This window comes from Sorex fumeus, unplaced genomic scaffold (genome assembly GCF_029834395.1).
Source record: "Sorex fumeus unplaced genomic scaffold, SorFum_2.1 ptg000029l, whole genome shotgun sequence".
In the NCBI taxonomy this organism is placed as follows: domain Eukaryota; kingdom Metazoa; phylum Chordata; class Mammalia; order Eulipotyphla; family Soricidae; genus Sorex; species Sorex fumeus.
The window spans coordinates 3,574,564-3,684,914 of record NW_026606086.1 but is presented as its reverse complement, the minus strand read 5'-3'; the positions used below and the strand labels follow the sequence as shown (position 1 = coordinate 3,684,914).

Genomic DNA, 110,351 nt, shown 5'->3' with positions numbered 1-110,351 from the left:
TAAAGACACACGCTTTAGATTTGGTGTCATGAGCAACAGCAGAGGGAGGAGAGCCGGAAGGAAGGTGTCCGGGACCAGAAACCTTTCCCAAGGGATCACACTATCCAGATTCTTTCCTTACGACTTTCATAAGAAATAAATCTCAGTCATGATGCAAATGCCTTAAAGTGTTACTGGGCAGCCTTTCAAAATGCAAAAAACAAGAACCAAATATTAGAAAATAAAAAAATATATGAAATTTATTATAACGTGGATAGAGTTTCTTTAGTCTTTCCATCAAAGACACACAGATAGAGCAAAGGAAGCAGGAGTGGGAGGAAAAAGAGAGGGTGAGGTGAGCACGGCAGCGCGTGAGCGCAGAGACAGCCAGACATCAGCACCCACAGTGAGCTCAGGACCGCGGAGGCTGCCTCCGGGCCCCGCAGAGTTCCTGACCAAAGCCCGCGCCTGACATTCTGGTTCTGGTATCTGTCCTTGGCCGTCAGGGAAGTGGGGTACGCCGAACAGGACCACCCCGCCCCCGTCTGCTCTGGGCTTTAGCAGTGGTCGGAGCAGGGCAGGACTGGCCCTGCCTTCCGCAGCTGGACCTGATTTCTTTTTATTTATTTATTCATTTATTTATTTATTTATTAAATTTTATTTATTTATTTTTATTGAATCACCATGAGAAACTTACAATCTTTCATGTATGGGTTACAATCACACAATGATCAAACACCCATCCTTCCACCAGTGCACATTCCCCACCACCAATCTCCCAGGTATACCGCCCCCCTTCTACACCCTCCCCCTGCCTCCATGGCAGACAATATTCCCCATACTCTTTCTCTACTTTTGGACATTATGGTTTGCAATACAGACACTGAGAGGTCATCATGTTTGGTCCATTATCTACTTTCATCACAAATATCCCATCCCGACAGATCTGGACCTGTTTTCAACCTGTCTGAAAACCTAACTTGGAGACAAGCTCCCAAAAGAAACGCTGACTTTCACAAAGTGCAGAGACACACGTTTGGCACACATCGCGTGCAGCTACGCTGGAGATAACTACAGTCTGGGAAAAACCCGCAGCAAACCCAGGGGCTGGGTGAGTGTAGGCGACGTCCTCTCTCAGAGGCAGCAGTTCTGCGCCTCCATGTGGGAGCCCAGGATGGAGAGAGCCTCCGCCATCAGGACTGCACGCCCACAAGGCCCTTGGGGGCAGGCAGCGGTTTCTGCATGAACCCAGGGAAACTGGACCTAAACCCTTCTAGGCTTTCAACCTGAGAGCAGAGCAAATTCCTTTTAGCACTTTATGTACCATCACACTCAGACCTACATCTGAATCCTTTACAATCTCTACCTGCCGATGAAGATCCTGGGATTAGCTACAATTGAGTTGTCTTCAGATTTCTGAATCAGACACAGCTTGCCATGATTAACGAGAAGAAACAGTTCAATATTTGTTTTAAAATTTTTTAATACTTTTAAAATTTTTTACTCCCCAAAAAAAAATAAAGTCATCATTTGTTCCTTAGATTCACTGAAAGTTTTTTTCCTTCGGGGTGGATGGGTGCACACCTGGCCATGCTCAGGGTTTACCATGGCTCTGGGCTCAGGGTACCACATGGGGTGCCAGGGATTGAACCCAGCTCAGCTGTGTACAAGACAAGATAGTACCAGTTCTACGACTTCCCTGGCCCCTGAAAGAGTGACTTTCCATGGACGGCTGCATAAACATTCCTGGGACATAGGGGGAGAAAGGGAACAGAGGTGATGAGACAGCAGAGGGAAATGGACAAATGGTCAAATGGGTCATTTATTTTTTAAAATTTATTTGTGTATTTATTTTTGCCGGGGGTCACGCCCGGCGATGCACAGGGTTACTCCTGGCTCTGCACTCAGGAATTACTCCTGGTGTTGCTCAGGAGACCATATGGGATGCTGGGAATCGAACCCGGGTTGGACGCGTGCAAGGCCCTACCCTGCTGTGCTACCGCTCCAGCACTAAGTTGCATGCCAAGACGAGTGTCTTAAAAAACAAAACCAAAATGAAACAAAAAACTGCTTCCCGTTCTGACGGATGGTTCCTCCTCAAGCCAGGGGCGCCAGCCTTGATTCTGGGGGGCTGTGCGTTGTGGGCAGCGCGGGGGAGGATGGGACTCTGGTGTCTGTGTGCCCCCAACTTGGGAGTTGTCTCCTGCAAATAGCACCAGGGATGAACCGACCATTTGGGACCAGCTGTGGGGGGCTGGGAGGATGAGCAGATGGAAGGACCTGAGATGGGAGGCAACCGTGGACGCGCAGCAGACCCCGACAATCGCCACTCAAGAGTACAGAGGAGGGGGTCTCCCCGCAACCAGAACTGACGGTGGGGGTGGGGTGGGGGGTGCGCTGTGTCACAGGGAATTACAGCACAGTAGATTTCATGGGAAACGCATTTCCCTTCCTTGTGTCCTCCATCTTCGGCAGCCTGGCAGTGGGCTGGCCTTGGGGATACTCCTGGCTCCTTGCTGGGGGTGGGTGGAGGGAGGGAACTCTGCCTCCTGCAAAGCCTGTGCTCCTTGTGGCCCCAGACTTCAGAGCAAAGCTCAGATATGCTTAGGCCCATCTGCCTTTTTCTTTTCTTTTGTTTTGGGGCCACACCTGGTGATGTGAGGGGCTTCCTCCTGGCGATGCGCTCAAGAATCACTCCTGGCGGGGGAGGGTCCACCTGGGATGCCGGGGATCAGGGATCGACCCTGGGTTGGCCTCAAACAAGGCAAGTTCCCTGCCCGCTGTGCTATCCTGCACTTCCCCTATTTGTCCTTTTCATTCTGACTTTCGTTTGCATTTCTGCAGGAAGTTCAAATTCTGGGCCTATCTGCCCCACCTCAGTTCAAGATTTTTTCCATCCTGTTGAAGTATGTCTTTTTCTCCTGATACTCTGGTTGAAGTTTTTGTTCTCCTTAGTCATAACAGTACATGCAGAAAACGAATCTGTAACAAGATAGTTCTTTTTTTGTGGCACATTTGGCGGTGTTCGGGGCTTACCCCTGGCTCTGTGCTCAGAGAACACTCCTGGCGGTGCTCGGGGGACCATACAGAGTGCAGGAATTAAGCAGCACATGGGCTCCTTTGTTCAAGGTGGCCTTTATAGGGTTTCTCCAACCTGACCCCACGTAGGGCTTCTTCCCAGGTAAAAGTCCGTTGCTAAGGAGGTTACCAGGGAGGTCCAAAAAGAGGAATTTCATGGGGAGGAGGCCTTTATCCTCAGGGTCTGCGGATGGTCTTATCGGGCCTTTGCTTTCTGTATCCACAAGGTGGCTCATTCCTAGAATTCTTCTTCCATGAAACTTTGTTTCATTGCAAAGGGCCTTTCCCCATCTACCTGCCTACATCACAACCATTATTGCCATACTGGTCCCTACTCTATCCTAAGCATGCTCTGTCCCCTACACGTGTGGTTTTTTCCAATCATTGACAAGGCCTCCTGGCCTCCATTTTTATAACCTTGGATATCAATCTCGTGTGTGTGTGTGTGTGTGTGTGTGTGTGTGTGTGTGTGTATTATGGGCTGGAGCCATAGCACAGCGGGTAGGGCGTTTGCCTTGCACGCAGCCAACATGGCCGACCCCAGTTCGATTCCTCCGCCCCTCTCGGTGAGCCTGGCAAGCTACCGAGAGTATCTCGCCCGCAAGGCAAAGCCTGGCAAGCTACCCTTGACATATTCAGTATGCCAAACACAGTAACAACAAGTCTCACGATGGAGACGTTACTGGACCCGCTCAAGCAAATCAATGAACAACGGGAGGACTGTGACCATATATATCATATTCCACAAAATGGGTGCTTACTTATATTTGTGAAGGGACTTGGGAATCATATCCAGCAGTGCTGAGGCTCCTCTGGGCTCTGCTTAGGCATCACTCCTGGAGGGGATACTGGGGACCAGACTTTATGGATTGACGGTGTTTGTACTGCTTGGTGTCCTTCATTTTTGTCTTGTGAAGAATCACTGAAGGCATTCATTTTAAGGTACATTGACTAGGAAGCTTTGCAATAATGCAAGAAAGGTTTTGTTTGTTTTGGGGTTTTTTTTTTTTGCTTTTAAACTTCATCCAGTGGTTTTCTTTTCATTTTTTATAATTTTATTGATTGAATCACCATGAGAACAGTTACAAAGCTTTCGCGTTTAAGTCTTGGTCATAAAATGAAACACCCGTACTTTCATCAGGTCCCATTCTCCACCACCAAAAACCCCAGTATAGACCCATCCCACACCCTCCCCCTACCTGTAGAGGAGATAATTTCCATATTACTCTCTCTGCTTTGATTACATTCAATATATTGACACCGGACCCACCATTATTATTTGGTGCTCAGATCTGCTGTAAAGGCAACAGTAGACAATTTGTTTTCTACTCCTGGTTATGAATAACATATGACATCGCGTGGCTGCTGTAGTGACTGCGCTATTTTGAAATTCCACAATTTTAACCATTAAATCTGGAGGAATTTCTTGCCCAAACCTGCTGGGTTCCAAGATGAAATCAGCAGCCAGAGAGGCCGTTTGTGGGTGAAGACGTGGGGTCTCGTTGGGGAGGAAAGGGCCAGCTCCACCCACATCTCGTGAGGCCCTACGTGTCTCGTCACTGTGAGCCCAAACCTGACTGTCCAGTGGCCTCTGGAGGATGGCGGCCAGCGGGCTGCCAGGGGGAACGGGCCAAGGCACGAAATCTATTCCCACCTGGGTTGGCCCAGTGCCTGTAACTTACTTCAGGGACTGGACACATTTCTGCCAAAAGCTGTTGGGTTTCGAGATTTGTTTCTGAGTCTCTGGGATCATGGCCGTTAAGCAGTTCAATCAGGAACCAGAGAGGCCATGCCTCCAATTATATAGCTGGACTGGAGGTGGTTTGTGTCTGTGTCTCCCACATACCTAACTTTTGCCTGTTTACTTTCTTGGTAAACTCTGCCCCACGTTTTTGGGGTCTGGCCCAAGGCACAGCAGCAATTTGGGGGTACCTGGAAGTCTGAAGGCGCCATCAGACTGCTGATGCACTCTCCTCACAGGTACAGAGAGACCTGCTGGTGGCACCATACCCCCAACCCAGTGCTTCTTACGGTTTACTCCTGCCTCTGCACTTAGCGATTGCTCCTGCCGGGGCACAGATGACTGGATGGGATTCCTGCGATTCAACCCAGATCAGCCACATGCAAGATAAGAAACCTACTCACTGTACTACCTCTTTATCCCAAGATAAACACTTTTAAGAAAATGGCATACAGGCACAGAGCAATAGTTCAGCTGGTAGGGCATGTGCTTTGGCCAATCTGGCTTCAATCCCTGACGTTCCGTATAGTCTGCCCAAGCACTGTCAGGAGTGATTCCTGAGTGCAGAGCCATGAATAAGCCCTAAGACATCACCAGGTGTGGCACAAACATAAAGAAAAAAAAAGAAATTGGTGTATCAGAATTCCATTGAGGAAACTCTCTGACTTATTTGACTCTATAGTTCTTGATTGCTAGCCAAAAATCTTTTATAAATAAACCGGAGAATAATCAGTTATCACTGGCAAAAAGGAAATAATTTTATTCAAGTAGATAAAGAACATTGTCTGCTCTAATTTTAATACTGCTTTACATAGTTTGTGAAACAATTTCAATCGTGTTTATTACTCAAAATGTCAATGGATTACGATCTTTCACTGGTGAGACACTTGATAATCTCCAGAGGAAAATACATCAAAAGCATATATACAATTATAGAAGTTCTTATAATCCATGTAGCCCTGATGGCACATTATTTATCACGTTTTACAGAACTAGAAAACATTCAAATGAACATAAATAGATTCAGACTGGATGATAAACTTCTGATGGTTCAGGTCCTTCATTTAATTTTTTCTGATAAGAAAATCCAAAATTATTAATGTTGAATTTCTCATCATACATTCATCTAAAACCACAGTGGAAAAAAATAAACTTTGTAAAGACAGTAAATTGGTTATTGTAGGTGTTTCACAAGTAGCTTGCTATCTAATCCAGGAACTGCTGGAGATTTCTGCAGAGTGCAGAGAATGAGGTGGCCGGGCCGAAGTTTTTGTTGTCGTAATTGTTGAGGTCATCCCCGTTCCCTTTGAGAGCCGCCTCGGACATCATCTCCACTTTCATGTTGAGGTCCTGATTCTTTCTTTGGAGGTCCACAATCACGGAATTCAGGAAATCAATCTGTGTTCAAGGAGAGCGTGAGACGGTGAGCCATCTGCGGGAGCCATGGGAGCCCGCCACAGAGGAGGCTGGGCCCCGCTTCCAGTCCCCGCCGCAGGGTTGGAGGCAGCCAGAGCTCCCCTTTCCCTTCCTGAGCGCAAGCTCCCGGGTGCCCAGGGAAGACCCCAGGAGGAGATGCTGGTACCCCTCGGTTCTTCTCAGAGCAGGGAGTCAAGAGGGGTCTTCCCTCTCCTACAAAGACAAACTCACTTCTTTCAAATGAATGGGGCGGGGGGAAATCCCACTTTACAAAAGCAAGCATGACTGTAGGCACAAACATTCATGTTTCACTTGAAAACTGGCAGGCGCGTTGGGTCTGAGTGATAGCACAGCGGGAAAGGTGCTTGCCTCGCACGCAGCCAACCCAGGTTTGATCCCTGGCATCCTATAGGGGCCACCGGAGAGCAGCCAGGAGTGATTCATGAGTGCAGAGCCAGGAGGAAGCCTGGAGTATCGCCAGGTGTGGCCCCCAAAGAAAGTGTAAATAAAACCAGAAAAACAGACTGATTCTTTTTCTCCCTCAGGGCAAGTTCTGATGGCCAGTCTCTGAGAGTGCCCAGGCCATCCCACACTAGAGCCAAGAAACGCAGATCTCTCTTCCTCCAGCTGAAAACAAAACAAAACAAAACAAAACAAAACATGGAAATGTTCAGTTCCCAACAAACCCATACAGGGTCCACCTGCACAGCCCACATGCAAAGTTCACTTCAGCCCACAAGTGCCCTCCAGGGCCACCGGCTGTTAAGTACAGAAGTGCAGGAAGTGAGGGTGTGCGGGAACTCCTCAGGGCACTGGGACCCAGATGGTCCCCTTCCTTGGAGAGGATTCAAACGATAAAGCGCTGCAGACCCGGGTGGGATGGAAGGGGGGTTGGGGAAGGAGAGACATCAAGGAGGCTCCAAGGGTGACTCCTGCTGCAGGCCAGACCCGAGCCTGGTGATGGTAGGTGCAGGCACCGGACTGCAGCCAAGTGTGCAAACCCCGGAGGACCCCACCCAGCTGTCTCCCTTGACAGGAGCAAGAAGCAGGAAGGCAGCCCAGAGGACCAGACTCCCCCAGCTCTGGGCCTAGAGCATGCGCAAAGAGGCTGGAAAAGCCACATGCTGGTGGGCGTTTCCGTTTGCGACTGAACCTTCCTGGCAGGGAAGAAGCCCTCCAAAGTGGTGTTCGACTCTGGCAAAGTGAAGATTTGCCAATGTGATGGGAGCCCGAAGCCCAGGTTCAGGGAGAGCAGCAAGAGGAAGGGCATTGGAGGGCTCTGGCAAGGACATGACCCCTTGACTGAAGGGATGTGTCCTTGTCCATGGGGCCTCTCACTCCTTAAGCATCACCTCTTGTGCTGGGAGCGTGTGGGGGTGGGGTTCCGGCAGCATGTGCGCAGCCAGGGGAGCACAGCCCCTTCTTCCTCAGCTTCCCTCTTTTTGGCTTCTGTTATTTTAATGAATCAATTAATTTGGGGAGGGGGTTTTTGGGTCACAATCCGGCGTTGCTCAGGAGTGACTCCAGGCTCTGCACCCAGGAAGTACTTCTGGCGGTGCTTCGGGGACCATATGGGATGCCGGGGATGGAACCTGGGTTGGCCATGTGCAAGGCCAACACCCTACCTGCTATGCTATTGCTCCGGCATCATTCTCGGATATTTTAAATGGTAGATATTCCCCGAATCTCTTGAAGCATACACGCATATATACATATGTACATGTCTGTGTATGTATACATGGTTATCTAGAACCTTTGTGGGTAGTCAGTTTGGTTTGTTTGGGGGCCACACACGGTGGGGTAGGGACTAAACCCTAGCTCTGTGCTCAGGGATCACTCCTGGCTAGGGTGGAACAGCTCAGGCTGTCAGCAGTCACTCGAGCCCGGGAAAGTGGGGCTGTGAGTTCAGAGGGCACTGGCTCACCTACAACTGCACTCAGGAATTACTCCTGGCGGTGCTCAGGGGACCATATGGGATGCCGGGGATTGAACCTGGGAATTCGGTGTGTAAGTCAAACACCCTCCCCGCTGTGCTATCACTATGGCCCAGGATATGGTTTCTCTCAGGGCTGAGGCCGGGCCTACACAGCCCTGGTCACTACCATCACCCACCTTACTCTGCATCATCGCATTGGTGTTCCTGGTGTCCTCCAGGGAGGCCAGGGCCTGCAGGGACGCCTCCCGCTCGGCCAGCAGCTCGGTCTGCTGCGCCTCCAGCAGCGCCTGGTCTTTCAGCAGCCAGTGCAGCTGCCGCTGGAGCTTCGTGGCCTTCTGGCCCAGCAGCTCCTTCTCAGAGCCAAGGCTGTTCAGCTGCTCACGCAGGGCCGACTCCACGCAGGCGGCCTCCTCCTTCTCAGCCGTGAGCTCCTCGATCTCTTGCACCAGCGACTTCTGATCCCGAGCCAGCTCCTCGTAGGAGCACTGCAGCTTCTGGATGATGTTGTCCTTGTCCTTGGCCAGGGATAGGTTCTCCAGAACCAGCTTCTTGACATGCTCCTCAAGCTGGCCCCTCTCCTCCAGGCCCTTGTTACACTCGGCCACCAGGCTGCTCTTGCTCATCTGCAGCTCCTCCACCAGGGCCTGCAGCCCCAGCTTGGCGACCTGCAGTGCGTCCTTCTCCGCGCCCACCCTCTGGAGCTCCTCCTGCACCGCCCTGCCCTCTTCCAGCACTTTCTCTTTCTCCGCCTCGAGGGCTTCTCGGTCCAGCCGCTCCTGCTGGCAGAGCTTCTCCGCGGCCCACCTGGCCTCGATGACCTTCTCCTTATCCAAGCGAATCGCTTGGTTCAACAGCCAGAGCTTCCTCTGCTCTTCCCGCAGCGAAGAGTTTTTGGCCTCCGCTTCTCTGAGTTTCAATTGAAACCACCCTCTCTCGGACTTCAGACAGAGCTTCTCCTTCGCCAGCAATTCATTCTCTGACCTCAGGGCCTTGCGATCCTCTGACATCAGCTCCATCTCTTCTTTGGCCAAGCTTAATAAGCAAGTTAAGGACTGCAGAAACAAAAAGCGGGGAAGAATGGAAACAAGAATGAGATCAAGCAGGCACACGCAAGCCAAGCACTTCATGTGGCCTAAATACCAGAAATGAAAATGGCAGAGTAGTCTTACCTGCACACGCGTGTATACGCACACGCGCACACACTCACACACACACGCACACACAGACTCAGGATGGAGAGGCTCAAACACAGTTAGCTTCTTAGCGTCAACATAACTCCCTGCCTATTTTTTGGATGGGGGCCCCACACCTGCTGGTGTTCGGGTCTCGCTCAGGGTTCTGTGTTCAGGGATCAATGCTGGCAGGGCCGGAGGACCATACGGGATGCTGGGTATCAACCCCGGGTTGGCGAGTACAAGGCAGCACCCTACCCATTCTACTATCAGCCGATCTGATTTTTGAAATGCCGTCTGAAATGATTCCTGACAGCTCCCCGGAAGGTGTAAGTACAGTTGGATCTTGACATTGGGGCATAAGATTTTTCCCCCCACTTCAATTCTTCTATTATAAAATCCATCACTCTGTCCTAGAAGGGATGCATTCAAAAACTAGTTTTCAATACAATTCAAAGAACTACAAAAAGTATTTTGTTTTGGAACTTTGTGCAGGAGGGGAAGGGAAAAGCAACCACTGCTTGTCAAACGATTTTCACAGGGACACACAGAGGCAGGAAATGGACTTAGTCCCAAAAGTTATACACTTTATAGAAAATCCAGACGAATCCACCAAGCTTTGGAGACTGAAGCCAACAGTTTTTGCTTGCCAAACACAGTAACAAGTCTCAAAATGGAGACATTAGTGGGCCCGCTCGAGCAAATCGATGAACAATGGGAGGGCAGTGTTTGCAGTCATTTGGGAGGGGCCCAGGGGCTCCAGGAGGACTGGCCGCACACGGGTCAGGGTGTCCCTCACCTTTTCTCCCTGCCCGTCAGCAACGGGTTGTGCGTTTTCATTTCTGAGTCTCAATGCACACCCCAGTTGAACTGCCATGTACTTTCCAGAACTTTCTGCAGCAAGGGCTATCTTCTCTGTCCAGCTCAGCAGCCATGAGCCGCAGCAGGCTACTGGTGTGTGCTGGGCAGCTGACCGCTGACGGCCATGTTACCGGAATGGGACTGACCTGAGCATGCACACGAGGCTGCTGGCCACAGAACTGGGCCAGCAGGTGGTCCAGAGAGGAGACGTAGCCCTGGCTGCGGTGCGTGGTGGAAAGCGGCCAGGCACCAACACACACACGGGCCACGGCCGCCATCAGCCGTGGCGCTGCCCTGCGCCCACCCACCTTGGCCTTGTCGGCTTGCGTCTTCAGCTCGGCCACCTCCCGCAGCAGGCTCCCGTTCTCCGCCTGCACCGCCTGCAGCTTCTCCTTCGCCTGCAGCAGCAGCTGCTGAAGGGCCTGCGGCGCCTCCTCGTGCTGCCCCTGGATCTCCACGCTGGCCTTGGCGTGCTCGGCCTGTAGAGCCTGGCACTGGCTGCGGCTCACGTCCACCTTCTCCTCCTGTGGGGAGCCGGGGGCCACCGTCAGCAGCCGGCCCCCTGCCCGCTCCCACCACACACGCACACACACGAACTCACACACACACAACGCAAACACACAAACATACACACTCGCACACACACAGCCCCTCTGCTCTGCTCACCAGCATGCACACACAAAAACACATGCACACACACGCGCGCACACACGGCCCCTCAGCTCGGCCACTTTCGTTCAAGTTCTCCTGAAGACTACGAAGCGCTAGCCCCTTCCCCTGCAGCTCTTCGGCCAGGCTATCGGCCGACCAGAGTCACAAGGATGGAGTGAATGGACCAAGGAGACAAACAGGAACGGGAAGGGGAAAACAAAACAGAAAACACGTATGAGAAGCCCATGACCCAACACAACCCCGAAGAACAGAGGCGTGAGGGGAGCGTGATTGCCTGAAGCTCACGAAGCCAAGGCCTTGGCGCGGGCAGTTCTGGTGATGACTGTCTAGTGGTTATTGAAAACGGCCCAAACAGAGGCGTTTTCTAGACCTAACTTTGGCGTGACCAGAAAATAAGAAAGCCTATGAGAAAGACTGACTTTCCAGGGGCGGGGAGACGGCACAAAGGGCTGCAGTACACACCAGGCCCGAGTTGGAACTGCAGCACCACTGTGCGAGACTGAGATCGGTCCCCAAGCTGAAAAGCCCCACTACTGCTGGGCGGGAGGACCCCAGAGCCCAGAGCATGGCTTGGCGAGGAAGAAGGAAGTAAGCAAGGGAGGAGAGAAGCTAAGGATAGGAAGGAGGGAGGGAGGAAACAGGGAAGAAAGGGAAAGGGAGGGGAGGGAGGGAATAAAAGGTTATCTTTTTTTTTTCCTTTTGGCTTTTTCGGTCACCCTAAATGCTCAGGAATTTCTCCTTGGCAGTAACCCGGCCAGCTCACCGAGAGTATCTCGCCTGCACAGCAAGCCTGCCAAGCTCCCCGTGATGTATTCGATATGACAAACACAGTAACAAGTGTCACAATGGAGACGTTACTGGGTCCGCTCGAGCTAATCGATAAACAACGGGAGGGTAGAGACAATGACAGTGACCCTATGGGATGATGGAGATCGAACCCACGTGGGCCGCGTGCAAGGCAAATGCCCTTCCCACTGTACTATCACTCCGGCCCCCAAGATTTACTTTCTTGTCGTTTCTTTTCTGTGACTTTAAAAGTTTGAGGGGTTTCAATATGAAATTTAAAATGAGGAACCTCTAATCCCCTAGACAGCAGTCACCCGAACTTGACGTTTGTTACATCTTGATGCGAACAAGTGGGTCAGCTATCCCCTGCTCTGTCCTAGGAATTGATTCCATTTGTTTCAGCCGGTGTTTCTGGAATGCCAGCCAAGGAGTCCTGAGTCCTGAAGGGAACTCCCAGGGATCTCGGGGCCCTTCTGTTATGTCTATCAGTCCTGTCTACAAAACCCACAGCCCTTCCATCTTGGCCAACAGAGAAGTTTCTCCAACAAAGTGCCCAGCGCGGGGGGGGGGGAGCGGGGGGTGGGGTGAGGGCACGTCCCTGCCACCACAATCCTATAGGAGGAAAAGGGCATCTCTCCTGGCTCCTTGGTGAGAACTGCAGCTTCCTCGGCTTGGCCCAGATCTCACTGTCTCGTCCTTCCCCAGGGTCAGGGCTACCATGAGAGTCCGTGCCTGTGGCCAGCAGGGGGCCATGCTGGAAGGCGGACTTGGCCCAAGTACCCCTTAAAGGCTGAAAGGGATGAAATCTCTGCAGGACTGGGCGGGGGCTTGTGCTGCAGGGAGGGAGGGGCTGGCAATGAGAAATACCAAGATGGGCCACGTCAACAGCCTGGAGGGAGCTCAGAGGCTCAGAGGCATCGAGCACCAGCTGGGAACTGAGGCGCCTCGGGGAGAGGAGGGCAAAGCCCGTCACACGAGCAGGTGGTCAGCAAGGTCAGGGAAAGACCCTCGCGGCCTGACTCGAGCCCAAGTGTCTGGGCGAACTCGGCGAGTATGCAGTGAGCCCAAGAGGTGGGGGGCAGAGGTTTGCTCTGGGGGCTCCTATCTTGTTTTCTCACTGGCCTCGTGAAGAATTCTCTGTTTCAGAAAGACCCCAGACGGGCCCGATTAGCCGGGGCCAAGGCTAGCACGGCATCCGGGTGCTGGGGACCAATGACAGCCCCAGAATCATGCCGACTCCTTCTCAGTCCCCTCAGAGGGAACCGCACGGGACGTGACCGGGAGACCTGCCAGCACCAAGCCGGAACACGGCGGCGAACAGACTGACACACAGATTTAGGGAGTGAGCGTGGAAGTGGGCGAGGGCGCCCGAGTACCAACCTGCAGCTCTCAGCCCGCTTTGCATTCTCTAACTCCTGAATCTGCCGCTCAGCCACCTGGAGCTGCTGCCTGAGCTTCTCCATTCCCAATTGACCTTCGGAACTGGCCTTCCAGAGCCCATCGAGCTGCAAGAGCTTCTGCTGGGTGGCCTCCAGCTGTGCCGTGGCATTGGCCAGGGCCTGGGCTTGCTGACTACACACGGCCCGCAACCCCTCCAGGTGCTTTACCTTCGTCTCCGCCTCCTGCAGCTTGTTCAGGGCGTCCTCCATCTCCACCAGGTGCTGGTCCTCGATCTGGTCGAGCTTGGCCCATGCGGCCTCCAGGCTGTTCTTCTGCTCCTGGGCCGTCCTGAACAGCCGCGACCTGAGCGTCTGCAGCTCGGAGGCGTGCGCTGCACGCTCAGCCGCATGCTGGGCCTTCAGGCTCTCTACCTCCTGCTGGTACTCGAACTGTAGCCTCTCGATCTGCATCTTGAGCTCGGCCATCTCAGCCGCCTCGGCGCCCACGCCCTGGCTCACGGATGCCTTCGGCTCGCCCATGGCCTGTTGGTGCGGGGCGATGGCCGTCTCCAGCTTGGACTTCCTCAGGGCGATCACGTCCGCGTTCTCCTTGTTGGCATGGTCCAGCTTGGTCCTCAGGCACTCGTTCTCCCTGGCGAGCTTCTCAGAGGCCACCTGCAGGGACTTCACCTCCTTCTGGTGGGAAAACAAAATTTCCATGAACTTAAAACAGGAAGGAAAAGAAGCAGAAATAGAAATTTTTCTTTTCCAAACTGACTCTTTGCTTCTTCTTGTTTTAAGGAAAAGCTTCCAAAAAATGCTGTTCTAAAGGATTTGATTTGTGCTGCTCGACTGAAAATCAAAGCTGAGGCAAAGGCATAGACCCGACTGTCAGAACGAGAGAAAAACGCTCATCAAGAGCAGCCTCCAGCCCCAAGGAGCAGAGATGTGTCAGCCGGGCCCTGCCAGGTGCATGACCCCAGGTATCCCTGTCTGATTCGGAGTCTCCAGCAGAAGTGGTCCCGGCGGGGTCGGCCAGGCCGCCCCGCATCCTTGCCTGCACCCTGCAAGCCTCCGGGACCTGCCCGGGCTTTACCTCCAGGTCGCCTTTGGTGATGGACTCCTCCTCGACTCGGAACTGGAGGTCTTCCACTTTCCTGTGGGGGAGAGGGAGACGTTGTGAGGGGCGTCACTGCTGCCCCCCATGAGGGCCACCATCTTGTAGATGTGCCTGACCCAGCCCCCGGCTCCACACACAGGAGGGCTGAGAGAGTCGGGGAGGGCCAGAGCGAGAGTACAGCAGGCAGGGCGTTTGTCTTGCACGTGGCCGACCCGGGTTCAATTCCCAGCATACCACTATGGACCCCGGAGCAATGCCTGGAGTAATTCCTGAGTGCCGAGGCAGGAGTAACCCCTGAGCATCGCTGGGTTGACCCAAAAAGAAAAAAAAGAAAGTCAGCGAGTCCCCTCAGCTTCGAGCACTGGGTGGGACCCGCAGGCTACAGGAGGAAGCTAGGCCGAGCCAACGCCAGGTGCAGTGTCATATCAACCCTTTCTGCCTCGCAGCTAACAGAGGCGGTTAAAAACTGACCCGCGGTGCCTGCCAGTCCCTCCCAGCCAGCGCCTGTCTCCACATTGGGACAACAACTGAGCCCTGGGGGAGAAGCAGCCAACGACTCGGGGGCGGGGGGCGGGGGGAAGGGGCTCCCAGTGACTGTCGAGTCAGCATATGGAGCTGAGGGGCTGAGCCAGGCACTGGCAGTGCCCCTGGGCACCACACTGCCGGGAGCCCATCTGAAAAGGCGGTCTCGGCCAGCACCCCGTGTCCATCTGTCTGCAGCCAGGCCTCAGCCCCGCCGTGGGTCTGTCTGCAGCCTGGCCTGAGCCCCATGTCTGTCTGTCTGCACCCCGGCCTGAGCACCACGTCCGTCTGTCTGCAGCCTAGCCTGAGCCCTGTCTGTCTGCTGTCGTGCCCCATGGGTACTGTGGGTTTCCTCCCGCCTGGGACTTAACCACAGGGACTCCCACAGGGCCCCACTGGGTTAGGACAGTTCCTTGCCACTCAGCACAGGCCTCCTGAATACCAGGCCACCTGGACACAGCAGGGAGGGCCGGGGGTGGCTTCGCTCCACTGAGCTCCCCCCCCCCAGCCCTCCCGGTGAGGCCGCGCTCAGGACTGGGCACCTGTTGGTTTCTGGTTCTCACAGCCCTGGAAGGCCAGGAGTGCCCCACCCGAGGGAGCCCCCAGCTCCGGGCACGGCCTCACCTCTTCTCCTCCTCCAGCTGGTTCAGCAGCTCCACCTTCTCCCAGTCGGTCGCTTCCAGCATGGCCCGCAGCTCGTCGTTCTTGGCCTCCAGCTCCAGGACGTGCTGTAGAGGCAACGGCGCGTGAGTGGCCTCGCCCGCCCCCAACAGCCCTCTGTGGGCTGGCATCGCCACCTGTCACCACGGCAAGCTGAATGCATCTCCCACCTAAGCTACGGCATTTCTGGAAGGCCAGAGGGGAACCACACCACGAAAGCACCGGCACAGACAACTCGGCACTCCCTAAACCCCCACAGGGTGAGCAGAAGGCGCATGCGATCAAACCACGCGCTGGACGCCACCGCAACGACAGCAGACGGGGACCCACGGCCTCTGCCTGCACCGCCTGCACCAAGCTCGCGCCCAGCCTCTACCGCAGGCGTCTCTCGGCCCCAGCACTGCCGTCTGCACAGACGTCACCTGGTCGTGCCCGTCCCGGCCAGGACCAGCTCCTGCTCTATCTCCCCCATGTGGCTCGTGGCCTTGGCCACCTCCGCCCGCTCTAGGTCCCGCTCGGCCAGCAGCTTCTCAATGTGCTGCTGCTTCTCCTTCAGCGCCTCCTGGAGGGCGGTGGTGCCAGAGATCTGTGGGCGTAGCGGGAGGAGGTTTCCGGCAACTGCAAAGGAAAAAGAGACGTGAAGGGGATGGGGCCGGCCGACACGGGCATGCTCGCGGTGATCCTCGGCAAAGCACATGGAGCAGTGCTGCATCCTTGCATATGGGCCAGCGACTCTCAGCAGAAACGTCATGAAACCTTCCCGAAGATCCTTGGACGGGACCTGGGCTCCACTGATCTCGGGCCTCGTGGGAATCCAGAGACTCTTCTGCAGAGCCGGAGGCAGCCCCCTCCACAGCCCGCTCTGGCCTGAGCTTCCTTAAGGATGAGCCCTTGGCTTGAGCTTGAGGCCAGCTCCAGCATCTTCAGCCTTGCAGGTCCGTCAGGGTCTCCCTGGGCAGCCTGTCCCTTCTCTCTTCCTCTTCCTTCCAGCTCACCTCGCTCTCCCGGGCACCCGCCCCATGCCTGAATAGCAGTAACCAGAGACTCTTGTCTCTGGGAATGGCCCCGTGCCCCCGGGGGTCACTGGGTGTGACCCTATAAAAGACCCCTGTGCCATCTGCCTTCGAAAATGGGAGATGAGAGGCTAGAATGATAAAGTTGCGGGAAAGGCGCTGGCCTTGCACGCCGCTGACCCGAGCTGGATAACAGGTACCCACCCCAGAGGGTCCCGAGCCCACCAGGAGTGACTCCTGAGTGCAGAGTCCAGAGTAAGTCCTGAGTATTGCTGGGGCATGGCCAAAGTCCAGGGGAAAAAAAAGGAAAAAGTGGTGGGTTCGAATGTGTGAGAGCTCACGCCCAGTGAGCAGGACAGCAAGGGCAGCTCAGGGAAAGACCAAGCACAAAGGGAAGGAGAGAAGAGGCAAAGACAGTGAGGAGGGGAGGGGAGTGGGCTGAAGGGCTGCGGGGACCGGGGGTCCTGTCCGTTCTATCCTGGGCTCGTGGTCGCTCATGGTCTCTCTGCAGACCCAGATCCCTCTCTGCACAATGGCCCCTGCAGGAGGGGACAAGGCGGGACCTGATCTTCATTCTTCGGGCACATGGTGGCGGGGGCTGCAGCGGCGATGGCCAGGACTTCCGCTCCTTCTGCCCGGCCATCCCTGTTCCATCGCCCTGCTGCGGTCCAGCCGCAGGTTCTCTTGCCGCTTCTGCGCATCATCTGAGCTGCTGCCAAACGCCTCCTGACCGACGGGCCCAGCAGGGCCCAGGCTGTCCACTGCTGCTTTGCCTGCTGGGAGCTCTCGAGCCACCTGGTTCTGTCCGGAGAGCGGGAACATCCTTGCCTGTGCGTAAGGACCTGGCCGTGATTTCCCGATACACTTAAAGTATATCTGGTCCGATTAAATGCCCTCCCCAGGGCCAAAGAGTCTGTTGGGGGGGGAGGTGGGGGAAGGTGCTTGCAGAGGTTCAAGATCCAGCACCATCAGGAGTGACCCCACCCCCCAAGCAGAGAGCCAGGAATAAGCCCTGAGCACCCCTGGGTGTGGCCCCAAAACCAAATAATAACTAAAATTTCTAGGAGCACACGAGCTCTCGGGCCAGCCATGTGCAGTGGTCCCGGGAACTGCAGTCAACTCGGATTTCAAGGGGTGGCTGGGAAGAGCTTGCCAGCCTTGGGGGTCTAACACCAAGACCCGGGCTCAACCCCCCTCCACCGGGAGCAGCCCCCAAGCACCACGCCTGGAGTCCCTGAGCACTGCCAGGTGAACCCCAAAGAGCAAAAATAAAAACTAAGAAAGGCGGGCGGCGGTGTTCCCTGAGCCTCCTGGCCTGAGCAGGTAGGGCAGGCCAGACGCACGCGCTTCCTGGGCCCGAGACAGCTCCCTGAGGAAACCAGCACAGGAGCGATGGGCTTCTTTCAGCCAACTATGGAGACGAGACTGTGAGGTTCAGGCGCCGGAGCAGGGAGAAAGCAGCACCCCTAGCATGGGGGGAGGCGCGTGCTGAGGGACTGGGCAAGGTCGGGGCCACGAGCTGAACTCAGGATGCTGATGCCAAAGCCTCTGCCCTGCGCGTGGTTTGTGAGGCCCCAGGCTCCATCCCAGCAAGGCCAGGCCTTCTGTGGGAGCCTGGTACCTCAGAAGAGCAACTCAGCCAACAGACGAACAGGGAGGCCTCCACAGGGCACGCACGGACCCGTGTGCATGTATGTATGCGTGCATGTATGTTCCAGTGCGAATGTCTACACGCACCTGTGTGCATGCGCGCGTTGTGTTTATGCATGTATGTGCCTGTGTGTGTATACCCATAAGCCTGTGTATATACGGTATGCACTACGTGTACATGTATGAGTGACTGTGTGTATGAACGCTTGTGTGTGCACTTATGGAATTATGTTGTCGAGGTATACTTCCGTGAAGTCACACAGAATCTTTCTATATTCCTGTCATAGACGCTAACGGTGATGTTCAGTTTAGGAGTGAGCTCCACCCTGCATAAAGATATGCAAGGCAGGTGCCAAAGAGCTGGAGAGCGAAGCCCCAGCGCTGCCCAGGCTCAATCCCGGAGGCCCGCCAGGAATAATCCCGAGCACAGAGGTGGGAGAAAGCCCTGAGCTCTGCCAAGTGTGACCCCAAAACAGAACAAAACAAGATAGCGGGGGGAGGCTGGAGATACGTCTCAGGCGTAGGGCTCTTGCTTGGACGTGGGAGGCCCCGGCACAACCCCAGCACTGCAAACGGCCCCTTGAAGCACTGTAGGGTATGGCCCACAGTCAAGCAGAGAAACAAAACCAAATTCCACAAATGGGCTGGTTCGCGAGGGAAGGAGAGGGGCTTCTGAGTCTGCTCCCCTCCTAAATGGTGAGGCGAGGGAAGGAGGAGTTGGACGTGAGGATACAGGTGGGGCAGGGAAACCTGGTGGTGGTCGAGCAAGACAGGACTGGCCCCAGGCCTGGCCTCCTGGCTCCCGTTCCCGTGTCATCTGTTTTGTATCTTCCGTTGCACACACACTCACTCCCTCCTCTTCTGCATCGAGGGTCAATGCACGGAGCAGAGGCGGCGGCAGGAAGCGCAGCCCCCAGCAAAGCCAACCCCCCGGGACACCCTCTCCATCGTGGGCCCGTTTCCCTTTGGACAATATCTCAGGGCACCCTTGCATATTCAGACACACTTTAGTGTTTATGACTCAGATAGACGTGAGGGGAGAAGCCACGAGGCCCCAGCTTTGAATTGCGGCACCGCAATGGACAGAAGTCGAGGCCACTCTGCATGTGGACAGCGTGGTAGAGGGACAGGAGGGAGCAGGGAGAGACGGAGAGAGCAAAGAAGCAAGATGAAGGGCCAAGCGTTCCCCAGAGTCTCTGGGCCCTGCTCTGACCCTCAGGCGCCCCCTTCAGCTACCCCACTTCATCCCTATGGTGGCCTGAGGCCAGAGAGGAGCCCTGAGCACCCCAGGGAAGGCCCATCCCTGCTCCTGTCACTGGTGGTGGCTGGGAAGCCACTCGCCTGCCACCCGGAGCTGCTCAGCCCACGTGCTCCTGCTCCGCCTCTCGCCCCTGGGGCTGTGGGAGTCTGTGGGGGCCCGAGCACCCCGCAGTGGTAGGGGGCTGCTTACTAGTCCCGTGCGGCCGGATCGGTTGCTCTCGAATGAGGCCCCGGAGCTGACGGAGCTGAACGAGGAGGCCGAAGGGCTGCGCTTCAGGCTGGCGGGGGTGGTGGCCATCACATGCCTCACGGCGGCCACCTTGCCCTTGGCCGGCGTCGTGGACGGGAAGCCGATCTTGGTGACTTTGTGAATGGGAGCAAACAATCCATACTTGGGCTGACACTGGAAGTACCTGCGGACAACGAGGAGGGGGGGACAAAAACACCTTCGGCAAGAGACACAAGCGCCGGCCCAGAAGTCCACTGAGTCCCACAGTCTCACACCCCCACAAACGAACACTCTCCCACAGCCCCACATGCCCCACAGTCACACACTCACACCCCAACAAACACACTCACACACGCACCCCAAACAACACTCCCACACTCTCACACTCCCACCCCAACAAACACACTCACACTCACACCCCAACCAACACTCCCACATTTCCACAGCGCCACACTCACACTCACTCCCCAACAAACATCATACCCTCCACCAGCCCACACTCACACACACAACCTAACAAACACACACACACCCCAACCAACACTCCCACACATAAACACCACAACCAACACACACTTACACTCACACCCCAACCAACACTCCCACACTTCCACACTCTCACAGCCCAACAAACACACTCACACCCCAACCAACACTCCCATACTCTCACACTCCCACCCCATCAAACACACACACTCACACCCCAACAGACACACTCACATGTCCACAGCCCCACACTCACACACACTCACTCCCCAGAAACACACATACTCACACCCAAACCAACACACACTCACACTCACACCCCACCGACACTCCCACACCCACACACACTCACACCCCAACCAACACTTCCACACACCCACAGCCCCACAGTAACACACACGCACACCCCAACCAACAATTGCACGCTCTCAAACCAACACTGACACGCTCTCATTCCCCCACAAGCACGCTCACACCCCCACCAACACTCTCATGCCCACGCCCCCACCAACACTCTCACAGCCCCACACTCACACGCTCACATACACACTCCCTCATACATTCACACCCACACTCGCTCACATGCCGCCCACCCCCACCACGCAAACCAAGGGCGATTCCAAGCAGCCTCCCCGGCATCTGAAGGGCGACAGCAGGCCCGGGGGGTTCCTGCGGCCCGAGCACAGCTGCATATGGGGGCCCCAGGCTGTCTCCACATCCCTGCAGGGTCCCCGAGTGCCACCGGAAGTGGCCCCACCTAAGAACCAAGTGAAGTGGCCTGCAGTCAACTCAGTGCCTCCCGGGCACGGTGCATGGCCCCAGGCTGTCTGGGGGGGCAGGGGGACCCACCTCGTTCCGGCCACGGCACCATCGTTCTTGCCCAGTGGCTTGTCCAGCTCTACGCCGCACCAGTCCCCCTTGGCGAAGTCCGTCTCCCCGAGGAAGCGCACCACACCGGCCTCCATGCCTCCCACCTGCCAGAGGGATGGAGGGACGTGGGTCAGGCACCCTGGACTGCGCACAGCGCCCCCACCCCCGCAAACGAACATTCTGGCTTCAGAGTCGGGATTTCCTGAAGAAACCCCAAAGGTCAAAGTGCCATTTCCCCCCGCAACCCCTACAGGGTGAGCAGACGCTGCTGCTCAGTGTCCATGCAAGGCAGCGGCATTCACACCCACTCGCTGTCACCGGTGGCCTGGCTGACCACACCCCCGGGAATCTCTGACCCAGGCCAGCCACCTGGTGTGGTGAGGGGGTCGCTGCCCCTTGGGTGTGGGAGCGGAGCACTGGCAACCCCACCGCTGGAGAACAATTAAGCCAGAAACCAGCTAAAGGAAAAAGACTGTTCTCGTATCTTAGCAGAGTTCGATCTTCCAGTTCTCCTTCACTATGCCTTGGCTTGACGCTTGGCTCCCGGGACACAGAGCAAAACAATCACAGCGCTGGACACTGACGGGAATGCTGACAAACAGGGCTGGAGCACCGGGGGAAGGGCACTGGCTTTGTGTGCGACCACCCTGTGACGCCCCAAGCAAAAACATCGAAAACCAGAGAAATAGAACCGATTTCCAACTTTGTTCATTGGTTTGTTTTTGAGTCACATTCAGAGTGCTCAGGGCTTACTCTTGGCTTGGTGCTCACGGATCACTCCGGGATGTGCTTGGGGGACTGTACATGGGACCAAGACTTAAACCCCGGGTCAGAGGCGTGCAAAGCATGACCCCTCCCCACGGCATGACCCCTCCACCCTGTTTTGGCTAAACTGGTAAAACTGGCAGCATCCCCGCACGCATCCATCACTCTGGAAACTGCAGGACCAGGCGTCCCGGCTGCTCGTGCTTCCACCCAAACCGCGAGTCTGGAGGAGCTGATGAACCAGACAGGCGAATGGACAGCCACCCGCGACCGCTGCCCTCAGCACTCACCAGCACCTGGTCCCCGAGCTTCAGCTCCCGCTCCCCTTTCTTGAGGGAGCCAGCCTCAGAGAGGTTGGAGATGGACTCGCTGGCCGTCCTGGTCAGGCTGCTGATGTGAGGGGTGGCTGGTGCCTCCTTCGCGGGGGACTGGGGCACCTTCGTGGTGCCGGCAAAGGCCGGGGAGGCCGACAGGGGCGGTGTGGCCCAGGCGGCAGGCGCTGGCTGCCGGCAGTTGGTCTCATCGTCGGCCTGCAAGCTCCTACTCAGCTTGGACGGCCGGGTGAAGATGCCCTTCAGCGGCTCGCACTGGAAGTAGCGCACACCCGCCACCGAGCCATCGTTCTTGCCGATGGGCTCGTCCAAGACGATCCCGGCCCACTGACCAGGGGCAAACTGGGTCTCCCCGAGGAACTGGATGAATCCAGGCTTGTTCCCGTTCACCCAGACTCGTTCCCCGACCTGGAAGTCGCCCACAAACTCCTCCTGCATCTCCGAGGAGGGGGCGCTGGGGGTTTTCTCCCCAGGCACGGTCTTCTCAACGGGAGCAGCCGCTGGAACAGCAGAAACGGTCAAAAGGGTCAGAAGGGACAGGAAGGGCCTGTGCAGGTCCAGTTAAAGTGTGGTTGGGGGAGAGGGACACCCAGCAGTGCTCGTGGCTACTCCCAGCCAATGACGGGGGCTGCATGTGGCGAAGCCTGGCCGGGCCAGCCGTGAAGCGGACGTGCTCACCTACCGCTGCATCCCAGGCCGCAGTCATACTTTGGGCAGCTCAGGGGAAATCTTTGGATACACCCCGTGTTACTACGGACCAAGCCAGGTGAAAGCTCGAACCCAGTGTCTTATTTCTGCTGTGTCCACTGGCCCATCTTCTTTTTCTTTTGGGCGGGGAGCAACCCAGCCAATGCTCAGGGCCTATTTCTGGTTCTCCGCTCAGGGTTACTCATGGTGAGGTTGAGGGTGGAGAGTCACATGGGGTGCCAGTTGCCCTCCCCACTGTACTGTGGCTTTGGCCGGCAATGAGGCCCTCTAGTCCAGGTGAGTCCACCTCCCTAAGCCTGTCCCCAAGCCTGGGCAAGGAAGCTAGCAGTTAGAAGGGAGCGGGTTGGTCGCCTCAGCTGTCACCGGTTGCCGTGACACTAAACTCACAGAACGTGACACTCGTGTGTGAGAGCTGTCCCCAGAGCCACGGACGTGTCTACAGCTCAGGGAGCCCTTCCCGGGCGAGGACTCGGGATGGGGTTCCCGGGTAGGAATGAGTCTCCCCTGGCCTGGGCTGAGCGCACTTACCGGCCGAGGGTGCCTTCAGGGCCCAGCTCCCATGCTTGAGGATCTTGGTGGGGGCCTTCAGCCCGCTGGGCCTCAGCAGACTCATGGTCAGGCGGTCAGACGCTGCCGCGGCCACTACCAGGCCCCGACCATCGAGCCCACTGTGGGGCCTTCTGAGGCACACTCGTTCTCAGGACTAAATCTCTGAAGAGCAGAGGAGAGAGTCTGTCTCAGGCGAGCGACCACAGCAGCTTCCGGAGCCCAGAGAGCTGCCAGTCTGGCACTCGCCACCCCGAGTGCGACCCCCAGTCTCCCGCACAGCCCCCTGAGCCCACCAAGTGTCATTCCTGCGCAAAAACTCAATCCAAAACAGACAAACAAACAACTGCCGATTCGGGGCCAGAGAGCAGAGGGGACAGGTACTAGCCCTGCGGGAAGCTGACCCTCACGCCCTCCCTGCCATCACTCCCACCACCAAACACATTCAGGAGCCAGAAATCATCCCTGAGCACCGCGAGTGTCACTGACCACCTCCCCGTCCAGACACTGACGAGCCGGCAGGCGACTCAGCATTGATGGCTGGTCTTGTGTGTGCGTGTGTGCGTATGTACATGTGTGAGAGGCCTGGGGTTACACGTAGAAACTAAGGCAAGCAACAGGCACACTTTTTTCTATGGGCTGAGAACTGCAAGGGAAAAGGGCCCAGCAATACTGCGCCAAAGGGGGGCTGGAGAGCGATAGCACAGTGGGAAGGGCATTTGCCTTGCACGCGGCCGACTCAGGTTCGATTCCCAGCATCCCATATGGTCCTCTAAGCACTGCCAGGAGTGATTCCCGAGTGCAGACCCAGGAGTAAACACTGTGCATCACCAGGTGTGACCCAAAAAGAAAAAAAAAATTGTGCCAAAGGGGAGCGAAGGAGTTTTCGGCATTTCCTTCATTCCTTGTGACGCTGCCCAGGTTGGATAACCACAAGCCAGTATTAACTCCATTTCTTAACCCACAGAACTGAGGCAGACAGGTAGATGGGGGAAGCGTCCCCATGGCGATGGAACTCCGAGAAAGTCAACAAAAGCTTCATGGCCACCAAAAGACTACCTGAGTGCACGGGACCCAAGGTCTTGTCAAAATTAACCCACATTATGAGGCCCAGAGCAGGCTGGACCCCCCGAGGGAATAGGAACAAAGGCCAGGAAAGGAATTTCTAAGAGGACCATGGACCACTCAACTCTACCACGTTGGCAACCACCCTAGCAACGGACTCTAGGTAGCTAGAAACTCCCACCAGGGGCAGCCTGGGGAAATCCCTAGATTAGCCACCTTGAACCAAGGGAGGTCGCTCATGTGTGCCCGAGCCCAGGTACTGCTCTTGCCTATGAGGTCCATCATGTCACGGGCTTCTCCCCTCCTGAGGTGTGGACTTTCAGACCGAATGCAACCTAGCAACATAACATGTTCAGTGGCTTTCTGCACCTCTGGAGAAGCCACACTCTCTCTCGAGCGTGTTACTCCCTCCCTCCTTCCCCTTCCTAAAGGCCTCCAAATAAAATGTTTCTGCTTCATGCTCATCTCCTGAAATGCTTTTCTGCGAGGAGGACAAAGGCCCGGGGGCCTGAGGAGGTCGAGGATCGACTCCCTTTCCCTGAAAAGGGCAACCCCTCACTCCGGCCCAAGACCCCGGGAAGGCCTAGTGGGCGTCGTGGGGCTGGCGGGGCTCATTGCACTCAGCAGTGCCAGAGCTCCAGCCAGTCCCGGGGGAGTGATATCTTCTCCTGTGCTTCTCATCAGCCCCCCATGAGGGCCCACTGACTTCAGAGTCATTCCATATTTCAATAGAGAAGTCCACAAGGGGCAGAGAGGCAGGACAGTGGGGAGGGCACTTGCCTTATATCCAGTTGTCCTGGGCTCGATCTCCGTCAGCACAGGGACGTTAGCCGGCCAGGTCACCCCTGGGCACAGCCAGGTATGGCCACCCCACCCCACCCCGCCCCCACCCCACCCAAAAATATATATATAACTAGTAAAAAAACTTAAACTAACTAAAGATTCAAAACTATCATACACTAAAGAACTGTTAGAGAAAAAAGCCGCCCGCATGCGGGCAGAAAGCCCAGAGACTCAGATTCACCTGTGTCACACTGCACTCGCAGCTTCAGTACTGAGCTCTGCCAAACAGGCTCGTGCCAGTCTCGTGGAGAGACTGAAAATGGCAGTTGGAGTCTAGAATTTTCTGAGGTAGAACTAGAATTCAGCAAGGAGGAGGGCATCATGGGCCATTCTTAAAGGGGCAGGCGCCACCCTTCGTGATGTCAGTGTCTGGCTGAGGCTCCAGAGGGCTGCCCGGCAGACGTCAGCACTACATGGCCAACGAGCCTCTGGTCCCTGCGGGGCCCAGGTCTGGATCCCCGGGCCCTGTGAAAGTGGTTTCAGAAAACTTTTGACAAATGTTTGTCAGTTACAGATCTCCAACTGAGGTCATTCAGCATCCCCCGAGTGGGACCTGGACCCAGTGACCCTGCCCAGGGTCCTCCTCAGGAGCCGGGCCAGGAAATCTGTGAGCCGAGCGGGGGGGGGGGGGGGGGGCGGGCGGGGGGGCAGAGCGACAGGGCAGAGGCCCTGAGCTCGACCCTGACAGCCCTGCTCTCTGTGACCCCAGTGCTCTGAGCAACACCGGCCGCACCGTGGCCAGGGAGTGGCCCAGCCCACTAAGGCCTGAGAGCTGTACAGAGGAGTATGGCCTGGCCTGCTCCGGATGGGAGCACAAACTGAATGAGTGCGGGTCCCCTCGAGGATGAGTGAGCGGGAACCGGGGAGTGGGGGGGAGGTGGGGAGGGCGGAGTGACCTAACCTGGGGGCTGAGGACGGGACATCTGACGGTGCTCAGGGCTGACTCTGATCCAGTCATGGGAGCTCATCCTGGCAGGACCTGGGTGGGAAGGGACGTACAGGGTGGGGTGGGGTCAGCCACAGGCAAGGCAGGCTCCTTGGCCCTGGGCTACCCTTCCAGACAAGGATACCTATTTTCTTTCTTTCCTTTTGTTTTTTGGGACACTCGGCAGTGCTCAGGGTTACTCCTGGGTCTGCACTCGGGAATCACTCCTGGCGGTGCTCAGGGGACCTATGGGGTCAGCCATGCACCAGGCAAGCGCCAAGTCTTCATGTCAAGGTGCCCACGAAACACAGTGTGCAACAAGGGACTCTGCAGAGAACGTCAGGGCCGGCAAACGCTACTTGGAAATCAATCAATTCTGAAAAAACACAAAAAGATGCAAAAGGAGGGGCTGGAGTGAGAGCACAGTGGGGAGGGGTTTGCCTTGCTCACGGCTGACCAAGATTCGATCACCAGTCCTGAGCACTGCCAGGAGGAATTCCTGAGTGCCACGTCCGGCACTGTGGGGCAGAGCCAGGGGAGGGCCATCAGGGTGAAATCAGCACTCGAGTCACACAGGGTTGGTCATTCAGGAGATGGCATGAATGCGTGCGTTTATTCAGAGCATAAGTACAGACTTAAGTATGTTTCCACAGCCCACCCAAAAGAAGGAAAGGGGATGGGACGTGGGAAAGTGGATGGGACAATGAGCAGAGCCATGCACTGTTGGTCAGCCACCTGGTGACCCTTTCGGCATAATGCTATTGGTCAGAACGACCTGCTTTGATATAGCTTTGACATAACTGCAAAGATTGTGCTGTTCCTCATACACCATTTACAAATCATTTACGAGGGTGCATTTTCCCCAAACTGAAACCTCCTGTACTGGGAAGTTGCCCAGCTTTGAGCAGGACAAAGGGGGAATGAAAAATCAAGCATTCTTTTACTTGGTCAGTAGGCAACACTGAGCATCACTGAGTGTGACCCAAAAAGCCAAAAAAAAAAAAAAAGAGAAAAAAACAGCGCAAAAGAAAATGTGTTTGAGCCTCACTGTCTCCCTGAGACTTGAGCACTCAATGCTGTGTGTGAGCCTAGTAGAGTCTCCGGCCTGAAGAAGCCCCCACCCCCCCATCCCCATGCTCCTGTGTTTGGACCCTGACCCTAAATCCTGTGATGGGACCACGTGTGTCCATGACAAAGACACTAGCAGGCTCACGCCCTGGAACGTCCCTGCTTCACACAGGCGTGGCACACGGCAGTGATTCGGCAGGAAGCAGAAGTGTGAGCCTGAACGTGGGTCAAGTCCGTTCCTTCAGCTTGGAGGGGAGGAATGTACAAGAGGGGGTTTTGAGCACTGCCTCACAAGCAGGAGGTCCTGAATCCAAGCCCCCGGGGTCAACCGTGCACCTGACACAAAGCCGGCACAAACCCGGCAGCTCTGCTGTCCCAGCACCACGCAGGAAGGGGGGTGACCCCAGAGGGAGGGCCACCGAGAGAGGAGGGGGACACCACAGAAAGGAGGAGTGAACAAAGGGCAGGAGTTGAGGGCTGCAGGGCCAGGAGCACCGGGCAGAGAGCAGCCCTGGGGAGCAGGAGGACACGCGGGCGCCCTTGTCACTGGCCACTCGAGGCAGTCGCACAAGCCGTGTGCAGATCCATGAGGCTGACAGGACGCCAGGGACGGGGAAACCCCAGCAAGGATTTTTCTTTAAGTTTTGGGCCTTGGGGCCAGAAGTCTAGTACAGCGGGGAGGGCATTTGCCTTGCACACAACTGACCCGGGTTCAATCCCGGCATCCCATAGGGACCCCCGAGCACCTCCAGGAGTAAGTCCTGAGTGCAGAGCCAAGAGTGACCCCAGAGCACGTCCAGGTGTGACCCAAAAACAAAACTACAGCAGAGCAAGCCGAAGGGCACGGAAGCTCCGAGCCACGGAAACGCCGAGGTTGGTGCCCACTCGCCCCCGCCCCCGCCAGGTCAGGCCTGCCTGCGATCAAGGTGCCCGAGTGTCTCCAGACAGGATCTGCCTCAGCGGCTCGGTGCGTCATCTCAGCCTATCACCCAACTGGACTGGGATTGACTCTGGTTATCTCCTTGACTGGTTATCTTGGGCATCTCAGGGGCCAGCCGCCAATCTCCGTCCTCCCACCTGGCCAGGGCGGGATCAGGTGTCAGCAGCTGGGCCCTGAACACCCCACCTGCCCGTCCAAACACAACGCGAGCCCAAAGGCCAGGCTCGCCCCCAACTCGTAGGACACGACCAAGCTAGGGGCCCCGGAGAGCACTGGGCCCGAGGATGGGTCCCAGAGATCCCCAAATCTCCCTTGATCGACGGCCTGGCCCAGCAATCTGCATCAACCACCGGGCCCAAGCTCTTTGCTTTCCTTCTGCTTGCTGAGCGAAACTTGGAGGGGAGGAACTCCAAACTTTTTTTTTTTTTTTTGCTTTTTGGGTCACACCTGGCGATGCACAAGGGTTATTCCTGGCTCTGCACTCACAGGGGTTACTCCTGGCTCTGCACTCAGGAGTTACTCCTGGCATTGCTCAGGGGACCATATGGATGCTGGGACTCGAACCCGGGTTGGCCACGTGAAAGGCAAACGCCCTACCCGCTGTGCTATCTCTCCAGCCCCGGAACTCCGAACCTTATATAGAAAACAATGTATTTCACAATGCCATTTCAGCCATTCTGATTGTTGGGGGGTAAATTCTAAGCAATCATGGTGCATCTTTTGTCGAAATAATGAAGGTAATCAATGTAGAGAAGAGTTAGTTAGAAATCATTTGCCTCATAGGCATTGGGTGGGTGGGAGGTGGGGTATATTGGGGTTCTTGGTGGTGAAAAATGAGTACTGGTGAAGGGTGAAGAAGACGGTGTTTGATCATTGTATGACCGAGACTTAAATCTGAAAGCTTTGTAACTTTTCCCACAGTGATTCAATAAATAAATATAAGAAGAAAAAAGAAAGAAAGAAAGAAAGAAAGAAAGAAAATTATGGAAAAAAATGTAAGGTGGAGTTCATGCCCAATTCAATCAGCTAATCAGTGGCTGAATAAATAGCAGTACTCCTACATAAAAACACAAACCATGAAACAAAAATCACTGTACCTGTGAGGCGAGTGCATCAGCAGCCTGATGGCGCCTCCACACTTCCAGATACCCCAAAATTGCTGTTGTACCTTTGGCCAGACCCCAAAAACTTGGGGCAAAGTTTACCAAGAAAGTAAATGGCCCAAAGTTAGGTATGTGGGAAACACACCCACAAATCACCTCCGGCTCAGCTAGATCATTGGAGGCATGGCCTCTCTGGGTCCTGATTGAACTGCTTAATGGCCATGATCCCAGAGATTCAGAAACAAATCTCGAAACCCAGTGGCTTTTGGCAGAAATGCGTCTGGTCCCTGCAGTGCTGGGCCCACGGTTTCGTGCCTTGGCCTGTTCCCTCTGGTGGCCCGGTGGCCGCCATCCTCCAGAGGCCACTGGACAGTCAGGCTTGGGACCTCAGTAACAAAACTTGTTGGGCCTCACAGGATGGGGGTGGAGCCAGTCCTGTCCTCCCTGTCCCCAAGAGACCCCAAGTCATTGCCCACGAACGGCCTTTCTGGCTCCTGATCAAGCTGCTTAACGACCATGATCCCAGAGACTCAGGAGCAATTCTCGGGAACCCAACAGGTTTTGACAGAAATCCCTCCAGATTTAAGTGTTCAAATGTCAGAATTTCAAAATCGTGCGGCCAGTACTGCAGCCACGAAACATCATATGTTATTCATAACCAGCAATAGAAAACAAATTGTCTACTGTTGCCTTTTCAGCAGATCTGAGTGTTGGGGCAAAATCTCAAATAATAATGGTGGGTCTGGTGTCAAAATATTGAATGTGATCAAAGTAGAGAGAGAGTAATGTGGAAATCATCTGCCCCACTGGTAGGGGGAGGGTGTGGGATGGGGATATACTGGGGTTGTTGGGGGTGGAGAATGGGCACTGGTGAAGGTACGGGTGTTTCATTGTATGACCGAGACTTAGACCTGAAAGCTTTGTAACTGCTCTCACAGTGATTCAATAAATAAAATCATAAAAAGTGAAAAAAAAAAGTAAGGTGGAGTTCATGCACAATTCAATCAGCTAATCAGTGGCTGGATAAATAGCAGTACTCCTACATAAAAAAAAAAAAGAGAGAGAGAGAGAAATCCAGAAAAATGGGGCAAATCTGTACCCCAAGCACACTTCTCCCCAAACGATCCGTTTTCCCCCACCCGAGATAAAGCCGACACGCTATGGGTCACATCCTCCTGCCACTGACCCCCAAAACCCGATGCTCCCTCCTCCTACCCTAGGGACTGATGGCACAAACTCCATCTTTGTGTCACGCCGTACATGACACATTTGTCACTAGCACCTGATGACTCATTTCAGAACCTCAACAGAAGCCACAAAGATGGGGAGCACTGCTCAGGGAGCACCATACAGGGGCTTCTGAGACCTTCCCTCTACCTCTGTCCCCCGCCTGTTCTGGGGAAGATGTATAGACAAATGGCCGGGGGTTGAGAACAGAGGAACCAAGCTGGGAGGAAGCGGGTGCTTGTGTTTTGTTTTCTCTGGTGGCCTCTAACTACGGTTCCTCTTAAGAGACAAAGAAGGCCACAAATAAGCAAACACTGACCTCAGTTACCACCCAACTCTAATTGAACGCCAAGATCTGCTCTAAATGAACTTTGAAAGGGCAAGCTAAATATCTTTCAGGGAAGCAAATAACCTTAGGGGATTATCTGCTCTGGTACTAAAAATGGGGGGGGAAAAGTCTGTTTTGTATCTCTTGAAAATGTCAGCTTGACTCAAAGGCAGTTCTATTTCATCCCGCGGTACAAATGCTTCCTCCCAGCTAGAGCTTTGGCTCACGTCTGTCCAGCATTTTCTGGACAGGTAAACACCAGCCCTGGGAGCTGTGGCGTGATGGGCAGCACCACACACCGTTCTATGAGGAAGTTACATAAAAATCAGTCTTCTGGTCCAAACAAAATGTCAGGAGCTGCAGACACAGTTCAAGACTATATATAGCCTGAAGGCACAGGACATATGCAAACGGCATCTATTCAATGTCATCAGCCAGCCCAGTCACCCACCTCACGCTGGCATTCAACTTCAAAATATCCAGATAGAGGAAATTGTCACATGTAAGGGGGAAAAATCAGAGTTAGCAAGAGCTCGAAGAGAAGAGCAAGCCGGCAAACAGGACTGAGAGAAGGTGACCGGAGGTGAGGCAGGTCTCTGGCCTAACCCAGGTCCTAGCCCCAGCTGCCCTGCAGAACCAGCCAGCGGCGACCTCACATGCCTCGGAAGACTCACGGGCACCCCACATGCTATAGAATCCCCCCAACGCCCACAGTCGCTCAGTTCTGACTCACACCCGCCCTTCCATGCAAAAGACCCGAAGGAACAAGAATCCCAGGCCGAAGCTTCTAGTATTGGGGCTGGAACGATAGTACAGCAGTGAGGGCATTTGCCTTGCATGCAGCCAACGTGGGTTCGAATCCCAGCACCCCACATGGTCCCCTGAGCACCGCCAGGAGTAAATCCTGAGTGCAGAGCCAGGAGTAACCCCTGTGCATCACCGGGTGAAAAAATTAACAATAAAAATATAACACCGTGGAGATGTGCAGACTGGGGGCGGGGTGCAGAGGGAGACCTCCCAAAGAGTGGCCCAGAGTGAGCATAACATCCCCAAAGATTCCGTAGGATGGGTCCGCCAGGTCTGGGGTGCAGCCTCACACTTGAGTCTAAGCCACCCTGGTCAGGATGTCCAAAGAGTCCTCAGAAAAGGACCAGAAACTCTGCATTGGAGCAGAGTAGAGAGGATGATTCAGGGGAAGGAAAGCATTAGGGGGCATCTTTCGAACTGCTCAAGGGCCCAGGTGACTGTTCAGAGCGGGAACTGTGTCTGCCTGCGGACAGCTAAGCCGGCTCCTGCCCAGCCCTGCCCAGCCCCGAGCACCCAAACAAAACATTCATTTTGAAAAACGGCGTATTACTACAGAGACACCTCTAACAACTCCCACCCGGCGAGGCTCAGGGGATACCCCTGGCTCTGCACTCAGGAATTATTCTGGTGGTGCTTCGGGGACCATATGTGATGCCGGGGATTGAACCTGGGTCAGCTGCGTACAAGGCAAATGCCCTCCGAATGTATATAGCTCCAGCCCTTGCAATTCCTCTTTAAAAGCCCCTAGGGTCATATCTGGTCGTGTGTGGGTCCCTCCTGTCCTGAACCCGGGGCTCCCCAGGTGATGCTGGGCCTCTAGCCCTCTAAGCTATCTCCACACCACCCAGAAATCCGTAAGTAAAGTGAAAAAAGTAAAGGCCCTCCCATTGTTCGTCCATTTGCTCGAGCGGGCCCAGTAACGTCTCCATTGGAGACTTTGTTGTTACTGAGTTTGGCATATGGAATACGTCACGGGGAGCTTTCCAGGCTCTGCCGGGCGGGCGAGATACGCTTGGTAGCTTGCCGGGCTCTCCGAGAGGGGTGGAGGAATCGAACTCGGGTCGGCCATGTTGGCTGCGTGCAACGCAAACGCCCTGCCACTGTAATATCGCTCCAGTCATAATTCCGTATTAAAAAAAAATTTGTTTACGTTAACCACAGGGGCCGATGGCAGAGCGAGGCCCGGGTTCTTTCTCTTAAGGTGCTGCTGAGACCAACATGCTGAGGGGAAAGGGTGCCCGGAAATCTGGTGATGCACCTGCGTTCTAGAAAGGTCGTGTCTTGAGACCAGCAGCAGCAGTACCACAAATCAACGCACACACCCAAGAAAGCAGGGAAACGCGGTCACATCTCAAACACACCTGCACAAGCTTCCAATGGCAGAGGGCGCAGAGGGCGCAGACAGGCACCGGAAGCGTTGGGGAAGTGCACGGGTTCAGGCTGACTCCCTGGCTTGGTACTGGGGGTGACACTTGGCGGGCTTGGGGGACCGTATGGGGTGCTTGGGAACGAACCCGGGTCTGCCAGGGGCAAGGCAAGTGCCCGACCCACCTTACTATCTCTCTGGCCCTGGTACGCTGTTTTTAGAAGACATTATCAAGCTGATGTGTTTCCCCCTTGCATCTTCCCCTTCATTCCAGTATTTATTTTCCCTTTCCCTCCCTTTCTCGCTGAGGCTGAGGGTCGCACACTCTAGATGGTGGTTACCCACTTGGGGGGTGGGGGGTCTCACTCGGCCTGCCAGAACTCCAGCCATGCCCAATTTTCCCTATTTCCAGTGAAGAATATGCCATAGGAAAAACATCTGGTTGAAAACTCACATAAATCAATGCTTTTGGGTCTACAGATACTCTTAAGGGACTAAGCATGGAGAAACCTCACCGCACAGAAGATAGAGCCAGAGTTCTGGCTCGGGCGCCTCTAAGAGCCAAGCTGACACTTCGAATTAGAAATTTTTCAGAAGTGCTCCCTGTCATAAAGATAGTAAACAAAACATATAAAATCATATTTGTAAACAAAAATCCACCTTTCAGAAAAAGACAACATTTAAAAAAGAAAATGTCCCGGGGACCCGACAGATAGTTCAGTGCGAAGGTGCTTCCCAGGCATCAAAGAGTCAAATATGGACCCCTGGGGACCACCAAGAGTAATCCCTGAGCATCACCAGGTGAAGCCCCAAGCAAAAACCAAAGCAAAGCAAACAAATAAATATGTGCTGAAAATAACCAGTAGGAAACAGGCTGGGACGGGCATGTGGGAGAAACAGAATTTCCCGCACACCCTGCACCCAGCCCTGAGGTCACACTGCAGAACCTCAAGTGTTTGAATGAAAAATGTAAGCAATTTTATTTCTAAAAATGAGAATGTAAGAAAAGAGTCTTCAGGTCTTGCCAAGACTCGATCAAGGTGAAAGGCGGGTCACGAAAATAAAATCACTCACAAACCTACGTTTCTTCTGCAGGCACCTGGGCAGCGGCTGCCGCTCCTCGAAGTGGGGGCCCGGGAGGATGTGCAGAAATTCCTCGATTCTGCGCCAACCAGGCCGGGAGAGCAGCTGGGCCAGCCGCATGCTGAGGGAGGCATAGCCGAGATGTCCGTGGGGTTCTGCGGAGAATTCGAGAGCGACACCTGGAGTCAACCAACTCCTCTCGGCCCAATGGGCCATGGGATCTCTTTTTGTTTGTTTGTTTCGGCGAAGGCCATACCCTACGGTGCTCAGGGCTCCCTCCTGGTGCTGCACTCAGGGATCACAACCTGGGTTGGCCGCATTAAAGGCAAACGTCCTCCACGCTGCCATCCTGGATTTGACTTTGGGGAGGAACACAGTGTGCTCCAGCCTACCCTGCTCAGCCCTGCCATCTCCACCCTCTACCCAATTTCCCAATCTCTCTCTTCTCTCCTTCTCTCTCTCTCTCTCTCCCCCCCACCCCTACCCCTACAGCTTTATGGATCAGACCTGGTGGTGCAGAGCTGACGCATGGCTCTGCCCTCACCTCTCCTGGCCCTGAGTCCTTCTGTCTCAAACCAATCTCAGAAAGCTGCTTGGTGCCCCTGTGTGCTGGAAGGTGCCAGTGCCCGGCAGCACGTGCAGAGGGCAGGTGCGTGGCCAAACCCCAGCACCGCTGGGTCTGAACATTCAACTGTCTGCCCGGGAAAGATTCCATCCGACCCCCACAGAAGAAAAACTGTTCATCGATTTGGTGAGAAACTTCTCCTATAGAAACTTGGCCCACTGGGGGGAGGCAATGTGGAAAGCTCTAAGCCCAGCCAAGCTACTCTCAGGCATTCTTCCAGGGGGCGAGGCCCCAGGGCACAGCCAAGCCCAAATCTCCCAAAGGTGAGAGTGACAGCCCCCAGCATCACAGTCACCCCCAGTCTGAAACCCCCCCCCTCACAGTGACTCTGAGTCCAGCAGCCCCAACTGCCCACGGTGAGTCAGTTGTGTTGGTCCCCAATCCTCTTACTTGAGGCCGGCCTTTTCCCTGACCAGAGGCTTCCTTGAGTCCAGACCAGCCTCCCCCGCCCTGAGGCCTAAGTGGACAAGGGCCCCCGCTTCCCACCCCCCAGCCCCCATTTTCAAAGAGCATCCCCCAAAAAGCCCCTCTCAGTCCTGGCTTCTGCAAGGGCAGCGCCTTCCCACCAGCAGGATGCCACACCACTGGGGAAATGTGTGTGTGTATGTCTATGTATGTGTCTGTGTGTGTATGTTGGTCCGCATGCATGTGCGTGAAGGCTCAGCTCGCCTATTAGATGGCGTGCATGTGCATGCGTGTGCATGAAGACTCGGCTCACCTGCTCATTCACATCGTCCATCCAGAGGCGCAGGGTCTTCCGGATGGTGGGGTAGCTGTTCCTGCCCCACTGCTGGGGCCGCAGCAGCCCGGCCTTCTCCAGGTTCTGTAACGTCAGGATGTGCTCGTAGCCGTATGTCTGCCAGAGAAGTTGGGGAGCCTGCTAGATCTCCCACTTCCGAAGAGGGAGCCAACATTTTCATTCTCATTTTGATACTATTGTTTTTGAGTCATACCCGGCAGCATGCAAGACAAGTGCCTGACCCCTTTCTACCTCTTGGTTTGTTGGGTTTTTGTGTTTGTTTGTTTGTTTTGCTTTTCAGGTCACACCCGGCGATCCTCAGGGGTTACACCTGCCTTTGCACTCAGCAGTCACTCCTGGCAGTGCTCAGGATAACGTATGAGATGCTGGGAATCGAACCAGGGTCGGCTGCGTGCAAGGCAAACGCCCTACCCGCTGTGCTATTGCTTCAGCCCCTTTCTAGCTCTTTGGACCCCACATTTTCACTTTAAAGTCAGAATGCATGGGCCCAACGTAAGGAAGATAGATGACAGTGTACTGAAATAACTGAGTAAGAAAAGGAGGCCAACCACACCTCCTGACGTGCTACTGTCCAGATGTCTCCTTTGTTTTGTTTGCTTTTGCCCGCCCCCCCCCCACTTCCTGTGCTCAGGGATCAGTGCTGGTGGGGCTCAGGGAACCCATATGGGTGCCGGGGATCGAGCCCAGGTGGGCACATGCAAGGCCAACTGCCTTTTTAATAAATTTCTTCCTTGGCAAATGAGTCACTTAGAAACACTGACCTGGAGAATTTCTCTTTTGTAATAATCCAGAACCTTCTGCTTGACCCCACTGTTGCACACCGACTGCAGGCAAATGAGCCTGAGCACCTTGATGAGTGGATGCTTCTGGGCGATGCAGTCCTCCATGTAACTATTGACCTAGAGTCCTGGCAGATTCATGCGTGAGAGCCGGGTCTGGGCCTGCAGGCCTGGGCGTTCCCCGGCCCCTGAGAGGCCCAATCAAGGAGAGGCTGGAGATTGGCTCACACTCCTGCCCACACTCCCTGGACAATCTAAGCTCCGGGGCTAAGGGCGGCGGGTGCAACTGTCCCACTTGTCAGCGACACCTGAGCAGCATCAGTAAAGTAGCAGGGACTGTGGGGAATTTGGGCGCTTGCTTGCTGCAAGTGAGAATGCGGGATTTATTGACAGGCAGACAGGAAAAGGGATCATATAACCCATGCTCTTAAATTATCCATGATGGGCTTCAATAGTCTTGGGCTTCAGGGCTGGGTCTTGTTTCTCTCAGGACAGCGAACAGCAATGGAACACATGCACACGCACACACAATGGAACACACACACACACATGCATGCACACACACAAAATGGAACACACACACACACACACACACACACAGATACACACCACCCCCGGTCAACAGAAACCTATCCCTTGGCAGAATCTCTTTCCGCACATTTTGCACTGCCCTGACAGGCATTTAGGCCAGACAGAGAAATCAAAGCGATTCCTTTCCTACCTCGAGTTCTGTTTGCCAATCTCATTAACTATCGGCTAAAACGGTTTTAGTGTTCACGTACCTGATCAGTGTCTATTCCAGACATAAACTCCTGCTCCACGGTTAACATATCAAAGAAGTCTTCAGACGCTGAAACATAATTAACACATGAGCAACTCAGAAGTGGGATAAATGCTCATTTCTCCCAAAGGCATGCAAAGTAGCAAGCAAGCACCAAGTTTAAGTCATCACCGGGAAGGCACATTCCAGAACAGAGAAGCTGACAGCCTGTGCCCCGAGGTGCGCCTAGACACAGAGCCCCGGGACCTGGGCCCTAGTAGCTTCCTCTTCACACTTCATCACTTAACTTCCCGTTAGTCGTTGATTTGCTCGAGCGGGCTCCAGTAACATCTCCATTTGTCCCTGTCGCGTGCTAGTGTAGCCCAATGGCATCTGTTCGCTCCGGGAACATGAAAGGCCTCAAACCGATCGTTCATGATCTTGACGAAGAAGTCTGACCATCTGGTAGGTGGGTGGCCACGCGGTCTTTTGACATCCCGTGGAATCCAATCGGTAACAGCTCTAGTCCAGCGGTCGTCTTTAAATCTCATTACGTGACCAGCCCATCTGATTTTCGACACCTTGGCAAATGAGACAGCGTCCCTGATTCTTGATCGTCGACGGATGTCAGAACTCCGGATTCTTTCTCTCATTTGAGTGAAACGTGATATTCCAAGCATAACTCTTTCTATTCTTCTTTGGGCTGGAGCGATAGCACAGAGGTAGGGCGTTTGCCTTACAAGCGGCCAACATGGCCGACCCGAGTTCGATTCCTCCGCCCCTCTCGGAGAGCCTGGCAAGCTACCGAGAGTATTCGATATGCCAGACACAGTAACAACAAAGTCTACAATGGAGACGTTACTGGGCCCGCTCGAGCAAATCGATGATCAACGGGAGGGCCTTTACCTTTACCTTTACCTTATTCTTCTTTGGGAGACGTGAATAGCGTTCTCATCTTGTTTGCGTAGGGCCCAGGTCTCTGAGGCATATGTTAATGCAGGAAGAACAGTGGAATCAAAGAGATGTGCCCGGAGCCGGAGGTTCTTCGTCCTCTTAGCTATTTCTTCAACGTTCTTGAAGGCTTCCAAGCCGCTCTCTTCCTCCTGCGCAGCTCGGGTGCCAGGTCATTTGTCATGTTGACCTCTTGACCTAGGTACACATAGCTGTTGCATTCGGAGATGGTCGTTCCATTGAGAGGGAATGGGGCGTCAGGAACGAGGCTGACCTCTTCACACTAATTAAAGCAATTTCCCAAGGGCATTTTACTTTGGTTACTTTGGGGGCCACTCCCGGTGGTGCTTAGGGATCACTCCTGGCAGGCTTCAGAGACCATATGCGACTCCGGGATCCAACCCGGGCCGGCTGTGTGCCAGGCACTGCAGTACCGCTCCAACTCCAGCTCCTCGCCACATCAGACTGAAACCAACCTCAGCAAGTATTGCCAGGTCTGGTGAAGCAGTGCTGGCGCCACCCAGAGCCTGGGAGAGTCCTGCTGCACCACCTGACCCCGCAGAACCCAACAGTCACACTCGGAACATTCCTGTGAGGACACAGCGGCTGGCACAGGGAACAATGCACAAGTGAAAAAGTAGCCGGGGGCCCCCCCAGAAGTAGCAGGGAGCCAGTGACACACCCTGAGCCTGAGCCCGGGACAGGGCACTCACTCGTCACGTCCTTGATGAGCTCGGCGATGGAGGTGTGGTTGGCCAGGGAGCCCCGTGTCGCCTGCATGTGGGGTAGCTGGGAGACAATCTGCTTGATCTCGCCCACCGTCTTGGCGTTGTGCCTTTCCTGAGGGAGGGGAGAAGGTCACGACAGTACTGGGGACAGCACTCTGGGCCTCGCACACCTGTGCGTGTGCGCGTGTGCACACGCACACACACACATACACGGGGTGTACCCCAGTCACAGCCACAGCAGTGCTGGGAACGGCACCCAAGGCCACACACACACACACACACACACACACACACACACACACACAATGTGCCCCAGCCCCAGCCCTGGCTGCCAAGAGTGCATTTTTAAGAGTTTGGGTCTTTGGGTTGCCCAGGGCATGTTTGAATCACGTGCAAGGCAGTGCCCCGGGCTTCCTCCTGGCCTGGCACTCAGGGATCACTCCTGGCATGCACCGGACCACATGGAATGCTGGGAACTGAACCCTGGTCAGCTGCATGCAAAGTAAGCGCCTTACCTGCTGTGCTATCACTCCGGCTCCCCCAAATTAATTTTTTTTCTCTTTTTTTTTTTTAGTATTAGTGAAGCACCATGAGGTACAGTTGTAGATTTACAAATCTTTGTGCTGGGGTTTCGGTCATACAATGATCAAATACCCATCCCTCCACCAGTGCCCATTTCCCCCCACCCCCCCTCCCACCCTGCCTCTGTGGCAGGGCATTCCCCTTTGTTCTCTCTCTCCTTTTGGGTGTTGTGGTCTGCAAAAGAGGTATTGAGTGCAATCATGTTCAGTCCATAGTCTACGTTCAACATGCATTTCCCCTCCTGGGAGGATCCTCCAAACACCCTTTATTTGGTGCTCCCCTCTCTATCTGAACTGCCCTTTCCCCTAGAATACCCGGCTGGCCTCTAAGCTATGGAGTAATCCTCCTGGTGTTGATCTCAGCTATTCTTAGGTATTGATCTCATATTTTGTTGCTTTATATCCCCCAGATGAATGCAATATTTCTATCTCTATCCCTCTCTTTCTGACTCATTTCGCTTAGCATGATACTTTCCATATTGTACCACTTGTATGTAAATTTCATGACTTCATCTTTTCTAAGAGCTACATAGTACTCCATTGTGTAGATGTACCAAAGTTTCTTTAACCAGTCATCTGTTCTTGGGCACTCAGGTTTCTTCCAGTTTCTGGCTATTGTAAAGAGTGCTGCAATGAACAAACAAGTGCAGATGCCCCCAACTTAATTTTTAGTGTGAGAAATGGACACAAAACGAATTAGGCTATAACCAGATCCCACAGCCACAGGAAAATAGAAAAGGCAGGTTGGTGGGTCCAGGTACTGCGACAGCCACATCCTGCAGCACTGGGAGACCATGTGGACGGGAAGGAGCCCAGGGCCCACGTAGGCTACACATGACACTGCATAGTCCCTGCCAGGGATGTGGAGCTCAGCAAACTGTGCCTTGAAGCCACAAAAGCTAACGATCGTATAGCCTGAGACCTCAACAATAGCAAATCAAGTGTAAAACGTTTCCTGGGTCCAAGCTATACAGTGTGGGAGGCGCTTGCTCAGTGCCCGGCCTCCCCACAGAACCCCGAGGCCTGCCAGGAGCGAGCCCTGAGCACTGGCAGCGGGAAGGGAGGGAACTGGACAGCATGGCGAGCTCGGAGCTGGAACAGTGAATGCCTGACACTTCTTATCCATAGCTTTATAAGTCACGGTGAGGAAATAAAAAATTGAGGAACAAAACCCAAGTGAGACAAAAGCAACTTCAGAAATACAACAACCATGGGGTCAGAGTGACAGAACAGTGGCGAGGTGCTTGCCTTGCATGCGGCCAGCCTGGGTTCGAACCCCAGCATCCCATGTGGTTGCCTCAGCCCACCAGAAGTGATCCCTGAGCACAGAGCCAGGAGTTAGCCCTGAGCACCTCTGGGTGTGCCTCCCCTCAAAAAAAAAAAACCCAAAGAAATACAAATACTAATATTGTGGAGATAACTCCTAAAAAAGATGAAATCAGGAAATCACCCTTCAAGGGAAAAAGTGATTTTTAAAAACTTCCCCCAGAGTTAAAAAATTCAGCTTCTATCATTTTACGAATTCAGGTTTCAAAAGTGAGCTGAACCCAGAATAAACGAGCAGCAGGAGGGCGCGAGGTGCTAACGAAGCTGGGGGCCGGGGACTGTGCTCTCATTATCACACGCCTTCCCAGCCTGCTCCAGCTGAACCCGGATTCCCTAGATGCAGGAGCTAGTGGAGATGCCGCCACCATCAGCAGCTGGGAGGAAGGAGGGAGGGACAGGGAGTGCAGATGATGACTGGCAAAGGACCTGACACCAGGAGAGGGCCTGGCACCACCTTTCCCCGGGCGCCCACAGCCCGCCTGCTGCTTGGCCCCAGGCCCCAGTCACCTCAAAGGCGGCCAAGATGACCTTGGCCTTCTTGCTGAGCACGGCCATGGCGTTGAAGTTGCGGTCTCGGATCTTGGCGTAGAGCTCCTCGGCTGAGTCCAGCGGCAGCTTCTTGGCCTCTGTGGGCAGGTCCTGCCCATAACCCTGCCTCTTCAGGGCGAATTTTTCGGGTGGTAGCTTTACATGACCTGCACGGGAGGGGACACCCCAAGTGAGACTCCAGAGACTTCCTGTCAGGGGAGAGCACTAGGCTTTGAGTCACTAGATGCGCACGAGCGTAGGACGCTCACGCTTTTCACGCACGGCTTCCCTGGCCTGGTCTGCGGGACGCCTCCTGCTACTGCCAGCCCGAACCGAACTCAGGATGGGGCCACCCGAGGAAACATTCCCCAGGGCGGCCCACTGTCTTTCCTGCTGGCGCGTGCAAGTGCATGCCGTCTATACCGACATTTCAACAAGCCAAGAGGAGACCAGGATGGGGCAGGAGTGATAGCACAGCAGGGAGGGTGTTTGCCTGGCACAGGGCAGACCCAGGTTCGATTCCCAGCATCCCATATGCCCTCCTGAGCACCGCCAGGAGTAACTCCTGAGTGCAGCGCCAGGAGTAACCCCTGTGCATTGCCAAGTGTGACCCCTGTCACTGTCCTCCCATTGTTCATTGATTTTGCTCAAGCGGGCCCAGTAACATCTCCATTTTGAGACTTTTTACTTTGTTTGCCATATAGAACACGTCACGGGTAGCTTGCCAGGCTTTGCCATGCAGGGAAGATACTCTCCGAAAAAGAAAAAGAAAAAGAAAAAGAAAAAAAACAAGATCCCAGGAATCATCTCAGCACGGAAGTGTGCTTGAGGGCGGGAGACAGCTCCGACCGCTTCTTTGCTTTCTGTTTCCTTTCTCTGATTTTTGGGCCAAACCTGTCAGTGCTCAAGGCTTATTCCTGGCTCTGTGCTCTGGGCTAATTCTTGGCAGTGACTGGGGGAACCATATGCGGTCCTGGGGACCAAACTCACCCTAACTGCTGCACTGCCTCTAGCTCCAAGTTGGTTCCTTTCAAAAAAACATCCCCTCCATTTTCAACACAAATCCCGACGTGTCTACACACAATCAGCTCCACTGCTCTGGGTCCAGAGAGACGGGTCATCGGGGGCAGCGCACGCTCAAGTCCAGCTGTCTGTTCCTTTGAGCACTGCCCCATGTGGGACCTGAGCACTGTGGGGTGGGTGCTGAGAATCATAAAGCAACAAGAACTCCTGCATCGGAGAATGTGGGAGAGAAAGTGACCGACGGAAGAAAAATACTTCTCGGATGCTTTCCAAATCCTAAGCCCCTCGGAACAGCCCGGGCGCCAGCGTCTGGAGACAGCACGCCACGGTGGCCGCGGGACCCGGAGCCTGAGCACATGCTGAGATACACGAGGTCGGCAAGACCTCGCATTCCAGCTCAAAGCAGAGGGGCAGCCGCTGGCCCAGGCAGCCTGCACGCAGCTCCTGCACGGACCTGCCATCGCCCTCGGTCCAGCCATAGGCGCAGACCTGGGGGGTTATGGGGAAGCCCAATTTCCCCTTGTTTTTCAGATTTCTCTTAATGGTTTCTTTTGAGGGGGTCACACCCAGCAATGTACAGGAGTTACTCCTGACTCTGCACTCAGGAATTACTCCTGGCGGTGCTCAGGGCACCATATGGGATGCTGGGAATCGAACCCGGGCTTGAGCTGTGTGCAAGGCAAACGCCCTACCCGCTGTGCTATCACTCCAGCCCTCTCCCTTAATTAAATGTTTGATCAGAAGTAAGTGTGTGATGTGAAGAGACTGTGAGTTCCCGAAACTCCTTCCCCCCGGAGGCACCCCACGAGCCCCATCTCTCACACCTCTGCACCCAAAACCCCAGCACCTCTGCCACATCCATCAAGGGACTTGCAGAAGCACCAGGAGGCGGGGACCCCTCGCATGGGGTGCTCCCGTGCCAGTGAAAGCTCGGAGCAGGAGTCTGGGGAGGGGCTGTGTGTGTGGCATCACCCCCAGCTACTGCCAGGCACAGCCCGGGTGGGCGCAGGGCCACGGACTGGCCCCACAGAGCAGAAAATCACAGAGATCAGCCCCGCAGTCCCTTTGGCACTGCTCACGACTGTCCCCACAAAAGGAAGCAACTTAAGAAGTTATCCTTCACAACAATTGGTATAAAACGATCGGAAAAAAACCCCATAATCCTGAAAGAGCAGGAAAACGCTTTGTTGTGTGGAAATGCCTCCATGTGTGGTCCTGTTCTGCTTCCGTGGCCGCTGTCACTGAGCCACACATTCACCACTGCAGTGACATACACACTAACACACACGAACCCCCCCCACACACACACACACACCATCGCAATCCACTCTGCGATAACCAGCTTGGCACACTGGACAGACAGCACTGTCTGGACTCGGCCAGCACTCAGCAGCTGCAGGGCTCTGTGTCCGCAGAGAGACCCCATGCAGTTAGCTGCATCCCTGTCCTTCCAGACCCGGGCTCTATCCCCAGGGCTGTTTCCCTAGCCCCCGGCCAGGGCCACTCCTGAAGGCACCGGAGTTACCCCTCTTGCGGCCTGGGGCTCCCTGCTCTGAAGAAAAGACACGAATCAGACTGTGGGAAACTTCTCAGACTGTATCCCAGCAGGAGCTACTCCCGGCTCAGTGCTCACTGGACAGGCAGGAGCGCGGATGGAATCGAGCGCTGGCTGTGTGCCTGGCACTAGCCCCGTGAGCTTTCCTAGCCCCCACTCAGATCTGAAATGCTACAGAATCTAACATCCGGGGCCAAACCCCCCTGACCTCGGACCCAGGCACCCCTCAGAAACACTCTATTCCTCACGCCTCCTTGGGCGGCCCGAGCAGCGGGACTACACACCGCATGGCCCTCTGCACAAGGCCTTAGCCTCGGTTTCCCCGATGGTGTCCTGGCTCGAGCTCGCTTTAACCTTGGGCTGAAAGTCACATTTTCAAGTATTCTGACTTACACACAAAGGCCACACCTTTAAAAACAGACACTTTTGAGATTGATTTTACTCAGCTAACCTATTAGTAAATGATGTCACTTCACTTACTGTTCTGGATGCCATAAATTTCATCGATGAGTCCTTCGTATGTCAGCTGAGTCGCAAGGGGTGTTAATAAATCCACATTTCAATCAAGCAACAAGAGGTTATCAAAATCAGGAAATATTGAATTCTGACTTTCTGTAAACTCTCTCTTCATCCTGATCATCAAATTGGCCACTTGCTGGGAACAAAGTACAGAATCAGGCAGAGCCTTTTTAGCAATGGGCGGATTTTAAAATGAAGCTAAAAGGTGCCCGGAAATCCAAAATTTAAAAATAAGACGGAAAAAAATGGAACAATAAAATAAAACAAGACAGGCCTGAGACAGTATGGTGGGTAGGATGCTTGCCTTGCAGGTGGCTGACACAGGTTCAATTCCTGGCACCACATATGATCCCTCAAACCCTGCCAGGAGTGAGCCCCGAGCACTGCTGGGTACGGAGAGTGTGGGAGGAGGGAGAGGACGAGAGAGGGAGGGAGAGTAGGGATGGAAAAGAAAAGATAAAGAACAGAAAAGAGAAAAGGAAAGAGGGCTGGGAGACAGCAGAGGGGCCAGGGGTCATGCCTTGCACGCAGACAGCCTCAGTTTGGTGGCCCCAGCACAGAGCCAAGAGCACTGCGAGGTGGAGCCCCAAACCCCACCCGCAGGAGAGAGACCTCCGTCCCCGCCCCGGCTCACCCTGGCGCACTCGCCCTTGCCGAAGATCTAGGGGATGGTCCCGTACAGGCCTGCAGCGTCATCAGGCCCTTGGTCGCGTGGTACGTGCTTGTCTGTTCGCTGTCCAGGTAGCACTCCTGTGGGAGAGGGCCAGGCGTGTGGGCACAGGCTCTGTGAGTCAGTGCCGAGGCCCCAAGGCAGCACATCTACTGGGGGTGAGCATTGCTGGGCGGGCGAGGAAAGGCTGGCCTCCGCATGCCCGCGTGACCACACAGCAGAACACTCTAGGCTTGTAGAAGTGCAGGCAGCCTCTCCCACATACAGCAGCGAGTGTCACAGGGGACAGCAGGAGGGCAGCCACGGTCTCGGACAAGGGCCACAAGATCCATTTAACACACAGACAAAAAGAAACATCTTTGGCCCAGAAAGAGCAAAGAGCATGCACGCGCCACCCAGCAGGGTGGTTCAGCAGGGCTGACAGAGCACAGACGGTCCCCAGCAGGGCCTCAAGATCACTCCTGTGCCTCAATCCCTTCATCCAGCAAGTGCAGAGAGAAGAGGAGAAAAATCACGCAACGCGCTTCACCTGCTCTCCACCTGATGGGGCAGCACTGTTGGTGCCCATCGCAGGACTCTTTTTTAATTTTTTTTCTTTTTGGGTCACACCCGGCAATGTACTGGGGTTACTCCTGGCTCATGCACTCAAGAACTACTCCTAGTGGTGCTCGGGGGACCATATGGGATGCTGGGAATCGAACCCGTGTCTGCCGCATGCAAGGCAAACGCCCTACCTGCTGTGCTATTATTCCAGCTCCTCATTGTGGAATCTTTGACACTGTCTAAGGCAGCGGCCAACAGTCGTGCACCCCAACGGCATGAGGACGAGGAGGGCAGACTGAGGGCGGGGTGCAGAGAGAGACCTCCCAGAGAGCCTGGCCCAGAGTGAGCATAACATCCCCAAAGATCCCGTAGGATGTCTCTGCCAAGTTTGGGGTGCAGCCTCACACTTCAGTCCAAAACATCCTGGTCCGGATGTCCAAAGAGTCCTCAGAAAAGGACCAGAAGCTCCACATTGCAGCAGAGCAGAGAGGAAGATTCAGTGGAAGGAAAGCATTAGGGGGCCTCTTTTGAACTGCTCAGGGGCCCAGGTGACTGTTCAGAGCGGGAACTGTGTCTGCCTGCGGACAGCTCAGCCGGCTCCTGCCCGGCCTGCCAAGCCCCGAGCACCCAAACAAAATATTCATTTTGAAAAACAGCGTATTACTACAGAGACACCTCTAACAACTCCCACCCGGTGAGGCTCAGGGGATACCCCTGGCTCTGCAGTCAGGAATTATTCTGGTGGTGCTTCGGGGACCATATGGGATGCCGGGGATTGAACCTGGGTCAGCTGCGTGCAAGGCAAATGCCCTCCGAATGTATATAGCTCCAGCCCTTGGAATTCCTCTTTAAAAGCCCCTAGGGTCATAACTGGTGGTGTGTGGGTCCCTCCTGTCCTGAACACGGGACTCCCCAGGTGATGCGGGCTCAGGGGCCTTCGTGGTTCAGGGCAGGAGAGAAGGCGTGAATGCAGCATCCACGGGCGGATGTGGGGCCCTTGGCTCCGACCTGTCTCGGGTCTGTCTGCTGGGATGGCCTTGCCCCGCCCACGCAGGGCCAGGACCAACCCTGCGTGTGACCGAGACAGCTCCTATCCTCAGCTGGGGTGACCAAGACGCTTCCTCAACGCTTCTGCACTGCTGACTGGGAAAGGGAGCAGAGAAGCCGCTCCCAGACCTGCAATGGCTCAGATGGAAGGCGAAATCCTAGTCCAGTCACCACACAGGGCCGGGCAGGCCCCTGTCCTGTCACCAGAGAGGGGCAGGCAGGCCCGTATCCTATTACTACATAGGGGCATGCAGGCCTGTGTCCTGTCACCACACAAGGGCATGCAAGCCCCTCCCTGCTTCATGACTGGGGTGGGGAGAGACCATTAGGGGAGCCCAGGAAAGTTCTGGATTCCACAGGCTGAAGCCCAGAGACATGAGCAAACCCACAGGGAGCTGGGTGACAGCAGCCCAGAACCCAAGCGAGACCCAGGTTCTTTCTCTTAAGGTGCTGCTGAGACCAACGTGCCGAGGGGAAATGGTGCCTGGAAATCTGGTGATGCACCTGCGTTCTCGAAAGGTCGTGTCTTGAGACCAGCAGCAGCAGTACCACAAATCAACTCACACGCCCAAGGAATGTAGGGAAAAGCAGTCGCATCTCAAACACATCTGCACAAGCTTCCAATGATAGAGGACGCAGAGGGCACAGACAGGCACCGGGAGCGTTGGGGCCGTGCATGGGTTCAGGCTGACACCCTGGCTTGGCTCTGGGGGTGATACCTGGCGGGGCTTAGGGGACCGTATGGAGTGCTTGCGAACGAACCTGGGTCTCCAAGGGACAAGGCAAGTGCCCTACCCACCTTACTATCTCTCTGGCCCTGGTATGCCGGTTTTAGAAGACATTATCAAGCTAATGTGTTTCCCCCTTGCATCTTCCCCTTCATTCCGGTATTTATTTTCCCTTTCCCTCCCTTTCTCGCTGAGGCTGAGGGTCGCACAATTTAGGTGGTGGTTACCCACTGGGGGGCTCCCCCACTCGGCCTGCCAGAACTCCAGCCATGCCCAATTTTCCCTTTTTACAGTGAAGAATATGCCATAGGAAAAACATCTGGTTGAAAACTCACATAAATCAATGCTTTGGGGTCTACAGATTCTCTTAAGGGACTAAGCATGGAGAAACCTCACCCCACAGAAGAAAGAGACAGAGTTCTGGCCCAGGCACCCCTAAGAGCCAAGCTGACACTTTGAAAGAGAAATTGTTCAGAAGTGCTCCCTGTCATAAAGATAGTAAACAAAACATATAAAATCATATTTGCAAACAAAAAAACAACCTTCCAGAAAAAGACAATATTTAAAAAAGAAAAACTCCGGGGGGCCAGATAGATAGTATAGTGGGAAGGTGCTTCCCTGGCATCAAAGAGTCAAATATGGACCCCTGAGGACCCACAAGAGTAAACCCTGAGCATCACCAGGTGAGGCCTCAAGCAAAAACTAAAGCAAAGCAAACAAATAAATATGTGCTGAAAATAACCAGTAGGAAACAGGCTGGGACGGGCGTGGGGGAGAAACAGAATTTCCCGCACACCCTGCACCCAGCCCTGAGGTTACACTGCAGAACCTCAAGAGTTTGAATGAAAAATGTAAGCAATTTTATTTCTAGAAAACGAGAATGTAAGAAAAGAGTCTTCAGGTCTTGCCAAGGCTCAATCAAGGGGAAAGGCGGGTCATGGAAACAAAATCACTCACAAAGGGCTAACTGGAAAAACGCAGTGACAGACTTGACTATTTCAGGCTGGAGCGGCCCTGCCTTCCACTCTCAAAGCTTCCTCCACAGCCACAGTGAATTCAGGGTGGGACGGGCACAAGGACAAACATCGAACAGCAGCAGAGAAACACCAGAAATAAACACATTTAAAGACAACTGATTTTTGAGAATTCAGTAAGGGCAACAACAATTTTAAGCAAATTTGTTGAAACAGGAGGGTCTCCATAAGCAAGCGGAGCAGCGGCCCGAGAGGCAGCACAGGGGAAGGCGCTGGTCTTGCACGCAGCCAATCTGGGTTCTAGCCCCAGCACCACATATGGTCCCCGAGCATGCGCAGGAGTGATCCTTGAGCACAGAACCAGGAGTAAACCTTGAGCACTGCTGGGTGTGGCCCAACTCCCATCTCTCCCCAAAAGGAAGAAACTGGACGCTTCCAGGAATCACTAAAATGCCAGTGTGAGTGTCACCATCACAAACGAGGCAGAAACAAGTGTCAAGATCAAAGGGCAAACACTGAACTTACTCTGAAGGCGCCCTCCGACTCCATGGAAAAAAGGTCCCCGTCGAAGGGAATGAGGTCCAGGCTGTACTCCTCCCTACGGATGAAGGAGCCCAGGACGCCCAGGTCCTTCAGCCGCTGCTCACACAGCAGGCTACGCCGGGGCACAAACAAAATGTGGAAATCTCTTGTGGGGCCACGTCTGTCTTCACTGCAAGAGAAGGACCGTGCCTTGGCCCGAGGCCCCGACGCGAGGACTGCTCCCCAGGGCCCCACCTGTGCCTGACACACAGTGGGCTCTAAAGAGACGCTTATGAGCTAACCCCCACTACTGACTCGGCCCAAGATTTTAGTTTTCCTGCTCTCTTGATGTGATGCTTTTTCTGGAAACCGCTCACCTATGCTCTGCCAAGGGGCAGTGCTGCTTTCTCTTGGGCCATTGATGGGACATGAAAACTCTCAGGGTTGGGGCTGGAGCAACAGTGCAGCGGGTAGGGCGTTTGCCTTGCATGCGGCCGACTCGGATTCGATTCCCAGTTCCCAACATCCTATATGGTCCCCTGAGCACCACCGGGGGTAATTCCTGACTACAGAGCCAGGAGTAACCCCTGTGCATTGCCGGGTGTCACCCAAAAAGAGAAAAAAAAAAAAGAAAAACCTCTCAGGGTTATTGCAACGGACATCTGTTTCTTGCAGAAAAAAAAATGTTTCTATTTAATCAAGCGATGTCTCTAGGAAAATAAAAGGTTGCTCTACACCGTGCCCGATCTTGCGCAAATACCCCACATGCTTTTAAGTCCTTAGGGGCCATGTCGATCAAACGTAATGCAGACTGGGCTGGTGCACTTCCTCCATAGATGCTGCAGCATTAAATATTAATCATCTTTTCCTGACGTTGCTTATGAAATTTGAGCATATGGTATTCAGTACTTGAAAAAGAACCACTAGCTGTTTTTCTTTTTATAAAAAAATCTGGGTCCTTCTACTGAGACAGGCCGGAGCTTCCTACTGTCCTGAGAGAGTGGGTTTCTGTGGTTTGCCCTGCCTCCCCAAGCCCCAACCCACAAAGTTTCCCATTCTCTATTTATAGTTTTTGGGTCACACCTGCAGGTGCTCAGGGATAACTCCTGGCTATGCACTCAGAAGTCACTCCTGGAAAAGTTGGGGACCACACTGGGTTCCGAGGATCTATCCTTGTCTGGCTGCAGAGTATCCTACTCCTGACCCCCCATTCTCCTCCGACACACTCTCACATCTGTCCAAAGATCCACTTCCTAAAGCGCTGGCAAGCAAAGGTGTCCTGATGAGCACTAAAACCACTAGAGGAATGATTCCGTATGGACCAAGCATCAGTTCTGAGATACCTAAGCACATTTTCAGCAATTATATCCATCAGTTCTAGCCGGGGTCTGACGAAAAAAATGATATTCTTGACATCCGCTGCTTGCAAGCGGCTTCCTTTGAGTGTGAACATATTCTCCACCTCATGTTCCTAGGAAAGCACACATACAAATGGTGAACAGAACCCCTAAAGCTTAGCAGCCGACCCAAACGCGGACATCACTGCAGGCAGCCAAACCGGGTTGGATTGCCGGCCTCCCACACCGTCCCCAAACACCACCAAGAGTCATTCCTGAGTGCAGAGCTAGGGGTAAGTCTGAGCACTGCCTGGGGTGGCCCAAACAAAACAGACCAACAACAAAAACTCAGGTGTTCTAACACTCCCACTCCAAAGCACAGTAGACTTTAGTGTTGAGTCAGAGAATGCAGGGGTTACGGTACATGCCTGACACATGACTGCCAACTTCGCCCCCTGGCACCACAAGGGTCTCAAGCATTGCCATGTGCATCCCAAGAGAGGCCACTGGAGTGGCCTGGGATATCCCTGCCACCACAGCGCCAAGACTCATCGAAGTGCTAAGAATCACCACCAGGAGGTGCCCTGGGGCAGTGCTCAGGAGACCCGGGGCCAGGGAGATAGTACAGTGGGTAAGGTGCTTGCTTTGCATTCAGCTGGCCCGGGGTTCTATCCCCAGCACCCCATACTGTCCACTGAGCACTGCCAGGAGTGATCCTAAGTGCAAAGCCAGGAGTAAGTCCTGAGCACTGCCTGGCACAAGCCCCCAAATAAAATTCAAAACCACTTTAGGATAAAAATTTAGATTCCCCAAAGCCAGGTGTATAAATTCAGGCTGAAGTAACCAATCCTGTGTCTGAAAAACTTGGAGCCACATGAAGTAACAATCAGAAGACATGCCGCTCCGTCAAGGAGAAGAGGGGGGTGCACACCCACCCTTGAAAGGTCCACTGAAGGCTCCTATGCTGCCCAAGCCCCTGAGCTGCTTGTGCCCATGTAGCCGAGCAAATGTGGTGCCCGAAGCTCTCCTTGAGATGGGGACTTTTGTGCTTTCCTTTCTAATGTTGGGATGTGTGTAGGGGCCCTCTCTGCCTTTGGAGAAGCCCACGGTCTCTCCTGAAATGTTACTCTCTCTCCGCTCGTCCTCTTCCTAAAGGTCACCAAATAAAATGTTTTTTTACTTCAAATAAATAAACAAAAGGGCCACAGAAGATAAAATATCTACCACACATAACAGCGTCAGTGATTCTAAAAACCAGACAGCTCTGCACACCACTTACTCCAGAAGTGGAACATCATATTACTCTTGCTAGAGTCCAGAATGACAGTTTCAAAAAAAGTAATAATAACCAAAACCTGGTGCTAAGATGTCGGGGCGACCCCTGCCCGGGCAGCCCCTGGACACCGCGGGTGGGGCGTAGAACATTGGTTTTGTTTTTTTGGTTGAAATAAAATAAAGAGAAGGGTCCAGAGCGACCGCACAGCGGTTAGGAGGTTTGCCTTGCACACGGCCCACCCGGGTTCGATCCCCAGCATGCCATAGGGTACCCCAAGCAACGCCAGGCTTAATTCCTGAGTGCAGAGCCAGGAGTAAGCCCTGAGCATCTCTCGATGTGACCCAAAAAGCAAAATAAATAAATAAAAGAAACCAAATGACTAAAGATAAAATTGGTCTTCGTCCGGCTTAACAGTCTCACCTTCGGGGGCTGGAGATAGTACAGGGATTAAGGCATTTGCCTGCAGGAGGGATATGCTTCATACGCTTCAGCCCCTGCAGCCCCCCAAAGAACGCTGATGATTAAGGCTCCGTTTGGACCAGGGAGAGGCGCCAAGCTTCGGAAGCTTCTGGAGCGTGGGAGCTGACTCCCACCACAGCTGCCCGGTGAGGCTTTGCTAGCATCGCTCACCAGCCCACTGGACTGCTGCTCGCTCAAAATTTCAAGATTGACTTAAATTTGTTTTTTCTTTTTAAAAATGTTATTTTCTTTTGAAATTTTTTTAATCCTAATGAAATACACAGAGTTGATCATGATTGGATTTCAGTCATATCATGTTCCAACACCTGTGCCTTCACCAGTGTACATTGCTCACCACCAATGTTCCCAGTCTCCCTACGCCCCCAGGCAGGCAAGGCACCTCTCTCTCCCTCCTCCTTTCTGCAGTGCTCTCTCTCCACTCCCTCTCTCCCTCTTTTCTCTCTCCCCCTCTCCCTGACACACGCCTTTTGGTTTACAATGCAGGGGGACCTTATGGGGTGCCGGGATTCGACCCCGAGTCTTCTGCACGCCAAGCAAGTGCCCTGTCTGCTGTAGTGTCTCTGGCTCCCACACGCTTCTTTTAAAGAACCAAGAACATGGGGGCAGAGAGGCAGCACAGGGGTCTGCGCCACATGGTCCCCAAGCACTGCTGCAGCTGGGATGGCCCCCGTGACTCCCCCGCCCAGACTACAGCAGGGGCTGCAGGCGGGCCCCAGCCCAGAGGGCCCAGGTCACCAAGGTCTCTGTGACCCCCATGCAGAAGCAGAAGCGCCCCCAGATCTGACCCCAGGGCCCCATGCCCCCTCATCTCCCACCGTCCCGCTAGGGGTGCCGGGGGTGCCCCACCGAGCCAGGGCACAGGCCGCCGAGACTCAGCGCTCCCCGGGGGCTGTATAGAACCCCCAGACCCCCAGCAGAGCCGGGGCACAGCGCTTCCTCTGCTCCCTTGGAGGGACCCTCCCGGGAAGCTGGGGGCGGGGGGGGGGGGACGAGGGCGCCCTGGCGTCATCTCCCCTGCACTGCCAGCTGGCCTTGCGAGGGCATGTTCCCCGCCCCCCACCCCGGCTCCTGGGAACGGTCTCAGGGGGTCCTCGGGTTTCCCTGGCTATCGCTGGGTCCTGCCCAGTGAGTGATTGACCTGCAGCCCCAGCAGGCCTGTGAGCGGCTCGCGCCGCCCTCTGCTGGCCGCCGTGCGAACTGCACAGGTGCCGGGCCCTGCCTGGCGCTGGGGTCCCGCCCACCCGCACCCAGCAGCGCCTCGCTCAGGCCCGTGTCCCCGCGTCCCGGGGGTTCCCTGCCCGCCCCTCGGGGGCCGGCCCGTGGCTACGGAGCCGCAGGAGGGGGCACTGCCGGCGCAGCAGTCCCTGGGGGGCCTCCGGCCGGATGCCCGAGCTCCGTGGCGCCAGGTTGGTTGGCGGGGGCCGGAGCAGGGTCGGCGGCTCCCGGCGGGCGACCCCCGTCGCCCGTCTCCCCGCGCGGGGCGGACCCCAGCGCCCGGCGCCCAGCGATGCGCACCCCGAGGCCACGTGACCGACTTTCCTCGGGGCGGGGGCAGCGGCGGGCGGGCCGCGGGGAACGCAGGGCGCGCGAGTCCTGGGGCGCGGGCGCGGACCCCGCGAGGGGGTCTGAGTCCGGAGGCGTCTGTCCGCGGGCCCGGGCGGCGGCCTGGGCTTCCAGCCCCTCGGGCGGGGTGGGGCGGGCGGGCAGGGGCCCCTGGAGTGCGGCGCAGGGTCCGGGTCCAGCGGCAGCGTCGGCTCAGTCTTCGGGCTCCACATCTCCCTCCTTGGGGGCGCCTGGCTCTGCGCGGTCTAGGAGATGGGGGTCAGCGGCGACCCAGGCGGCCCGCACTTGCCAGCAGGGGGCTGTCCCCGCTGCAGCGCCCCCGCCCCAGACTCACCACGCACCCCCTCGCCTGCTAGGGGGCACCCTCCACTCCAGGTGGGAAAACCCCCAGCCAACTGAGCCTCCTAGGGCCCGCTGGCCAAGGACTGCTGGTCACAGGCCCTGAGGGTCCTCATGGCCCCTGGGGCCTCGACTTCCCTTCCTGTGCCAGAAATCAACCCAGAGAGAGGCCAGTGCACAACTGCCCTAGAACCCCCGCTCAACGGCTCCCAGGACTATTGCGGGGGGAGGGGCCCAGGCTTTGATGCTTACACAAGTTTAGTGAAATTTTACTGACTGTGAGGGAGAAAAAGTTTGCCTGTGTGTACATGCCAGAACCAGCGTATCATTGTGTCCATTTGAATTTAAAGAAACAAGTTAATACCTTTGCGAGATGGAGAACAGAAAGAAAAAAAAAAAGAACTTGTTGCAGCCCCACCCCACCCCCCAAAAAAGAATTCTTTTAAACACCTAATCCCAGGAAAAAGTGCTATTTCTTGAATAAATTATTACCAAGCAATGACAACAATTAAACACACACAAAAGGACGTGTGGGGGGTAGCACAGGGTGGGGACGGACGTTCAGTCAAGACTGGGCAATGCCACAGCCTGGAAAGGACATGAGAGGGGACAGAAGTGTGGCTCGTGGGATGCATATTTGGAGAGAGACAGAGGTGCGTGTGAAGTGGGGGATCTCATTAAAGTCTGGGGTCCAGGACAGCTGTGGATGTTCGTGTCCTACTCAGTGGTTCAAATCTGTGTGCCTTGGGGATGGAGGGAATGTGCACTCCTGGGAGAAGCTGGGAGGGCCACTGGGTATTCCCTCCAACCCACCTTGCGGCACTGGGTCATGCATGTTTAGATCACATGCTCTGGGCCATAGCACCAGTGATGCGGGCAGGTGACACATCGAATGAGGCATAACTTACAACAACAAGCCGAGTCTCCCTGGTCCCCAGGTGAGTGGGTGAACGAAGAGCATGTTCTGAGTGTCAGATGCCTCCAAAAACTGACAGGAGGAATCGGAGACTGAGGCCCACGTTAGAAATGGCAGAATGTATGTCTGGTTAGTGAGACCCAAGATATCCGCACACACATTACAGAATTCTCATGGGTTTACGGCAAACGGGAATTCTCACAGAGATGAAAAGAGAAGTGTGTATTTCTCTCAGCGCCTGGCTCACACTTACACTCCAGATCATTAAATAGAAAGCAAAGAATCTGAGACTAACAGAGATCTCCTGAATTCAACACCCAAGGGCTGGAAATACACCGGAAAGGGTGGACTTCTGTGCAGTTAAGCTATTACATGAGCAACACCTCGCTAGGGAATAGGATCTTGTTTAGGTGGAAATAAGAGCGTTTTAGTGGAAAGGAAATCTCTGATGCGACCCTGTGGGTCAGGAATCTTGACTTTCCTATGGCATGTGTTTGGGGCTGGGCTGGGGTCTACGCTTCACAGACAGGAGAGCTGGGTTGGTCCCCAGCACTGCATGGTCTCTGGAGGCAGGAATGACTGAAGAGCACTGTGTCCCCAAAGCAAAACAAAACAAACTTATTTGGTAACTGATCCCACCATAAGATTATTTTAAGAGTTCCTTGCTCTAAATCTAACACATACTTAGAAAATCTGATTTTAAATGTTTATTCAAAGTGAAGGGGTTTAAGGAGGATGAGCAAAGTCTCCTGCCCCCGCGCCTGGCTGTCCTCGCCGGGACCCTTTGGAGGGGAGCAGGTTGAGTTTCCCTCCCCACCCCGACCAGTGCTCCGGCAGCCGAAGACCTCTACAACCAGCCACCACCATGCTGAGACCACTCTCCACAGGCATAAAGGTACTGGCAGAGTAACAAAGGCATGCGTGTCCTGGGGCTGAGATCTCCAAGCCTGCTCAGATTGGGGCTGAGCATCCTCCACTCAGACCCTCCATATTCCTGTAGGCAGGGGTTACACCCACCAACTGCCCCCCTTGTGCCCTGTAATCCCATCAACGGCCAAGACCCAGAGACTATAAAACCCAGCTCCCGGAAGCATCTTATTATCTCATTCTTTCTTTGGACAAACTGGCAGGCTACCGAATGTAACCTGCCCACACGGCAGAGTCTGGCAAACTCCCCGTGGCTTACCCAATATGCCAAATACCAGTAACAATGATGAGGCTCATTCTGCTAACCCTGAAAGAGCCTTGAATATGGCACTTTTTAAAAAATTCTCAGGGCTAGGACAAAGGAGACATTACTGGGGCCTGTTCGAGGCAATCGACGAACAACAGGATGGTTGTGATCGTGATCGTGAGCAGATTCCGGTTTTTTTTTGGGGGGGGAGAGGGTCATACTGAGAGATCTCAGGGGATCCTCCTGGTTGTGCACTCAGGAATTACTCCTGGCAGTACTTGGGGGACCATATGGGATGCCAAGGATCGAACCCAAGTTGGCCGTGTGCAAGGCAAACGCTCTCCACGCTGGAATGTCGCTCCAGTCCCACATTCCCATTCTTTGGTCAGGACTATCCAACTAGCCTGAGCCATCAGCTCTAAGGCAGGAGGGGAGGGAAGCTTCCTTGGCGCGTTCCTGACACAAGCCTGGAACATTGCACAATCACCTGGCAGCCTTTCCTTGAGTGGGCACGTGTGGCAACCCCTACATGGACACGGCCAAACAGACCCCGGCAGCTGCTCCTGTTGACCAGTCCTCACGGCTAATTCCTTTGGTCTCTTCTCAGCTCTGACTTCTACCGTGTAATCCACAAGTGCCTGGAGGACATCGGGCCTCTTTACCGATGCCCGAGTCACAAATACGTGGGCCCCTTTAAAGACACACGCTTTAGATTTGGTGTCATGAGCAACAGCAGAGGGAGGAGAGCCGGAAGGAAGGTGTCCGGGACCAGAAACCTTTCCCAAGGGATCACACTATCCAGATTCTTTCCTTACGACTTTCATAAGAAATAAATCTCAGTCATGATGCATATGCCTTAAAGTGTTACTGGGCAGCCTTTCAAAATGCAAAAAACAAGAACCAAATATTAGAAACTAAAAAAATATATGAAATTTATTATAACGTGGATAGAGTTTCTTTAGTCTTTCCATCAAAGACACACAGATAGAGCAAAGGAAGCAGGAGTGGGAGGAAAAAGAGAGGGTGAGGTGAGCACGGCAGCGCGTGAGCGCAGAGACAGCCAGACATCAGCACCCACAGTGAGCTCAGGACCGCGGAGGCTGCCTCCGGGCCCCGCAGAGTTCCTGACCAAAGCCCGCGCCTGACATTCTGGTTCTGGTATCTGTCCTTGGCCGTCAGGGAAGTGGGGTACGCCGAACAGGACCACCCCGCCCCCGTCTGCTCTGGGCTTTAGCAGTGGTCGGAGCACGGCAGGACTGGCCCTGCCTTCCGCAGCTGGACCTGATTTCTTTTTATTTATTTATTCATTTATTTATTTATTAAATTTTATTTATTTATTTTTATTGAATCACCATGAGAAACTTACAATCTTTCATGTATGGGTTACAATCACACAATGATCAAACACCCATCCTTCCACCAGTGCACATTCCCCACCACCAATCTCCCAGGTATACCGCCCCCCTTCTATACCCTCCCCCTGCCTCCATGGCAGACAATATTCCCCATACTCTCTCTCTACTTTTGGACATTATGGTTTGCAATACAGACACTGAGAGGTCATCATGTTTGGTCCATTATCTACTTTCATCACAAATCTCCCATCCCGACAGATCTGGACCTGTTTTCAACCTGTCTGAAAACCTAACTTGGAGACAAGCTCCCAAAAGAAACGCTGACTTTCACAAAGTGCAGAGACACACGTTTGGCACACATCGCGTGCAGCTACGCTGGAGATAACTACAGTCTGGGAAAAACCCGCAGCAAACCCAGGGGCTGGGTGAGTGTAGGCGACGTCCTCTCTCAGAGGCAGCAGTTCTGCGCCTCCATGTGGGAGCCCAGGATGGAGAGAGCCTCCGCCATCAGGACTGCACGCCCACAAGGCCCTTGGGGGCAGGCAGCGGTTTCTGCATGAACCCAGGGAAACTGGACCTAAACCCTTCTAGGCTTTCAACCTGAGAGCAGAGCAAATTCCTTTTAGCACTTTATGTACCATCACACTCAGACCTACATCTGAATCCTTTACAATCTCTACCTGCCGATGAAGATCCTGGGATTAGCTACAATTGAGTTGTCTTCAGATTTCTGAATCAGACACAGCTTGCCATGATTAACGAGAAGAAACAGTTCAATATTTGTTTTAAAATTTTTTAATACTTTTAAAATTTTTTACTCCCACAAAAAAAAATAAAGTCATCATTTGTTCCTTAGATTCACTGAAAGTTTTTTTCCTTCGGGGTGGATGGGTGCACACCTGGCCATGCTCAGGGTTTACCATGGCTCTGGGCTCAGGGTACCACATGGGGTGCCAGGGATTAAACCCAGCTCAGCTGTGTACAAGACAAGATAGTACCAGTTCTACAACTTCCCCAGCCCCTGAAAGAATGACTTTCCATGGATGGCTGCATAAACATTCCTGGGACATAGGGGGAGACGGGGAACAGAGGTGATGAGACAGCAGAGGGAAATGGACAAGTGGTTAAATGGGTCATTTATTTTTTAAAATTTATTTATGTATTTATTTTTGCCGGGGGTCACGCCCGGCGATGCACAGGGTTACTCCTGGCTCTGCACTCAGGAATTACTCCTGGTGTTGCTCAGGAGACCATATGGGATGCTGGGAATCGAACCCGGGTCGGCCGCGTGCAAGGCCCTACCCTGCTGTGCTACCGCTCCAGCACTAAGTTGCATGCCAAGATGAGTGTATTAAAAAACAAAACCAAAATGAAACAAAAAACTGCTTCCTGTTCTGACGGATGTTTCCTCCTCAATCCAGGGGCGCCAGCCTTGATTCTGGGGGGCTGTGCGTTGTGGGGAACGCGGGGGAGGATGGGACTCTGGTGTCTGTGTGCCCCCAACTTGGGAGTTGTCTCCTGCAAATAGCACCAGGGATGAACCGACCATTTGGGACCAGCTGTGGGGGGCTGGGAGGATGAGCAGATGGAAGGACCTGAGATGGGAGGCAACCGTGGACGCGCAGCAGACCCCGACAATCGCCACTCAAGAGTACAGAGGAGGGGGTCTCCCCGCAACCAGAACTGATGGTGGGGGTGGGGTGGGGGCTGCGCTGTGTCACAGGGAATTACAGCACAGTAGATTTCATGAGAAACACATTTCCCTTCCTTGTGTCCTCCGTCTTCGGCAGCCTGGCAGTGGGCTGGCCTTGGGGACACTCCTGGCTCCTTGCTGGGGGCTGGGTGGAGGGAGGGAACTCTGCCTCCTGCAAAGCCTGTGCTCCCTGTGGCCCCAGACTTCAGAGCAAAGCTCAGATATGCTTAGGCCCATCTGCCTTTTTCTTTTCTTTTGTTTTGGGGCCACACCTGGTGATGTGAGGGGCTTCCTCCTGGCGATGCGCTCAAGGATCACTCCTGGCGGGGGAAGGTCCACCTGGGATGCTGGGGATCAGGGATCGACCCGGGTTTGGCCTCACACAAGGCAAGTTCCCTGCCCGCTGTGCTATCCTGCACTTCCCCTATTTGTCCTTTTCATTCTGACTTTCGTTTGCATTTCTGCAGGAAGTTCAAATTCTGGGCTTATCTGCCCCACCTCAGTTCAAGATTTTTTCCATTCTGTTGAATTATGTCTTTTTCTCCTGATTCTCTGGTTGAAGTTTTTGTTCTCCTGTACAGAGAGACCTGCTGGTGGCACCATACCCCCAACCCAGTGCTTCTTACGGTTTACTCCTGCCTCTGCACTTAGCGATTGCTCCTGCCGGGGCACAGATGACTGGATGGGATTCCTGCGATTGAACCCAGATCAGACACATGCAAGATAAGAAACCTACTCACTGTACTACCTCTTTAGCCCAAGATAAACACTTTTAAGAAAATGGTATACAGGCACAGAGCAATAGTTCAGCTGGTAGGGCATGCGCTTTGGCCAATCTGGCTTCAATCCCTGACGTTCCGTATAGTCTGCCCAAGCACTGTCAGGAGTGATTCCTGAGTGCAGAGCCATGAATAAGCCCTAAGACATCACCAGGTGTGGCACAAACATAAAGAAACAAAAAGAAATTGGTGTATCAGAATTCCATTGTAGAAACTCTTTGACTTCTTTGACTCTATAGTTCTTGATTGCTAGTCAAAAATCTTTTATAAATAAACCGGAGAATAATCAGTTATCACTGGCAAAAAGGAAATAATTTTATTCAAGTAGATAAAGAACATTGTTTGCTCTAATTTTAATACTGCTTTACATAGTTTGTGAAACAATTTCCATCGTGTTTATTACTCAAAATGTCAATGGATTACGATCTTTCACTGGTGAGACACTTGATAATCTCCAGAGGAAAATACATCAAAAGCATATATACAATTATAGAAGTTCTTATAATCCATGTAGCCCTGATGGTACATTATTTATCACGTTTTACAGAACTAGAAAACATTCAAATGAACATAAAGAGATTCAGACTGGATGATAAACTTCTGATGGTTCAGGTATTTCATTTAATTTTTTCTGATAAGAAAATCCAAAATTATTAATGTTGAATTTCTCATCATACATTCATCTAAAACCACAGTGGAAAAAAAGTAAACTTTGTAAAGACAGTAAATTGGTTATTGTAGGTGTTTCACAAGTAGCTTGCTATCTAATCCAGGAACTGCTGGAGATTTCTGCAGAGTGCAGAGAATGAGGTGGCCGGGCCGAAGTTGTTGTTGTCGTAATTGTTGAGGTCGTCCCCGTTCCCTTTGAGAGCCGCCTCGGACATCATCTCCACTTTCATGTTGAGGTCCTGATTCTTTCTTTGGAGGTCCACAATCACGGAATTCAGGAAATCAATCTGTGTTCAAGGAGAGCGTGAGACGGTGAGCCATCTGCGGGAGCCATGGGAGCCCGCCACAGAGGAGGCTGGGCCCCGCTTCCAGTCCCCGCCCCAGGGTTGGAGGCAGCCAGAGCTCCCCTTTCCCTTCCTGAGCGCAAGCTCCCGGGTGCCCAGGGAAGACCCCAGGAGGAGATGCTGGTACCCCTCGGTTCTTCTCAGAGCAGGGAGTCAAGAGGGGTCTTCCCTCTCCTACAAAGACAAACTCACTTCTTTCAAATGAATGGGGCGGGGGGAAATCCCACTTTACAAAAGCAAGCATGACTGTAGGCACAAACATTCATGTTTCACTTGAAAACTGGCAGGCGCGTTGGGTCTGAGTGATAGCACAGCGGGAAAGGTGCTTGCCTCGCACGCAGCCAACCCAGGTTTGTTCCCTGGCATCCTATGGGGGCCACCGGAGAGCAGCCAGGAGTGATTCATGAGTGCAGAGACAGGAGGAAGCCTGGAGTATCGCCAGGTGTGGCCCCCAAGAAAGTGTAAATAAAACCAGAAAAACAGACTGATTCTTTTTCTCCCTCAGGGCAAGTTCTGATGGCCAGTCTCTGAGAGTGCCCAGGCCATCCCACACTACAGCCAAGAAACACAGATCTCTCTTCCTCCAGCTGAAACAAAATAAAAAAAAAAAAACATGGAAATGTTCAGTTCCCAACAAGCCCATACAGGGTCCACCTGCACAGCCCACATGCAAAGTTCACTTCAGCCCACAAGTGCCCTCCAGGGCCACCGGCTGTTAAGTACAGAAGTGCAGGAAGTGAGGGTGTGCGGGAACTCCTCAGGGCACTGGGACCCAGATGGTCCCCTTCCTCGGAGAGGATTCAAACGATAAAGCGCTGCAGACCCGGGTGGGATGGAAGGGGGGTTGTGGAAGGAGAGACATCAAGGAGGCCCCAAGGCTGACTCCTGCTGCAGGCCAGACCCGAGCCTGGTGATGGTAGGTGCAGGCACCGGACTGCAGCCAAGTGTGCAAACCCCGGAGGACCACACCCAGCTGTCTCCCTTGACAGGAGCAAGAAGCAGGAAGGCAGCCCAGAGGACCAGACTCCCCCAGCTCTGGGCCTAGAGCATGCGCAAAGAGGCTGGATAAGCCACATGCTGGTGGGCGTTTCCGTTTGCGACTGAACCTTCCTGGCAGGGAAGAAGCCCTCCAAAGTGGTGTTCGACTCTGGCAAAGTGAAGATTTGCCAATTTGATAGGAGCCCGAAGCCCAGGTTCTGGGAGAGCAGCAAGAGGAAGGGCATTGGAGGGCTCTGGCAAGGACATGACCCCTTGACTGAAGGGATGTGTCCTTGTCCATGGGGCCTCTCACTCCTTAAGCATCACCTCTTGTGCTGGGAGCGTGTGGGGGTGGGGTTCCGGCAGCATGTGCGCGGCCCCTGGTTCTCACGGGCGCCAGGGGAGCACAGCCCCTTCTTCCTCAGCTTCCCTCTTTTTGGCTTCTGTTATTTTAATTAATCAATTAATTTGGGGAGGGGGTTTTTGGGTCACAATCCGGCGTTGCTCAGGAGTGACTCCAGGCTCTGCACCCAGGAAGTACTCCTGGCGGTGCTTCGGGGACCATATGGGATGCCGGGGATGGAACCTGGGTTGGCCATGTGCAAGGCCAACACCCTACCTGCTATGCTATTGCTCCGGCATCATTCTCGGATATTTTAAATGGTAGATATTCCCCGACTCTTTTGAAGCATACACGCATATATACATATATACATGTCTGTGTATGTATACATGCTTATCTGGAACCTTTGTGGGTAGTCAGTTTGGTTTGTTTGGGGGCCACACCCGGTGGGGTAGGGACTAAACCCTAGCTCTGTGCTCAGGGATCACTCCTGGCTAGGGTGGAACAGCTCAGGCTGTCAGCAGTCACTCGAGCCCGGGAAAGTGGGGCTGTGAGTTCAGAGGGCACTGGCTCACCTACAACTGCACTCAGGAATTACTCCTGGCGGTGCTCAGGGGACCATATGGGATGCCGGGGATTGAACCTGGGAACTCGGTGTGTAAGTCAAACGCCCTCCCCGCTGTACTATCACTATGGCCCAGGATATGGTTTCTCTCAGGGCTGAGGCCGGGCCTACACAGCCCTGGTCACTACCATCACCCACCTTACTCTGCATCATCGCATTGGTGTTCCTGGTGTCCTCCAGGGAGGCCAGGGCCTGCAGGGACGCCTCCCGCTCGGCCAGCAGCTCGGTCTGCTGCGCCTCCAGCAGCGCCTGGTCTTTCAGCAGCCAGTGCAGCTGCCGCTGGAGCTTCGTGGCCTTCTGGCCCAGCAGCTCCTTCTCAGAGCCAAGGGTGTTCAGCTGCTCACGCAGGGCCGACTCCACGCGGGCGGCCTCCTCCTTCTCAGCAGTGAGCTCCTCGATCTCTTGCACCAGCGACTTCTGATCCCGAGCCAGCTCCTCGTAGGAGCACTGCAGCTTCTGGATGATGTTGTCCTTGTCCTTGGCCAGGGATAGGTTGTCCAGAACCAGCTTCTTGACATGCTCCTCCAGCTGGCCCCTCTCCTCCAGGCCCTTCTTGCACTCGGCCACCAGGCTGCTCTTGCTCATCTGCAGCTCCTCCACCAGGGCCTGCAGCCCCAGCTTGGCGACCTGCAGTGCGTCCTTCTCTGCGCCCACCCTCTGGAGCTCCTCCTGCACCGCCCTGCCCTCTTCCAGCACTTTCTCTTTCTCCGCCTCGAGGGCTTCTCGGTCCAGCCGCTCCTGCTGGCAGAGCTTCTCCGCGGCCCACCTGGCCTCGATGACCTTCTCCTTATCCAAGCAAATCGCTTGGTTCAACAGCCAGAGCTTCCTCTGCTCTTCCCGCAGCGAAGAGTTTTTGGCCTCCGCTTCTCTGAGTTTCAATTGAAACCACCCTCTCTCAGACTTCAGACAGAGCTTCTCCTTCGCCAGCAATTCATTCTCTGACCTCAGGGCCTTGCGATCCTCTGACATCAGCTCCATCTCTTCTTTGGCCGAGCTTAATAAGCAAGTTAAGGACTGCAGAAACAAAAAGCGGGGAAGAATGGAAACAAGAATGAGATCAAGCAGGCAAAAGCAAGCCAAGCACTTCATGTGGCCTAAATACCAGAAATGAAAATGGCAGAGTAGTCTTACCTGCACACGCGTGTATACGCGCACGCGCACACACTCACACACACACGCACACACAGACTCAGGATGGAGAGGCTCAAACACAGTTAGCTTCTTAGCGTCAACATAACTACCTGCCTATTTTGTGGATGGGGGCCCCACACCTGCTGGTGTTCGGGTCTCGCTCAGGGTTCTGTGTTCAGGGATCACTGCTGGCAGGGCCGGAGGACCACACGGGATGCTGGGGATCAACCCCGGGTTGGCGAGTACAAGGCAGCACCCTACCCATTCTACTATCAGCCGAGTTGATTTTTGAAATGCCGTCTGAAATGAATCCTGACAGCTCCCCGGAAGGTGTAAGTACAGTTGGATCTTGACATTGGGGCATAAGATTTTTCCCCCCACTTCAATTCTTCTATTATAAAATCCATCACTCTGTCCTAGAAGGGATGCATTCAAAAACTAGTTTTCAATACAATTCAAAGAACTACAAAAAGTATTTTGTTTTGGAACTTTGTGCAGGAGGGGAAGGGAAAAGCAACCACTGCTTGTCAAACGATTTTCACAGGGACAAACAGAGGCAGGAAATGGACTTAGTCCCAAAAGTTATACACTTTATAGAAACTCCAGACGAATCCACCAAGCTTTGGAGACTGAAGCCAACAGTTTTTGCTTGCCAAACACAGTAACAAGTCTCAAAATGGAGACATTAGTGGGCCCGCTCGAGCCAATCGATGAGCAATGGGAGGGCAGTGTTTGCAGTCATTTGGGAGGGGCCCAGGGGCTCCAGGAGGACTGGCCGCACACGGGTCAGGGTCTCCCTCACCTGCTCTCCCTGCCCGTCAGCAACGGGTTGTGCGTTTTCATTTCTGAGTCTCAATGCACACCACAGTTGAACCGCCATGTAATTTCTAGAACTTTCTGCAGCAAGGGCTATCTTCTCTGTCCAGCTCAGCAGCCATGAGCCGCAGTAGGCTACTGGTGTGTGCTGGGCAGCTGACCGCTGACGGCCATGTTACCGGAATGGGACTGACCTGAGCATGCACACGAGGCTGCTGGCCACAGAACTGGGCCAGCAGGTGGTCCAGAGAGGAGACGTAGCCCTGGCTGCGGTGCGTGGTGGAAAGCGGCCGGGCACCAACACACACACGGGCCACGGCCGCCATCAGCCGCGGCGCTGCCCTGCGCCCACCCACCTTGGCCTTGTCGGCTTGCGTCTTCAGCTCGGCCACCTCCCGCAGCAGGCTCCCGTTCTCCGCCTGCACCGCCTGCAGCTTCTCCTTCGCCTGCAGCAGCAGCTGCTGAAGGGCCTGCGGCGCCTCCTCGTGCTGCCCCTGGATCTCCACGCTGGCCTTGGCGTGCTCGGCCTGTAGAGCCTGGCACTGGCTGCGGCTCACGTCCACCTTCTCCTCCTGTGGGGAGCCGGGGGCCACCGTCAGCCGCCGGCCCCCTGCCCGCTCCCAGCACACACGCACACACACGAACAAACACGAACACAACGCAAACACACAAACATACACACACGCACACACACGGCCCCTCTGCTCTGCTCACCAGCATGCACACACAAACACACATGCACACACACGCGCGCACACACGGCCCCTCAGCTCGGCCGCTTTCGTTCAAGTTCTCCTGAAGACTACGAAGCGCTAGCCCCTTCCCCTGCGGCTCTTCGGCCAGGCTATCTGCCTACCAGAGTCACAAGGATGGAGTGAATGGACCAAGGAGACAAACAGGAACGGGAAGGGGAAAACAAAACAGAAAACACGTATGAGAAGCCCATGACCCAACACAACCCCGAAGAACAGAGGCGTGAGGTGAGCGTGATTGCCTGAAGCTCGCGAAGCCAAGGCCTTGGCGCCGGCAGTTCTGGTGATGACTGTCTAGTGGTTATTGAAAACGGCCCAAACAGAGGCGTTTTCTAGACCTAACTTTGGCGTGACCAGAAAATAAGAAAGCCTATGAGAAAGACTGACTTTCCAGGGCCGGGGAGACGGCACAAAGGGCTGGAGTACACACCAGGCCCGAGTTGGAACTGCAGCACCACTGGGCGAGACTGAGATCAGTCCACAAGCTGAAAAGCCCCACTACTGCTGGGCGGGAGGACCCCAGAGCCCAGAGCATTGCTTGGCGAGGAAGAAGGAAGTAAGCAAGGGAGGAGGGAAGCTAAGGATAGGAAGGAGGGAGGGAGGAAACAGGGAAGAAAGGGAAAGGGAGGGGAGGGAGGGAATAAAAGGTTATCTTTTTTTTTTCTTTTGGCTTTTTCGGTCACCCTAAATGCTCAGGAATTTCTCCTTGGCAGTAACCCGGCCAGCTCACCGAGAGTATCTCGCCTGCACGGCAAAGCCTGCCAAGATCCCCGTGACGTATTCGATATAACAAACACAGTAACAAGTGTCACAATGGAGACGTTACTGGGTCCGCTCGAGCTAATCAATAAACATCGGGAGAGTAGAGACAATGACAGTGACCCTATGGGATGATGGAGATCGAACCCACGTGGGCCGCGTGCAAGGCAAATGCCCTTCCCACTGTACTATCACTCCGGTCCCCAAGATTTACTTTCTTGTAGTTTCTTTTCTGTGACTTTAAAAGTTTGAGGGGTTTCAATATGAAATTTAAAATGAGGAACCTCTAATCCCCTAGACAGCAGTCACCCGAACTTGACGTTTGTTACATCTTGATGCGAACAAGTGGGTCAGCTATCCCCTGCTCTGTCCTAGGAATTGATTCCATTTGTTTCAGCTGGTGTTTCTGGAATGCCAGCCAAGGAGTCCTGAGTCCTGAGAGGAACTCCCGGGGGTCTCGGGGCCCTTCTGTTATGTCTGTCAGTCCTGTCTACAAAACCCACAGCCCTTCCATCTTGGCCAACAGAGAAGTTTCTCCAACAAAGTGCCCAGCGCGGGGGGGAGTGGGGGGGGGGGTGAGGGCACGTCCCTGCCACCACAATCCTATAGGAGGAGAAGGGCATCTCTCGGGGCTCCTTGGTGAGAACTGCAGCTTCCTCGGCTTGGCCCAGATCTCACTGTCTTGTCCTTCCCCAGGGTCAGGGCTACCATGAGAGTCCATGCCTGTGGCCAGCAGGGGGCCATGCTGGAAGGCGGACTTGGCCCAAGCACCTGTTAGAGGTTGAAAGGGATGAAATCTCTGCAGGGCTGCGCGGGGGCTTGTGCTGCAGGGAGGGAGGGGCTGGCAATGAGAAATACCAAGATTGGCCACGTCACCAGCCTTGAGGGAGCTCAGAGGCTCAGAGGCATCGAGCACCAGCTGGGAACTGAGGCGCCTCGGGGAGAGGAGGGCAAAGCCCGTCACACGAGCAGGTGGTCAGCAAGGTCAGGGAAAGACCCTCGCGGCCTGACTCGAGCCCAAGTGTCTGGGCGAACTCGGCGAGTATGCAGCGAGCCCAAGAGGTGGGGGGCAGAGGTTTGCACTGGGGCTCCTATCTTGTTTTCTCACTGGCCTCGTGAAGAATTCTCTGTTTCAGAAAGACCCCAGACGGGCCCGATTAGCCGGGGCCAAGGCTAGCACGGCATCCAGGTGCTGGGGACCAATGACAACCCCCGAATCATGCCGACTCCTTCTCAGTCCCCTCAGAGGGAACCGCACGGGACGTGACCGGGAGACCTGTCAGCACCAAGCCGGAACACGGCGGCGAGCAGACTGACACACAGCATGCAGGGAGCGAGCGTGGAAGTGGGCGAGGGCGCCCGAGTACCAACCTGCAGCTCTCGGCCCGCTTTGCATTCTCTAACTCCTGAATCTGCCACTCAGTCACCTGGAGCTGCTGCCTGAGCTTCTCCATTCCCAATTGACCTTCGGAACTGGCCTTCCAGAGCCCATCGAGCTGCAAGAGCTTCTGCTGGGTGGCCTCCAGCTGTGCCGTGGCATTGGCCAGGGCCTGGGCTTGCTGACTGCACACGGCCCGCAACCCGTCCAGGTGCTTTACCTTCGTCTCCGCCTCCTGCAGCTTGTTCAGGGCGTCCTCCATCTCCACCAGGTGCTGGTCCTCGATCTGCTCGAGCTTGGCCCGTGCGGCCTCCCGGCTGTTCTTCTGCTCCTGGGCCGTCCTGAACAGCCGCGACCTGAGCGTCTGCAGCTCGGAGGCGTGCGCTGCACGCTCAGCCGCCTGCTGGGCCTTCAGGCTCTCCACCTCCTGCTGGTACTCGAACTGTAGCCTCTCGATCTGCATCTTGAGCTCAGCCAGCTCGGCCGCCTCGGCGCCCACGCCCTGGCTCACGGATGCCTTCGGCTCGCCCATGGCCTGTTGGTGCGAGGCGATGGCCGTCTCCAGCTTGGACTTCCTCAGGGCGATCATGTCCGCATTCTCCTTGTTGGCATGGTCCAGCTTGGTCCTCAGGCACTCGTTCTCCTTGGCGAGCTTCTCAGAGGCCGCCTGCAGGGACTTCACCTCCTTCTGGTGGGAAAACAAAATTTCCATGAACTTAAAACAGGAAGGAAAAGAAGCAGAAATAGAAATTTTTCTTTTCCAAACTGACTCTTTGCTTCTTCTTGTTTTAAGGAAAAGCTTCCAAAAAATGGGGTTCTAAAGGATTTGATTTGTGCTGCTCGACTGAAAATCAAAGCTGAGGCAAAGGCATAGACCCGACTGTCAGAACGAGAGAAAAACGCTCATCAAGAGCAGCCTCCAGCCCCAAGGAGCAGAGATGTGTCAGCCGGGCCCGGCCAGGTGCATCACCCAAGGTATCCCTGTCTGATTCGGATTCTCCAGCAGAAGTGGTCCCGGCGGGGTCGGCCAGGCCGCCCCGCATCCTGGCCTGCACCCTGCAAGCCTCCGGGACCTGCCCGGGCTTTACCTCCAGGTCGCCTTTGGTGATGGACTCCTCCTCGACTCGGAACTGGAGGTCTTCCACTTTCCTGTGGGGGAGAGGGAGACGTTGTGAGGGGCGTCACTGCTGCCCCCCATGAGGGCCACCATCTTGTAGATGCGCCTGACCCAGCCCCCGGCTCCACACACAGGAGGGCTGAGAGAGTCGGGGAGGGCCAGAGCGAGAGTACAGCAGGCAGGGCATTTGTCTTGCACGTGGCCGACCCAGGTTCAATTCCCAGCATACCACTATGGAGCAATGCCTGGAGTAATTCCTGAGTGCAGAGGCAGGAGTAACCCCTGAGCATCGCTGGGTTGACCCAAAAAGAAAAAAAAAGAAAGTCAGCGAGTCCCCTCAGCTTCGAGCACTGGGTGGGACCCGCAGGCTACATGAGGAAGCTAGGCCGAGCCAACGCCAGGTGCAGTGTCATATCAACCCTTTCTGCCTCGAAGCTAACAGAGGTGGTTAAAAACTGACCCGCGGCGCCTGCCAGTCCCTCCCAGCCAGCGCCTGTCCCCACATTGGGACAACAACTGAGTCCCTGGGGGAGAAGCAGCCAACGACTCGGGGGCGGGGGGGGGGGGGCTCCCAGTGACTGTTGAGTCAGCATGTGGAGCTGAGGGGCTGAGCCAGGCACTGGCAGTGCCCCTGGGCACCACACTGCCGGGAGCCCATCTGAAAAGGCGGTCTCGGCCAGCACCCCGTGTCCATCTGTCTGCAGCCAGGCCTCAGCCCCGCGTCCGTCTGTCTGCAGCTTGGCCTGAGCCCCATGTCTGTCTGTCTGCACCCCGGCCTGAGCACCACGTCCGTCTGTCTGCAGCCTAGCCTGAGCCCTGTCTGTCTGCTGTCGTGCCCCATGAGTACTGTGGGTTTCCTCCCGCCTGGGACTTAACCACAGGGACTCCCACAGGGCCCCACTGGGTTAGGACAGTTCCTTGCCACCCAGCACAGGCCTCCTGAATACCAGGCCAGGTGGACACAGCAGGGAGGGCCGGGGGTGGCTTGGCTCCACTGAGCTCCCCCCCCCCCCCCAGCCCTCCCGGTGAGGCCGCGCTCAGGACTGGGCACCCGTTGGTTTCTGGTTCTCACAGCCCTGGAAGGCCAGGAGTGCCCCACCCGAGGGAGCCCCCAGCTCCGGGCACGGCCTCACCTCTTCTCCTCCTCCAGCTGGTTCAGCAGCTCCACCTTCTCCCAGTCGGTCGCTTCCAGCATGGCCCGCAGCTCGTCGTTCTTGGCCTCCAGCTCCAGGACGTGCTGTAGAGGCAACGGCGCGTGAGTGGCCTCGCCCGCCCCCAACAGCCCTCTGTGGGCTGGCATCGCCACCTGTAACCACGGCAAGCTGAATGCATCTCCCGCCTGAGCTACGGCATTTCTGGAAGGCCAGAGGGGAACCACACCACGAAAGCAATGGCGCGGACAACTCGGCACTCCCTAAACCCCCACAGGGCGAGCAGAAGGCGCATGCGATCAAACCACGCGCCGGACGCCACCGCAACGACGGCAGACGGGGACCCATGGCCTCTGCCTGCACCGCCTGCACCAAGCTCGCGCCCAGGCTCTACCGCAGGCGTCTCTCGGCCCCGGCACTGCCGTCCGACTGGGAGAAGGTGGAGCTGCTGAACCAGCTGGAGTAGGAGAAGAGGTCACCTGGACGTGCCCGTTCTGGCCAGGGCCAACTCCTGCTCTATCTCCCCCATGTGGCTCGTGGCCTTGGCCACCTCCGCCCGCTCTAGGTCCCGCTCGGCCAGCAGCTTCTCAATGTGCTGCTGCTTCTCCTTCAGCGCCTCCTGGAGGGCGGTGGTGCCAGAGATCTTGTGCGCGTAGCGGGAGGAGGTTTCCGGCAACTGCAAAGGAAAAAGAGACGTGAAGGGGATGGGGCCAGCCGACACGGGCATGCTCGCGGTGATCCTCGGCAAAGCACATGGAGCAGTGCTGCATCCTTGCATATGGGCCAGCGACTCTCAGCAGAAACGTCTTGAAACCTTCCCGAAGATCCTTGGACGGGACCTGGGTTCCACTGACCTCGGGCCTCGTGGGAATCCAGAGACTCTTCTGCAGAGCCGGAGGCAGCCCCCTCCACAGCCCGCTCTGGCCTGAGCTTCCTTAAGGATGAGCCCTTGGCTTGAGCTTGAGGCCAGCTCCAGCATCTTCAGCCTTGCAGGTCCGTCAGGGTCTCCCAGGGCAGCCTGTCCCTTCTCTCTTCCTCTTCCTTCCAGCTCACCTCGCTCTCCCGGGCACCCGCCCCATGCCTGAATAGCAGTAACCAGAGACTCTTGTCTCTGGGAATGGCCCCGTGCCCCCGGGGGTCACTGGGTGTGACCCTATAAAAGACCCTTGTGCCATCTGCCTTCGAAAATGGGGGATGAGAGGCTAGAATGATAAAGTTGCGGGAAAGGCGCTGGCCTTGCACGCCGCTGACCCGAGCTGGATAACAGGTACCCACCCCATAGGGTCCCGAGCCCACCAGGAGTGACTCCTGAGTGCAGAGTCTGGAGTAAGTCCTGAGTATTGCTGGGGTATGGCCAAAGTCCAGGAAAAAAAAAGGAAAAAGTGGTGGGTGAGAATGTGTGAGGGCTCACGCCCAGCGAGCAGGACAGCAAGGGCAGCTCAGGGAAAGACCAAGCACAAAGGGAAGGAGAGAAGAGGCAAAGACAGTGAGGAGGGGAGGGGAGTGGGCTGAAGTGCTGTGGGGACCAGGGGTCCTGTCCGTTCTATCCTGGGATCGTGGTCGCTCATGGTCGCTCTGCAGACCCAGATCCCTCTCTGCACAATGACCCCTGCAGGAGGGGACAAGGCGGGACCTGATCTTCATTCTTCGGGCACACGATAGCGGGGGCTGCGGCGGGGGTGGCCAGGACTTCCTCTCTTTCTGCCCAGCCATCCCTGTTCCATCGCCCTGCTGCGGTCCAGCCGCAGGTTCTCTTGCCGCTTCCCCGCATCATCTGAGCTGCTGCCAAACGCCTCCTGACCGAAGGGCCCAGCAGGGCCCAGGCTGTCCACTGCTGCTTTGCCTGCTGGCAGCTCTCGAGCCACCTGGTTCTGTCCGGAGAGCGGGATCATCCTTGCCTGTGCGTAAGGACCTGGCCGTGATTTCCCGATACACTTAAAGTATATCTGGTCCGATTAAATGCCCTCCCCAGGGCCAAAGAGTCTGTTGGGGGGGGTGGGGGAAGGTGCTTGCAGAGGTTCAAGATCCAGCACCATCAGGAGTGACCCCACCCCCCAAGCAGAGAGCCAGGAATAAGCCCTGAGCACCCCTGGGTGTGGCCCCAAAACCAAATAATAACGAAAATTTCTAGGAGCACACGAGCTCTCGGGCCAGCCATGTGCAGTGCTCCCGGGAACTGCAGTCAACTCGGATTTCAAGGGGTGGCTGGGAAGAGCTTGGCAGCCTTGGGGGTCTAACACCAAGACCCGGGCTCAACCCCCCTCCACCGGGAGCAGCCCCCAAGCACCACGCCTGGAGTCCCTGAGCACTGCCAGGTGAACCCCAAAGAGCAAAAATAAAAACTAAGAAAGGCGGGCGGCGGTGTTCCCTGAGCCTCCTGGCCTGAGCGGGTGGGGCAGGCCAGACACACGCGCTTCCTGGGCCCGAGACAGCTCCCTGAGGAAACCAGCACAGGAGCGATGGGCTTCTTTCAGCCAACTATGGAGACGAGACTGTGAGGTTCAGGCGCTGGAGCAGGGAGAAAGCAGCACCCCTAGCATGGGGGGAGGCGCGTGCTGAGGGGCTGGGCAAGGTCGGGGCCACGAGCTGAACTCAGGATGCTGATGCCAAAGCCTCTGCCCGGCCCGTGGTGTGTGAGTCCCCAGGCTCCATCCCAGCAAGGCCAGACCCTCTGTTGGAGCCTGGTACCTCAGAAGAGCAACTCAGCCAACAGATGAACCGGGAGGCCTCCACAGGGCACGCACGGACCTGGGTGCATGTATGTATGCGTGCATGTATGTTCCGGTGGGCATATCTACACGCACCTGTGTGCATGCGCGCGTTGTGTTTATGCATGCATGTGCCTGTGTGTGTATACCCATAAGCCTGTGTATATACGGTATGCACTACGTGTACATGTATGAGTGACTGTGTGTATGAACGCTTGTGTGTGCACTTATGGAATTATGTTGTCGAGGTATACTTCCGTGAAGTCACACAGAATCTTTCTATATTCCTGTCATAGACGCTAACGGTGATGTTCAGTTTAGGAGTGAGCTCCACCCTGCATAAAGATATGCAAGGCAGGGGCCAAAGAGCTGGAGAGCGAAGCCCCAGCGCTGTCCAGGCTCAATCCCGGAGGCCCGCCAGGAATAATCCCGAGCACAGAGGTGGGAGAAAGCCCTGAGCTCTGCCAAGTGTGACCCCAAAACAGAACAAAACAAGACAGCGGGGGGAGGCTGGAGATACGTCTCAGGCGTAGGGCTCTTGCTTGGAGGTGGGAGGCACCGGCAAAACCCCAGCACTGCAAACGGCCCCTTGAAGCACTGTAGGGTATGGCCCACAGTCAAGCAGAAAAACAAAACCAAATTCCACAAATGGGCTGGTTCGCGAGGGAAGGAGAGGGGCTTCTGAGTCTGCTCCCCTCCTAAATGGTGAGGCGAAGGGAAGGAGGAGTCGGACGTGAGGATGCAGGTGGGGCAGGGAAACCTGGTGGTGGTCGAGAAAGACAGGACTGGCCCCAGGCCTGTGCCCACGGCGCGTGGCCTCCTGGCTCCCGTTCCCGTGTCATCTGTTTTGTATCTTCCGTTGCACACACACTCACTCCCTCCTCTTCCGCATCGAGGGTCAATGCACGGAGCAGAGGCGGCGGCAGGAAGCGCAGCCCCCAGCAAAGCCAGCCCCCCGGGACACCCTCTCCATCGTGGGCCCGTTTCCCTGTGGACAATATCTCAGGGCACCCTTGCATATTCAGACACACTTTAGTGTTTATGACTCAGATAGACGTGAGGGGAGAAGCCACGAGGCCCCAGCTTTGTTGAATTGCGGCACCGCAATGGACAGAGGTCGAGGCCACTCTGCATGTGGACAGCGGTGCAGAGGGACAGGAGGGAGCAGGGAGAGACGGAGAGAGCAAAGAAGCAAGATGAAGGGCCAAGCGTTCCCCAGAGTCTCTGGGCCCTGCTCTGACCCTCAGGCGCCCCCTTCAGCTACCCCACTTCATCCCTAAGGTGGCCTGAGGCCAGAGAGGAGCCCTGAGCACCCCAGGAAAGGCCCATCCCTGCTCCTGTCACCGGTGGTGGCTGAGAAGCCACTCGCCTGCCACCCGGAGCTGCTCAGCCCACGTGCTCCTGCTCCGCCTCTCGCCCCTGGGGCTGTGGGAGTCTGTGGGGGCCCAGCACCCCGCAGTGGTGGGGGGCTGCTTACTAGTCCCGTGCGGCCGGGTCTGCTGCTCTCGAATGAGGCCCCGGAGCTGACGGAGCTGAACGAGGAGGCCGAAGGGCTGCGCTTCAGGCTGGCGGGGGTGGTGGCCATCACACGCCTCACGACGGCCACCTTGCCCTTGGCCGGCATGGTGGACGGGAAGCCGATCTTGGTGACTTTGTGAATGGGAGCAAACAAGCCATACTTGGGCTGACACTGGAAGTACCTGCGGACAACGAGGAGGGGGGGACAAAAACACCTTCGGCAAGAGACACAAGCGCCGACCCAGAAGTCCACTGAGTCCCACAGTCTCACACCCCCACAAACGAACACGCTCCCACAGCCCCACATGCCCACACACTCACACCCCAACAAACACACTCACACACGCACCCCAAACAACACTCCCACACTCTCACACTCCCACCCCAACAAACACACTCACACTCACACCCCAACCAACACTCCCACATTTCCACAGCGCCACACTCACACTCACTCCCCAACAAACATCATACCCTCCACCAGCCCACACTCACACACAATCACAACCTAACAAACACACACACACCCCAACCAACACTCCCACACATAAACACCACAACCAACACACACTTACACTCACACCCCAACCAACACTCCCACACTTCCACACTCTCACAGCCCAACAAACACACTCACACCCCAACCAACACTCCCATACTCTCACACTCCCACCCCATCAAACACACACACTCACACCCCAACAGACACTCCCATATGTCCACACCCCACACTCACACACACTCACTCCCCAGAAACAAACATACTCACACCCAAACCAACACACACTCACACTCACACCCCACCGACACTCCCACACCCACACACACTCACACCCCAACCAACACTCCCACACACCCACAGCCCCACAGTAACACACATGCACACCCCAACCAACACTTGCACGCTCTCAAACCAACACTGACACGCTCTCATTCCCCCACAAACACGCTCACACCCCCACCAACACTCTCATGCCCACGCCCCCACCAACACTCTCACAGCCCCACACTCACACGCTCACATACACACTCCCTCATACATTCACACCCACACTCGCTCGCATGCCGCCCACCCCCACCACGCAAACCAAGGGCGATTCCAAGCAGCCTCCCCGGCATCTGAAGGGCGACAGCAGGCCCGGGGGGTTCCTGCGGCCCGTGCACAGCTGCATGTGGGGGCCCCAGGCTTTACCCACATCCCTGCAGGGTCCCCGCGTGCCACTGGAAGTGGCCCCGCCTAAGAAACAAGTGAAGTGGCCTGCAGTCCCCTCAGCGCCTCCCGGGCACCGTGCATGGCCCCAGGCTGTCTGGGGGTTCAGAGGGACCCACCTCGTTCCGGCCACGGCACCATCGTTCTTGCCCAGTGGCTTGTCCAGCTCTACGCCGCACCAATCCCCCTTGGCGAAGTCCGTCTCCCCGAGGAAGCGCACCACACCGGCCTCCATGCCTCCCACCTGCCGGAGGGATGGCGGGACGTGGGTCAGGCACCCTGGACTGCGCACAGCGCCCCCATCCCCGCAAACGAACATTCTGGCTTCAGAGTCGGGATTTCCTGAAGAAACCCCAAAGGTCAAGGTGCCATTTCCCCCCGCAACCCCTACAGGGTGCGCAGACGCTGCTGCTCAGTGTCCATGCAAGGCAGCGGCATTCACACCCACTCGCTGTCACCGGTGGCCTGGCTGACCACACCCCCGGGAATCTCTGACCCAGGCCAGCCACCTGGTGTGGCGAGGGGGTCGCTGCCCCTTGGGTGTGGGAGCGGAGCACTGGCAACCCCACCGCTGGAGAACAATTAAGCCAGAAACCAGCTAAAGGAAAATGACTGTTCTCGTATCTTAGCAGAGTTCGATCTTCCAGTTCTCCTTCACTATGCCTTGGCTTGACGCTTGGCTCCCGGGACACAGAGCAAAACAGAATCACAGCGCTGGACACTGACAGGAATGCTGACAAACAGGGCTGGAGCACCGGGGGAAGGGTGCTTTCTGTGCGACCACCCTGTGACGCCCCAAGCAAAAACATCGAAAACCAGAGAAATAGAACCGATTTCCAACTTTGTTCATTGGTTTGTTTTTGAGTCACAGTCAGAGTGCTCAGGGCTTACTCTTGGCTTGGTGCTCAGGAATCACTCCGGGATGTGCTTGGGGGACTATACATGGGACCAAGACTTAAACCCCGGGTCAGAGGCATGCAAAGCATGACCCCTCCCCACGGCATGACCCCTCCACCCTGTTTTGGCTAAACTGGTAAAACTGGCAGGATCCCCGCACGCATCCATCACGCTGGAAACTGCAGGTCCAGGCGTCCCGGCTGCTCGTGCTTCCACCCAAACCGCGAGTCTGGAGGAACTGATGGACCAGACAGGCGAATGGACAGCCACCCGCGACCTCTGCCCTCGGCACTCACCAGCACGTGGTCCCCGAGCTTCAGCTCCCGCTCCCCTTTCTTGAGGGAGCCGTCCTCAGAGAGGTTGGAGATGGACTCGCTGGCTGTCCTGGTCAGGCTGCTGATGTGAGGGGTGGCCGGTGACTCCTTCGCCGGGGACTGGGGCACCTTCGCGGTGCCGGCAGGGGCCGGGGAGGCCGACAGGGGCGGTGTGGCCCAGGCGGCAGGCGCTGGCTGCCGGCAGTTGGTCTCATCATCGGCCTGCAAGCTCCTACTCAGCTTGGACGGCCGGGTGAAGATGCCCTTCAGCGGCTCGCACTGGAAGTAGCGCACACCCGCCACCGAGCCGTCGTTCTTGCCGATGGGCTCGTCCAAGACGATCCCGGCCCACTGACCAGGGGCAAACTGGGTCTCCCCGAGGAACTGGATGAATCCAGGCTTGTTCCCGTTCACCCAGACTCGTTCCCCGACCTGGAAGTCGCCCACAAACTCCTCCTGCATCTCCGAGGAGGGGGCGCTGGGGGTTTTCTCCCCAGGCACGGTCTTCTCAACGGGAGCAGCCGCTGGAACAGCAGAAACGGTCAAAAGGGTCAGAAGGGACAGGAAGGGCCTGTGCAGGTCCAGTTAAAGTGTGGTTGGGGGAGAGGGACACCCAGCAGTGCTCGGGGCTACTCCCAGCCAATGACAGGGGCTGCTTGTGGCGAAGCCTGGCTGGGCCAGCCGTGAAGCGGACGTGCTCACCTACCGCAGCATCCCAGGCCGCAGTCATACTTTGGGCAGCTCAGGGGAAATCTTTGGATACACCCCGTGATACTACGGACCAAGCCAGGTGAGAGCTCGAACCCAATGTCTTATTTCTGCTGTGTCCACTGGCCCATCTTCTTTTTCTTTTGGGCGGGGAGCAACCCAGCCAATGCTCAGGGCCTATTTCTGGTTCTCCGTTCAGGGTCACTCATGGTGAGGTTGAGGGTGGAGAGTCACATGGGGTGCCAGTTGCCCTCCCCACTGTACTGTGGCTTTGGCCGGCAATGAGGCCCTCTAGTCCAGGTGAGTCCACCTCCCTAAGCCTGTCTCCAAGCCCGGGCAAGGGAACTAGCAGTTAGAAGGGAGCAGGTTGGTCGCCTCAGCTGTCACCGGTTGCCGTGACACTAAACTCACAGAACGTGACACTCGTGTGTGAGAGCTATCCCCAGAGCCACGGACGTGTCTACAGCTCAGGGAGCCCTTCCCGGGCTAGAACTCGGGATGGGGTTCCCGGGTGGGAATGAGTCTCTGTTGGCCTGGGTTGAGCGCACTTACCGGCCGAGGGTGCCTTCAGGGCCCAGCTCCCATGCTTGAAGATCTTGGTGGGGGCCTTCAGCCCGCTGGGCCTCAGCAGACTCATGGTCAGGCGGTCAGACGCTGCCGCGGCCACTACCAGGCCCCGACCATCGAGCCCACTGTGGGGCCTTCTGAGGCACACTCGTTCTCAGGACTAAATCTCTGAAGAGCAGAGGAGAGAGTCTGTCTCAGGCGAGCGACCACAGCAGCTTCCGGAGGCCAGAGAGCTGCCAGTCTGGCACTCGCCACCCTGAGTGCGACCCCCAGCCCCCTGAGCCCACCAAGCACAGCCCCCTGAGCCCACCAAGTGTCATTCCTGCGCAAAAACTCAATCCAAAACAGACAAACAAACAACTGCCGATTCGGGGCCAGAGAGCAGAGGGGACAGGTACTAGCCCTGCGGGCAGCTAACCCTCACGCCCTCCCTGCCATCACTCCCACCACCAAACACATTCAGGAGCCAGAAATCATCCCTGAGCACCGCGAGTGTCACTGACCACCTCCCCGTCCAGACACTGACGAGCCGGCAGGCGACTCAGAAGTGATGGCTGGTCTTGTGTGTGCGTGTGTGCGTATGTACATGTGTGAGAGGCCCGGGGTTACACGTAGAAGCTAAGGGAAGCAACAGGCACACTTTTTTCTATGGGCTGAGAACTGCAAGGGAAAAGGGCCCCGCAAGACTGGGCCTTGGGGGGCTGGAGAGCGTTAGCACAGTGGGAAGGGCATTTGCCTAGCACGCGGCCGACCCAGGTTCGATTCCCAGCATCCTATATGGTCCTCTAAGCACTGCCGGGAGTGATTCCCGAATCCAGACCCAGGAGTAAACACTGTGCATCACCAGGTGTGACCCAAAAAGAAAAAAAAAATTGTGCCAAAGGGGAGCGAAGGAGTTTTCGGCATTTCCTTCATTCCTTGTGACGCTGCCCAGGTTGGATAACCACAAGCCAGTATTAACTCCATTTCTTAACCCACAGAACTGAGGCAGACAGGTAGATGGGGAAAGCGTCCCCATGGCGATGGAACGCCGAGAAAGTCAACAAAAGCTTCATGGCCACCAAAAGACTACCTGAGTGCACGGGACCCAAGATCTTGTCAAAATTAACCCACATTATGAGGCCCAGAGCAGGCTGGACCCCCCGAGGGAATAGGAACAAAGGGCAGGAAAGGAATTTCTAAGAGGACCATGGACCACTCAACTCTACCCCCTTGGCAACCACCCTAGCAACGGACTCTAGGTAGCTAGAAACTCCCACCAGGGGCAGCCTGGGGAAATTCCTAGATAAGCCACCTTGAACCAAGGGAGGGCGCTCATGTGTGCCCGTGCCCAGGTACTGCTCTTGCCTATGAGGTCGGTCATGTCACGGGCTTCTCCCCTCTTGAACTGTGGACTTTCGAACCGAATGCAACCTAGCAACATAACATGTTCAGTGGCTTTCCGCACCTCTGGAGAAGCCGCACTCTCTCTCGAGCGTGTTACTCCCTCCCTCCTTCCCCTTCCTAAAGGCCTCCAAATAAAATGTTTCTGCTTCATGCTCATCTCCTGAAATGCTTTTCTGCAAGGAGGACAAAGACCCGGGGGCATGAGGAGGTCGAGGATCGACTCCCTTTCCCTGAAAAGGGCAACGCCTCACTCCGGCCCAAGACCCCGGGAAGGCCTAGTGGGCGTCGTGGGGCTGGCGGGGCTCATCGCACTCAGCAGTGCCAGCGCTCCAGCCAGTCCCGGGGGAGTGACATCTTCTCCTCTGCTTCTCATCGGCCCCCCATGAGGGCCCACTGACTTCAGAGTCATTCCATATTTCAATAGAGAATTCCGCAAGGGGCAGAGAGGCAGGACAGTGGGGAGGGCACTTGCCTTATATCCAGTTGTCCTGGGCTCGATCTCCGTCAGCACAGGGACGTTAGCCGGCCAGGGTCACCCCTGGGCACAGCCAGGTATGGCCACCCCACCCCACCCCGCCCCCACCCCACCCAAAAATATATATATATAACTAGTAAAAAAACTTAAACTAACTAAACATTAAAAACTATCATACACTAAAGAACTGTTAGAGAAAAAAGCCGCCCCCACGCGGGCAGAAAACCCAGAGACTCAGATTCACCTGTGTCACACTGCACTCGCAGCTTCAGTACTGAGCTCTGCCAAACAGGCTCGTGCCAGTCTCATGGAGAGACTGAAAATGGCAGTTGGAGTCTAGAATGTTCTGAGGTAGAAGTAGAATTCAGCAAGGAGGAGGGCATCATGGGACATTCTTAAAGGGGCAGGCGCCACCCTTCGTGATGTCAGTGTCTGGCTGAGGCTCCGGAGGGCTGCCCTTGCAGACGTCAGCACTACATGGTCAATGAGCCTCTGGTCCCTGCGGGGCCCAGTTCTGGATCCCCGGGCCCTGTGAAAGTGGTTTCAGAAAACTTTTGACAAATGTTTGTCAGTTACAGATCTCCAACTGAGGTCATTCAGCATCCCCCGAGTGGGACCTGGACCCAGTGACCCTGCCCAGGGCCCTCCTCAGGAGCCGGGCCAGGAAATCTGTGAGCCGGGGGGGGGGGGGGTGCTGGCGGGGGGGCAGAGCGACAGGGCAGAGGCCCTGAGCTCGACCCTGACAGCCCTGCTCTCTGTGACCCCAGTGCTGTGAGCAACACCGGCCGCACCATGGCCAGGGAGTGGCCCAGCCCACTAAGGCCTGAGAGCTGTACAGAGGAGTATGGCCTGGCCTGCTCCGGATGGGAGCACAAGCTGAATGAGTGCGGGTCCCCTCGAGGATGAGTGAGCGGGAACTGGGGAGTGGGGGGGAGGTGGGGAGGGCGGAGTGACCTAACCTGGGGGCTGAGGACGGGACATCTGACGGTGCTCAGGGCTGACTCTGATCCAGTCAAGGGAGCTCATCCTGGCAGGACCTGGGTGGGGAGCGACGTACAGGGTGGGGTGGGGTCAGCCACAGGCAAGGCAGGCTCCTTGGCCCTGGGCTACCCTTCCAGGCAAGGATACCTATTTTCTTTCTTTCCTTTTGTTTTTTGGGACACTCGGCAGTGCTCAGAGTTACTCCTGGGTCTGCACTCGGGAATCACTCCTGGCGGTGCTCAGGGGACCTATGGGGTCAGCCATGCAGCAGGCAAGCGCTAAGTCTTCATGTCAAGGTGCCCACGAAACACAGTGTGCAACAAGGGACTCTGCAGAGAACGTCAGGGCCAGCAAACGCTACTTGGAAATCAATCAATTCTGAAAAAACACAAAAAGATGCAAAAGGAGGGGCTGGAGTGAGAGCACAGTGGGGAGGGGTTTGCCTTGCTCACGGCTGACCAAGATTCGATCACCAGTCCTGAGCACTGCCAGGAGTAATTCCTGAGTGCCACGTCCGGCGCTGCGGGGCCGAGCCAGGGGAGGGCTGTCAGGGTGAAGTCAGCACTCGAGTCACACAGGTTTCGTCACTCAGGAGATGGCATGAATTCGTGCGTTTATTCAGAGCATAAGTACAGACTTAAGTATGTTTCCACAGCCCACCCAAAAGAAGGAAAGGGGATGGGACGTGGGAAAGTGGATGGGACAATGAGCAGAGCCATGCACTGTTGGTCAGCCACCTGGTGACCCTTTCGGCATAAGCTATTGGTCAGAACGACCTGCTTTGATATAGCTTTGACATATCTGCAAAGATTGTGCTGTTCCTCATACATCATTTACAAATCATTTACGAGGGTGCATTTTCCCCAAACTGAAACCTCCTGTACTGGGAAGTTGCCCAGCTTTGAGCAGGACAAAGGGGGAATGAAAAATCAAGCATTCTTTTACTTGGTCAGTAGGCAACACTGAGCAGCACTGAGTGTGACCCAAAAAGCCAAAAAAAAAAAGAGAGAGAAAAAAACAGCGCAAAAGAAAATGTGTTTGAGCCTCACTGTCTCTCTGAGACTTGAGCACTCAATGCTGTGTGTGAGCCTAGTACAGTCTCTGGCCTGAACAAGCCCCCACCCCCCCCACCCCTATGCTCCTGTGTTTGGACCCTGACCCTAAATCCTGTGATGGGACCACGTGTGTCCATGAAAAATACGCTAGCAGGCTCACGCCCTGGAACGTCCCTGCTTCACACAGGCATGGCACACGGGTCCTGGCCTGCTAGCGGCCGGCAGTGATTCGGCAGGAAGCAGAAGTGTGAGCCTGAACGTGGGTCAAGTCCGTTCCTTCAGCTTGGAGGGGAGGAATGTACGAGAGGGGGTTTTGAGCACTGACTCACAAGCAGGAGGTCCTGAATCCAAGCCCCCGGGGTCTACCGTGCACCTGGCACAAAGCCGGCACAAACCCGTCAGCTCTGCTGTCCCAGCACCACGCAGGAAGGGGGGTGACCCCAGGGGGAGGGCCACCGAGAGAGGAGGGGGACACCACAGAAAGGAGGAGTGAACACAGGGCAGGAGTTGAGGTCTGCAGGGCCGGGAGCACCAGGCAGAGAGCAGCCCTGGGGAGCAGGAGGACACGCGGGCGCCCTTGTCACTGGCCACTCGAGGCAGTCGCACAAGCCGTGTGCAGACCCAGAAGGCTGACAGGGCACCAGGGACGGGGAAAACCCAGCAAGGATTTTTCTTTAAGTTTTGGGCCTTGGGGCCAGAAGTCTAGTACAGCGGGGAGGGCATTTGCCTTGCACACAACTGACCCGGGTTCAATCCCGGCATCCCATAGGGACCCCCGAGCACCTCCAGGAGTAAGTCCTGAGTGCAGAGCCAGGAGTGACTGTTTCTTTTTGGGGGGGTCACACCCAGCAATGCACAGAAGTCACTCCGGGCTCTGCACTCAGGAATTACTCCTGTACTCGGAGGTTGCCCAGCTTTGTGCGGGACAAAGGGGGAATGAAAAATCAAGCATACTTTTACTTGGTCAGTAGGCAACACTGAGCATCACTGAGTGTGACCCAAAAAGTCAAAAAAAAAAAAAAGAAGAGAGAAAAACAGCGCAAAACAAAATGTGTTTGAGCCTCACTGTCTCCCTGAGACTTGAACACACAGTGCCGTGTGTGAGCCTAGTAGAGTCTCCGGCCTGAACAAGCCCCCACCCCTCCATGACAAAGATGCTAGCAGGCTCATGCCCTGGAATGTCCCTGCTTCACACAGGCGTGGCACATGGGTCCTGGCCTGCTAGCGGCCGGCAGTGATTCGGCAGGAAGCAGAAGTGTGAGACTAAACATGGGTCAAGTCCATTCCTTCAGCTTGGAGGGGAGGAATGTACGAGAGGGGGTTTTGAGCACTGACTCACAAGCATGAGGTCCTGAATCCAAGCCCCCGGGGTCAACCGTGCACCTGGCACAAACCCGGCAGCTCTACTGTCCCAGCACCACGCAGGAAGGGGGTGACCCCAGGGGGAGGGCCACCGAGAGAGGAGGGGGACACCATAGAAAGGAGGAGTGAACTCAGGGCAGGAGTTGAGGACTGCAGGGCCGGGAGCACCAGGCAGAGAGCAGCCCTGGGGAGCAGGAGGACACGCGGGCGCCCTTCTCACTGGCCACTCGAGGCAGTCGCACAAGCCGTGTGCAGACCCACGAGGCTTACAGGGCGCCAGGGACGGGGAAACCCCAGCAAGGATTTTTCTTTAAGTTTTGGGCCTTGGGGCCAGAAGTCTAGTACAGCGGGGAGGGCATTTGCCTTGCACACAACTGACCCGGGTTCAATCCTGGCATTCCATAGGGACCCCCGAGCACCTCCAGGAGTAAGTCCTGAGTGCAAAGCCAGGAGTGACCCCGGAGCACGTCCAGGTGTGACCCAAAAACAAAACTACAGCAGAGCAAGCCGAAGGGCACGGAAGCTCCGAGCCACGGAAACGCCGAGGTTGGAGCCCACTCGCCCCCGCCCCCCGCCAGGCCAGGCCTGCCTGCGATCAAGGTGCCCGAGTGTCTCCAGACAGGATCTGCCTCAGCGGCTCGGTGCGTTATCTCAGCCTATCACCCAACTCGACTGGGATTGACTCTGGTTATCTCCTTGAGTGGTTATCTTGGGCATCTCAGGGGCCAGACGCCAATCTCCGTCCTCCCACCTGGCCAGGGCGGGATCAGGTGTCAGCAGCTGGGCCCTGAACACCCCACCTGCCCGTCCAAACACAACGCGAGCCCAAAGGCCAGGCTCGCCCCCAACTCGTAGGACACGACCAAGCTAGGGGCCCCGGAGAGCACTGGGCCCGAGGATGGGTCCCAGAGATCCCCAAATCTCCCTTGATCGACGGCCCGGCCTAGCAATCTGCATCAAGCCCCGGTCCCAAGCTCTTTGCTTTCCTTCTGCTTGCTCAGCGAAACGTGGAGGGGAGGAACTCCAAATTTTTTTTTTTTTTTGCTTTTTGGGTCACACCTGGCGATGCACAAGGGTTATTCCTGGCTCTGCACTCACAGGGGTTACTCCTGGCTCTGCACTCAGGAGTTACTCCTGGCTCTGCACTCAGGAGTTACTCCTGGCATTGCTCAGGGGAACATATGGATGCTGGGACTCGAACCCGGGTTGGCCATGTGAAAGGCAAACGCCCTACCCGCTGTGCTATCTCTCCAGCCCTGGAAATCCGAACCTTATATAGAAAACAATGTATTTCACAATGCCATTTCAGCCATTCTGATTGTTGGGGGGTAAATTCTAAGCAATCATGCTGCATCTTTTGTCAAAATAATGAATGTAATCAATGTAGAGAAGAGTTAGTTAGAAATCATTTGCCTCATAGGCATTGGGTGGGTGGGAGGTGGGGTATATTGGGGTTCTTGGTGGTGAAAAATGAGTACTGGTGAAGGGTGAAGAAGACGGTGTTTGATCATTGTATGACCGAGACTTAAATCTGAAAGCTTTGTAACTTTTCCCACAGTGATTCAATAAATAAATATAAGAAGAAGAAAGAAAGAAAGAAAGAAAGAAAGAAAGAAAGAAAGAAAATTATGGAAAAAAATGTAAGGTGGAGTTCATGCCCAATTCAATCAGCTAATCAGTGGCTGAATAAATAGCAGTACTCCTACATAAAAACACAAACCATCAAACAAAAATCACTGTACCTCTGAGGCGAGTGCATCAGCAGCCTGATGGCGCCTCCACACTTCCAGATACCCCAAAATTGCTGTTGTGCCTTTGGCCAGACCCCAAAAACTTGGGGCAAAGTTTAGCAAGAAAGCAAACGGCCAATAGTTAGGTAGGTGGGAAACACACCCACAAATCACCTCCAGCTCAGCTAGATCATTGGAGGCATGGCCTCCCTGGGTCCTGATTGAACTGCTTAATGGCCATGATCCCAGAGACTCAGAAACAAATCTCGAAACCCAGTGGCTTTTGGCAGAAATGCGTCTGGTCCCTGCAGTGCTGGGCCCACGGTTTCGTGCCTTGGCCTGTTCCCTCTGGTGGCCCGGTGGCCGCCATCCTCTAGAGGCCACTGGACAGTCAGGCTTGGGACCTCAGTGACAAAACTTGTTGGGCCTCACAGGATGGGGGTGGAGCCAGTCCTGTCCTCCCCGTCCCCAAGAGACCCCAAGTCATTGCCCACGAACGGCCTTTCTGGCTCCTGATCAAGCTGCTTAACGACCATCATCCCAGAGACTCAGGAGCAATTCTCGGGAACCCAACAGGTTTTGACAGAAATCCCTCCAGATTCAAGTGTTCAAATGTCAGAATTTCAAAATCGTGCGGCCAGTACTGCAGCCACGAAACATCATATGTTATTCATAACCAGCAATAGAAAACAAATTGTCTACTGTTGCCTTTTCAGCAGATCTGAGTGTTGGGGCAAAATCTCAAATAATAATGGTGGGTCTGGTGTCAAAATATTGAATGTGATCAAAGTAGAGAGAGAGTAATGTGGAAATCATCTGCCCCACTGGTAGGGGGAGGGTGTGGGATGGGGATATACTGGGGTTGTTAGGGGTGGAGAATGGGCACTGGTGAAGGTACGGGTGTTTCATTGTATGACGGAGACTTAGACCTGAAAGGTTTGTAACTGCTCTCACGGTGATTCAATAAATAAAATCATAAAAAGTGAAAAAAGAGTAAGGTGGAGTTCATGCACAATTCAATCAGCTAATCAGTGGCTGGATAAATAGCAGTACTCCTACATTAAAAAAAAAAAACAAAAGAGAGAGAGAGAGAGAGAAATCCAGAAAAACGCGGCAAATCTGTACCCCAAGCACACCTCTCCCCAATCGATCCGTTTTACCCCACCCGAGATAAAGCCGACACGCTATGGGTCACATCCTCCTGCCACTGACCCCAAAACTCGACGTTCCCTCCTCCCACCTTGGGAACTGATGGCACAAACTCCATCTCTGTGTCACGCCGTACATGACACATTTGTCACTAGCACCTGATGACTCATTTCAGAACCTCAACAGAAGCCCCAAAGATGGGGAGCACTGCTCGGAAAGCACCATGCAGGGGCTTCTCAGACCTTTCCTCTACCTCTGTCCCCCGCCTGTTCTGGGGAAGATGCATAGACAAATGGCCGGGGATTGAGAACAGAGGAACCAAGATGGGAGGAAGCGGGTGCTTGTGTTTTGTTTTCTCTGGTGGCCTCTAACTACGGTTCCTCTTAAGAGACAAAGAAGGCCACAAATAAGCAAACACTCTGACCTCGGTTAGCACCCAACTCTGATTGAACGCCAAGATCTGCTCTAAATGAACTTTGAAAGGACAAGCTAAATATCTTTCAGGGAAGCAAATAACTAAAAAAGGGGGGGGGGGTTGTGGGGGGGGGGAAGTCTGTTTTGTATTTCTTGAAAATGTCAGCTTGACTCAAAGGCAGTTCTATTTCATCCCACGGTACAAATGCTTCCTCCCAGATAGAGCTTTGGCTCACGTCTGTCCAGCATTTTCTGGACAGGGAAACACCAGCCCTGGGAGCTGTGGCGTGAGAGGCAGCACCACACACCGTTCTATGAGGAAGTACATAAAAATCAGTCTTTCGTTCCAAACAAAATGTCAGGAGCTGCAGACACAGTTCAAGACTATATATAGCCTGAAGGCACAGGACATATGCAAACGGCATCTATTCAATGTCATCAGCCAGCCCAGTCACCCACCTCACACTGGCATTCAACTTCAAAATATCCAGATAGAGGAAATTGTCACATGTAAGGGGGAAAAATCAGAGTTAGCAAGAGCTCGAAGAGAAGAGCAAGCCGGCAAACAGGACTGAGAGAAGGTGACCGGAGGTGAGGCAGGTCTCTGGCCTAACCCAGGTCCTAGCCCCAGCTGCCCTGCAGAACCTGCCAGGGGCGACCTCACATGCCTCGGAAGACTCACGGGCACCCCACATGCTATAGAATCCCCCCAACGCCCACAGTCGCTCAGTTCTGACTCACACCCGCCCTTCCATGCAAAAGACCCGAAGGAACAAGAATCCCAGGCCGAAGCTTCTAGTATTGGGGCTGGAACGATAGGACAGCAGTGAGGGCATTTGCCTTGCATGCAGCCAACGTGGGTTCAAATCCCAGCACCCCACATGGTCCCCTGAGCACCGCCAGGAGTAAATCCTGAGTGCAGAGCCAGGAGTAACCCCTGTGCATCACCGGGTGAAAAAATTAACAATAAAAATATAACACTGTGGAGATGTGCAGACTGGGGGCGGGGTGCAGAGGGAGACCTCCCAAAGAGTGGCCCAGAGTGAGCATAACATCCCCAAAGATTCCGTAGGATGGGTCCGCCAGGTCTGGGGTGCAGCCTCACACTTGAGTCTAAGCCACCCTGGTCAGGATGTCCAAGGAGTCCTCAGAAAAGGACCAGAAACTCTGCATTGGAGCAGAGTAGAGAGGATGATTCAGGGGAAGGAAAGCATTAGGGGGCATCTTTCGAACTGCTCAAGGGCCCAGGTGACTGTTCAGAGCGGGAACTGTGTCTGCCTGCGGACAGCTAAGCCGGCTCCTGCCCAGCCCTGCCCAGCCCCGAGCACCCAAACAAAACATTCATTTTGAAAAACGGCGTATTACTAACAGAGACACCTCTAACAACTCCCACCCGGCGAGGCTCAGGGGATACCCCTGGCTCTGCACTCAGGAATTATTCTGGTGGTGCTTCGGGGACCATATGGGTTGCTGGGGATTGAACCTGGGTCAGCTGCATGCTAGGCAAATGCCCTCCGAATGTATATAGCTCCAGCCCTTGCAATTCCTCTTTAAAAGCCCCTAGGGTCATATCTGGTGGTGTGTGGGACCCTCCTGTCCTGAACCCGGGGCTCCCCAGGTGATGCTGGGGCTCTAGCCCTCTAAGCTATCTCCACACCACCCAGAATTCTGTAAGTAAAGTAAAAAAAAGTAAAGGCCCTCCCGTTGTTCGTCCATTTGCTCGTGCGGGCACAGTAACGTCTCCATTGGAGACTTTGTTGTTACTGAGTTTGGCATATCGAATACATCACGGGTAGCTTGCCAGGCTCTGCCGTGCAGGTAAGATCCTCTTGGTAGCTTGCCGGGCTCTCCGAGAGGGGTGGAGGAATCGAACTCGGGTCGGCCATGTTGGCTGCGTGCAACGCAAACGCCCTGCCGCTGTAATATCGCTCCAGCCTTAATTCCGTATTTAAAAAAAATTTGTTTACGTTAACCACATGGGCCGATGGCACAGCGAGGCCCGGGTTCTTTCTCTTAAGGTGCTGCTGAGAACAACATGCCGAGGGGAAAGGGTGCCCGGAAACCTGGTGATGCACCTGCGTTCTAGAAAGGTCGTGTCTTGAGACCAGCAGCAGCAGTACCACAAATCAACTCACACGCCCAAGAAAGCAGGGAAACATGGTCGCGTCTCAAACACACCTGCACAAGGTTCCAATGATAGAGGGTGCAGAGGGCGTTGACAGGCACTGGGAGCGTTGGGGCCGTGCACGGGTTCCGGCTGACTCCCTGGCTTGGCACTGGGGGTGACACTTGGCGGGCTTGGGGGACCGTATGGGGTGCTTGGGAACGAACCCGGGTCTGCAAGGGACAAGGCAAGTGCCCTACCAACATTACTATCTCTCTGGCCCTGGTACGCTGTTTTTAGAAGACATTATCAAGCTGATGTGTTTCCCCCTTGCATCTTCCCCTTCATTCTGGTATTTATTTTCCCTTTCCCTCCCTTTCTCGCTGAGGCTGAGGGTCGCACACTCTATATGGTGGTTACCCACTTGGGGGGTGGGGGGTCTCACTCGGCCTGCCAGAACTCCAGCCATGCCCAATTTTCCCTATTTCCAGTGAAGAATATGCCATAGGAAAAACATCTGGTTGAAAACTCACATAAATCAATGCTTTTGGGTCTACAGATACTCTTAAGGGACTAATCATGGAGAAACCTCACCGCCCAGAAGAAAGAGCCAGAGTTCTGGCCCGGGCACCGCTAAGACCCAAGCTGACACTTTGAAAGAGAAATTTTTCAGAAGTGCTCCCTGTCATAAAGATAGTAAACAAAACATATAAAATCATATTTGTAAACAAAAATCCACCTTTCAGAAAAAGACAACATTTAAAAAAGAAAATTTCCGGGGGGCCCGACAGATAGTTCAGTGCGAAGGTGCTTCCCAGGCATCAAAGAGTCAAATATGGACCCCTGAGGACCCCCAAGAGTAATCCCTGAGCATCACCAGGTGAAGCCCCAAGCAAAAACCAAAGCAAAGCAAACAAATAAATATGTGCTGAAAATAACCAGTAGGAAACAGGCTGGGACGGGCGTGTGGAAGAAACAGAATTTCCCGCACACCCTGCACCCAGCCCTGAGGTCACACTGCAGAACCTCAAGAGTTTGAATGAAAAATGTAAGTAATTTTATTTCTAAAAATGAGAATATCAGAAAAGAGTCTTCAGATCTTGCCAAGACTCAATCAAGGGGAAAGGCGGGTCACGAAAAAAAAAATCACTCACAAACCTACGTTTCTTCTGCAGGCCCGTGGGCAGCGGCTGCCACTCCTCGAAGTGGGGACCCGGGAGGATGTGCAGAAATTCCTCGATTCTGCGCCAACCAGGCCAGGAGAGCAGCTGGGCCAGCCGCATGCTGAGGGAGGCATAGCCCAGATGTCCGTGGGGTTCTGCGGAGGATTCGAGAGGGACACCTGGATTCAACCAACTCTTCTCTGCCCAATGGGCCATGGGATCTTTTTGTGTTTGTTTGTTTCGGCGGAGGCCATACCCTGCGGTGCTCAGGGCTCCCTCCTGGTGCTGCACTCAGGGATCACAACCTGGGTTGGCTGCATTAAAGGCAAATGTCCTCCACGCTGCCATCCTGGATTTGACTTTGGGGAGGAACACAGTGTGCTCCAGCCTATCCCGCTCAGCCCTGCCATCTCCACCCTCTACCCAATTTCCCAATCTCTCTCTTCTCTCCTTCTCTCTCTCTCTCTCTCCCCCCCACCCCCGCCCCTACAGCTTTATGGATCAGACCTGGTGGTGCAGAGCTGACGCATGGCTCTGCCCTCACCTCTCCTGGCCCTGAGTCCTTCTGTCTCAAACCAATCTCAGAAAGCTGCTTGGTGCCCCTGTGCGCTGCAAGGTGCCACTGCCCGACAGCACGTGCAGAGGGCAGGTGCATGGTCAAACCCCAGCACCGCTGGCTCTGAACATTCAATTGTCTGCCCCGGAAAGATTCCATCTGACCCCCACAGAAGAAAAACTTTTCATCGATTTGGTGAGAAACTTCTCCTATAGAAACTTGGCCCACGGGGGGGGGAGGGAATGTGGAGAGCTCTAAGCCCAGCCAAGCTACTCTCAGGCATTCTTCCAGGGGGCAAGGCCCCAGGGCACAGCCAAGCCCAAATCTCCCAAGGGTGAGAGTGACAGCCCCCAGCATCACAGTCACCCCCAGTCTGAAACCCCCCCCCTCACAGTGACTCTGAATCCAGCAGCCCCAACTGCCCACAGTGAGTCAGTTGTGTTGGTCCCCAATCCTCTTACTTGAGGCTGGCCTTTTCCCTGACCAGAGGCTTCCTTGAGTCCAGACCAGCCTCCCCCGCCCTGAGGCCTAAGTGGACAAGGGCCCCCGCTTCCCACCCCCCAGCCCCCATTTTCAAAGAGTATCCCCCCAAAAACCCCACTCAGTCCTGGCTTCTGCAAGGGCAGCGCCTTCCCACCAGCCAGGAGTAACTCCTGAGTGCAGCACCAGGAGTAACCCCTGTGCATTGCCAAGTGTGAACCCTGTCACTCTCCTCCCATTGTTATTCGATTTTGCTCAAGTGGGCCCAGTAATGTCTCCATTTTGAGACTTGTTACTTTATTTGCCATATAGAACAGGTCAAGGGTAGCTTGCCAGACTTTATCGTGCAGGCAAGATACTCTCCGAAAAAAAAAAAAAAAAGAAAAACAACAACAACAACAACAAAAAAACAAGATCCCAGGAATCATCTCAGCATGGAAGTGTGCTTGAGGGCGGGAGACAGCTCCAACGGCTTCTTTCCTTTCTGTTTCCTTTCTCTGATTTTGGGGCCAAACCTGTCAGTGCTCAAGGCTTATTCCTGGCTCTGTGCTCTGGGCTAATTCTTGGCAGTGACTGGGGGAACCATATGCGGTCCTGGGGACCAAACTCACCCTAACTGCTGCACTGCCTCTAGCTCCAAGTTGGTTCCTTTCAAAAAATCATCTCCTCCACTTTCAACACAAATCCCGACGTGTCTACACACAATCAGCTCCACTGCTGTGGGTCCAGAGAGACGGGTCATCGGGGGCAGCGCACGCTCAAGTCCAGCTGTCTGTTCCTCTGAGCACTGCCCGTGTGGGCCCTGAGCACTGTGGGGTGGGTGCTGAGAATCATAAAGCAACAACAGGAACTCCTGCATCGGAGAATGTGGGGAGAGAAAGTGACCGACGGAAGAAAAATACTTCTCAGATGCTTTCCAAATCCTAAGCCCCTCGGAACAGCCCGGGCGCCAGCGTCTGGAGACAGCACGCCACGGTGGCCGCGGGACCCAGGGCCTGAGCACATGCTGAGATACACAAGGTCGGCAAGACCTCGCATTCCAGCTCAAAGCAGAGGGGCAGCCGCTGGCCCAGGCAGCCTGCACGCAGCTCCTACACGGGCCTGCCATCGCCCTCGGTACAGCCACGGGCGCAGAGCTGGGGAGTAATGAGGAAGCCCAAGTTCCCCTTGTTTTTTAGATTTCTCTTAATTGTTTCTTTTTGGGGGGGTCACACCCAGCAATGCACAGAAGTCACTCCGGGCTCTGCACTCAGGAATTACTCCTGGCGGTGCTCAGGGGACCATATGGGATGCTGGGAATCGAATCCGGGCTGAGCCGCGTGCAAGGCAAACGCCCTACCCTCTGTGCTATCACTCCAGCCCTCTCCCTTAATTAAATGTTTGATCAGAAGTAAGTGTGTGATGTGAAGAGACTGTGAGCTCCCAAAACGCCTTCCCCCCGGAGGCACCCCACAAGCCCCATCTCTCACACCTCCACACCAGCCACCCCAGCACCTCTGCCAGATCCATCGAGGGACTTGCAGAAGCACCAGGAGGTGGGGACCCCTCGCAATGGGTGCTCCCGTGCCAGTGAAAGTTCGTAGCAGGAGTCTGGGGAGGGGCTGTGTGTGTGGCATCACCCCCAGCTGCTGCCAGGCACAGCCCCGGTGGCCCCAGGGCCACGGACTGGCCCCACAGAGCAGAAAATCACCGAGATCAGCCCCACAGTCCCTTGGGCACTGCTTACGACTGTCCCCACAAAAAGAAGCAACTTAAGAAGTTATCCTTCAGAACAACTAGTAAAAAACAAACCGGAAACACCCCCATAATCACTAAAAAGCAGGAAAACGCTTTGTTGTGTGGAAATGCCTCCATGTGTGGTCCTGTTCTGCTTCCGTGGCCGCTGTCACTGAGCCACGCATTCACCACTGCAGTGACATACACACTAACACACACGAACACACACACACACACACACACACACACACGCCATCGCAATCCACTCTGCGATAACCAGCTTGGCACACTGGACAGACAGCACTGTCTGGACTCGGCCAGCACTCAGCAGCTGCAGGGCTCTGTGTCCCCAGAGAGACCCCATGCAGTTAGCTGCATCCCCGTCCTTCCAGACCGGGGCTCTATCCCCAGGGCTGTTTCCCCAGCCTCCGGCCAGGGCCACTCCTGAAGGCGCCGGAGTTACCCCTCTTGCGGCCTGGGGCTCCCTGTTCTGAAGAAAAGACACGAATCAGACTGTGGGAAACTTCTCAGACTGTATCCCAGCAGGAGCTACTCCAGGCTCAGTGCTCACTGGACGAGGCAGGAGCGCGGATGGAACCGAGCGCTGGCTGTGCGCCTGGCACTAGCCCCGTGAGCTTTCCTAGCCCCCACTCAGATCTGAAATGCTACAGAATCTAACATCCGGGGCCAAAGCCCCCTGACCTCGGACACAGGCACCCCTCAGAAACGCTCTATTCCTCACGCCTCCCTGGGCGGCCCAAGCAGCGGGGCTGCACACCGCATGGCCCTCTGCACAAGGCCTTCGCCTCAGTTTCCCCGATGGTGTCCTGGCTCGAGCTCGCTTTAACCTTGGGCTGAAAGTCAGTGCCTGACATTTTCAAGTATTCTGACTTACCCATAAAGGCCACACCTTTAAAAACAGACACTTTTGAGATTGATTTTACACAGCTAACCTATTAGTAAATGATGTCGCTTCACTTACTGTTCTGGATGCCATAAATTTCATCAATGCGTCCTTCATATGTCAGCTGAGTCGCAAGGGGTGTTAATAAATCCACATTTCAATCAAGCAACAAGAGGTTATCAAAAACAGGAAATATTGAATTCTGACTTTCTGTAAACTCTCTCCTCATCCTCATCATCATATTGGCCACTTGCTGGGAACAAAGTACAGAATCAGGCAGAGCCTTTTTAGCAATGGGCGGATTTTAAAATGAAGCTAAAAGGAGCCCGGCAATCCAAAATTTAAAAATAAGACGGAAAAAAATGGAACAATAAAATAAAACAAGACAGGCCCGAGACAGTATGGTGGGTAGGATGCTTGCCTTGCAGGTGGCTGACACAGGTTCAATTCCTGGCACCACATACGATCCCTCAAACCCTGCCAGGAGTGAGCCCCGAGCACTGCTGGGTACAGAGAGGGTGGGAGGAGGGAGAGGGCGAGAGAGGGAGGGAGAGTAGGGATGGAAAAGAAAAGATAAAGAACAGAAAAGAGAAAAGGAAAGAGGGCTGGGAGACAGCAGAGAGGCCAGGGGTCACGCCTTGCACGCAGACAGACTCATTTTGGTGGCCCGAGCACAGAGCCAAGAGCACTGCGAGGTGGAGCCCCAAACCCCACCCGCAGGAGAGAGGCCTCCCTCCCCGCCCCGGCTCACCCTGGCGCACTCACCCTTGCAGAAGATCTAGGGGATGGTCCCGCACAGCCCTGCAGCGTCATCAGGCCCTTGGCCGCGTGGTACAGGCTCCTCTGGTCGCTGTCCAGGTAGCACTCCTGTGGTAGAGGGCCAGGCGGGCACAGGCTCTGTGAGTCAGCGCCGAGGCCCCAAGGCAGCACCTCGACTGGGGGCAAGCATTGGTGGGCGGGCGAGGAAAGGCTGGCCTCAGCATGCCCGCGTGACCACATAGCAGAACACTCTGGGCTTGTGGAAGGGCAGGCAGCCTCTCCCACATACAGCAGCGAGTGTCACAGGAGACAGCAGGAGGGCAGCCACGGTCTCGGACAAGGGCCACAAGGTCCATTTAACACACAGACAAAAAGAAACATCTTTGGCCCAGAAAGAGCAGAGAGCACACACACGCCCCACAGCTGGGCGGTTCAGCAGGGCTGACGGAGCACACACGGTCCCCAGCGGGGCCTCAAGATCTCTCCTGTGCCTCAATCCCTTCATCCAGCAAGTGCAGAGAGCAGAGGAGGGAAATCACGCAACGCGCTTCACCTGCACTCCACCTGATGGGGCGGCACTGCTGGTGCCCATCGCAGGACTCTCTTTTTGATTTTTTTCTTTTTGGGTCACACCCGGCAATGCACTGGGGTTACTCCTGGCTCATGCACTCAGGAACTACTCCTAGTGGTGCTCGGGGGACCATATGGGATGCTGGGAATCAAACCCGCGTCGGCCGCATGCAAAGCAAATGCCCTACCTGCTGTGCTATTGCTCCAGCCCCTCATCGTGGAATCTTTGAACCTCTGTAAGGCAGCGGCCAACAGGCGTGCACCCCAAAGGCGTGAGGACGAGGGGTGCAGACTGAGGGCGGGCTGCAGAGGGAGACCTCCCAGAGAGCCTGGCCCAGAGTGAGCATAACATCTCCAAAGATCCCGTAGGATGTCTCTGCCAAGTCTGGGGTGCAGCCTCACACTTCAGTCCAAAACATCCTGGTCGGGATGTCCAAAGAGTCCTCAGAAATGGACCAGAAACTCCACATTGGAGCAGAGCAGAGAGGAAGATTCAGTGGAAGGAAAGCATTAGGGGGCCTCTATCAAATTGCTCAGGGGCCCAGGTGACTGTTCAGAGCGGGAACTGTGTCTGCTTGCGGACAGCTAAGCCGGCTCCTGCCCGGCCCTGCCCAGCCCCGAGCACCCAAACAAAACATTCATTTTGAAAAACGGCGTATTACTACAGAGACACCTCTAACAACTCCCACCCAGTGAGGCTCAGGGGATACCCCTGGCTCTGCACTCAGGAATTATTCTGGTGGTGCTTCGGGGACCATATGGGATGCCGGGGATTGAACCTGGGTCAGCTGCGTGCAAGGCAAATGCCCTCCGAATGTATATAGCTCCAGCCCTTGCAATTCCTCTTTAAAAGCCCCTAGGGTCATAACTGGTGGTGTGTGGGTCCCTCCTGTCCTGAACTCGGGGCTCCCCAGGTGATGCGGGCTCAGGGGCCATCGTGGCTCAGGGCGGGAGAGAAGGCGTGAATGCAGCATCCACGGGGGCGAGTGGGGCCCTTGCCTCCGACCTGTCTCAGGTCTGTCTGTTCGGATGGCCTTGCCCCGCCCACGCAGGGCCAGGACCAACCCTGGGTGTGACCGAGACAGCTCCTATCCTCAGCTGGGCTGACCAAGCCGCTTCCTCAACGCTTCCGCACTGCTGACTAGGAAAGGGAGCAGAGAGGCCGCTCCCAGACCTGCAATGGCTCGGATGGAAGGCGAACCCCTAGTCCTGTCACCACACAGGGCCGGGCAGGCCCCTGTTCTGTCACCACACAGGGGCAGGCAGTCCCATATCCTATTAATACACAGGGGCATGCAGGCCTGTGTCCTGTCACCACACAAGGGCATGCAAGCCCCTCCCTGCTTCATGACTGGGGTTGGGAGAGACCATCGGGGGAGCCCAGGAAAGTCCTGGATTCCACAGGCTTAAGCCCAGAGACGTGAGCAAACCCACAGGCAGATGGGTGACAGCAGCCCAGAACCCAAGCGAGCCCCAGGTTCTTTCTCTTAAGGTGCTGCTGAGACCAACATGCCGAGGGGAAATGGTGCGCGGAAATCTGGTGATGCACCTGCATTCTAGAAAGGTCGTGTCTTGAGACCAGCAGCAGCTGTACCACAAATTAACTCACACGCCCAAGGATTGCAGGGAAATGCGGTCGCATCTCAAACACACCTGCACAAGCTTTCAATGATAGAGGGCGCAGAGGGCGTAGACAGGCACTGGGAGCGTTGGGGCAATGCACGGGTTCAGGCTGACTCCCTGGCTTGGCACTGGGGGTCATACCTGGCGGGGCTTTGGGGACCATATGGGGTGCCAGGGAATGAACCCGGGTCTGCAAGGGACAAGGCAAGTGCCCTACCAACATTACTATCTCTCTGGCCCTGGTACGCCGTTTTTAGAAGACATTTTCAAGCTGATGTGTTTCCCCCTTGCATCTTCCCCTTCATTCTGGTATTTATTTTCCCTTTCCCTCCCTTTCTCGCTGAGACTGAGGGTCGCACACTCTAGGTGGTGTTTACCCACTTTGGGGAGAGGGGTCCCACTCGGCCTGCCAGAACTCCAGCCATGCCCAATGTTCCCTATTTCCAATGAAGAATATGCTATAGGAAAAACATGTGGTTGAAAACTCACATATATCAATGCTTAGGGTCTACAGATTCCATTAAGGGCCTAAGCATGGAGAAACCTCACCCCACAGAAGAAAGAGCCAGAGTTCTGGCCCAGGTGCCCCTAAGAGCCAAGCTGACACTTTGAAAGAGAAATTTTTCAGAAGTGCTCCCTGTCATAAAGATAGTAAACAAAACATATAAAATCATATTTGCAAACAAAAATCCAGATTTCAGAAAAAGACAATATTTAAAAAAGAAAAACTCCGGGGGCCCAAATAGATAGTATAGTGGGAAGGTGCTTCCCTGGCATCAAAGAGTCAAATATGGACCCCTGAGGACCCCCAAGAGTAACCCCTGAGCATCACCAGGTGAGGCCCCAAGCAAAAACCAAAGCAAAGCAAACAAATAAATATGTGCTGAAAATAACCAGTAGGAAACGGGCTGGGACGGGCATGTGGGAGAAACAGAATTTCCCGCACACCCTGCACCCAGCCCTGAGGTCACACTGCAGAACCTCGAGTTTGAATGAAAAATGTAAGCAATTTTATTTCCAGAAAATGAAAATGTAAGATAAAAGTCTTCAGATCCTGCGAAGACTCAATCAAGGGGAAAGGCGAGTCATGGAAACAAAATCACTCACAAAGGGCTAACTGGAAAAACGCAGTGACAGACTTGACTCTTTCTGGCTGGAGCAGCCCTGCCTTCCACTCTCAAAGCTTCCTCCACAGCCACAGTGAATTCAGGGTGTGACGGGCACAAGGAGAAATATCGAACAGCAGCAGAGAAACACCAGAAATCAACACATTTAAGGACAAATGATTTTTGAGAATTCAGTAAGGGCAACAACAATTTTAAGCCAATTTGTTGGAACAGGAGGTTCTGCATAAGCAAGAGGAGCAGAGGCCGGAGAGACAGCACAGGGGAAGGCACTGGTCTTGCACGCAGCCAATCTGGGTTTTAGCCCCAGTACCACATATGGTCCCCGAGCATGCGCAGGAGTGATCCTTGAGCACAGAACCAGGAGTAAACCTTGAGCACTGCTGGGTGTGGCCCAACTCCCATCTCTCCCCAAAAGGAAGAAACTGGACGCTTCCAGGAATCACTAAAATGCCAGCGTGAGTGTCACCATCACAAAAGAGGCAGAAACGAGTGTCAAGTTCAAAGGGCAAACACTGAACTTACTCTGAAGGCGCCCTCCGACTCCATGGAGAGAAGGTCCCTGTCGAAGGGAATGAGGTCCAGGCTGTACTCCTCCCTACGGATGAAGGAGCCCAGGACGCCCAGGACCTTCAGCCGCTGCTCACACAGCAGGCTACGCCGGGGCACAAACAAAATGTGGAAATCTCTTGTGGGGCCACGTCTGTCTTCACTGCAAGAGAAGGACCGTGCCTTGGCCCGAGGCCCCGACGCGAGGACTGCTCCCCAGGGCCCCACCTGTGCCTGACACACAGTGGGCTCTAAAGAGACGCTTATGAGCTAACCCCCCACTACCGACTCGGCCCAAGTTTCAAGTTTTCCTGCTCTCTTGATGTGATGCTTTTTCTGGAAACCGCTGACCTGTGCTCTGCCAAGGGGAAGTGCTGCTTTCTCTTGGGCCATTGATGGGACATGAAAACTCTCAGGGTTGGGGCTGGAGCAACAGCGCAGCGGGTAGGGCGTTTGCCTTGCACGCGGCCGACTCGGATTCGATTCCCAGTTCCCAGCATCCTGTATGGTCCCCTGAGCACCACCGGGGGTAATTCCTGAGTACAGAGCCAGGAGTAATCCCTGTGCATTGCCGGGTGTCACCCAAAAAGAGGAAAAAAAACCCAAAAACCTCTCAGGGTTATTGCAATGGACATCTGTTTCTTGCAGAAAGAAAATGTTTCTATTTAATCAAGTGGTGTCGCTAGGAAAATAAAAGGTTGCTCCACACCGTGCCCGATCTTGCGCAAATACCCCGCATGCTTTTAAGTCCTTAGGGGCCACGTCGATCAAACGTAATGCAGACTGGGCTGGTGCACTTCCTCCATAGATGCTGCAGCATTAAATTTTAATCAGCTTCTCCTGACTTTGCTTATGAAATTTGAGTATATGGTATTCAGTACTTGAAAAAGAACCATTAGCTGCTTTTCTTTTTATAAAGAAATTTGGGTCCTTCTACTGCGACAGGCCGGAGCTTTCTGCTGTCCTGAGAGAGTGGGTTTCTGTGGTTTGCCCTGCCTCCCCAAGCCCCAATGCACAAAGTTTCCCATTCTCTATTTATAGTTTTTGGGCCACACATGCAGGTGCTCAGGGATAACTCCTGGCTATGCACTCAGAAGTCACTCCCGGAAGACTTGGGGACCACACTGGGTTCCGAGGATCTATCCTTGGCTGACTGCAGAGTATCCTACTCCTGACCCCCCATTCTCCTCTGACACACTCTCACATCTGTCCAAAGATCCACTTCCTAAAGCGCTGGCAAGCAAAGGTGTCCTGATGAGCACTAAAACCACCAGAGGAATGATTCCGTATGGACCAAGCATCAGCTCTGAGATACCTAAGTACATTTTCAGCAATTATATCCATCAGTTCTAGCGGGGGTCTGACAAAAAAATGATATTCTTGACATCCGCTGCTTGCACCGGCTTCCTTTGAGTGTAAACATTTTCTCCACCTCATGTTCCTAGGAAAGCACACATACAAATGGTGAACAGAACCCCTAAAGCTTAGCAGCCGACCCAAACTCAGACATCACTGCAGGCAGCCAACCCGGGTTGGATTGCCGGCCTCCCACTCCGTCCCCAAACACCACCAAGAGTCATTCCTGAGTGCAGAGCTAGGGGTAAGTCTGAGCACTGCCTGGGGTGGCCCAAACAAAACAGACCAACAACAAAAACTCAGGTGTTCTAACACTCCCACTCCAAAGCACAGTAGACTTTAGTGTTGAGTCAGAGAATGCAGGGGTTACGGTACATGCCTGACACATGACTGCCAACTTCGCCCCCTGGCACCACAAGGGTCTCAAGCATTGCCATGTGCATCCCAAGAGAGGCCACTGGAGTGGCCTGGGATATCCCTGCCACCACAGCGCCAAGCCTCATCGAAGTGCTAAGAATCACCACCAGGAGGTGCCCTGGGGCAGTGCTCAGGAGATCTGGGGCTAGGGAGAAAGTAGAGTGGTGAAGGTGCTTGCTTTGCATTCAGCTGACCCGGGGTTCTATCCCCAGCACCCCATACTATCCACTGAGCACTGCCAGGAGTGATCCTGAGTGCAAAGCCAGGAGTAAGTCCTGAGCACTGCCTGGCACGAGCCCCCAAATAAAATTCAAAACCACTTTAGGATAAAAATTTAGATTCCCCAAAGGCAGGTGTATAAATTCAGGCTGAAGTAACCAATCCTGTGTCTGAAAAACTTGGAGCCACATGAAGTAACAATCAGAAGACATGCCGCTCCGTCAAGGAGAAGAGGGGGGTGCACACCCACCCTTGAAAGGTCCACTGAAGGCTCCTATGCTGCCCGAGCCCCTGAGTTGCTTGTGCCCATGTAGCCGAGCAAATGCGGTGCCCGCAGCTCTCCTTGAGATGGGGACTTTTGTGCTTTCCTTTCTAATGTTGGGATGTGTGTAGGGGCTCTCTCTGTCTTTGGAGAAGCCCACGGTCTCTCCTGAAATGTTACTCTCTCTCCGCTCATCCTCTTCCTAAAGGTCACCAAATAAAATGTTTTTGTTTTTTACTTCAAATAAATAAACCAAAGGTCCACAGAAGATAAAACATTTACCACTCATAACAGCGTCAGTGATTCTAAAAACCAGACAGCTCTGCACACCAGTTACTCCAGAAGTGGAACATCATATTACTCTTGCTAGAGTCCAGAATGACAGTTTCAAAAAAAGTAATAATAACCAAAACCTTTTTACCTTTGAAGTGAGTACTGTGCAATCAAGTCAAACGGTCCTGTGAGATACTCATCCCAAACTTTTGCCTGCGGGAGGGAGAAGCATCCCGTTCTTTTAGTAAAAGCAATTTCAGTAACGGCCAACAGCAAACAACAGTCATTTGCAAACTCTGGACAAACAAAACTTGCAGTTAGCAATAGCTGGCCACACTCATATTCCGTGGCCTGAAGAAAAACAGCGTCAGGGCAAGGGGTGCTACTGGCCACGGAAGCACATTCACTGTCATCCACAAAGAGTGTGTATGCAGTGTCCTGGGGTCAGACTGGGGTCATGAACCCCATGGGTGAACTGCCAAGGAAACTGTGGAGGAACAGGCATCTGGAAAAGTGGTTCCCAGGGTAGCATGCCGCGACACCCCGCACACGGGGACAGCGGGGAGTGCCTGGAGGTGTTGTTGCGCTCTTCCTGTGGAGAGTGACTCGAGTCGGCACCGTTTTCCTTCCCAGAGCCGAGCCGCAGGGGCGGGGAGCGCAACGCCCCCTCTCTCTGGGCATCTGGCACTGTGGGTGCCCCCGGCCCCAGAGGTCGCTGCCCACCCGGGCCCTCAGCTTGCTGCCCCCGCACTTCTCCAGGAACTTGCACAGCAAGTTCAGGTCACCTGCTCTAAGGTCAGGTGCATGGCCTTGGCACCGTCCAGCCCCGCCCCCACGTGACGCCACGGTCACGTGAAAAGTGTGACATCACACCGCCGTCTGAAGCTAGAAGCCACTGGAGTCCCCGGGCCTCTTTCTGGTCTTGCCCTCCACCTCTTGGTTCCACCCTGCCCGGGACCATCCCACCCTGGGACTGAGGCTCCCGCAAGGTCCTCGCTGCGGGCCGCGAGCCCCCGGGAGCCGAGAACTGGCGTCAGAGACAGCAGCGCTGGTGCTAAGATGTCGGGGCGACCCCTGCCCGGGCAGCCCCTGGACACCGCCGGTGGGGCGCAGAACATTGGTTTTGTTTCTTTGGTTGAAATAAAATAAAGAGAAGGGACCAGAGCGACCGCACAGCGGTTAGGACGTTTGCCTTGCACACGGCCCACCCTGGTTCGATCCCCACCATCCCATAGGGTCCCCCAAGCAACGCCAGGCTTAATTCCTGAGTGCAGAGCCAGGAGTAAGCCCTGAGCATCTCTCGATGTGACCCAAAAGCAAAATAAATAAATATCAGAAACAAAATGACTAAAGATAAAATTGGTCTTCGTCCCGCTTAACAGTCTCACCTTCAGGGGCTGGGGATAGTACAGGGATTAAGGCATTTGCCTGCAGGAGGGATATGCTTCATATGCTTCAGCCCCTGCAGCCCCCCAAAGAACGCTGATGATTAAGGCTCCGTTTGGACCAGGGAGAGGCGCCAAGCTTCGGAAGCTTCTGGAGCGTGGGAGCTGACTCCCACCACAGCTGCCCGGTGAGACTCTGCTAGCATCGCTCACCAGCCCACTGCACTGCTGCTCGCTCAAAATTTCACGATTGACTTAAATTTGTTTTTTCTTTTTAAAAATGTTATTTTCTTTTGAATTTTTTTAATCCTAATGAAATACACAGAGTTGATTATGATTGGATTTCAGTCATATCATGTTCCAACACCTGTCCCTTCACCAGTGTACATTGCTCACCACCAATGTTCCCAGTCTCCCTACTCCCCCAGGCAGGGAAGGCACCTCTCTCTCCCTCCTCCTTTCTGCAGTGCTCTCTCTCCACTCCCTCTCTCCCTCTTTTCTCTCTCCCCCTGTCTCTGACACATGCCTTTTGGTTTACAATACAGATATTGAAAGATTATTATGTATATCTCTTTACCTACTTTCAACACCCAGTTCCGTCCAAAGTGATTTCCAACCATTTCCAAGCATTATTGCCAGACTGGTCCCTACTCTATCCTAACTATCCTCTGTCCCCGATGCTTGTGGTAGCTTCCAACCATTGACCAGTCCTCCTGGACCCATTTTCCTAGCCTTGGATATCAATCTCATATATATATGTGAATATATATACATATATATATATTATGGGCTGGAGCAATAGCACAGCGGGTAGGGCGTTTGCCTTGCACGCAGCCAACATGGCCGACCCAAGTTCAATTCCTCCGCCCCTCTCGGAGAGCCCGGCAAGCTACTGAGAGTATCTTGCCCGGATGGCAAAGCCTGGCAAGCTACCCGTGACGTATTCAATATGCCAGACACAGTAACAACAAGTCTCACGATGGAGTCGTTACTGGACCCGCTCAAGCAAATCGATGAACAACGGGAGTTGAAATATTGAATGTAATCAAATAAATTGGTGTGGAAATATTGAATGTAATCAAATAATGTGAACAACCTTATGAAACAACAAAAACAGCAACAACAGAACCCAACAAGGGCCACAGCAATAGCTTAGGTATCTGCTTTGTACCCCACTGACCTGGGTTGATCCCCGGCACCCGACATGGTTCCCCAAGCCTTACCAGGAGCGATTCCTGAGTGTAGAGCCAGGGGTAAGCCCTGAGCACCACGGGGTTTGGTCCCCAAACTAACAGGCAAAATAAAACATAACAAGGAAGCAACACAGCAAAGAAATATTACCTGATTCTCCTGGGCCCTTTCGTCCTCATCTGCTCGAGAATCAGAATTACCTTTTAGTTAAAAAACAAAGAGTGAGTGTAGGTCTTTGAAAATGTGCCTTTTGGGGGCAGCAACATTTCAGCAGGTAGGGGGTTAGATCTCTGGTCCCCTGAATGGTCCCCTGAGCAGGGTGATCCCTGAGCAGAGCCAGCAGTAAATTCTGAGCACCGCAAGGTGTGACCCCAAAACCAAACTGACCCCCATCCCCAAAGTGCCTTTTCGCCTTGTTTCGGGCTCTTATTTTGGCGCCAGTGCTTGCGGACCGAGGGACGCTACCGTGAGCCCATGCTCCGGGCAGGTGCCCAAGTTCACCCTCCTGTGCAGCCAGCTGGGGGGAAGGGGGCAGGGCAGGGGGGGCTGGGGCCCCCGGAGGTTTGGGGGAGGGCAGAGAGCAGGCAACCCTCAGCGGTAGCATTTTACCTGCAGAAATCTGGAGCTGCCTTTTGTTCTCTTTGAGTTGAAGCTCCAAGTTTTTGACCTTGAGCTCCAGTTTCACCTTGTCAGATTCCAGGGACTGAACAACTGAAAGCAAGGACTTGGCAGAGGCATTTTCTGCCCTGAACAGGGAGACCTGCAACACAGGGGTGTGGCTTAGGCCCACATGGCTGTGACCCCCATGTGGGTGTGGCCTGGGCCGACATGGGAGTGGCTCAAGCCGGAGTGGGCATGGCTCAGGCCAATTTGGGCGTGGTTCAGAGTGAGATGAGCGTGGCTCGGTCATGTAGGCGTGGCCCTGGCGGAGATGGGCTTGGCTCGGGTCCAAGTGGGCGGGGCCGGGACTCAACCTCATTCCTCAGCTTCTCCAGCTCTGTGTCCTTCTCCGTGAGCATGTTACTGGTAATACTGATGGATTTCTGCAGGGAAGCTTTCTCTTCATCGGAGTCTCTTATGAACTCGGATTCTCTAAAAGACAAAAGAGTTCACGAATCATGACCATCCTGTTATTCGTGGATTGCCTCGAGCAGGCCCCAGTAATGTCTCCTTCATCCTAGCCCTGAGATTTTTAAGAAAGTGCTATTTCAAGGCTCTTTAGTAGAATGAGACCCATCACTGTTACTGGAATTTGGTATATTGGGTACGCCACGGGGAGTTTGCCAGACTCTGCCGTGTGGGCAGGTTACATTTGGTAGCCTGCCAGTTTGTCCAAAGTAGGAATGAGATAATAAGATGTCATAATAAGATGTCGCACGGCCGCAAATGCGGCTGCGCGATTCCTGGAGCTGGTTTTTATAGTCTCTGAGTCTTGGCCATTGATGGGATTATACGGCGCCAGGGGGTCAGTTGGTGGGTGTGACCCCCGCCTCCCCAGAAAAAAAGAACTAAAAATCAGGGCTGGGGAGATGGAAGGACTTGCACCCAAGTACTGCGTCCCTCAAGTACCCCCAGGAGCAGCCAATATATCCTCGCCCTGCAGTGAGCCAGGACTGGACGAGCACCACAGGGTGTGGCCCAAAACAAAACCAAAAGTAGGGCAAAAAAGAATCAGGGCAAGGAGATCAAGGTTAGAGCTTACACCCCGTGTGCTGAAAGGCAGAAAAGGACCCATGCTGCGGGCACCCCCGCCCTGGAGCCTGCCGGTCTTAGCCCTAGGTCCCAGGGACTTCTTGGAACTGCCCAGAACTGCTAAAGCTCCAAGCGCTGCTGGGAAGAGTTCCAGTATTCCTAGGAATATCTCCAGTGCTACTGGATTAAAGCCCCAGTACTTCTGAGTAAGTCCACCAGTACTGCTGGGAGTAGCCCTGAGCACTGCTGGGTATAGCCCCAAGGACTGCAGGGTGGCCCAGCACTGGGCAGGTGCTGTGTCACCTCGAGGGCCCAGGCCCTAATGCCTGCAGGCTGCCAGCCCAATGCTGCCAGTCCCTGCCCCCGAGTGCCGGGAAGGCTTCTGCACAATCAGTTTATTTTTTTTAAGTTTTTCCTGGGGGTGGGGGCAGAGGGAGAGGCCCAAATGCCCAGGTGCGTTTGCCTGGCACATGACCCAACCTGAGTTCAATCCTCGGCTTCCCATAGGGTCCCTGAGCTCCACCAAGAGTAATTCCTGAGTGCAGAGCCAGGAGTAAGCCCTGAGCACTGCCGGGTGTGGTCCAAAAAAAGGGTGTTTGCCTTGCAAGCGGCCAACATGGCGACCCGAGTTCTCTTGAGAGCCCGGCAAGCTACCGAGAGTATCTCGCCCGCACAGCAAAGCCTGGCTAGCTACCCGTGACGTATCCTATTCAATATACCAAACACAGTAACAATTGTCACAGTGGAGACGTTACTGGGCCCGCTCGAGCAAATCGATGAACAGTGTCAGTGACGGGGACCGTTGGGGCCACACCTGGCGATGCTCAGGGGCCACTCCTGGCAGACCCAGGGGGACCTTATGGGGTGCCGGGATTTGAGCCCGAGTCTTCTGCACGCCAAGCAAGTGCCCTGTCTACTGTAGTGTCTCTGGCTCCCACACGCTTCTTTTAAAGAACCAAGAACATGGGGGCAGAGAGGCAGCACAGGGGTCTGCGCCACATGGTCCCCAAGCACTGCTGCAGCTGGGATGGCCCCCGCGACTCGCCCGCCCAGGCTACAGCAGGGGCTGCAGGCGGGCCCCAGCCCAGAGGGCCCAGGTCACCAAGGTCTCTGTGATCCCCATGCGGAAGCAGAAGAGCCCCCAGCTCTGACCCCAGGGCCCCATGCCCCCTCATCTCCCACCATCCCGCTAGGGGCGCTGAGGGTGCCCCACCCACCGAACCAGGGCACAGGCCGCCAAGAATCAGCGCTCCCCGGGGGCTGTACAGAACCCCCAGGCCCCCAGCAGAGCCAGGGCACAGCGCTGCCTCTGCTCCCTCGGAGGGACCCTCCCGGGAAGCTGGGGGCAGGGGGACGAGGGCGCCCTGGCGTCATCTCCCTTGCACTGCCAGCTGGCCTTGCGAGGGCATGTTCCCCGCCCCCGCCCCACCCGGGCTCCTGGGAGCGGTCTCAGGGTGTCCTCGGGTTCCCCTGGCCATCGCCGGGTCCTGCCCAGTGAGGGACCGACCAGCAGCCCCAGCAGGCAGGTGAGCGGCGAGTGGCGCCCTCTGCTGGCCGCCGTGGGAACTGCACAGGTGCCGGGCCCTGCCTGGCGCGGGGATCCCGCCCACCCGCACCCAGCAGCGCCTCGCTCAGGCCCGGGTCCCCGCGTCCCGGGGGTTCCCTGCCCGCCCCTCGGGGAATGGCCCGTGGCTGCGGAGCCGCAGGAGGGGGCAGGGGTCCCTGGGGGGCCTCCTGCCGGATGCCCGAGCTCCGTGGCGCCAGGTTGGTTGGCGGGGGCCGGAGCAGGGCCGGCGACTCCCGGCGGGCGACCCCCGGCGCCCGTCTCCCCGACGCGGGGCGGACCCCAGCCCCCGGCGCCCAGCGAGGCGCACCCCGAGGCCACGTGACCGTCTTTCCTGGGGGCAGCGGTGGGCGGGCCCCGGGGAGCGCAGGGCGCGCGAGTCCTGGGACACGGACGCGGCACCCGGGCGCGGGGGTCTGAGTCCGGAGGCATCTGTCTGCGGGCCTGGGCGGCGGCCTGGGCTTCCGGCCCCTCGGGCTGGGCGGGGCGGGTGGCAGGGGCCCCTGGAGTGTGGCACAGGGTCCGGGTCCGGCGGCGGCGTCGGGCTCAGTCTTCGGGCTCCGCGTCTCCATCCTTGGGGTCGCCCGGCTCTGCGCGGTCTAGGAGATGGGGGTCAGCGGTGGCCCGGCGGCCCGCACATGCGGGCAGGGGGCTGTCCCCGCTGCAGCACCCCCGCCCGAAACTCACCACCCACGCCCACGCCTGCTCGGGGGCAACCTCCACTCCAGGTGGGGAAACTAAGGCTCAAACGTAAGCAGCAAGGCGTGGACGGGCTCGGCTTCTTCTGACCCCGAGGTTGGGGGTCTCTCCTGCATCCAATTCTCCGAGTCGGAGGGCCCGACCTCTGCCCCCCCCCGCCCTCCCACCTGGCCCCGGGGGCAGGTCTCGGCAGAAGGGGAGGGGGCCAACCATCCTCTCCCCACCGCGCCCTGCTGTTGCTGCGGCTGGGCACGAACCTCCGGGAACCCCCAGCAAACTGAGTCTCCTTGGACCCGCTGGCCACGGACTGCTGGTCGCAGACCCTGAGGGTTCTCACGGCCCCTGGGGTCTCGACTTCCCTTCCTGTGCCAGAAATCAACCCAGAGGGAGGCCAGTGCACAACTGCCCTAAAACCCACGCTCAATGGCTCCCAGACTATTGCGGAGGGAGGGGCCCAGGCTTTGATGCTTGCAGAAGTTTAGTGAAATTTTACTGACTGTGAGGGAGAAAAAGTTTGTCTGTGTGTACATACCAGAACCAGCGTATCATTGTGTCCATTTGAATTTAAAGAAACAAGTTAATAACTTTGGGAAATGGAGAACAGAAAGAAAAAAAGAACTTGTTGCAGCCCCACCCCACCCCCCAAAAAAGAATTCTTTTAAACACCTAATCCCAGGAAGAAGTGCTATTTCTTGAATAAATGATTACCAAGCAATGACAACAATTAAAACACACACAAAAGGACGTGTGTGGGGGAGCACAGGGTGGGGACGGACGTTCAGCCAAGAATGGGCAACGCCACAGCCTGGAAAGGACATGAGAGGGGACAGAAGTGTGGCTCGTGGGATGCATATTGGGAGAGAGACAGAGGTGCGTGTGAAGTGGGGGATCTCATTAAAGTCTGGGGTCCAGGACAGTTGTGGCTGTTCATATCCTACTCAGTGGTTCGAATCTGTGCACCCCTGGGAGAAGCCGGGAGGGCCACTGGGTACTCCCTCCATCCCACCTTGCGGCACTGGGTCATGCATGTTTAGATCACATGCACTGGGCCATAGCACCAGTGATGCAGGCAGGTGACACATTGAATGAGGCGTAACTTACAGCAACAAGCCGAGTCTCCCTGGTCCCCGGGTGAGTGGGTGAACAAGGAGCATGTTCCGAGTGTCAGATGCCTCCGAAAACTGACAGGAGGAATCAGAGACTGAGGCCCACGTTAGAAATGGCAGAATGTATGTCTGGTTAGTGAGACCCAAGATATCCACACACACATTAAAGAATTCTCATGGGTTTACGGCAAACGGGAATTCTCACAGAGATGAAGAGAGAAGTGTGTATTTATCTCAGTGCTTGCTTTGCATTCAGCTGACCCGGGGTTCTATCCCCAGCACCCCATACTGTCCACTGAGCACTGCCAGGAGTGATCCTAAGTGCAAAGCCAGGAGTAAGTCCTGAGCACTGCCTGGCACGAGCCCCCAAATAAAATTCAAAACCACTTTAGGATAAAAATTTAGATTCCCCAAAGCCAGGTGTATAAATTCAGGCTGAAGTAACCAATCCTGTGTCTGAAAAACTTGGAGCCACATGAAGTAACAATCAGAAGACATGCCGCTCCGTCAAGGAGAAGAGGGGGGTGCACACCCACCCTTGAAAGGTCCACTGAAGGCTCCTATGCTGCCCGAGCCCCTGAGCTGCTTGTGCCCATGTAGCTGAGCAAACGTGGTGCCTGCAGCTCTCCTTGAGATGGGGACTTTTGTGCTTTCCTTTCTAATGTTGGGATGTGTGTAGGGGCTCTCTCTGTCTTTGGAGAAGCCCACGGTCTCTCCTGAAATGTTACTCTCTCTCCGCTCGTCCTCTTCCTAAAGGTCACCAAATAAAATGTTTTTTTTTTTACTTCAAATAAATAAACAAAAGGGCCACAGAAGATAAAATATCTACCACACATAACAGCGTCAGTGATTCTAAAAACCAGACAGCTCTGCACACCAGTTACTCCAGAAGTGGAACATCATATTACTCTTGCTAGAGTCCAGAATGACAGTTTCAAAAAAAGTAATAATAACCAAAACCTTTTTACCTTTAGAACTGAGTACTGTGCAATCAAGCCAGACGGTCCTGTGGGATACTCATCCCAAACTATTGCCTGCGGGAGGGAGAAGCATCCCGTTCTTTTAGTAAAAGCAATTTCAGTAACGGCCAACAGCAAACAACAGTCATTTGCAAACTCTGGACAAACAAAACTTGCAGTTAGCAATAGCTGACCACACTCATATTCTGTGGCCTGAAGAAAAACAGTGTCAGGGCAAGGGGTGCTACTGGCCACGGAAGCACATTCACTGTCATCCACAAAGAGTGTGTACGCAGTGTCCTGGGGTCAGACTGGGGTCATGAACCCCGTGGGTGAACTGCCAAGGAAACCGTTCAACCCAGCATGTAACAGGCGTCATATAATCCAGCGTCTATCAAATGAAAACCTCTCGTGTAGGTATCCCATAGGTATCTTAATTCTGAGAGTATTTGGAAAGCTGGGACAGTGTCATGTGTCCTCGGGTTCCTCTGGCCATCGCCTGGTCCTTCCCAGTGGGGGACCAACCTGCAGCCCTAGCAGGCCGGTGAGCGGCTCGCGGCGCCCTCTGATGGCCGTCATGAGAACTGCACAGGTGCCGAGCCCTGCCTGGCGCGGGGGTCCCGCTCACCCGCACCAAGCAACGCTTCGCTCAGGCCCGTGTTCCCGCGTCCCAGGGGTTCCCTGCCCGCCCCTCGGGGGCCGGCCCGTGGCTGCTGAGCCACAGGAGGGGGCGCTGCACGCGCAGCGGTCCCTGGGGGGCCGCCGGCCGGATGCCCAAGCTCCGTGGCGCCAGGTGGGTTGGGGGGGCCAGAGCACGGCCGGCGACTCCCGGCGGGCGACCCCAGGCGCCCGTCTCCCCGCGCGGGGAGGACCCCAGCACCCGGCGCCCAGCGAGGCGCACCCCGAGGCCACGTGACCGTCTTTCCTGGGGGCAGCGGCGGGCGGGCCTCAGGGAGCACAGGGCGCGCGAGTCCTGGGGCGCGGCGCGGACCCCAGGCGCGGGGGGTCTCAGTCCGGAGGCGTCTGTCGCGGGCCCCGGGCGGCTGGGCGGGGTGGGGGGCGACAGCAGCAGGACTGGACGGCGGCCTCGGCGCCCGGCCCCTCGGGTGGGGCGGGCAGGGGCCCCTGGCGACCGGCTTTGGGTCTGGGTCCAGCGGTAGCATTGGGCTCAGGCTTAGGGCTTCGCATCTCCCTCGTGGGGGGTGGGGGCACCCTGCCCAGCGCGGTCTAGGAGATGGGGGTCAGCGGCGGCCCGGGCGGCCCGCACTTGCCGCAGGGGGCTGTCCCCGCTGCAGCGCCCCTGTCCCAGACTCAACACGCACCCCCTCGCCTGCTCAGGGGCGCCCTCCACTCCAGGGGGGAAAACCCCCAGCCCACTGAGCCTCCTAGGGCCCGCTGGCCACGAATTGCTGGTCACAGGCGCTGAGGGTCCTCATGGCCCCTGGGGCCTCGACTTCCCTTCCTGTACCAGAAATCAACCCAGAGATAGGCCAGTGCACAACTGCCCTAGAACTGATGCTCAACGGCTCCCAGGACTATTGCGGTTTGAGGGGCCCAGGCTTTGATGCTTGCAGAAGTTTAGTAAAATTTTACTGACTGTGAGGGAGAAAAAGTTTGCCTGTGTGTACATGCCAGAACCAGCGTATCATTGTGTCCATTTGAATTTAAAGAAACAA

At 55.1% G+C, this 110,351-nt stretch overlaps 2 protein-coding genes across 2 annotated transcripts; both read right to left on the bottom strand.

The window, feature by feature from the left end:
• Positions 1-13,239: 13,239 nt before the first annotated feature.
• Positions 13,240-45,309, bottom strand: LOC130024600 (CAP-Gly domain-containing linker protein 1-like; the record flags this gene model as incomplete). Its single annotated transcript, XM_056115308.1, is given in 14 exon segments — positions 13,240-13,596; positions 14,123-14,177; positions 15,287-15,417; positions 15,771-15,913; positions 15,916-15,940; positions 19,436-19,658; positions 20,810-20,934; positions 21,886-22,368; positions 36,116-36,220; positions 36,883-36,950; positions 38,525-38,651; positions 40,975-41,141; positions 44,752-44,821; positions 45,271-45,309. Coding segments are annotated over 14 exon segments (2,118 nt in total), but the record flags the coding sequence as incomplete, so codon positions are not given.
• Positions 45,310-52,971: 7,662 nt separating this feature from the next.
• On the bottom strand, positions 52,972-77,522 carry LOC130024599 (CAP-Gly domain-containing linker protein 1-like). Its single transcript, XM_056115306.1, has 9 exons — positions 77,438-77,522; positions 76,160-76,701; positions 75,086-75,210; positions 73,716-73,938; positions 70,013-70,206; positions 69,521-69,620; positions 67,288-67,953; positions 64,736-64,939; positions 52,972-53,361 (listed from the first exon to the last, which is right to left on the bottom strand). Exons 1-9 carry the CDS (start codon positions 77,520-77,522, stop codon positions 52,972-52,974), a joined length of 2,529 nt encoding a protein of 842 aa, XP_055971281.1.
• Between the last annotated feature and the right edge of the window lie 32,829 nt (positions 77,523-110,351).

Bases quoted from the DNA above. Each gene is read 5' to 3' on its own strand.
- LOC130024599 (XM_056115306.1), bottom strand. From the start codon at position 77,522: ATGAGTCTGCTGAGGCCCAGCGGGCTGAAGGCCCCCACCAAGATCTTC. The intron at 70,207-73,715 runs GTAAGCAGCCCC...TTTCCTTTGCAG, and splicing joins GACCCGGCCGCACGGGACTA to TTGCCGGAAACCTCCTCCCG. The intron at 53,362-64,735 runs GCCAAGGTGGGT...GCCGCACTCCAG, and splicing joins TGAAGACGCAAGCCGACAAG to GGGCCCCTGCCCGCCCGCCC.